A 103,055-nucleotide genomic window follows, 5' to 3' on the forward strand; every position below is an offset into this window, starting at 1 on the left:
AATGGGGTGTACAGATAGGATGTGTCCAGTTCAGGTCCCTGGTGGAGGTTTTCAAGTGGCTGGGTGCTCTGTCTGTCCTGTCAGCCCTGAGCAAACACCCCATCCTAAAAGGGAAGGAGGGAAAAAAGCTCTCAGATAGCATCACACACGGCTGGCCAGGGCCTCACTAGTAGTCCACTTGTCTGCTCTCCCCTCCGCCGAGCCTTCGCAAGAGATGGGAGGAATACTAAGAGAGCAGGCATAGATTTTCTGCTGGAGTGGGGGCGGGGGGGTGGAGTTGTGGAGAATGAGAGGAAGGCTGCTGGTGGGTGGTGGGCTTGACTGCCCACATCAAACTCCCCTCCTTTTCTCTCACCCCTCTCCCTTTCTCCTCCTCTCCTTCTCATCTGCCTGACTCTGGAGGGACCCTGTGTTTGTCAGCCAGGCAGTGGAGCGTCTCCCTCTAACCCCACCTCCTCCTGGTTCTCTGTCTTTTCCCTTTTCTTTCGCAGTTTCGCTCTCACTCTATAAACCTCCACCTCTCGCTTACCCCGTTTCCCTTGTCTTTTCACCATCCCTGTTTTCTGTTTTCCTCACGTCTGGTAAACAGCCTCTCTACTCCTCCATTAAAAGAAGGCCTGCGATGAAGTCTATAAAGACCAGAAAGGGAATGAGATATGACAGAGGCTGTTAAATAGGGTGGGCTAACTCAGTTTCACCTAAGGGAGTTAAAGAAAAACACTGAAAACAATCACTTTATGCTTAATATTAAGGAATCCCATTAAGGAAATTTTGGATGTAGAGCCCTTTACTGCCCTGACTGCAAATTAAGTCGCACTCAATCAATTCTGCACATGAGAATCTATTTTTCAGGTTTCATCTGTAAGTGTACTAGTGCACATGTGAAAAGAAATGGTAGAAATCCTTTAGTGCTTGCTTGATAAACAGAAGTTTTTTAAGCATATTAAGTTCATTTTACTATTTCATTAAAAATTTTAGCTCATTTTGAATTTGACGGCAGTAACGTATCTCAAAAAGGTTGGGACAGGGTCGTGTTTGCCACTGTGTAGCATCCTATTTTCTTTTAATAACAGCCCATAAACATCTGGGAGCTGATGAGAGCAGCTGCTGGATTTTGACAGGGTACCTTTGCCCCATTCCTGCCTGATTAGGATTCTAGCTGCTCGACAGTGCGGGTCTTCTTTGTCATATCATTCATAAAATGGTATGTTTTCTCAGTTTAAACATTTGATATGTTTTCTATGGGTTTGTGAGATTTGTGAATCCTTGCATTCTGTTTTTATTTATATTGTTCAGAAATCTCCACATTTTCAGATCAGCGTTTGTAACTTAACTGCAGACATTTCAGGTTGACTCCAGGCGTCTGTTTGGCTTTTAAAAGCTAGATCGAGCTCCAAACCTACATCACGCTGATCAAACATTGGATTTGTACATTATGAAGAAACACATTACATTATGTCGGGATGAAATATTATTTTATATTCATAATCTATGTTACTATGCATAATCCTTATTATTACTGTTTCACCATCTATGATTTATCATTGTTATCATTTCATTGACACATTTATTGAAACTGGTGAGGTTATATTAAAGTCTGTATTTCAGGTGTTAGCATAAGCACATAATCTTTCATTGCAGGTGCAACTGTAACATGTTATACACATATTGCATAAGTAAAGGGTTGAAGCTTGGTCAAGTTAATTAATGGTTTGAAGCTACGGGCAGCGCGATGTCTGGCCGATCAATGGAGCAAAGTTCAAGCTGGAAGGATTGCTTATATATATATATATACAATTTAACAAATGTTTTCTATGATTGTTTAAGAAAGGAAATAAAGGCCGTGTGCCCTGTGCTGTGGATGTTTGCCTGGTAACAGGTGATGTAGAGGAAGGTCATGCACTTAGATTAACGACACAGACACATAGCCTGTCTGGGTGAAAGGATTGCAAGTGTTGTTTAAGTCTAGACAAGTAGAACAACAGGATGCATCTGGAGGAACTGAAAGAGGAACTGTTCTGTTTTAGTGACGCGAGGTACTGGTCATCATAAGTATAAATATTACAACCACCTATTGTTAGGGGGGAGATGGAGTCTGATGTTTTACAGAGTCTATCTTCACCACATATATGTGTTTTAATAAAATAATATGTGTTGACCCACTATGGACTTTCAGTCGTATGTCTCTTCCTCAAAATTCGAACCGCGACAATTACTTTCCTATTTTTGAAATATTTAATTGATTTCTGTCATTTCCTGCACTGACCCTACACCATCCTACATTTCCAACAGTCAAGATGACTGAATTTTATTTTTGTATGTAGTAAGGCACTGAAAAGTAAAGCTAAAACACAGTTTATGTAAATCTATCTTTAGATCATAGCTGCAGAACTCACTGCCAAAGGCTTCACAATATCATGAAATGTTTCTTCTTCAACAGTGAGTTTTGTGGGTCACATGAGAAGCATTTCTGTAATTGTTAATGTCATAATAAACCTAATATGCTTCCACTGTACTGGTGTGAAAGGAGAAATCTAAAACCAAATCAGTCTATACTAATAAAATTTGAGGCAAATTAAAGAAAACTATGTGCTCAACAATGTGCAGACACTTAACATATATAGCTTTAAATGTAACTTACTTAGCGCATGTCTCATTTTCCTTACTGTCACCTTCCTCCATCTTATCTTATTCCTTTACTCCTCTCTCTCTGCTCCTGCCGCCGTCTCTGGACGAGTCATCCAGAGCTCGCTCCATGTGTGTTGAGATTAGTGGTAGAGTGTGGGGCTCTATTGATTTCTGAAGCTGTGAGATGACAAGTTTGATTCTATATCACAGGGTTTACGTCTGATTTGTTCCGGGCAGAAAGCACCAAACAAGTTACTCAACCTGTGAAGACATTTTTACTTTATATCGTTTATGTCTCGAGAATAGTTTTGTTTGTGTATGTGAAAGTGTCAGTGGCAGTCCGTCGTGGCGCACCACTGAGCTGCCAGGTCAGATTGCAACAAATGCCGAAACAAAGGAAGATGACTCACGGTGACATTTGGCGAAGGAGGCCCCCTGTGGATGAAATCTATCATGCCTCCAGATGTGGCCTGCAGCTGGGGTAGGTAGATCACAGACTGACACAAGGAGATGGAGTAAGGGTGTGGCAATGTCTGTATCACCTCATTAGGGAAAACTTATCACACAGAAACCTCTGTCCCTACCGTTTGGAAGGAATGGAGTCTCCTTCCAAAGGAGCTGACAAAGTTTTCTGATCATGGAATCGCTTTGTCGGGGAAAAAAGGTTCTTGGTGACTTTTGGCTGTTTACCTTCCTCCTTCTGTTTTGAGCTTACTCTGAAAGAAGATCCACATCGATATCTATAGCTGTGCTTTTTGCTGACTGACGTGTGTGTTGTGTTTTGCTCGCTGACTTGATCGGCCAGGTGCCTAACATTTTTTATCTGTAAGGATTCTATGCATCGCTGGCTCTATAAATCAGTCTGGGGGGCCTTGTCACTTAAAGTAGACGTTAATAGCTGACAGTTTATTGACCGGCCTGCCTGTATTTGTTAAACCAGCAGGCTGTTTTTCCAAGACTACAACCTAAATTGCATCCTTATATACCAACAACAAACTTCCTTCCTCCCCCGCAGCTATTTATCTACCTTTCAATCCATGTCACCTTTCATTTCTTGCTATTGTTTTCAGCTGTCTGCTTGCCTGACCCCTGGTCTCCCTTGAAAGATGCGTGTGGATTTCTGGCAGCTTGCTGTTTTATTTATCTTTTTTGACCAATTCTGCAATTGGCCTATGAAGCTTTCTTTGAAGTTTCCCTGCATCTCTGCAACATCTTTTGCAACATCAAAGACAACACATTACACGGGGGCAGAGTTCAACCGAGAGCCACTGCAATTCAAGCATCATCGGCATGTTTCTCTTTTCTCCTTCTGCAGGGGTGCAGCACTGCTGAAGGAGAGGAATAGCGAGTGGTGGGCGGGTGAGTGTGGGGACAGCTTCCCTTCCTCCGTTTGTGTCCATCATGTGTCATGGCCGCTCTTGGCTTTCATGTTCTGTCTGGCTGAGTTTCCTGCTCCAGCAGTCTCTGTTTCCTTGCTGAAAATCGGTGTCCCTCAGAGGCAGGAGACACTCCCTCCTCTGCATCCATTTCAGCTCAGCTCAGCGTAGCCGGGGCTCGGCTCTCACCTTGCTGACACCAGCTCCTCAGCAGACACCTTTCCCCCTGCATGGGCTCAGCTGGCTGACAGGCAGCTGTCCGTACAGATAAAGCAGAGCAGGGCACACACTGTACTCTGAGTCACCATCACTGCTTACTGCTGTAACACCTTTGCTATTGACACCTCTTTTGGTTACAACATTTCTCTAGCAAGCATCTCACGCTACCTCCAAAAAAGCAACATCACTGAAACTGATAACAGGCGATTTTTATCTTCTATCTCTGACTGAAGATCACACAGAGCTTTTTTTATTTAAAAAAAAACATCCTGTAATTTAATAATTCTTTGATATTTTTTTTTCCTGTAACTTCAACAGGATCAAACTAAACACAAAAAATGACAAGTATATTTCACATGTGGTCAATATTTAGACCTAATGCAGGGGACTTTGAGTGAAACACCTAAGAAGTAGTCTTTGTTTGATTACCATGGGAAAGAAAAATTCAATTCCAGGGGCCCAAAACAAGCCAGTGGCTGATGAAGACAAATGTGCAAACACATGTTGGCAGAATTGCTTTTTGGTTGACTGTGATCGGCTACGCTCAGGAGGGCGGAACCAGGAGTTGTGATTTATAGTTTTGCGCTGTCCCTGGATCACCACTGTCTGCTACCTCCCACTACTGTAATTACCACGTGTGTCCATTAGAATAGTCCTACTGCCCACAATGCATCACCTCAGCGGAGAGGAGAGATATCGCTTCAGAGATAGTCTTGTTATTCAAACAGTGTTCTCTCCAAAAGCATGATACAGAGGAGGGCAAAAAGACACTGCAGATGATGTGATAAAGGTCAAAAAGAAACATACTGAAAGGTTGAGGGGTGTATTGAAAATGCTAGATTAAGGACAAAAACCTGTAGATCCTATAGGTGAGTCATATAAGGTAGGTATTTATCTACAGTGCTGCTGCAGCTGTTTAGCTAATAATTAATTGGTTTTATGTAGCTCTATCTTTGAATTTCACAATATATTTTCTCTTGTTTTATTTTATATGCCCTATATCGTATCCACATTGCTCCAGATCCAAGTCTGCTTTGACTAACGTCTGCTGGTCGAGTTTGCTTTGCCTTGGGCCTTATAGCATCTCCTAGTGGGCAAAGTGCCTGATGCTTTCAGGTCCCTGGAAAATGAACGCTTTGAATAATGTGATTCAGTCAATACTTTCAGGTACCTTGACAAGTAAGAGAACTTGACACCCTCTGATGTTGTTTATGAGTTGAATTTCTCTGCAGTGTTTCCATTATGGATCATTTCCCTTTGCTGTTTTATAGTCAGGCTGCGTTCGCAGTTCACCGGCTAAAGACTTTGTCAAAATATTTGTATCTGCCCGCATCAATTACAGTGCTTTTTTTTTTAGTTGAGTGGTAATAAACCACTTTACATAAACAACTACATTCATTTTTCTTTCCTAAATGAATATTTTTTTTACCAAGTCTACCCAAAGAAGAACTGAATCTTTTCCTTTCTTTTTCTTAAAAAGTCTGAACTGATAATGAGACCTGGCACTAGGCTCTGGTCAGTGTCATTTATGCTGTAATTGGCCTGGGGATTAAAGGGCAGCCATGCATCAGAGAAGATGAGAACTAAGTGGCTTACAATGACAGAAGTGAGAGAATGAAATATATTATAGACAGCTCGCACAAATCACCATCTAAAGCGTTTATTAGTCCAATTATGACGGAGATCATTACACGAATGAAGAAGTACATGCATGAGTTCATGAAGTAATCAATTGAGGAATCAATTAAAAACCAAAACACACTTAAAGCATTCAGAACTAACTTGCCAAGTGTATCAACAGCAAAAGGTCATTGACAGCATAAAAGACATCACCAGCCTAATATTGTCTGGGTGAAAGGTTTTCTCCACATAATCCGACCAGTTCTTGTCTTTTCATAAAACTAAACCTGCTCACTGTAAATAAAAATAAAACAGCAAAATTTAAATTTCTGACAAACATAAATGCCCGTGAAATATCACCTGTTAACTCCCACCCAAGAAAACAGCATCGTGGTTGGCATCTTTCAGTAAAAGAGTGGAAATCTTTTTTAATGTGTTGTTTTTTAAAGGAAGAATTTGAAAATAAGTAATTTGTACAGCATGAAAAAATGAGTACAAATATGGATTTCAGGGATTTCTTCTGTTGTCTGTGTATTTGTTTCACATGATTAAGTCTCCCATCACTCATTTTAGGCGTACAAATAGCTCAACAACAACCTTGTAGGCAGACATAAACTGACTGAGTTCACGTCCTTTGTGAGACTGAAATCCCAGCACTCCAAATCTCCAAACTATATATAGAATAAACAAGTTCTTGGCAGCATTGCAGCTGATTTAAGTGGTTGAATCACAGGTCACACGAACGACAGTGTTTACACACAGACGGCGCTCTGTTGTTCACGCTGATATCGTAGCTTATTAGAGAAACAACCACGGTCTCGATTGATCTATATGACCGAAAGCTCAAGAGGTTCAGGCTGAATTTGTGAGTCATTGATTTCTGTGGCTTATTAAAGGTATGAGTAGCTTACTATACAGAGAGATGTGAAAGCAGGATTACCAGGAAATAGGGGTATTGATTGGGTCAAGAAGCTAAGACTCATATTTCAAATTCCAAAATGGAAACTGGATTTGACTCAAGAGCAGTGTTGAGTGAAACAATATAAAGCATCCTTGATTATTCTGGTCATTAAAAAAAAGATTAATAAAGGCTGCTTCATGTATATTATACATATGATTGCTATTTGGAATTATGCATCATTGATATATCTAATTTTTAGACACATTAATATTTAAACATTATTTTAATGTTGTAAGTGGTCAAAATGTAAACATTTCATAGCTGAATTGCTTATTCTATCATATGCAGTTCTGGAAATACCTACAGGCAGGTTAGAATTACCAGAGAACCTAACTCCATGCATGTCTTTGGACTGTGGGTGGAAGCTTAAGTACCCGGACAGATCCCCTCGCAAAGGCCACTCAAAAAGGCTCCAGACTGGATTCAAACCCAGGACCTTCTCGCTGTGTGGGGGCCGAACTAACCAAACTAAAACAAAACAAACAAACAAAAAACCACAGAAAACCCTCTGTTTCTCCAAAATATGCTGCATCTTCTTTTTCTTTCTGGTAGCTTCCATCATATTCAATAAAATGTGCAAAGCTTGTGACTTTTTGGTAACTTTCTTTGATGGGTATGACATCAGACAGGCTGACCTTTTTCCTTTTTCTGTCTATAATTAAAAAAAAAGTCTTCCCTTCATATGCAACTAGTAAAAGCCAGACTTTAGAAAAGCGCATGTCCTGCAGAACCAGTCAAAATGTGAGACACTGTCTAAAGATATGTGTGCGTTTGTATGTGGGGGTAAAATGCTGTGCAGTCCCACATAAAGAGGGACAGTAAGTGATTATAATGTAACCTGCTTGATAAATATGCATTTATTTTATTGTACTTCTTATCTTGTCCAGAAGGTGGCGCCGTCTCTGCGTCTTTGCTGTCGGATTGTTTTCTTCATGTGTGACGAGTCCGGAATAAGGAAGGACAAAATTCATTTGGCGATCTTTGCTCTAAACAAAGTGAGAGCACACTTTCAACCTGAATGCAACGCAGAAACAGACGTTTTCCTCACTCTCACAGCGGAAGTTACCGCGTTGCGAGCTTTGTTTCTTCAGTTTTTACGACATTTCGTGTCGTGGATTTCCTGCCTTGCAGTGCTAGCTAGCTGCTATATTTTGACAGAGCCTTGCTGCTGATCCTTCAGTCGTCGTGCCAGTTGTTTTGCCTTTGGGGAAATGTCGTGTGGTTGGGGAAGATCCTGGATGTTTGCTGCAGCCGCAGTGGTGACCGTGTTTCTGCTGGATGTTGTCGTTTTTGCTCGAGCTAAGGTAAAAGACCTGCTGGTACACAGAGGATCTGTGTTTGTGGATTAAATGTCATCAAGTATCGCTTTGTTTATGGGAAGATGTTCAGTAAACTGTGCTCAGTTTTATTCAGTGAAATATAAAGATTGTATAGTTAAATAACGAAATGTAAAATAATAGTTCAAGGGCGATATTGTCAGCACAATTATGCAATTACATCTACTTAAACAATACCTGTTTATGTTAGTCTTACATTATTTTATCTAAATAATGATTATCTTGATTAAAGTTTTTGTCAGAATTTTCCCAAGTGCTTTTTTAACTAAACAACATAAGAATTTTCTTTAGAGACTATAAATCAGTTTTATTTGCGCACAGAAAAACATTATTAGGGTAAATATTATTATAATATAATATTATCTCTCTGAAAGATTTCAAAGACTCTGGAAAGAAAACTCGTGAGAGATGTGTCTAAATACCCCTGAACCACTGCCAGGACACTCGTGAATTTCTTAGCCAAGTTGGGAATTGTAGTCTTAAAGAAGACAATCAACTAGAAGTAGGAATACACTGCGAGGTTGCAGACTAACACAAACTCCAGTTCTGCAGAAGAGACGCCTTCAAAGCAGACTGAAGTCTGCCAAGGTCAACCTGGAGAATGAGTGTGCATAGAAAGTGAGTCCTTTGGTCAGATGAGACAAAAGGGAAAAGGTGTACAACTCACTGGGAATCTCATTAAGGTAGAAGGTATCATAAAAGATGGATACGTGAAGTGTTTGAAAGAAAACATCAAGCAGTCAGCAGCAAAACTGGGTCTGGGTTATGCTTTATTTTTCAACACGATAATCACCCAAAACATGCGTCACTCCTGTGAAGAGCTGCCTCCAAAACACCACCGAATTTGGAGGCGTTTGAGAAATTGTCCTGGGATCACTCAGGAGGTGTGTGTGAGACTCGTTGGAAACTGCAAAAGTATAGTATCGTAGGCTAATAATTTTGGCTCTGGTATTTTTTGGCTAATGTGAAATAATTTTGTTTCTGTGCCCAAATTAAAATTATGTAAAAGAAAAGAAAAGCTGTGTTTTTAAACTTCTTGCACTGTCAAACAGCACTTAAATGCTCCAAAAGATAAAGTTTTCATAGAGGATCTCAAAATTTTGTCCTTATCTGTGTGTTTGTGCCATTTGACTTAGAATAACTTGAGTATATGTCAGAGTGTTTGTTTGTATAACTGCTTGTGTTAATAACAGAGAGACGTCTGAAGTGGTGCTGTGGGGGAAAGATGGGCTGAATCTGGGCCACTTTTACAAAAGTTCCTTAATTCTTGCAGAGCTTTGAGGATGTCCGCTGCAAATGCATCTGTCCGCCCTACAGAAACATTACCGGTCACATCTATAACAGAAATTTCTCCCAGAAAGATTGGTAAGAAGAATATTTTTATTTAGACTTTCATGGATTTTTAAAGAAAAGGCGTTACTCTTTCACTGCGCTAGTGTTTTTAGGGGTTTTCTTTCTCTTAGCTCAGTAGAAATGACAAACGTTTTCATGTTTTTCACAGCAACTGCCTGCATGTAGTGGAGCCCATGCCTGTTCCTGGCCATGATGTGGAAGCCTACTGTCTGCTTTGTGAGTGCAAGTATGAAGAACGAAGCAGCAACACAATTAAGGTACAACTGACTTTCTCTTGGATATGACGACATATCTTCCTCAGCTTTGATTCCCAAGCAAAGCGGGTTCATTGTGATTGTTTGTCATACAAGATGAGTCGTTGAAAATCTTGCAAAGCCTTTCTAGTTTATTGTTTGTTTGGTTTTTTTTTAAAGAAAAGATTTGTAAGAATAGTTTGCAAAGCTTATATGTTGGATTCAATGAGTTACTCTTGCTAAATATCGCAGGTGACCATCATCATTTACCTGTCAGTCGTGGGCGCCTTGCTGCTCTACATGCTCTTCCTGCTACTGGTTGATCCTCTTATCCGCAAGCATGACCCGTACACCCAGCCGCTGCACAATGAGGAAGACTCTGAGGTAACCATTCAAGAAGACAGCATCCAAGCACACTCCAGTGTATTTATTTGGGTTCTGTGGAGTTTAAAGTTCTTGATTTCAAACCGTCTCTGGTTTGTGTTCAGGAGATGCGTCCGCAGGCAGAGAGCAGCAGCCAGGCCAGAGGAAACACGGTGCTGGAGCGGGTTGAGGGAGCACAGCAGCGCTGGAAAAAGCAGGTCCAGGAGCAGCGCAAAACGGTCTTTGACCGCCACAAGTTGTTAAGTTAAACCTTAAGGCTGACCTTAACGCCAAGTTTAGAGTGCGTAACCTTCCTGGGCCGTCTGCTATTACACCAGTGGCACTGTCACAAAACCTCTTGTCATTGCTGTGCACCGCATCTGCCGAATTAATATTTAAACATTACACATCTACTACGACAATGTTTAAACTTGGTTTATTTACTAGATGTAAAAACTTGAGATGGGCAAAGCTGCAGTTTAAAGAAAACTGATGCTTGAAGCACTGCTGAAGACCTAAAGTCATCTCAGCAAATCCTTTCAGCAAATTGCACATCAGTGCAGCTTTGAATGTCTTAATAAAATAATAACTTTTCCCATTTTGCACTGGCTGTCAAAAGCATTTCAGCTTATTGTGTGTTAATATTTATAATTGTTTTTCCTTCAAGCATAATTTATGATGTGATCTCAGAATAAGCTAACTTAATTAGGACTGCTCTGTCTATACAGTTGCAATGCTGTTGCTATTGTTTTGGCACTAATTATTTATTGGTATTTAAATCTGGATGAATTTAATGTATGATTGTTGATTTTGGACTTTGTATACTCACATCTGAGCAGCGCCCCACTCTGTGCCTTTTCTCTCTTTGTGTGGGAGATCGTGTTTCTCCCAACTTTACAGCTTTCTAAAAATAACAGACGGAAAGGTCAACTAAGAAATTTCACCCATTGTTAACTAGTGCTTGCATTTGTATTAATTTTATTCTTACATTTTCTGACTGAACCCAGCACCATAGCCATGTGTGGGGTTTTTTTGTTTGTTTTTTTTGTTGTTGTTTTTTCTGCAGCACAATTTGACGTAACACTCTTTTCATGCAAAGAGAGAAAAAGAAAAGGAGGCATTTATCAGAGTTTTAAAGGGACTCTCAGAAAAATCACAGGAGAATGCATTAAACCACTAAAGCTGATGATAATGTGGCAGAATCCAGATGCTTCGTGGCTTCAGGGCCTTGTGTGCATCATTATCTGTCAGTGAATTCCTGCTCGCATCCTATTACTGAAGCTCCCAGTTGGGAAATTATTAGTACAGCAAAAACAGGCACACTGGTTTGCATTACTGTACCTCATACACAGTATGATCTACTGAAGTTTATTGGTTTCTAATTTATCTTTTTAATTGATTTTTGATTAGTTGATTTGTAATTACTGTTTAATATCCCTTCTGTCAATGTATTATATGCATCTCTGGCCTAAGTGTGCTATAGAACCATATGTTTAGCTTGATGTGAAATAATAAAGGAAAATTCCTCAAAAAAAAGGTTTTGGAATTTCTTTCTCCTGCAGTTACTTTTCTCCTTTCATATCTGCTGTTCCTGTTAATGGCGCTAGAGGGCGACAAAGTACACAGTAAGTGCGCGTTCTTGCACTGGTCTGTGGTGCTTGAAGATTGCTCACATGTTGAGTGGTTTTCAGCTGCTGGGAAAACAGTCACCTGTGGCATGTTTAAGACATTTTGCCAGTTTGAAAAGGTGTTTTGAAATGTGTAACTACAAACGTCCTGGTTTGGGAATTACATGTTTTGAAACAGCACTGCTTCTACCGACTGTTTTAAGGGTTGGTGATTGGTGGGCTGGTTGACTTTCATTTAAATTGTTTGGTTATGAACATTAACACTAAATAATTTGGTCACAGTGAATGTTACCGAGTATTGTGAGGCGCTTACAGCGGTTAGGGTGGGCTTACGGATACCTATTGTTCATTATTCCTTTAAATACCAGCCTTCAGTTATTATTTAGAAATGCCAAAAAGCTGCATTATAGTGGGTTTTTTTTTTTAATAACTACAAGTCTGTGTACTACTTATGAATCCTAAATACGAGGTTGACATTAAAGTAAAACACACACACACACACACATATATACACATACACAAACAAAATCACACAAAGACACACAGTCGTCCCCCCCCCCCCCCCCCCCCCCTCACTCTACCCTTATAATCATCCCCAAGCATGGCCTGCTGGTGGTTCATAATCTAAATTTAAACTATACCAAGGCCAACTGCTCCTCCAGTCACTCTGGGCTCCTGCTGTTTTTCCTGGACGCGGTGGGCTTATTTTGTCAGAGGCCCTCAGCCAGGCAGAGAGGCCTGTGGCTCTGCCCGGGTGAGATCGACAAAGGAGCGAGGAGGAGGAGAAGAAAGAGGGTGCCAGGGGGAGCCTGAGGAGGATCTGCTTTCACAAAGGGGAGACATACTGGACCTGAGTTTGGGATTTTACAATAAACGTTAACTTTCACAGGAATTTGGAGCCTGTCTAAGGTGAAGGCATCAAGATGGCGTCCAACACAGAAGCGGCCAAGCCGGTCATCATGAATGAAGAGGAGCTGAAGAGGAAGCAGAGGGAGAAGCTTAAGAAACTACAGGCCACTGGAGGAAACCCTCGACCCGCGAGATCTCTCTTCCTGCTCAATCTCAAAAATCCCTTCCGCAAGGCCTGCATCAACATAGTGGAGTGGAAGTATCCTTTAGATCTTTCAGTCATTACACACACGCCTCAGACAACTGTGTGTATTTTAGCAGAGATTTCAGTTTAAATATTTCTTTGAAATTCAAGGATATCAAGGCATTAATACAGTCAGCGCAGCATGGAGCGCCGTTTTAAAAATACTGACAGCAGGGCAGGGAATTAATAGCCTTGTTCACCTGTGGTCAGCATGCTCAAGCCAGGTCTCTTTCAAATGTGTGATGAGATGATCCCTGAAGTGTTAAGACTTTTGTAATGTTTCTGATCTGTATCAAAGTCAAGTTTGCAGCCTGTGGAGTTTCACCTGCTGTTAATCTGTGATCAGCTGACAAAAGCAAGGTAGTCTCATTCAACTCGCTCCTTTTTTTTTTAAATGTCCAAGTAGTCATTTCAGCGTCCAAGTAGGAGAAGATGAAAGAGCACAAAGCAGGCTTTTGATAGAATGTGGCCCCTCTAGGGAATTTTCTGCTTTTAGCCTCATGTCCATTCCTGGATCCAGACTGGAATGAGTTGATCATACCAATCCAGTGATAGGAACCTCTTGTTCACAGCGTTTAAACGCAGATACACAGACTTTGAGTTTAACAGTGACCTCATTTTAAAACGTGATGATGTGTAAAGATCTGTTCTATTTGACATTTCATTCTGGTATGTTGGACCACGTCATGAGTCATTCCTCCGGCACAGTTTAATCACATTGGTATGTGGTTTGGTAACACAGGGCTTAGGTGCTGTATACAGAGCCAAATTATGGAAAATTACTAAAAGTCTGAAGGCCAAAAACAAAACTGTCCTCATACATGGATCACAAAATTTAAAGAGCCGCTTATTTCTTTATTTCTTTCCTGGTTAACAGTCTGTGTTCAAATGGTTTGGTCATATTCTTGGGCTCTGCAGCTGTCCTGTGGCATCACACTGAGACATGGTGCTGACCTGGCAGGGGAATTCTCACACAGAGCCCCCTAAGGGTGAGAATGAAGCAGCACAGCAGGCAAGATTGCATTAAAGTGGAACACTTTTCTGGCTACCCGGGGGGGCTGTTTCAGGGATGATGTTTCAGGCAGCATTTAAAGGCACTAGTCAGTGCCTGCAGAGCTGATGCAGAGCTGGATCCCTTACACTGAATCACAAACGTAAAATAACTTAGTCAGATAAATAAACTGACCTTTTTATTCTTGTGAAAGTTTAAGTCACCCTCCCACTCTCACCCACTAACATCGTAAGATACTAAACATAAGACAATAGACCTTTGTGGATATTTGGGGGGGCAAAATGGGATTTTTGTTGCTGTTTGTTGTTGTCATGATCCTGAACATCCCCTTCCAGAACCTTTGAGATCATCATCTTATTGACAATTTTTGCAAACTGCATCGCGTTGGCTGTGTTCCTACCCATGCCTGAAGAAGACACCAACAACACCAACTTAAATTTGGTAAATAAACATTGAGCCTTTTTTTGTTGCATGTCACATGACTGTATGAGAAGTCACTGCGGTGAATGATGACTATATCGGTATTTCATTTTCAGAATATTCATAATACATAAAAGAATTGAAACACTAAATTAATCTCATGTTTTTGGGTTCATGAAGGCTCAGTTTTACCATCACTAGTAGATGACTGTGCAGCTCTGATCAGCAAGTGAGTGTAGTAATATTAATTTACTACAGCTTTGAATCAGTGACAAGCTGTGGGATGCCAGACGCCATTTGAATGTGTCCAGAAACAACTCGGTTCTTTATTTGGAGCGCCATCTGTGTCTGCATCTGAGTCATCGAGTGTCTCGTTCTGAAGTGTAAAAAAGCTGGTGGCACGATGCTGATGTGTGTACAGAAAAATATTATTTTTCAGCTTCATAGGTGTGTGTTTTAAAGCTGTGAAACTGTTGGTAGTGTATTACAGGTCACAGACTTTACAACCCAAAGACAAACAAGGTGCGCATGTGAGCAAAAGATATATCTGATCTTGCACCGTGCATACATGTGGCCAGTGCTTATTGGATGTGTCCTATTGACACCAATGTTATGATAAATAGATCACTTTTTCTTAGAGGTTTGGCATTTAGCACAAATGTCAGCCATCACCAGCCATCGGTTACTTTCCTACATTAAGTCAATAATACTCCACACATATCTCTGGGTTAAAGTTCATGTCAGTCTTTGTGATTTATAGCCATTTTACTTTTATTAGGAACCCAAATCTCACCTGATCTCTTCATTGGCCCTCTTCCTAAATCCTCCTTAGTTCTTACGGTGCCATTCCTCAGAGGTGAAAATGTAAGAAGAGATGGACCAACCCCCTCTTTTACTGTTAGAAGTAGGTCAGCCTACATGCCGCCACTCCACTGATGCAGGTGATACAGGAGAATCCGCCAATGTTGCCTCGTGTAACCACAGCCACGTATTCCAATAATATGATAGCTTGTAATGTTGATGCGCAGTAGCCTAGCAGGGCAGCTTTCCTTGGTGAATTCGTTTTACTTGGGGTAACACTGAGTAAAAGTCTATAAATGTGTGTACACTTGTTAATGGATGCAGGGTCGGTGATTAGGTATGTGGGGACCAGTGTTTGCTGGTTCAGCTAGAGATTATTGAGCTGATTTAGGGAAATAAACCTCAAATGAATTCTCTATTTCTGATTGTTAGCACTGGAAGTAGGACTGGGTTCCTACTGGATTCTTGAAACTTTATCATACTGCTGTCATATTAAGAGCCTTTTGTTCTACAACATTTATATTCAGATCCATATATAACCACGTCTAGTCTGAGGAAAAATCCCTGTTCTGTGTTCCTGCCCTGTGTCAACACTGATAATAAAAGCACAGAGATGGGGACAATTTGCAGATGATGCTTTCATTCAGCCACTCACATTTTATCTGTCTCCTGCAAACAGTCTGCTTCATCTTCGTCTCACTTGCTACATGGTGTCAAAATGTTTCATCATTCACTCTGCGGGCACTGAGCCGTCCCTCTGTTCAACCTTCTGGAGGTTATGTTTAATCTGCATCAGAATGAACAAACTGGAAACAAAAGATAATGAGCTGCGACAATGCCAGCAACAGTTTTGCTGATCTTTTTTATGCTGTTCTTCCTAGCATATGTTTCACAAGTCTGCCCAAGAAGAGAAAGAATTAAGCCTTTGCTGACCTCCAGTGGCTTTACTCATCTTTCTGTACTTGTGTGCTGCTCAGACAGCATCAAAACCAAGCTCTTCCTTCACATGTCATGTTGCTCTTTAAAATATTTAATCAATCATTTAATGCTTTATTAGAGAATATTATGTGAGAGTGAAAGTTTTTTTTGTTCTCATTTTGTTCCCGTTGCTGCAGGAAAGTCTGGAGTATATCTTCCTGGTCATCTTCACGTTGGAGTGCTTCTTGAAGATAGTAGCGTATGGGTTTGTGTTCCATGAAGGGGCCTATTTACGAAACTGCTGGAACATATTGGACTTTGTCATCGTCTTCATGGGGTAAGAGGATGTCTTAGCTGCAGGTAGACAGCTTATTTGTTAAGAATGTAATATATATTAAAATGTGATATACATAAACAATGTACCGGCTATGGCACTTACGGCTGTCTCATCTTTTCCTGCAGTCTCTTTACCTTATTTATGGATACCGTAAACATGGTGTCAGGTGTGCCAAAGGAGAAGGGTGGGGGCTTTGATATGAAAGCACTGAGAGCTTTCAGAGTACTGCGGCCTCTACGCCTCGTTTCTGGAGTCCCCAGTAAGAACCAATCCACACCTGCTACAGAGAGATGCTGATTCTAGATTATACACATTAAATTCATCTGATACACTGAACATTAGAGTGTATGGGCATGTATTATGAGTCTGTAACAGTACCAAGTTCTTATGGTTCTGTAACAAACTGGGTTTATTTGTTCACTTGCAGGCCTACAGGTGGTGATGAACTCCATCCTTAAAGCGATGCTGCCTCTTCTACACATTGCTCTGCTCGTCTTCTTACTGGTCACTATCTATGCCATCATGGGGCTGGAGCTCTTTAAGTGCAAAATGCATAAGACCTGCTATTACAAAGGCACAAGTATGTTTAAAAGAACACTGAGTGAGACTTACTTGCACCTGGGTCTTTACATTAAGCTGTTAAAACTTGCCCCACAGATATCTACGCCACAGCAGAGGGTGAACTGCCTGCCCCCTGTGCTCAGGCTGGTAATGGACGCCGCTGCATCATCAATGGCACGGAATGTCGGCCCGACTGGGAAGGTCCCAACAACGGGATCACCCACTTTGATAACATTGGCTTTGCCATGCTGACAGTATACCAGTGTATCACCATGGAAAGCTGGACCAAAGTGCTCTACTGGGTCAGTGGCTGAATATTGTCTCAAATTCAGCGTGCAGTTTGCAGCCAAATAAAATTCACTGATTTTGACTGACACCCTGGGTTTTAGGTGAATGATGCCATAGGGAATGAATGGCCCTGGCTCTATTTTGTTCCTCTAATTCTGCTGGGCTCATTTTTCGTGCTCAATCTGGTTCTGGGTGTGCTCAGTGGGTAAGATTACCCTCCTTCCATAAATCTAACATTTTCACGTAAACAGAGAAATAATAGAATAACGTGTGTTTGCTGTTCCACACAGAGAGTTTACCAAAGAGCGAGAAAAGGCCAGGTCACGTGGAGAGTTCCAGAAGTTACGAGAGCGTCAGCAACTGGATGAAGACCTCCACGGCTACATGGAGTGGATCACTCACGCTGAAGTCCTGGATGCTGATAGAGAAGGAAAAGGTGCGCTCTAGAAAAGAAAAAAAAAACCTCTGAACATTTGTCAACAAAGAAAATCTCGGATTATAGCTGCTTTTTTCTTATCAGGACTCCTGCCTTTGACCAGTGGAGATTCAGACACAGACAGTCTGTATGACCTGGAGGGCAAGAGTCGAATAATCTATTACTAGTGAGTTTCCCACTGTGAAAATTTCTGCTGGCATTCAATATGAAACAGTAAGTTAGAGTTGTTTTTGTGCTTAGCCGCCTGGCTCGGCGTTGGAACCGTTTCTTCAGGATGAAGTGCCTGGTGTACGTGAAAACCAGGGCGTTTTATTGGGTGGTGATGTTCCTGGTCTTCCTCAACACTCTGACCATAGCCACAGAGTACCACCACCAGCCTGAAAGCCTGACTTCCTTTCAAGGTTGATCATTTACATATATATTTTAATAAACAATAGTTTTGCGTATATTCCAGTTACTTATTCATTTGTCCATCTCTTCCATCATCTCAACAGATGTGGCTAGCCGGGTGCTGCTGGTGCTGTTTGTCATTGAGATGTTTGTGAAGATGTATGCTCTGGGACCCAGGGCATATTTCATGTCTCTATTTAACCGTTTTGACTTCTTTGTGGTACTATGTGGTATCCTGGAGATGATCATGCTGTCTGCAGGTGCTGTGGCTCCCCTGGGTTTCTCTGTACTCAGGTGTATCCGCCTGCTGAGGATCCTCAAAGTCACAAAGTAAGCCGAGATCGCGTAAAATATCCCCGTAGTATCAGTATAAGCTATTATAGCGTAACCCGTTGCCATTTACCACCTCTCGTTTGTGTTTCAGGTACTGGAAGTCACTCAGTAATCTTGTGGCCTCTCTCCTTAACTCCATTCGCTCCATTGCCTCGCTCCTTCTTCTTCTTTTCCTCTTCATTGTCATTTTCTCACTCCTGGGCATGCAGGTTTTTGGAGGGAAGTTTAACTTCTCTGACCACAGAGCCAGGCGCAGCAACTTTGACAACTTCCCTCAGGCCTTGATCAGTGTGTTTCAGGTGAGACCAGGCACTCGTTTCGTAGGCTCTTCTTTAAACTTTTAAATACGAGAAGCACTCAGAAAGCTCAAACCTCAGAGGCAGTACAATTTCAAGGATAATTTTAAAGATCAAAGGCATTTTATGATAGTTTGACTTTATCTGACATTGAAGAAGAGGTCAAAGATCCAAAGTAATGTGATATTTGGAATCACCACATATCATTCCCTATATGCCTCGGATGTAATGACTGATTTGAGTTGTTAAAACAGATTTTTGCATTCAGTAGTTTAAATGAAGCTCATTTCACATTTGATTTCCAGTCCTATCCATTCATGCATAACAATAAGTCATCATTTTTCTGCTTTTTAAACTCTTAACCGTTTCTCAGATCCTCACAGGAGAGGACTGGACATCCATCATGTACAATGGAATCATGGCCTATGGAGGGCCTGTCATTCCTGGCATCCTGGTCTCCATCTACTTCATTGTTCTCTTTGTCTGTGGAAACTGTATCCTTCTCATACGCTCACACTATTATTTTGTTTTTTGCTTTTTTTAAACTATGCATGGAGATAATGTTAACATTCATGGTTCATTTCTTTTCCTGAGCTCTTTGCAAACAGATATCCTCCTCAACGTCTTCCTCGCTATCGCCGTCGACAACCTCGCAGAGGCTGAGAGTTTGACTTCAGCTCAGAAAGAAAAGGCAGAGGAGAAGTTGAGGAAGAAGCTACTAAGGTGAAAGGGGAAAAAAAGCAAAACCAAAGGTTTAAGCCAGCTGAGATAATCTGCTCGATCTAATTATTTTCCTTCTTGCCGTACAGGGCGAAAATGCCTGAGAAGACTGATGAGGAGAGAGAGAAGATAACTAAGCAGAGGGCCAAGATAGAAGGCATGCCCACCACAGCCAAGGTTACTGTTGTTTCTGGCTTCATGTCACTTCGTTACTCTTGAAATGTATGTAATTTGGCAGCATGAGTATCTAGAAGAAATTAACATCCTTGTTTTTCTTTTCTTTCTTTCTTTTTTTTTTTTAGCTCAAAATTGATGAATTTGAGTCTAATGTCAATGAAGTGAAAGATCCATTTCCACCTGCTGATTTCCCAGGTAATACAAGAAAATAATTTGAACCTTTCTCAGCGGTGTAATTGTAGCAGAAGGAGGTCACTAACTGCAAGAATTTGTAATCCTTGCACCAGCTGTTTATCAAGGCTGCTGTCTTGGCTGTGTTACAGTATAAGTATAGTAACCTGTCATCACAGTTAGACTCAGCTAATTCCCCGTGTTGTGTTTATAGCACACTCCCCTGGTGACTACCATATGAAGCCTACAGCATCATTACGGGTCTTTGCTTCAGGCTTTCATTTGAATACCTCCAGTAATCTGAGCCTTTTCTATCTATTGTAGGTGATGATGAGGAGGAAGAGCCTGAAATCCCTATCAGCCCCCGGCCCCGACCAATGGCGGATCTGCAGCTGAAGGAAGAAGCAGTTCCGTTACCTGAAGCTAGCTCCTTTTTCATTTTTGGCCCTCAGAACAAGTAGGAAACAGACCATCATCCAGCTCAACACCAACCTGAAAACGATATCATATCATAATAAATGCTGCAAACATTTACCTGTGCCTGTGTGTTTTTACAATCTAGGTTCCGTAAATTATGCTACAAGATCATCAATGCTTCGTCCTTCACCAACTTAATCCTCCTCTTCATCCTGCTCTCCTCCATCTCATTAGCAGCTGAGGACCCCATTGATCCCAAGTCCCCCAGAAACCAGGTAAAAGCCAGGTGTAGGTGATCCAACTGAACAATTTCTGTTGGATGAAGGCAAAATGTGACTGTTTTTTCTGTGTGCTTCTTTCAGATCTTGGCCTATGCTGATATTGTCTTCACATCTGTGTTCACCATTGAGATTGTACTGAAGGTAGATTTAACAGTGTAACAGTAGTAAAGAGCATTACTGATGGATCCAGCTCTAATGTCATGCTATATTACATTATTGATTAACCAGCTAGTTTGTTATAATTTGTCTGAGACTGAAGTTTAGAGGAGTTTTCTTGTTGTACTGAAGGTCAACCACTTAAAAAAAGAGTCTCTATTCAACTGTTCTCTGTTTATTTCACTGACAGATGACGGTGTATGGAGCGTTCATGCACAAAGGCTCGTTCTGTCGTAACTCTTTCAATATTCTGGATCTGATTGTGGTCGGAGTGTCTCTTCTGTCTATGGGAATGGAGTGAGTTTTCATGATGCTCAAGTTAAATGAAAAGATCACCATTGTTATTTTATGCTTAAATCATACTAGTTTCTTAGATATGAATTTAAAGGCTGCTTTCTGCCATGTGTTCTTGTTGTGCGCAGATCCAGTGCCATCTCCGTCGTGAAGATTCTCAGGGTGTTGAGGGTGCTGAGGCCTCTCAGAGCTATCAACAGAGCCAAAGGATTAAAGGTAAAACACACGCACAGTTTGCTTGAGAGCTGTGAGCCTGAGTGAGAGTCCTCAGAGAGACTCTTAAGGAAAAGTCAAATAAGTGGAAAGTTGCCTGATACCCATAAAAACTGCCGTATTAAGTTTAGCAACTACAATTGTAAAAAGGTCAGGGGTTGGCAGCATTTTTTTAAGTGAGCCACATTGACTTATCCTTCTGAGACTCTCAGTACTCAAATGGGGACAATACATTTAGATTTTTCATACTTCATTAACTAATCATAAGTAGCAGGGGAAAATAAAAATGCATCCCAAACAAGAGCTAGATAAGTTAAGCAGAACACCCAAATCCACCCAAATGCTATACCTTTCCAACTAAATTCACCTCACCAATGGTTTAAATGCAACGCTGCATTGGTATCTGAAAAAACAGTGCAAAATTGAGTGCATTGAAATTGAGTTAAGACCCACTCCATTCAGTCCCCTTCATTTCATTGTATAAGGCCACCTCCCATTGGGTTTGGGGAGATAATTTTCCTTTTCTTTGTAGGTCATATTAAGACAGTTTGCTGGCTTTGGGGTCATATTTTCCCCAGGTGTGAGTTAGGTAGTTTCGTCTAGTGGTCCAACCTTCACCTGCAAAGTAACTAGTAATTTTCTCCAAAGGGAATCAATAAATGTAAGAGAATATAAGGGTAAAGTAAGAGAAAATGACCGGATATTTTCAGATAGATATGGATTTTAAGTGATCAATTAACATCATGTCTTTCACTTGTATGTCTAGAGTTCTCCTCAGTGTTTATTGGATTTTGTTTGTCTTATATGACAGCACGTGGTCCAGTGTGTATTTGTGGCCATCAAAACAATTGGTAACATCGTCCTGGTCACCCTGCTGCTGAATTTCATGTTTGCCTGCATAGGAGTCCAACTCTTTAAGGTAATTTTTAAATTCTGAACTAAAGCTGGGTGGCCTAAGATACCATAGAGGTGATAAGTCAAAACTGCTCTTTGGTAAATATAACTGCTGAATTGTGTCACTTCCTTTCAGGGTAAATTCTACAGCTGCACAGATGTGTCCAAAGTGACTGAGGAGGAATGCCAGTAAGGAAACTAACATCTTATCGCAGATTTCATTCCACCATCATCTATTTGAACTAATGTTCCTTGTGTCTGCTCTCAGAGGTTTCTACTTGAAGCATATGGAGAATTCCCTGCAAGACACAGTAGTGGCTAAGAGAGAATGGCTTAACAATGACTTTAACTTTGACAACGTGCTCAATGGAATTCTGGCTCTGTTCACTGTTTCCACATTCGAGGGCTGGCCAAAGTAAGCACACAATCTGTTCTGGTTTGATCAGCTGCATTTGTGATAAGCTTGACTGAGTGAGGAGTTAGGTGGAAAGTGACAAACGAGTATTTCCATTGACTGGAAATACTGTAAGTCATTGATTTGACCATATCTCAGTTCACTGATTTATTCATTTTTCATCTGCATTTGTTTGCAGACTCTTATACAAAGCCATAGATTCAGCTGAAGAAGACATGGGTCCAGTCTTCAACAACCGTGTCAACGTGTCCATCTTCTTCATTATCTACATCATCATCATAGCCTTCTTCATGATGAACATCTTTGTGGGCTTTGTCATAGTCACCTTCCAGCAGCAGGGTGAGCAGGAGTATAAGAACTGTGAGCTGGACAAGAACCAGGTACACTGAGATGAGGCCAAGGACAGTACTACTGGTAGTCTAATTATTCAAAATAAAAACATGTTGCAACTCTTTTTTTTTCCTTTAATGTGTCTGTTGTCTGTTCGTTGTCTCTTCAGCGCCAGTGCGTGCAGTACGCTCTGAAGGCTCGTCCTCTGAAGTGCTACATACCCAAAAACCCGTACCAGTACAGGGTCTGGTACATTGTCACCTCCTGCTACTTTGAGTACCTCATGTTCTTTCTGATTATGCTGAACACTTTGTGTCTTGGGATGCAGGTATGTACATTTTGTTGCCTAATATATATTAATGGTCCTCATAGAAAATACTAAATGTCATTACTGAGTATCTTCAGTCTGGGACCGAGATGAATCTGAGAGATCCTGATTTATATGCTTTAGCAGAACATCTCTGGCTCCTTGCAGGAGCTGATGACACTGACAGACATTTTTCTGAGCAGATGTAGGGGGGGGGCTGTTTGTGCTTCTGTCACCCTTCATTATGTCACATGTTTTATGCTCTAAATAACTATAGGCCTAACAAAGAGGCTTCTGCACCTAATGATACCCACAGACTCTGAATAAGCTAAAAGTCCCAAACATAAAATTAACATTGAGGTCATGTCATCATGCATGAATCTTTACTGATTATTCATAGATAATTGCACCAACAACATGTACACTGCAGTGCACAGCTTGTGCACAGACACCTCTGCAGGATACCCACCTCAGTTTCCTTTTAGGTTAAACATAGTTACTTTGATAGCGTGCATTAGAGAAAAAATTATTTTCCCCTGGCAAACACAGGAGCTCGTCAGTGGCTGTGTCCATTATTTATGATGGAGTCTGTTGTTAATTACGGCCCTCGGAAATTCAATATGAACTGAGAGGTTCCAGACTATTTTTAATAGTTTGTCTGGTGACCAAGTAACAGTATTTTGTGTACTCTTCCCAAACCATGAGGGTTGTTTACGTGAGCATTCCCTATAATTCTTTGACAATTCATCCCACCATGATGTGCATGTTAATATATATATATTTTTTTTAAAAAGGTTTGTAAAGCAGCAGAGAATGGGATGTGTAGCAGACCTAATTATAAAAATGTCAGTGTGGGCCTGATTTATGTGTTGTAAATGTAATCTTATTTGAGTAGTTTAAGCATCAGTCCTATTACTAAATAGTTGACTGTTTAGTAATCGGACTGATGAATGTGGATTTGTATTTGGTTAGTGCTAAAATATTTAAATATATTTGTTTTGTTCCCTCTTTAAAACAGCACTGTAATCAGTCGGACCACGTCACAAAGCTGTCAGACATTCTCAACTTAATCTTCACGGTGCTCTTCACTGTGGAGATGATTCTTAAGCTCATGGCATTCAAAGCACGGGTAAACGCTCTAACGATTATTGTCTGGATTCTTATCCACCCACTCCCACTGCCTAATGTGTCAGTATGCTTCACCTGTCTGTGCAGGGTTACTTTGGAGACCCGTGGAATGTGTTTGACTTCATTATTGTTATTGGTAGCGTTGTTGACGTCATCCTGAGTGAAGTTGATGTGAGTACATATAAGATTTACGTACATGCATATTTTATATCATTATTAAAGAACACCATTATGAAGTGAAACTGCTTTGTTTGCTATATTAAGACATTTTTAGTGCGATATGATTTAGAATGACCACATGTATTTATTTAGTAATCTTACCCAGAAGCATATAATTGTGGCCCAACAGCTGATTGGCACCAGGAGAACTAGTTCACAGGACATGGTCAGTACTGTTGTCGTCCTTTCCCACCTTATCCCATCCATCTCCCCGTCCTCGGTGCCTTGTGCAGCCTGGGATGCATTTCCATCACAAAAACCACCATGTGACATCTTGTGCGAGCACTTAAAAAGAGCACAATATCAAATAAGAATTCAGTTTTATTTTAGGTGGTAATGCTACTCGTGCTGCTTAGTGTTTCCTCTTGGTGATCACAGTTTTTATTTTTCAGTCATGGTTGCACTGCAATGCCAGACTTTTTCCATCCACGAGCACAAGCTTGCAGCAGTTTCACTTTTGTTGAATCAAAGCCCATCAATCCCTCTGCCACCCATGCACCTCACTACTCATCTGTCTATCCTCTACAGAGTGCCCTGGCCGATAGTGGAGGACTGTACTGTCTCCATGGCTGTGTAAATATCTGATCTCCACTGCTGCATGTGCTCTGCTGTGTGAGCACGCCACTAAAGTATCGCACTAATGTAACAGACCGTGTGTTGCTTAACCTTCTGGTTAAACCTTTCTGTTTACACTGTCTGCATCATCTTACATAGCGAATATAAAACAAATCTCAAGGGCGTGGCAATATTATGTTGCAGTATGGCTCGTATTGTTTTTTATAAACACGGCTATGTCTCAAGACTATGTACTATATTGGTAGGAAGTATTAATCATTGCTTGACTGCAAAAACAAAGTTAATATGTCCAAAATAAAGCGTGTGTAGCTTGTCTATTTTGCATGAGTTACAAGCGGCTTTGATCTGAAAGATTTGTAACTCATCAAAAGTGGAAAATGACTCTAATATTAACCCTATTTTGAAGTCATATTTGAATAATATTTAACATTATATTAAATGCAACACATACCACTGCAACCTCTCACTTCTTCCTCTGCTTTGTTCAGGAGACGAATCCAATGCAAGTAATTGCGGTAAGCCTGAACTCTTCAGACATTTAAAACCAGTCATGTTTTTGTTTTTTACTTGAGGTTTCATTTCATGAAATTCCTTCTTTGTGTCCAAAGGCCTCTGAAAATGCTTCTGTTTCCATCACTTTCTTCCGACTCTTCCGTGTTATGCGTCTGGTCAAACTGCTGAACCGTTCGGAGGGCATCCGTAACCTGCTGTGGACCTTCATCAAATCTTTCCAGGTCATCATTGAAATCGTTGTCGTCGTGACTTTTTTATTTCAAATTTCCATTGCGCTTCCCAGTGATGACTTTTTAATAATGTCATTGTTTTCTGCCTACAGGCTCTGCCTCATGTAGCTCTGCTCATCGTGATGCTCTTCTTTATCTACTCTGTCGTTGGGATGCAGGTACAGAATTCAAACTGCAAAAAAAATGTCACTGGTTACACTTTGCTATTTTTTGTTATTGATGATTGACGCTGAATTTTAAATGGCATTGTTTCAACCTTTAGATCTTTGGAAAGATAGCATTAGTGGATGGTACTCAAGTCAACCGCAACAACAACTTCCAGACATTCCCTCAGGCTGTTCTGATGTTATTCCGGTGAGACCAGGTTCTGGACTTCAATTGTGTTTTGAACACAAAACATCATTTCATTGTTTGGTTTATGTTTACATATCCAGATGTGCTACTGGAGAGGGTTGGCAAGAGGTCATGATGGCGTCAATGTATGGAAAAAAGTGTGACCCCAAGTCTGACTTCCTGCCAGGAGAAGAGTACACCTGTGGGTCCAATTTTGCTGTCTTTTACTTCCTCAGCTTCTACTGTCTCTGTGCCTTCTTGGTGAGAATTCAACATTTTTCTTTATCTATTATATATATTCATATTATAGGGATGATATATGAAACAAACAATATTTATTTATTGCCTATTCTAGATCCTCAACTTGTTCGTAGCTGTAATTATGGACAATTTTGACTATCTGACCCGTGATTGGTCTCTGCTTGGTCCACACCATCTGGATGAGTTTAAGAAGATCTGGGCTGAATATGATCCCGAAGCTACGTGAGTGTGAAATCTCATTTCTTAACTCATTTCTTTTCAAATAAGCCTTGGGATGCTGTTTAATTGGGTATTACTCGCGATGTTCCTCTGATCTAACAGGGGGAGAATCAAACATCTGGATGTGGTGACGCTGCTGCGAAGTATTCAGCCTCCTCTGGGCTTTGGCAAATTCTGTCCTCACCGGGCTGCATGCAAGGTACAGAAAGGCCTAAAGTAGCACTGTGTGGGGCTTGCAAGTATGCAGGAGCCCATATTAAAGTTTTCCTGCTTTTTGTAGCGCTTGGTCGGTATGAACATGCCTCTCAACAGTGATGGCACGGTCACCTTTAATGCCACGCTTTTCGCTCTGGTCAGGACTGCACTCAAAATTAAAACAGAAGGTACGGTATACATGTTTTATGCAACATACATGTTTCCTTCAGCCTCATCTGCTACTACTGTAACAACGCTCCATTATCTTGAATCGTTCCTAACAGGTAACTTTGAGCAGGCCAATGAGGAGCTGAGAGCCATTATAAAGCAGATCTGGAAGCGCACCAGCATGAAACTGTTAGACCAGGTCATTCCTCCTATTGGAGGTGAGGCAGTAGTATATGTCATGTTTCACATTTACAAAATAATCCAGCGTCTCTGAACACAGAGCGCACTGTGATTATGTTATGTCTGGTTATAGATGATGAGGTGACTGTGGGGAAATTCTACGCGACCTTCCTTTTGCAAGACCATTTGCGCAAGTTCATCAAGCGTCAAGAGGAGTATTACGGCTACCGTCCAACTAAGAAGAGTGCCTCAGGTCCAGAGATCCAGGTGAGCTGGGGTTTTCCTTTTCCGCTTACAGTGCAAGTAAATGTACTCTATACTGTAAATCAGCAGTACTCAGCTTTATCTCTCGGTGATATGTTCCTCTGTCCTTCATTTATCCACATTCTCCATGTTTTTCTAGGCGGGGTTGAGGAGTATAGAGGAAGAAGCAGCTCCAGAAATGCACAGAGCCATTTCAGGAGACCTGCAGAATGAAGAAGAGATGGAAAGAGCCATGGAGGAGGCAGGAGAAGAGGCCATTTATCAGGTGCAAAACAACGTCGGCAACGATACGGTGCATTCGTATTCCCATTCTGCAGCACCTTTGTTATGGCCTCCTTTATTTGTTTTATTAATAAAAAAATCTTTAGTGGATGGAGACTTTTTTTTGGCTTTTCATCCATTAGAAACCTTTCTGAAAAGCAGTCAGATGACATCAACATTTCGTTAAACCTGCCTTTACGTTGTTGCATACTATTTCATTATTAATATGTATCTTGCTTTGTATTTGCAGCGTTCACACCACCTGTTTGGTAACCAGGTAGAGTCGTTCTCCACTGAGCCGGCTAACACTCAGTCCCAACAGGTGACCAACATGCGGCCACTCAGTTTCTCTGAAAGCCAGCCCGAGTCCCCACCAAGCTCAGCCTCAGCCTTGGTGTCTGGTACAGAATTTTTCCCCACAGCTCCACCAAAGAGCAACACTAACAACAACGCCTTTGCAGAGTGAGTACCAAAGTGCTCTCCTGATCAGTATGATGGCGTACCAGTGCCGTTATGAGTGATCATTTTTGTTCCCTCTCAGATTTTCATTTGAAAGAGAAAGGACTCCGGATGAGTTTTACAATCCTTGTGAGGATGAGGAGGCAGGTATGGCACAAGCAAGAGATGATATGCTGCATATGTTAAATCGAAACCACAGAAGAAGTCCAATCAAAGATGAAGGTCTTTGATAAGACTTTTTAATGTGGCCATGGAAAATTCTGGACGGATAATAACTCCAAATTAATAAACTGAGACATGAGCCATAGGAATGCTTCGTAATTGCTTATTTATATATTCATTAATGTAATTATTTTACCTCTTTCAGCCAGCAGACATGCCTGGAACTTCACAGTGAGAACAGGCAGAACACAGGTAATATTTTATTGAAGGTTGACTCATCCAACAACAGATTATGCAGGCGATATATGAATACTTACCTTCTCTATGCAGTTCCCTTATGACCCTAACTATGGTGACAGTCAGAGTCAGAGTTCACACACTGCAGCCGACCACCTCGTCCAAGAGGTAGGTGTCAAAGTGGCTGATCAGGTCTTCTTTTCTACTCTAATTAAATGCCACGTCTAACATCTGCTGTCAGGTTTGTCAGAGATGGGTTACGTTAAAGCTAGTTCTGGACTGAATTAACCTGTACAATAACTGAAAGGATTTAACATAACACAATGGTTATTAATACACTAAAAATAATACTGTACGCGAGCACAAACCTGAATGTTGTTGTTTCTTTAGGCTCTAGAGAAGAGTGGACTGGTCTCCCTGGCCAGGGACCCGGGCTTCGTCTCATTAACAAAGAAAGAGATGGCTGAAGCCATGCACATCTCAGTATCTGACATGGAGGGTGTGGCTCAGGGCATCCTCAAAGAACGCTCCAGCAGCATGACCCCCGTTAAAAAGAGGCGTCCCATCCCTGTCCCTTCTCCTGCCCCAGCGGCGGCAACAGTGGTAACAGGCCGGCCAGATCCAGCTGTGAGGAGAAAGAAACGTCCGATTCCCACGGTTCCCTCCGCACAGGGACCGTCTGAAACCGACTCCGGAGTGTAGGGACTGTCACCTGGATTTTACATGGTTATCATGACAGTTTTGTATTTTTAGTGTGTGACTCCAACTCACATCACTTTACCAAGCTTGTTGCTTCTTTGAAAATCTGTAACAGTCAGGATGGCTCAATGCCTGCAGACAGTTGGAAGGTTTCATGTTTTGGTTGAAACATTAACTGAGAAGTAACAATATATCTACTAATGAAACATCTAATACTTCAGATTTGACGAATTAATAAAAACACTGTACTTGTCTCAGAGTAAATGGATTGATGCACTTCTTTCTTTGTAGTGTTTGTTGAGGTTATCCATTCCATAGCCTTTGGGACAGCCACGTCAGTGAGCCGCGTGTCTTACTAATGAGGAAAGTCGGAAAGTGACCTGTGGTGGAAATGTCACTCAGTGAATTCATACAGAAGGTAACTTTACTGCATCTTTACTGTGATGCAGTTCAAACAAGACAATGGCACAGGACTCCACTAGGGGGAACCAGTGGTTTCTTTGCATTCAGGCCCCAAAATATTGAAGCATCTTAAAGGGGCTCTGGTGCTAACAGTGCAAGATGAAGGTTGTGAAGCAGTGTCCTCTGATCTATTAGGATTTCACTGTGTTGTAATCTGTTAGTCTCGAACGAGATTTCTTTTGCTCACAAATGTTGTTATATGAACCATGAAAGGAAACTGAGGTCAATCTAATGGAATTATTAACTACTGATCAAGCTATAATAAGTATTTTATGAATTTCAAACACAAACTGAAGCAGTTGAGCGGTGCCTGCAGTTTTTACGTCACTCTAACGCTTCACACATAAATTTGTGATGAATAAGTGTTGGGAGAAATTTAGTAAAGATTTATCAGCATACCTGGGGTATGGTTGATTTAGCTTGATATGTCACTGAAACTTGTCGTTTTATTCATAACTGTGTGGATAGGATTGTTGCATTGTTTCATGTTTGTGCTTAACATCAGGTATCGACAGGACTGTTTTGTTTCATACATTATCCTCTGACCTGCTGTCATGCATACTTATTGTTTAAAATTATGGAGATACTAGTAGTTTGAGTTATCCTCCCATCATAATTCTAAAGTTCTAAATCTGTCCCACTAAGGGTTGGTTTTACTTTGGTATGTTCACCATTGGCAAAAAAAATAAATCATCCAAAAAATGTACTTTGAGGTTTTATTTAATGACTGATGTCTGACAACGAAATGATAAGTGTTCAAATAATCAAAACTAATGAGAGAAATATACTTGTGCAACGAGTTAATGCAGACACAGGCTTTATTGAGAAGCAAAGTGAACGCTTTCATTGGTGCCTCTGTAGACGTTTGTGTGAAAACAAGGACTATAAATAGCCTCGCCTACCAAAGCCCTATTCCCCCTTATGGAATATAAACTAGTGCAGCAAAATAAATGCTACATTGAGGATCGGTTCAAACATATTCATATGAAAGCTACTTTAAAAACAGCCCGATGAAATTACAAAACAGCACATGAGTTGCAAGAATGTATTATGAAGTAAACAAGATAAATGAGTTTAAATAATTCAAAATTTATTGAAGCAAAGCAATCGATAAAACAGGCCAAACAGTTTCAGCATGAACTCATGCTGAGTTTTCTGCCTACCAAAGTTGATTCAGATTATTACTCAGGGAATAAAAAACCTTCTAAGTAGCAGAGCAGTGATAGCCTCAGTTCCATGATCTCATAACAGCTCTGCCAGCTGCTGCTGCTAACTGCAGGTTTTATTTAGCTTTTGCACATGGGAATGTATCCATCATACTGTAACAACAGATTCCTCATTAAGCTTTAAAAAACAAACAAACACAGGCGCACATATGAAATTGCAGTTAAGTACAGGGAAGAGGAAACAAGCAAGAGCTTTAAAGCACACAGCTGGAAAGACGGCCATGAACAGTATAAAAGTTATGAAAACAAAAATTGGCTTTAGGGATGTTCGAGACACTTAACCACATGATACAAATTCTACAGCTTCTTAAAAAGCACCCCACACAATTATATTGGAAAACTGATAAAGGACTGGTTTTTATAAATGTACATACATCCTGGTCATTACGGTCTATAAAGAAAATAAAACAACTGAAGCTCAATAAGTCACTACTCTAATGTTTTTGTTTTTTTTTAAAGGAAATAACATGTGAGACCTAATGGATACATCATCTGTGACTACAAGGTTACAATGAGCAATCCAGAAAAAGTAACCATGGAAACATCCAACTTCACAAAATAGCAGTGCTGGGAGAGCTAGTCTTACTCATTTGGATTTGGGTTGGCATCGGGATATTGCGAGAGGTCAAAGGTTAGCACTTTGCTTATGACGCAGTCTCCTTGCTGTTGATGGAAGAAAAAAAGAAAATTAGTTCATTGTTTCCGAATCAGCATTGACTTCACAGCTCAAGATGCTCAGGTTTTATTGGCCAAATATCAAACAGGATCTTTTAATTCTTAGATACACTGCATGTGGTTTATGATGAGAATGTTATTGCATGTCTGTATATGAAGAATATAAAGTGTTATATGAATCTAATGAACTCCATTCTATTGCTGTCTCAGCTCCAGGTTCAGAAGTTTAACGTCTAAAAACAGCCTGACTACTGAAAAGGCTATATTTTAGTATTTTGCATAAAGCTTTATATGCATAATACTCAGAAATGCATCTCGCCGGTTGGGTCAACACTTTGCTGGTCACAGGTCACAATACAATATTAGGAAGTACAATGTGCAATGAATATCCTGCAGAGAAGCAGAACTTTTTCTGTTTATTTTGTTTGTTTGTTTTTTTCTGAGCAGTTTCAGAAAGAAGAGAAGACGGGCTTCACGGGGATATTTGGTGTATCGTGGTAACACAAAGCATTCGCAGTCTAAACAGACAGATTTTACCATGTGCTCTTCACATTACTGCAAATCCTCCACTATTTTAAGAAAGTTCAAATGGTTCCTGAAAGATGAGAATTATTTTATAATTTTAAAAGGCGAAATCACAAACACAGCCCGTGTGATACTCGGGTGATAACAGGTTAATGACCCTGCATGCTGGAGATACAGATGAGCCACCCAGTCAGAAACTGTGACCGTCAATACATAACTGTATCCAGAGAATCTTTGATTAGGAGTTTCTGTTGCAGACATTAGTTCATACTGATGAATCCTGGGTAAATTCCTTCTTTGCTTTGCGAATAGATTCAACAGCCATTATGCTCAGCAGGAGACATCTGTTGCAGTCAATACATGTCAGTCTCGTGACACTGGCGTATTGTGAGTGCTAGAGTAGAGTTTATATGAAAAATGATGCATGAAATGGGGACATTTTCTTAACAAACCATAAAAACTTATCTATAGCATAACCTTATATGACACATAATAATATGCATTATTTTATGGGCTAAATTTAATATCACAAAGCAATGCATATGCTTGATCTTTATCGACTTTTATTCAGTTATTATGGCTTCTTTTTTGTTGTGGTTTTGTTATGGTAGCGTTCTTGTTGTAAAACAATGCTGAAACTACACAGTTGCACTTTTTAAGTGGTGCTTCAAGTGGTACTAATTCAGATCTAAGCTGATCCGCTCTTTGGGGATTTTATCCGTCTCTAATTCAAAACAAAAAAAAAGACTCACCTCTGGATAAACACCTATGAGAGAGTCTGCCTTGGTGTAGAATTCCTCCTTCAGAGAAATGACAATGGCCTGGAAGTTCTCCATTGACTGGTCTTTGATGTAGTTGGCCACCTTGAAGGTACAAAGAGAAAGCATTAAGGCTAATGCACTAAAATCACAAGAAATATTAATTTAAAAACAAACAAACAGCTCATTATATCAACGTTTATTCTCTAAACAGACCTTGCCAATATTAGTGTTGTCCAGAGCTGCGTCAATCTCATCCAGCACAAAGAAGGGGGCGGGTTTGTAGCTACAGAGAAGCAAGAAAGATGTAAACAGTCAACTTCCGTCAAGTCATACGTGTATTAAAAATTCCTCTGCACATCTCCCTTGTTTCACCTGTGAATAGCGAAGAGCAGAGCCAGGGCAGCAACAGTTTTCTCTCCTCCTGACAAGTTGTCCATTGGTCTGAACCTCTTGCCTGGGGCCACACAGTTATAATTGATACCATCCAAATATGGCTCCTCTGGGTTTTCTGGACCTAAAAATGCCTAAAGAAGAAACATACGCTGATTGGTAAACGCAACTTGGGCACATGCACAAATGGATATATATAAAATTTACCATGTACCAAATTCCACACATAAAACTGCTTCCTGTCATGGCATTAGACATAGTTAATGATATGTAATGTGGCAAGTCTCTAAAAACATACCTGAGCACTACTGTTGCGTGACAGAGCCTTGTAGATCTCATCGATATTGGTAGACACCGACTCAAAACAGTTATTAAAGCGATCAAATCTTTCCTTCTTGATCTGCTCAAAGGCTTGCTTGGCCTTTTTGGCTCTTTTCCGAGCAGCCTCAAACTCTGAAAGAAGAAAGGAAACCAAAAAAAGCATATGATACAAGTTTAACAAGAGGTCTTCAACTTCCTGTCCCCTTCCACATTTCACCCCAGCTTCTAACATGAGACTGCCATCTCACCATCACTGGTCTCTTGGAATTTGTCCCTGACACTCTCAAGCTTCTCCATAGCCTTCATGTTGGGTGCACTGATCCTCTGCAGGATGCTCTGCTGCTCATTCAGACGCTGCTGCAGTGTGTTCGTCTCAGCCTTGATCTCTTCCTCTGACAGTGCATCCTTTAGGAAGATCGAAGAATAAATGTATTAATTTACATGCATCTACAAAATGTAAGTACAAAATCTGACTTTAGCAATAGAGATCACCTCTGCGGCAAATTGCTCATTTTCCTACTTGGTATATTTTAATGTGTAAAGAAAATTTTTATAATATTATTTGGACCCACCTTGAGGTCTTCAGACAGGTTGCTGTAGTCAATTTCTATAAGAGCCTCTTTGGCCAAAACACTGCTGGATGTCCTTTGGCTGCTGGACTCATCCGTCTGGGAACTCCCCTTGAACAGTAAAAACAAAAAGACGGCTGTCGTTTTCTGCTTCGGTCTTAATGGAATTACAGTTAGAGCAACGATGGTTTTGTTAATGTACCTCTCCCTGGCTGATATCATCCATTGTTCCAGAACGAAGAGGCAACCTGATATCCTGCATTTTGCAGGCTTGCAGCAGGTTGTGACGGTCACTGCGCTTCTGCTCCAGTTTGGTCTCGATGGCAGTGACCTCCTTCTGGAGCTGAGTCAACTCCCTGGAATAATAAAAAGTTGTTTGTAGAACAAACTCACTCAAACATAAAATCATATTAAGAAGATATTAAAAAAAAAAAAAAACTACAGTGCATATGTCTGCAGTCACTGACTTGTTTGCACCACCCAGTTTTTTGCGAATCTCCTCCATCTCGTGATTTTTATCATTGACTTCAGATTTCTTGGTGAGATGCTGGTTCTTCAGGTCCTGCAGCTGGGCCATTGTCTCATCAATGATTTTCATGTGTCTGTGCTCCTCCTACAAAGCACGCAAGAGGGATTAAAAGTGATGTCAAAATCAAGGGCAAAACATTTTCATCGTCTAACTTTGTTTTCACCTTTTTAAGTCTCTCGATTTCAGCCTCGTCCTTCTTCACAGTCTGCTCCCACATCATGACCTTCTCCTGGTCTTCCTTCAGCTGATTCTTCTCATAGTCCAACTGGATACCCAGGCGGGTCTTTTGAGTCTCAAACTCAAGACTAAGACAAAAAAAAATGAAGTTATGCTTCAACAAACAGAGACAGATTCACTATTAGCTAACTGTCCTGCATCAGAAGCGACTGGATTACTGAACTCACCGCTTCTTTGCAATCTCATTCTGCCTCTTCACTTTCTCCTCCTCAAACTCTCTGATATTCCTCACTCCAATCTCCTTACAGAATTCCACAAACACCTCATCCTCCACCTGGGAAACAGAAACAATGTTGTGCAATGTTACATGTTCATAAACGGACTTCTAACTGCAGCTCACTCTGTGCCAGTCTCACCAGGTTCATGCGGTCGCGCAAGTCAGTGATTTCCCGCTCACGGGACTGGATGATCCTCTTGATGTCATTGATGCGAGGGCCAAAGTTTGCCAATTCACTCTCTAGCTTAGACTTCTCCTGTATCACGGAGTAACGGAAAAAAATTTAATGCAAGGGTCACTGTTTCTAACGGTAAGAGGAAAGAAAGCTGTTACTGAGCCGTACCTGCATATTGAGGGAGAGGTGACGGGTTTTTGTCTGCTCCAGATCACTCTGTGAGTACTTGAGTCTCATCTGCAGACCGTGGGCCTGAGACTGCACCTGACGGAGCTCTGCCTCCTTCCTCTTGGCCTTCATTTGCTCCTGCAGAGGAAAACATTAACATTAAGTGGATATTCATGAATTGTTCATTTAATAATTAAGGTAGTACAAAATAACAACAATTATTTTAGTCAGAGGTTAGTCAGCATAAAGTGCTTCATGGTGACTCTTACTAAAAATCTGTCGTCCCAACAAACTCTCTGATGTGGGTCATATATTTAAAGTCACCTTGAGCTCTTCAGTGAGTTTCTCCTTTTTCTCTTTGAGCTTGTCCACTGCCTTCTCATCCCATCGTCTGGCCTTAGCTTTCAAGTCGCTGGCACCTCCAGAGATGACTCCAGACTTCTGGAACAGAGTACCGTCCAGGGCTACCGTCTGGACACCGATGAATAAGAAGTTAGTAGGTAGAAGTGGTTATTATGCATTCTCACATCTATGAATCATCCAATCATCCATCTTTAAATTAGGCTAAGTACCTTGTGCCTGTATGGCCCTCCAAAAGCAATTCTCCGCGCATCCTCAACATTCTCGCAGACCAGAGCATTGCCACAAGCGTACTGCAGAGCTTTTTTGATGTGGGGAGGTTCATAGCGAATCACATCAATCACCAGCTTGGCTCCTCGCAGTTCTCTGAGTTTCTCATCGGTTGGTTTCACCTTTGAAAAGACAAGTTTTAAATTTTCTAGACAATATTTACAGTGTGAACGGCACTAAGGAAAGAACATTAATGACCTGAGGTTGGGATTATTTTAGAGTTAAGTAGCATTTTATATAAAGAACCTCTGCGGGGAAAAAAATGTTCAAATTGTCAGTGAAAAAAGATTATTTATAGACGTGACAACATTTACCCCCCCCCCCCCCCCCCCCCCCAAAAAAAAAAAACAAAAAAAACAAAACATAGAGACAGAAGTATAATTTTGGCTTTAAAAATTGCAGAAAGCAATGTTGCCCATCCTGCCATGAATTTGCTCTTTCTATGACATTAAAACATGTTGCAGGAATTGTCCGCAGGGAAAATTAGGTTAGCCAAATATTTCAAGTGAGGACCAACTCTGAGAAACTTTAACAAAATATTATCTGGATACATAATCATCCAGCTGACCACCTTCAATTTCTCCCAACAGGGATATTCAGGGTTCACGCCTATTTTTCAGGGTCAAATTCAAGCACTTTTTAAGCACTTTCAAGGTCAATTTTCAAGCTTTTCCAGATTGGCAAAAAAAGAATGCATGATTCACTCATTTAACTAAGTAAGACCAAGTAAAGATTAAAACAAATCATCTTAGGTCGACTTAAATGTCCTTTGTTCCCCTTGTGTAAGAACAGAGAAAAATGCACCACACAAAAATACTGAAAAAGGAAATGCTCGCCTTATATGCAAATACGGTACAAACTCAAAAAACACATTTCTCTTAAAAACTAAGATGTGAAAATGTGAACAAATCAACTCGTTAGAGATATTCATCTCCACTTGAAAAAAACAGCAACCCCACATAACAAGAAAACTGCACCAAACACCACAATAATACACAGCAAGGCCAAATGAATAAGTCTTCTCATCAGCGATTGACGCTTCTTAGCTATGTGACACAAAAATAGGAGACACATGTTTGTTTGTTTTTAACTAGTTAAGCACCCACGCCCAGAAAAATTGGGGCAAAGGGGAGAAGATCAAGTTTAATTGTTTAAAACACAAGGTCAGAAATATAAGTGCAGACATGAGGACTGTCACAGTAATATCCATATTTTGATTTATGATTTTCTGGAGTTAAATGTGAACCGAAGCATATTTTCAAAGGTGTTACTTTTTAAAAAAAATCTAAGGGAGGGAAATAAAAAAATGCAATTTTTATATGTTTGAGTCACAGTAACTTTTAACATAGTAACATCTGCAGTAATATTTACACCTCTGATGACATCTCACCAGTGTTAGCTTTATTTTGATACCAAGACTGTTTACGCACAGTTTGTAATTGCAGAGAAATGCTCCATTTATTTTGGTCATTTCATTTTCAAGCAGCTCAGAAAACCCCTGAGGGCCTAACAGGTTAAAGTTAATTCCCAATAAAACTTACTGTGAGATGTTTGACTACACTGCTGTCTGTATTATTGTTAAAGTCACCTTTAAAGTGTTTGTTCTACTAACATCTTGTACAGTAAGACAGGCATGGAGAACAGCGCTGACTGGGAGAGGCTTTGAACAGATGACACACTCAGTTCAATTCAACATATAAGACTTTAAGACAAACATCGACCTAAAATCTATTTATTTAATCTGTCATCTGTGGTATAATTATGTAAAATTATAATGTATTGTTCATCTCCCTTAAATAAACAGGCAGCCTTAAAGCATGAAACATTCATATATTAAAACACTTAAATCTGTCTGTTGTCTCAGTGGCTGATTGGGCCCCACAGGTGTCAATGTGAGCTTGAAGCCATTTATAATTTTTAAGTTGTTTAATGTGTATGTAATGTGCAGCCCAGGCAGAGAAATTTTACTTTTACACATCGAGACTCATTTTATTTCTCTATCTGATAAGAAAAATATTCGGTCAGATAGTTATTTGTAGTGAATGAAATACAGTTTCAAGCCCGTTTAAGCACCACATCTGAAATTCAAGCACTTTTCAAACCTTGAAAAGACAATATTATTTTCAAGGATTTCAAGCACCCATAAGAACCCTGGATATTATTCTCCAGAGCAGAGCAGAGATTTAAAATCAGAACTCCAGCAACGCAGTAGCTTATCTAGTTCAGGACCCATCACAATTCACAGCTCATTGCCCACAAACCTAAAAACGTGACCCATGAGGATTCTTTGGAAAGTCTCCGTAGAACAACAGCTGATCCTGTTTTACCATTTCACTCAAATTAAATAACATTTTAATCAAATTCAAACCAATAATGTAGGTAAAGTAGTTCACCTTGTGAACTACGTCTGAGTCGATGGATGTATGGATGGACAGACAACGCTTTGTGCTTCCCCAAGTTTTACAAGACTGACAATTTAGCTCACAGGCTACACCCATCAAGGACATAATTTTATTATGAATTGTTCAAAGCTCTCAGTTGGAGTCATTACTCTTATATACTTACTTCAAGGTAATCAAGAGGAAGGAAGGTCTCCGGCTCTCCTCTCTGCTCCTTTATGTACTGAATGCAGTCTCTGCCAGTCTTCTCTGAGTCAACAATGATGGCGTCCATGTTCTTACCCAACACTTTAGTCACAGCGATTTGATATTTCTTCTGAGTGGGCTGACACAGGTCGATCAGACGACCATACTGAAAACACAATCAGTAAACGTTTGTTTGTTTAGTGCTCTTATGCTCAATGTTTAAATGCTTTCACCAAAAAGAAAAGAAAAGCAGACCCGGCATGGGTATAGTGCCAAAGGTGCCTTACCACAGAGCCAGGATAGAGTCTTTTTATACTCTCCATGATCTCGGCCTTGCGTTGCTGGCGACTGTTCTCCTGCCTGTCGATTCTGGCGTCTCCAAGCTGCTCCATCACCTAAACCACAGTCCAATAATAAGGGGGTTCATCAGAGGTGCTACGATAGGTGACGTATTCACTTCCCATAACGGATGTAAGAATTTATAGAATCCAGTATTACCCAAGCTAGGGTGCTAACATGGATTAATGACCCACAAAGCAATGATTTATTTAATCAAGTCTACTGATTGACAAAAAGAAATAATGCTTTGTCTTGTACAGTTCAGGAAAATATGAGCTATAGAAAAAGGCTGATGTCTTTAGGAGCAGAGTTACCACATGCAAAAATTAACTAACTCAATTAGAGTAGATTCAACTTGTTGTTGGTGCTGATTTCTTTCTTTCCTGTGCATTGAGTACCTGATTAAGCTCCATATTGATCTCATCGATCCTCCTTTTGGCACTCTCCACTTCCTCAGTCAGCTCTTCCTCCATACGCTTCTGCTCATCTAGTGATTGCCTGATGGGGAAAGAAGGGAAAAAAAGGATGTGAATCACACAGTAAACCAGAGAAACCTATAAAATAAGTTTGCCACAGCTCCGCTCAAAACAATCCAAAATTAAGAGCAGCATACCTGCTGGTGGCAATATAATCCTCCAGTTTTTCAATACGTTTCTGGTTTTCCTCGATTTCACGGATCTTCTGTTTAATTTTGGCCTAAAGAGAAACAACAACTTCTATCAAATCAATTTCGTTCTGGCTCATAAAACCTTTCCATCATCTTCCATTTTTCTCTCCTTTACCTCTGTCTCCACTTTCTTTCTCTCCTCTAAGTCAAGGCGGTCCTGGTCAGCCTTCTGGTCACGATTGAACTTCTCCAGCTCCTGTGCCAGCGTGGCAGCACGTTTGCTGGCCTCCTCCTTCAGACGATGATACTGCTTCACCTGGAAGAAGGGAGACAAAGAGTGTGCATTTTTCAATTTCATGAAACATTATCATTTTACTAAAATCCTGTAACTAATTTGGTATTTTTTCAAGATAAAATGTCTAAAATGTAGTTTTCACACATCAGACCTGATTTTCCTCCAAGGTGAGATCCTGGCCTTGACTCTGCGCCTCCTCCTCCATTCTTTCCTCAAACTCTTGCTTAGCCAGCTCCACTGCCCTCATCTCTTTATCCAGCTCATCCATGTCTGCCTTCCGCTTCTTGTACATCTTCTGGGCATTTTGCAGTGATTTTCTTGCTGCCTCAAGCTTCTTGATTTTGTGTGAGGTGTTCTCTTTGGCTTTGATGTACTGAGGCCTCTTTTGGTTCAACTCAGAGTCCTTCTCCCTGTAGTCAAGTCAACCGTTTAATGTAAGTCAAATGACTAATGGTGCATTAAGCTTTAAATGTCAAAACTTATTTTATTTAATGCCACTTACTTAATTTCTTTCTCAATGGTCTGTTGCTCCCTCATCAGCCTGCCTAGCTCCTTCTTCTTGTCCTTCAGCTCCTCCTCCACATGGTCCATCTTTTTACGGTCCTTATCAATCTCCTTGTTCCGCTGCCCAAGCTCTTTGTTCAGCCTCTCGATCTCAGTCTCATTGTGGTACAGTTTGAAGAGCTGCAACTGTACACTAGCTCTGGCTACTTCATCCTTAAGACGCTGGTAACGCTCAGCCTGGTAAAATGAAGGAAAAGAGAGAAGCGAGAAAATCATGATTAGAGATGTAACTGATTCCACATTTCATGACCAATGAGAATTTGAGGTTTTTCCATCAGATAACCCAAAAAACTAATCACGAAAATTCAAAAGTTTGTTTCAAGGCTATTTTTGAGTCATTTCAAATAAGAAATACACAGATTTGTTGCCGATTACAGTGTAACAATCTTTACTTCATCTTTGTGTTGTTCACCTAACACCAGACTTTCTCTCTTATATAAATATATGTGGGATAGATTTATATGCAGGATGTGCAGTTGTTACATTGCTGAAAGCTTATGTTGAGCTTAGCTAAAAGTTCCTAGTTTGTCTTTTACTGTTGAAATTTGGTGCATTCATATGAATGACAAATATTTGCATTATCTGGAATTATATATTACCTAAAATTTGTTAGAGTAGAAACAGGCTATACCACTCAATGGATCCTGTATGGAGGAATTCAGTAAATGCCAAATAACCATAGACACTGATCATGACACTTTGTGTCATATGCAGACTCAGTAAAAATGGCAAACCTCTTCTTTCTCTTGCTTAGCCTCTTTGCGCTCTGCAGCGATGTTTTTCTTGCGATGATAGTTAAACTGCGTGTCCTCCTCTGCTTTCACCATCTCCTTCTTCCTCCGGTCATACTCCTGGGCCAGCTCTCCTGAACGGGAGATCTCTTCAAACAGCGCCGTACGCTCTTTGGGGTTCTTCATGGCAATAGACTCAACGGCTCCCTTAAAGGGAAATAAAGACAAAACTGAGATTTGAAATAGCAAATAAAATGTTACCTGGTGTTAATTTAATCTCTGGTGTAACTGACCAAGTCACGTTCAAACCAATGATACACACACACTAAAAACTACTGCACTCTCCAATCAAAATAACCTAGTGGATTAGTACAGGAGTACTATGAAAGACTGCCTGTGCGTAAATTGCTCTTGAAAAGATCTTGACAACATTTACAAGAATGAAATCTTACCTGAAAGACCAAGAAGTTCCTAGCCTTTATCAGAATTCCAAGTTTTTCCAGTTCTTCACTGTATTCAGGCAGGCCCACTACTTTACTGTTGATGCGATACTCAGAGGAAGAACCTGGTGCATATTCCAAAAACAAAACAAGCATTAGCTCATCATCAACACACACAAATTATATATATATACATTTATAAATGTAACAGATTTTAAATATTTTTGACCCACCAAATTGCAAACACATGTAAAAATGTTTTCTTAGACGATGAGTCAATTTTTGAAAACTGATATCCATGCAGCTTTACTACTATCCTTTTATTCAGCTGAAAAGCATTCAAATTTTACTAGATCAGTGTCTTTTAATTCACACAGACAACTATTCAAAAAGAAAGTTAATTATATATTAAAGGACGGTTGGTAATGGAGCTTTGTACCAATAATGACTCTTGTGAAGGCACGTTCTTCTCCATTATCTTCCTGGTACACCATGCTGACAAAGGCTCTGTTGGCAGCTGGCTTCCCTACAGGCGCTCCATGGATTAGATCCTTCAGAGTCTTCACACGCAGGTTACTTGTCTTCTCTGCCAACACGAAGCTGATGGCATCCATAAGGTTGGACTTTCCTACAAACATTATGATGACATTGAAATCTTAGTAAACTTTGGGACCTTTTTATATTAAAACACACATGTTAAGACCATGTTGCTGCTTGCTTCTATACATAAACAACAACTGTATATAGGCTTTAATATCCCTTATGTAAAACATAGTTTGTTACCTAATATTCATTTTTACATCCCATCTCATATTCTTATATCTCTGTTTTATTTAATGTTATTTTTGATTTATTCTAGTTGTACACTATGGAATGGGGATAATATGCATGTCCTGTAAATATAATAGGAAAGTTCACCTTTTATTTGTACAGTCTGGTGCAAAACAGCAGTTCTGCAATAAAATGCATCTTATTGGCTATTAGTATGCAGTTTTTACACGTTGTGTTGGCCAGATAATTTTGATGATGCATTGCACTGTATTACGAGAAAAGACCGTTGAAAGACTTCGTCTTTCTCTAGTGTAAAGGTAGGTCCAACCCCAATGTTTACAAATATATTAAGTGCCTATACGACATAAGTGCTTAAGTAGTCTAAAGGAATTACTTCAATTAAAATGCAAATACGTTATTCTACAAACTGACAACGATTAATACACCGAAATAAAATTTAAATAACTACTCTAGTGGCAAATATGGATATGAAACAATACGATACATCACACTACCAACAGCTGAACCCCCATACAGTTCAGCTATGCACAGACTGAGAGTTATGATCTAAAGAGAAAGGGGCTGTGGAGCTGTGTTTACCGTTAGGCACAGCTAGCAGTTTGCATTTCGCATTAGCTTCGAGTTTATGTTAGCTGTTATTACATACCAGATCCATTGGGTCCGATGATTGCAGTAAACTTGTGAAAAGGTCCGATGATCTGCCTTCCTTTATACGACTTGAAATTTTCGATCTCTATCAGTTTTAAATAACCCATCTCGTTATATTTGTTTAGCTGGTCTGCAGTGAATATTAGCTTAGCAGTTAGCTAATGCTAACAACCAATGTTTACCCGGTAAGCTGTTGCAAAGACGCAGTGTGCACGAAATGAATGAACCGCTCTGGTCAATCTACTGCTGCTCTATGCACAAGTTACATTATGATCTGCGCAAGCGTTTTAAAAATTAAAATGAAAAATATAATCTTTATCAAATATACTCGGTACGGCGGCGACAACAATGCGCCATTTTACAATCCAACAGGAAGACCCACAAGCGCGCGAGACACGAAACCTCACAGTTTCTCGCGAGACAAAATTTAGTTGTCTGGAGTTTGTCGTGTTTTGATTGTGATCGACCTTGGATATCACTTTTTACTACTATTAATGCTACTTTATTACAGAATATACACATTATTAAAAATAAAAAGACATTTCCTTAGCTGGTCCTGTCACTCTTGTTATGTGTTTCCAGCATAGCGATATGTGGCCACTTGTTTCCATGGTTACCAAGGGTCTCCAAACACAACAGGAGCAGATTTTCATTCACTGATATTGAAAGAAACTGAACAGATTTATAACGTCAGCGGTAAGTTGATCAGAGGTTTATGTCCATTTTTAAGGAAGAGACATTTGATTTAGTCTACTTCTGCCTTGCCTTTGGTTTTTGATGTTATCAGGTGATGACAGGAGCAAATCGCTCTGAAGATGAACCCCACCAGGATTTTATATTTCAATCGGCACAATCATTTCTTTAATAATTTATTTTCAAGCAAGATTATCAGCTCCGATAACAAGTCTCGTAATGCTGTCTCTTTAGGAAGTCACTAGAAACTTTGAACATGTTCAAAGTGGATTTGCCTGTAGACGAGTCCACGGAAAAGGCTGTGGAGAGGCGTAGGGCTGCAGAAACAGCACGCAAGGCCCGCATTTTCAACACCCGGCTTCGTGTGATGGGTCTCGACCTAGATACACTAAACCAACAAGTCCAGGAGAAGAAACACCAGCAAAACATGGAGAAACAAATGGACAAAGCTTTGGGTAAACTGAAGGACATGGATGAGTTAGAATTAAAGCAGTTTAATTGCAGACATAATTCCTGCAAGACGCTATAAATGCAAGTCCCCTAGTCCCTTATTATTTCAGGCCCTCTCCATTAATTAGCTTTGGTTGGTCATAGGTGTATTTTTAATGTATTACAGATAAGTTGAGAATATACCAAGATGAAGCACTGGTGCAGCAGAACAATGCTGAAGAGGAGAAGCGAAGAGTTTTGAATTCTGAACTCACCAATTACTGGGCTACTCATCAGCGACCAGAGGACTCTCGTGATGCTGATCTTAAATTTGGCCTGAAGGGGGCATTCAAGATCGCCATTCCAGAGAATGAGCTAGGGCCTGCCAGTATGCAAATCTTTAAGGTAGGGCAGCTCTGACAAAGCAGGGGATTTGTAAGCTTTAAAGACCGGGAGGGGGGGTCCAGCTAATGGTTAAATATGTAATATTGTTACCTCTTATGGTCATCTGTCCTTGTTTCATGCACAGGGAGAGGGTGTCGGAGAGGAGCTGAGGATGAGAGAACAAATAAGAAAGACAGAACGAGATCTGCGAGCACAGATGGACGAGAATGAAAAACGGCACATGCGAGACAAGCACATAGGTGAAAAGAGACACACACAAGTACACACATTCACTAGCATTCCTAATGAGTTTACATCATTTACTCTACAACCTCTGTACATCACACACATGCTTCATGCTTTCCTGCACAAACAATCATACACTCCCATGCACAGCCCTTATTACCAGGTGACAGTGATGGATGCTTATCCCTAAGAGCTTTACTGTAAGTGTGAAGTGTGCAGTTAAAGAGCCAAATACAACAGCTAAGGCAGGTGTGGAAAAACACACATCAGATGATCCCCAAATCATGTGTGTCACAGAGATGCTTGCGAGCAAAGAGCTGGTGCAACAAGACATGAGAGGGGCTCAACAAGCTGCCCTCGAGGAGGTGTGTAAGAGAGCCAGCCGCATCGCGCTCGAGAACTACAATCAGGCTCTGGTACAGTATACAGATGGGCAAACAGATATGCACACACCACTCACTAATGTGAATGCTCAAGGCAAAATCTAAAAGGGGTGGGGGTGGGAAGGGGCAAGCTGTGACATGATGTTGTCATGTGGGAATTGCAAGCTGAAAATGTCAAATGATGCATACACACACTTGGTGCAGGATGGCGGCAATCATATTATTTGGCACCAGGCAACATGGATGGTTAAACGGCTTTGATGTATGCATGGTTACTGTCTGTTTTTAAAAGCCTCCATTTAGCTCTTCCCTCATTTGCCTGAATGCACTCGGCTGAATCCCCCATTGGGAGGAATCATTGTAAATCCTTCAGGTCACTGTACTTTTTCATAGTGTTTAGTGGTTTCACTAATAACCACTCATGATGCACAAGCAAATACAGCTGACTGAGTGGCTCTCTCAGGACGACGTTCGCCATATGGCTGACTGGTAGCTCTATGCTAGGAGTAACCACATTTTAGAAACTGGGTTTTGCAATGCTTCTGAATCATCAGTCATCAGTGGGATAATCAATTAACTGTCCCTGGATCTGTGTTAAAGCCTCACCATGTCCTGTACACACAGGCTAAAGAGCAAGCAGAGAAACTGGAGGAGCAACGCAAGAGAGAGGAACAGGAAAATCTGGCAGAGATGTGGCATACAATGACATCTGACATGATGACAGAGTGTGCAGAGGCAACAGAGAGACAGGTGGGAGGAGGGAGGCCACCACAGGTTCTACCAGACAGGTGGAAAGGAATGAGCCCCGAACAGCTGAAAAGCATTCAGCAGGAGAGAGAACAACAATGCCTTGAGAGACAGGTATTACACTCGGTACTCCACAGTAATATAGTCAAAGCTGCACACGGTATTCCATATATGTTATGTAGAATACCATGTCCACATAATCCCTTGAGTACAGAGGTGGCCAGCAGGGGAATTGGGCAGGGCAAGTACTTGTGCTTGGGTACTGCATGTGTGGATTTGAAATTAGTGTTTTCTTTTTTATTATTTTTTATTTAATTCAGCTCTGTCAGCAGCAATGCACAACAGCAGTCACATCAAAGCACTTTATATTGTAGGTTAAAGACCCTAAAATATTAGTTAAATAAACAACAGCAATCGAGCGACTTGGTGACAGTGGGACAGAAAAACTCTTGTTGAACCTTAGACAGAACCAGGCTGGGGGGGGGGCAAGCCATCTGCCGCGACCATTTTGGGATGAAGGGAAAGAGTTTTTGACATCTGTGCCAACTTTTCTACACAGGTTGTTTTCAAAAAGGATTTCAGCTTTGAGGAGATTACTCACAAAGAAAATAATCCTAGACTTGAAAAAACAAAAACATAAGACGGGAATGTGAAACCTACAAAGTCTGTATTCACAAGTAAAAACAACCAAAAAAGCAACAGTGCAATATTACTAGTAAAAATATACATGTATATGAGATCGATACCTTCAGTCCATAAAATAGAGAAATATATTAAGATAATTAAAACTATTGACAGATGAGTATAAATGATCATTTAAAACCAATAAAATAAGTAGAATTAAAGTTCATAAAACAAAAAGAAATAAATAACTTTAAAAAATACATTAAAATACTAATGTCAGTCATTATTAAAGCAGAGTTAAGGGAGTCACCTGCTGACAACAGTCATGAAGGGGATGTCGTGTGTTGTCCAGTATGTTTAGCAGTTTGTGCAACATCCTGCTCTTAATAACTCCCTCTAGGGCAGGGGTGCTCAATACGTCGATCGCGATCGACCAGTCGATCGCAAAGGTAATATTGGTAGATCGCATGGCATTAAAAAAAATAGATGCCAGCCTATCATCCATCCCGTCACTTGATTGATACAGGGAAGCCAGTCAGATGACAGCAGATTTTTTCTGACGCTTAGGTCGCTGCGCATGCGCAAACAGCGGCGCGAAGTGTAGTAAAACTGACAAGCTAGTCAGCGAGTTAACTCCAATTTTTAGCTCTCGGTTTTTTCTCTTAAACCTGGCCGTCAGCAGCTACTGTCCGGACTATGCATCCCTGGCTGATTCAATTCAGTGCAAGTCATCAGAGTAAACTCAGGTAATGACAAAAAATTTACATAGTTAATTGTGTTGTGAAATATTGGATATTGCGGTTATGCATGTATATACATTGTAGATATAAAGAATCCTCAATATATTTATAAATAAGTATATGTTTTGGATTTTTGTAGTGGGTAGATCATTTTGACTTGGTCATTTTATAAGTAGCTCACATGCGGAAAAAGTGTGAGCACCCCTGCTCTAGGGGCTTCAGGCTAGTCCCCAGCACAGACTCAGCCTTTAATCAGCTTGTTCAGCTTTCCAGCGTCACTGGCTCTGACGCTGCTACCCCAAAACAAACCTACAAAGAAGATTGCACTAGCAGTAACAGACAATAGTGTTTTACTGAATTCATTAAATGACCCAGACAGCCTCAGAGTTGCATTTCCAGTCCAGTCTGTTATTGATGTGAATACCCAGGTTTTTGTAGCTCTTCTCCCACAGTGGAAATGGTGTTCAACTTAGGTTTGTCCCTCCTTTTTGTGTTGTTTTAAACACTGCAAATGTTGGAGTACTCCTGATGTGATTCAGAAGGTTGTTTCAGCAGCGAAAAGATAAAAGCCACATCACCAGTGTTGCTTAAGACTCTGTAAATAATCCATGAGGTCTGCGGGTAGCTTACTGGCTTGTCAGATAGATATTGAGGTCGCAAACATTGCGTCACCTTAAAAAAGCACTAACCTTTAAAAATCAATTCTAAAACTAATTGGAAGCTAGTAAATGTAACAGGAGCACTACTAGTGTCCATCAAGCCAGCGGTGCTCAAACCAGCATCCAGGCACTGAAAGTTGGTTTGAACAAGTAATAAAAGGTCTTATTTTAGTGTGCTGGAGATATTAGAAAAATATACCAGTGTATATCAGTTTTCTCCTTATTCAGGATGATGGTATCTTTCTAGTCTTTCTAGTGTACTAAAATAAGGCCCCAAACTTTCCATTAGTGCCTGGACCTGGATTAACATGATCAACATTGATTTCAAGATGCAATAGTGGCAAGAATAAGCATAAACATAAAGTGCTAACACAGAAAAAAACATTTGGGTGGATCCAGTTACCAAGCCATAAGACCTCCAGCAGATTATTTGGCTCTGAAGCTTTGCATTTCTCAGTGTTATCTACAGGCATGTTAAAGTCACCCAAAATCAGCATGAAAGTTTGGGAACCTAAATCATAATGAAGCAGAATTGCCTTTAGGAGAACAAGTTTAGTGTGTTTTTAGATTTATTTCCTCTCTGCCTTCAGAAACAGCGAGATGCTGAAAAGATCCGTGAAGCAGCTTGGGACCTGAAGCTGCTGAAGCTGTCCAGAGAAGCCGAGAAGGAGGACCTGAGAGCAGCCGAGCTGAATAGAGAGCGGAGAATTCAGATGGACCGCTACAACATGCAGCTGGCCCGAGAGCAGCTGGCACAGTAAGCACTGCCCACATATTCATACACTTTCTGATTAGACACTAATCAGCAAATGTGTTTTAGGCTTAGGTGATAAAATATGGAAATAGAGATTTCAGATTTTATAAACATTTAGGGGGACAAGCTACTTACTGTGTTTAAATTTCTGTTTCTGCCCCAGGCAAGAGTACCTGAATAAGAGACTGTACACCAACAAACCCACCAAGGACTACTTTTATCAATTCAACACCAGCTCCCGCTGACTGCCAGTGACCTGACATTAGCTTGTCCTCCTGTGGCATTGGGCTAAATAAACCTGGTTAATCAATGAATCAGTGTGAACTGGATGAACATTAATCATAACATAAGTGACATAGATTTCCTCCCGATTAACACGGTTATTTCTGATTAGTGACAAAAAAATGGGAGCCTGTTTTGGTACAGATTGTTCCACGTACTTTATTTTTCAGTCATATATCCAGTTACAGCAGTAGCTTCATAATGCAGTTACAATATTGGCCCCAAAAGTGGCAGAAGACCCACAGCTCCAGTCATCCACCCATGACAAATATAGGCATCATCATATTGTGCTAATACTGCACCCCACACTCTGTGAAGAGGCATATCATCCCCAGCAGCGGCGCACACCCCCTGGCCTCCCTTGCCCCTTCTGTTTCGTCTTACTTCCACTTAAAATGTCTGTTTTTGAGTCCTAGAGAAGCTTCTCTACACAAACCAATTCATTTTCAATCGATTTTTCTTCTTTAGCTATATAAAAAAAGAAAGAACAACCACAGTGAGAAAGCAAAGGCCAGCATCCCCAGGTTTCCCCTACAAAACATGAAAAGCAAAGAGTGAGCGGCAGTCGAGTGAGTATCTGTGTGTGTACACTCATTCCTCATTCAGAGCTAACATTTGCCCCCAAACACTGACACACAGTTGTTTAGCAGCAGATAGTTGAGTTAGAATATTGGCATATCTTGCGTCATTCGTCGCTCCTGTATGAAAATAGATTTTTTTTAAAAGCTTTATTTGTCCTGAGTGTGTCTGTTTAACCAACAACAGGGAGCTTACACAAACCTCCTTCAGTGCCACTAGCCTCTTTAGACATCTCATATTCTACCTCGGAGACTACAGTTGATATTTGGCCAGTGGCGAGCTTTTGTTTGAGAAGGGAGAGTATCGCGTTTAAGTGTTCCCTGTGGCTCACTGCATTTCTGCCCCGCACAACTTCATCAGACAAAAACTCCACAGATATTCACTGCACTGCATTGCTGGATGATTAAGGGCATGAGCGCAATCCTAGCTTAAATTGTAATGTAACTACTTTCACTAAGTGACACTAAATTGACTCTTTTTTTTTCCCGTTTTCAAATTTCGATATGTTTGCAAAAACATCTACATAACAATGTGATTTTTTTTTTTCCTTTTTTTTTTTTTTTCTCCTTTATTCAACTATGGAGTATGTTTTTGCTACACCCAAATCTCACTGTGATCGTTTGTCGATAACAGAAAAGTCTGAATTCATAGCAATAGTACAGAGAAGGAAAAAAACTACAATTTGCAACATTTTAAAATTAAGTGAAGTGGCTTTAAACCTGCACATTTTTCACATTTTCATATCAAACATGGTTCTGTAAGGGTTGTATTTACATTCAGAGGGAAAACAAATGGTCCCGGCTCTTCCTGTGACTTTACTCTCCTTTTACCTTTTTAGCTCAGATTATTTTCAGAAGCAAGTAAATACAGTGTCTGCCTAACCCTGAAAGGAATACATTCTCTGTTTGATATAAACAACTATTTTTTAACCTTTGTCATATATCAAATGGCAGCCTTTACAACTGTCAATAATATCAGCTTGCATTGAGGAAGGTTTGAAAATAAAACGTGAGAGAGTGTTTGCGCACTAGACGCCACCCTCTTATCTGAAATATACATAAATACTGCACCTCAGTTTGTTTAGTATGAGATGAGCAGGTATGAAAGGTTGTTAATTAGAGACAATGTTTTAATACAGCGTAGAAAGAGACAAAGACAGCGATACAGAAACTACACATAGGTCTCGACACACAAAAAAATTACAACATCGTTTTCAAAAATGACATTACACTTCTGGTGGGAAGGCGAGAGAGTAATGACATCAATCTGGTGCTTTATGCAGACCCAGCAGGCACAGGAACTTATAAGGATCTATAATACTGTAATATGGCTAAATAGATAAGTGTAGATGCAGCTATATACACCAGATGCTACTCAGCATTTTCACAGCAAGTTCCACTTAATGCATCCAAATAGTAAGAAACTTGGCTTCACTTGATTTTGCTGAAAACATGTTAATCTATGAAATGTGCCGTAGCTTTTTATATAAATAGTATAGAAAACAATATGAAAAATGATTACGTAACAAAAAATGACACAACAGCAACAACAGCAACAAAAAAATGATGTTTGGTATTCAAACACGCTCGTAAAACGAAAAAAATGTCACTGGCAAGTACAATCGGAGACATTAAATGGCAATTAGACAAAATCATGTGGGAAGTACATCAAACATGATTCATATCTAAGATTCAAGATTTTTTTTTACAGCAGCATTAGCTGTCTTGTTCCCTACACTGGGTTCTACCATCATCCTTTACTTTTAATGCACTACTCTGCATCTTTACATGACCATACCTACACCCCCTGATATTTCTAACTGTACAACATTCTGTCTTTATGCATCTGCGCTGTTGTTTGCTGAGAGAACGAAAGAGGAGCGAGAGAAATGAATGTTAGTCATTTTCATTAGTTGTAAACTGCACAGGAAAATGAAGGGAGGTCAAAGGGCACGTTCATGTCAGTAGGGCTTATATCACTATCGCTGTCCACTACTTTGGACACTCCTTTGGTCAATATAGTCTAGTCAATCAGATGGCTGCCAGGGACATCTGAATATGATTGTTTATTAGTCGTCGGAGTACAGATCAGCAAGTCAGTAGGGAACAGGAGCATATGGGCACATACGTGTTGACATATTTTGGTCTGATGGTCCCCGGTGGATGTGTGGGGGTTAATCGAGGATGGTGACTGAGTTGGGCACGCCATTGGTGGCGGGAGAGAAGGTAGTGGGGTTCAGCGGGGCGTTCTCTGGCAGGCCGTGGAAACCTTCTGGACCGCCACTGGGACGACTGATCTGGCTGGCCAGAGACTCATCCATGTTGAGCTCTGTGGTCATGGCGCTGCTGCCATTGAAGTCGAGGTTGTCTTCGCTGTACAGCTTGCTCTTCTCACACAGGGACGGCTGGCTGGCTGTTCGCTTCTCCTCAAGATCACTGCAGCATGAAGAACAGAAGAGGTCAAAAGCAAGAAATGTTAACATGATACATACGAAAAATGCAGTGCTACATGCCAAAGGTTGAATATTATGTACTAATATTTTAAGTAATTTTTTTTAAAAATAGTCGGTTCCAGGTTATAAATCGTGACTATTTGCTTTTCAGGGTCTCACATTACAGTGAGGTGAACATTATTGGATTTTGAACTGTTGAACATAATGCAATCAGTAAACAAATATATTACATTAAAATTAGTCTGAATGTTTATGGGAAGGCAGAAGGTAAGTGAGGCATTGGCAGAGGTAAAAATTAAGTGGGTTAAGGATATTAAATCATATCGCAGCATACCTTTCTAGAGATCTGCATAACAGGGGCAGGCATTAGGGAGGAGAGTGACAATGAAAGGAACAGAGAGGGTTAGGAAAACCAAGCAGTGCTGAGGGAATCAGGGCTGTGTTAGAAATCAATGTGCAGAAACGTAACAAAGCATCCAGGAAACAGCGTTCATTCAGATGACACACCTGTACTCTCCGAAAGTTTCATCCTTCATGGGCCGAGCTTCTGAGTCCATTGGGCCCTCCTCTTTATCTTTCACTGAGAATGTGACAGATTTCATTATAGTCAGATTTTAATCTGGCTTCTATCTAAAGCCACTGTAAGTCTCAGATCTCAACAGTGAAGTTTTATTAAAGGATGCTTAGGTGGAGCAAAAAAGCTGGACTATCTGTAGATAGTATCAGTTTATCTGTATTATAGTTTTAAGTTCTCACTGATTTTCTAAAAATATAACAGCCAATTAGAATGGCGGTAGGTATCATCAGCCTTATTATTTGGTTTGTCTTCACTTCTCTCTCATGTGAAAATTGCTAAAAGTCTGTTTTTTTTTTCAGTCAGACATGGACCATTATTTTACGTTTTTTGTCTTTTTCAGAAAGAGCCAGAGATTATTCCTTACTGTCAAAGCAAGGAAGTGTAAGCTTAGAGGTCTGTCTCATGTTTGACATGACAGCTGCATGAGAAAGCAGGTTGAGTGAAATGGGACAGATATTTACAGTTCAGATCAGAAAGTTAATCAAACTGTTTGGGATTGATTTAAAAGAACACGTAATATTCTCCCCAGTCAATATAATATATTTACTGTGGTGCAGTAAGCCAGTAAGCGTTTCACTTCTTTTTCTACAGCAGCGTCGGACAGCTTTATGGCTCCAGACTGGCCAGCATTGCCTACACAAAACTTGCTGCTCATCAAGCTTCAGTTTAATAGCTCCTAATATTAAACAGTTATTAGGGTAGGTCACACTGACCTGAGTACTTTCCCCCTTTACTCCTCTTAATGAAGCAGAGGATGAGCAGGATCAGCAACAACAGCCCAATGGCGCTCACAACGCCAATGAACCAGCCCTGTGTTGCAAAGCTTGGCTGCATCTCTGTTACTCCTTAAGAGAGGAAAAAAGAAGGTGGTAGAAAGAGGAGTTAGAGCTTTTTTGGTAACAGGAAGCAGGAATGAAATACACGGCAAATGGAAAGTATGAGACAGATAGGGAGACCAAGATAAAAGAAGGAGTAGAATCTAGAGCAAAGGAGACAGATCATTATGCATTCTGACAGGCTGGCATTTCACCAGGGAACCAAAGAATACAGCAAAATACAGCAAACAAACACAAGTAATGGATCATTTCATATGGCTAACCAAGCTCTCTTTTCACAAAAGTCTTTGAAAGCACTTCACAGGCAGAGAAAGAACTGCAAGACACTCTCTGTAGGATCAGGCTTTATATTTTTAGCTGCGGGAAACCCAGAGGAGAGAGCAGTAGGGATAAAAGGAAAGAGGATGAATGAAGGCTCATAGTACCTGTTCCTTCTGTCTCGATTCCAGTCTTGAAGAAGGTTGTGTTGTTGTAGATAAATTGGAAAGAATAATAGGAGCCAGGAGTCAAGCCCTGGATCTGGTAGAAAGACTGAGAGGAGTTCACCTTCTCTGTCGTCTTCCATTTATTGCCATCTGCAGAAGCACAACAAGAAACCTGTCTTTTTCTTTTCTTGTTCAGGATTGTGTAGCTACTCCCACAAGGTAATAATCCTTTTAAAAGGTTGAATGCAAAGATGCGTAACTTATGCACAGATTAGTGTGAATATTATACCGTTCTTGTTGCGGTATTGGATCTGGAAGCCAACATTCCTGTGTCTCTTTTCTGGTACCCAGCTAAAGTTCACTGCGTTTTCCCCCACAGACAGGCTGATGTTCATAGGAACTACTGTAATGCATTCAGACAAGTGCAAATCAAATTTTTGTTTAATTTAATAGCTTTTACATATTAAAAGACTGAATCGGCTTTATACCTCCATCCAGCATAGTGGCACCCTTCATCGTTGTTGGTACTCCATCCCCAGCAGCAGTCCGCCCCCTGAGGTAGAAACGGTAGTGGCTCTTATGGTCCAGGTTCTTCAGGGTGATGTGGGTGACTGTGGGGTCATCTATTGTCTCCACCTGCATGGGGCTGTCATCACTCTCTGTAACTGACCACAGCAGTGCCAAAAAACCATTTAATCACTTTTTGGTTGTCAACACATGTATGGATACTGTATTGTTCATGGTGACAAGTAACTGACTGATAAGCTCATTAGGATGCTTTCCTTTTGACATTTTTAGCACTATTGATTTCACTGGAGATGCATTGCTCGTTTTTCCAATGTCTGATTGCAGCATAGAAGAACTTCCAACTTGAAGGATTTTACTCAATGTTCACTTCGCTGGCAAGGTTGAAATAGACACATGCTCACTCTGTTGGTACTGCAGCAGATATCCAATAAGCACTCCATTGGGCTGTCCAGGAGGTGTCCAGTGGAGGGTCATTTCTGTCTCTGATGGGCTGTCTAGGGTCAGGGTCAAGGGAGGACCAGGGACTAGCAAAAATACAAAAAATGCATGATGATAATGTACTTAGAGTGATGTGATGATAGATATTACTATCATCACCCCTTGCTACCAGTCTCATTTCTTTTTTCTTCATGCATATAGTTCTCCCTCTCCCTTTGCCATGTTTCTTGAACTCTTATTTGTATCATCTGCAATAAAACATCTTTAACCACTTTGTCATCACTTCTCCCTTTTCTAGCTTTATTTCTAGCCTCTTTAACCCATTTATTCTCACCTCCCTCTGGAGTCTCAAAGGGCAGCGCCTCAGAGAAGGGTCCTTCTCCCTTTATGTTGTATACAGTCACCTTAAGGGTGTAGTTGGAGAACGGCCTCAGATCACTGATCACTTTCTTCTTCTCGTTGGGCTCCGTTTTCACCACCACAGTGCTTTCTAACTCTTGTGCCCTGCGGCCTCGGTGGTGGCTCCTATGCACTTTCCTGGTATAGTGGATCTGGCAAAAGAGGACATCACAAATGAGGATTAATTTTTTTATTTATATTTGGAAAATTACAGTTTATCTCAGTTGCTCAGGCACATTTCTTTGAACAGTTTTGAAGTCACTGAATCTGAAGATGAATCTCCCAAAACTCAGTTTGGCAGGATAACAAATTATAAACATCCTCTGTTCTTTCTTGTTCTTTCAGGCTGCTACTGTTACAAGTCACCACAGTGGATCATCCCCCTTTATCTCATCGTATCCTCACCACCCTCTTCATGTCCTTCTTCACCTCATCCTTGATGGTCTTCCTCTCTTTTTTCCTGCCTGGCAGCTTTATTTAATAAATCCACTCCTTTCTCTGCACATGTCCTCACTATCTCAGTCTTTCCTCTCTTAACTTTGTGTCCAAACCTGAGCCGTTGCTCTGATGTTCTCATTTCTAACCGTGTACGTCCTGATCGCTCCTAACCAAATTATTTTTGTTTCCAAATTACAGTTTTGAAATCATCCATCACAGCAGGTCTCACTGCCATCTTGTAGACCTTCCCTTTCACACTTGCTGCTATCCTTGTGTCACAAATTACCCTGACACTCCACCCTGCCTGCACTCTCTTCTTCCCTCTCATGTGCTCTGTCCTTTGCTTTGGATGGTTGGCCTCAGGTATTGAAACATCTTCTCCTTGCTTCACCACCACACATCCTTATTCCTCTCTAACATTGTTGTAATCAATTCTCATACTCATGGCTTACGCCAACAGATTTGGACATTTATATGGAGTATTCTGCATGGATGATTTACATGCCAACATATTTTGGAGGCAAAAACTATCTGGATGATAGAAATGTGACCTATCTGGAACACAAGGACATATACAATAATTAAATCTCAAAACACACAAAGCTGGGATGAGACAATTGTTTAAGTGTTCTGAAACATTTGAAAGACCTAACAAAGAAAACAAAATGCTTTTCGTGATGCTCTTCATCCTTTCGACAGGTTTAGCGCTCATTCATTAACTGAGCCCAAGCAAATGAGGAAAACTGTAACATTTATTGCATTTAGTTACATTTATATTATGACTCTGTTGATGTTCTCATTTGGTTCTCTAAGACTTTAAAAGCAGGGACAGAGCATTTACTAAAACATGAATCATAAAAAACCAAAATAAAAGGAGTATTTCTAGAGTGTGAGATATATTTTGAGGGGGAGAAAGGGCTTTACAACCTTGAAACTACAAAGTACCCTGACGCCACTAAGCTACAATCTGTCTGCCTCCACTTTAAAACCACTCATGTATTATTCATGCATACGTCAGGCCAAACAACAGATGAGATACTAGGGCAGTACCTTGTATCCCAGCAGGTGTCCTCTGACCGTGTCTTTGTCTATAGGTGCCCAGGTCACTTTGATTGTAGTGCTGTTTATTATTTCAACACCCACATCCATCGGGGCCTCTAAAGGAACTGAGCGCCAATGACAGACAGGAAGGAGACGGGTTAGAATGCCAAGTAGAAGAAATCCCAGGAAAAGAAAAGTGTGCTGAAAAAGTAATAGTTTTTTTAAAAATATAGTACCATCTTCTCCTGAGTAGCCTATGACTGTGTCTGGCTCAGGTCCCCTCCCTATCTCATTGAAAGCCTGAACTTTAATCTCATACGCAGAGAAGTTCCCGACATTGTCAACACGGAATGGCGGCTCTGTTACATTTTTCTCGTGCCAGTCGGGCCCACCACCCACTGCTTGTCTCCACTGCACACAGTACTTGAAGCCAGGTCCGTGGACCTCGGTTTTGTTCATTTTCTGTAAAGATGGGAGCAGCAGCCAAATAAGACCATTTCTCAAATATTATCAGTAACCGCTTTGACCAAATGGTGCATTCAGGTAAGAGATATACCTTCCAGCTGATGACCAGAGTGTTCGGTTCAATGGACTCGCTCTTGACATCTTTAGGGTTATTATCTGGAGCTGGGATTAGCAAACAAGATGGTTTAGTGTTGTTTGGGATTTACTGTGACAGTTCATAAACATATAGCTACAGATCCATGGCTTTTACCTTCAGCAGGTGTGTTGTATATTCCAGATGGTTTGCTAGGGTCGCTCTTGCCCACGTCATTGATGGCAATGATCCGGAAACGGTAGGACATGAAGGGCCACAGGGAGAGAACGGCACGTTCTTTGTTTCCGCTAACTCTGGCCAGCATTTTCCAGACGCTCTCATTCGAACGGTGGTCCTCAAACTCTACCACATACTCTACGACAAAAGTCAAGGAATGATGGAGAAAGGACATTATCCCAAGGAAGTAATGGAAACATAACTAAACACTCAACACTCATAAAGCTGCATTTGTGTCTGCCTTTGTCCCGTCTTTCTCGACTCACCCCGAACCGACCATGGCAGATGGTTGCCCCTCCCCTGAACCTGGTTCTGCCAGAGGTTTCTTCCTGCTAAAAGGGGAGTTTTTCCTCCCCACTGTCGCCATACAGCTTGCTCATAGGGTGTCACCTGATTGTTGGGGTTTTCTCTGTTTTCTTTCTATTATTGTAGAGTCTTTACCTTACAATATAAGCACCTTGAGGCAACTGTTGTTGTGATTTGGTGCTACATAAATACAACTGAACTGGATTTATTGTATAGCTATAAGGATAGCTAGCTTTTCTAAGCGATTTGAGCACTCAAACCGTGTGCGTGTCTGTATTTTTGTTATTGTTGTAGAGACAATCTGTTTACAGGTTGTCATGTTATGTGTCCCGCCCACCCCAAAAGGATGCCACGCTTGCCTAAATCAAACATTGTGTTTCTAGCAGTAAGAACATATCTAATATGGCAGATCTCCAGCTGTGTGCTTCATGTGAGAAAGAGCAACTGTGGACAATGTCCTGACCTAATTCTTCCATTTTCCCTATTTCTATGTCTAATCCAATACTCTGAAGTAGGAGAAAGACAGCTGTGTCTGTGCATGTCTGTATGATTGTGTTGTGGGGGTTTTGCAGTCATGAGGATGTGTCCTCCTTGTGGTGACAGAGATAGGCTTAATATGTAGTTTTTAAGGTTAGGTGAAGTATAAGGTTTTGTACATGTCAGTGCTTAAAAGTGTGCAACTATATGTGTTTGTACTACACCTGTCACTGGGCCGTTGTGGTCATCTCCAGGAGTCCAGCTGAGGGTGACAGTACGATCCTTAGGATCAGAGATCTGTAGGAGGATGGGAGGGTCTGGACGATCTGATAGGGGACATCAGTATTATTACTAGCATGACTACCTATGCACTACATGCACAATAAAGGTTTTAAATGAGTTTGTTTTTGTGGGGGTGGAGTTTATAACTACAGAATGATTTTAGGCCTGTTGTTTACAGGGTTTGGACATTTGTCGGTTTGTGGTCATATGTGGTCAGTGGTCTTACCCCATAAGGTGAGGGTACCCCTGGCTTCTGCTACATCCAGTTTTGTGATGATCTCACAGGTGTACACTCCCTCATCATCTGGCTGCACATTAGTTATTTTGAGATCCGGTCCTTCCATTGTATACCTGAGGAAATACAGTCATCGTCATCATGAATTACAATTTATTATCACCATCCTTCCCCACTAACTCTTCATTCCCCACCCCAATAAACAAATGGCTCACAAGCATAATCATCCTTTCATGATTTCCAAAATGATCCTCTTTATTTTCAGATATAAAAATGTCTCACTTTTCATCACTGTTGGAATCAGCCAGCTTCTGGTTGTTCTTTCTCCACTGAATGAAAGGAGGGTCGAGTCTGGGGTCGACGAGGCCCAGGCAGGTGAAAATGGCTCTCTCTCCAGCCCGGACCTTCAGAGCCTGTGGGGGTGACAGTATCACGGTCCTATCTGCAGAAGAAAGCAAACAATACAATGCTGAGACAAGCTGCAGGAGGTACAAGTAATAAATAAAGTTGGCAAGAGTTACTATGTCTCTAAGCATGTGAGTGTCACTGACTGAATATTTCCAGCTCAACACTGATTGACAAATTGGAATTTGGCACAGTGCAGGTGTAGATCCCGTCATCGCTGTGGGTGACGTTAGCGATCTCGAGCCACCCATTGCTGAGAGGGTTAACTCTGCGATCTGCTAGAAGGAAGGAGCTGCCGTTGTTTCTTTCCCTGTGAAACACACACACACAGACACACACACTCATCAATTTAAAAACCAACACACACATCAGAAATTTGGCGGGTGATTTTTTTAAAAAAAAGGGTTTTCAGCAACTGCAGCGGCTGATAAATTTAATAACTTAAAAGCCACTTTTCCTGTTTTACTACAATGAGCAAAGCCTGATTGGATATTTGCCACACTGACAGAATTCACAGTCACAGCCCAGATGTAACAACACTTAGCTGTTAATTTATGCACATGAAGACCTACCCACGCAATAATATCACCTTTTTAGAATGTATTAATGGGAAAATCTGCCAGCAAACGATGGAATATGCAATACCGCCTCACCATATCACTTTTGGTTTAGGAGAGCCAAAGGTCTCACACTCCAGTAAAGCCTTCTGGCCCTCTGTATACGCATATGTATTCCCATCATCGGTAAGGATCTGGGGAGGCAGCTCTGAAACATCCCACAAAGACAAATGAGATACACAGAGAACAAACTCAAAATCCAGTTAAACAAACAGCACGTAACGACTAGCACTCACCAATGACATAAACATTGGTGTTTGTGAGGATGGTTCCATGTTTATTGGAGGCCCGACACTGATAGATGGCAGTATCTCCAAAGTCCACATCCTCTAGGATCAGAGATCCGCTTGCTGTCAGAGTACGCCTAGGGTCCTTATCAACTCCTGTTAAAGAGTACACGCTGTCAGTACATCTTAAGTGCCAGGAGATGGTGGTGGCGCATGTTAAGGTGTGTGCACTGACCTGAGATGGGGACCCCGTTGATGGTCCAGCTGATGATAGGAGAGGGAATGCCATCTGCCTGACAGTCTAATCTGACTGTCTCACCTGGGGCATATAGCTGACTGACTGGCTCCTTGATCCAATAAGGTGCAGCTGCAAGTGACAGAATATATCAGTTCCAAATAGTACAAGCAAAATACTATAAGACTGAGTTTCTACTACCTTGTAGGTATCAACAAAAGCACAAAAAAATGAAGCAAGTGACCACAACACTGCTCTTTGTCAAAATTGTTGATTGAAAAAAGGTCATGGAGGGAGCTTCACAACACACTTTTTATATATAAAACCCTATGACATCACAAAGAGGTCATACACTTACGCAAAATCACACACTGCATGAATATATCTTAAAATCACAAGTTTTTACAACTTAGAGAAGCCAAAGACTTCTTCAAGTCCTGCTTCAAACATATGGTTTAAAATAATTAAATACACCATTTTAGTATGTAATGGTTCAAGGTAATAGGGCAACGCTCAGGACCACATGAATTAGGAAAAAGCTTTAGTTTCCATCTCCAGACTTTTCAAGCAATATACCAGTCATGTTTTAGCTCTTTAAAACATTAATTTTTAATATGGTAAATGGCCTGTATTTGTATAGCGTTTTACTAGTCCCGAAGGACCCCAAAGCGCTCTACACCTTCCGATTACAAGGCGAACTCCCAACTCTTGAGCCACGAGCCCCTTAATATCCATTATATGACTTCACAATGACACAAAAAGATTACACTAAACTAAATTTCCATATTACCAATGCTGACATCAGCATAAAACCTGGATGTTTTAGACCTTCGGGGACAGTTGCACACTCTGAGTGCCCTTGTTTATTATTAATTCTGGTTTGGGGGATTGTTTTTTTGAGTTTTTTAGTTAATTACATTGATGCTTTCAGTTTTTGAATTTCTTGTGCAAAGTGTATGTGTTTTGTTGTGTGTTATCGTTTCCTGGTTTGTATTCTGTAACATTTTTTCTCTGCAGCTTGTGTTAGTCTCATTTTCTCCATTAATTTCAGTTGTCCTCTCAAATTCTAAAAATTCCTCCTTGGAAAGCATGAAAAGTGAATCCTCCACTCTAAACCGTAAAGAGACTAAACAGTTCAAAAGCCGTAATCTCTGGCGGCATGGGTGTACATAACTATAATTAGCACATCTGTGAAGGTACCATCAATGCCCGGCGATGTAAAAAGTTTTGTGTGACATATGCTGCCACCCAAACAACATCCTCCCCAGAGAAAGCATTTGGCGATATAAGGCCAAACCACATAACAACAGTCTCTGTGTCATGTCTGCAGTCTGGACCTGGCACGCATTGCAAACATTTGGCGCATCATTAATTAGTCAGGAGTTGGAAAACGTTTTTGTAATTTGCTCAGACTAATTGGTCTCCTCAGTGCCCAAGAGTTTACAGAGTGTTGTTAAAAGAGGAGGCGATATAGCATAGTGGTAAACTTTTTTGAAACATAAAAAAGCACATTTGTGCAAGCAGCTGTGTTACATTTTTATAGAATTTAAAAAAAAAATGAGGTTGCACTTTAAAATGAGCCCATTAGTTTCAACATGGAAGTTTACAAAGCAGAGCTATTCTTATGAAAGACACTGGGGAGCTGGGGAAATGGCAGGATCTGGTGTTTCTGCAGTTTGATTGTGTAGTGTGAACCACAAGGTGTCTCTGCTTCTGTGGCATCTCTTGTGACTGATGTTATTTTTAACAGGCTCTCACTAACAACCCAAATTTATGGCAGTTCCAAAAAAAGTTAGTGAGGGAGGTTTCTGTCTATGCAGCTACCCACAGAAACCCCGAAAACATTCTAATGGTCAGCAAACCACATCATATATATTGAGATTAAAATATCAACCTAGAAATATGTAATGGAAAATAATAGCATGCTGTGTGTTTTTTCACTATCTCTCAAGATATATATATGTGTGTATGTGTGTGTGAGGGAATGAGAGTGTAATAGAGAAACGCAAGAGATATACCTTCCACAGTCAACATGTAAATGTGTTTGGTGTTTCCTTGGGAGTTCTCAGCTATACACTGGTATTCACCCCCGTCACTTTCCGAGATATTAGTGAAGCGCAAGCGGCGGTCAAACATATCTTTGGTGGTCCGAGTTTCTGACAGCTCGCCATCCCTCCTCATCCAGGACACTTCTGGAGTTGGACTAGAAAGGATGACATGTATGGAGGGATTAAAGAGAAGAGAGAAAAACAATGAGAGGAAGTAGACATAGAGTAAAGCAAGCAGGCAGAGAGAGAAATGCCAGAAGGAATGATAAGGACCATTAAGACAAGATGGCAGCAGGAAGCAGAGTTGGCAGGAAGAAGCAAAAGACATAATGGAATAATGCGTAGGGTGGGGTGGATGGATGAGAGACAGGTAAGATTGAAGGCTTAAGTTTTCCAATTAAAGGGGTTGGAAGCGCACACACATGTGCACGCTGAGACACTCACAGGCCTTCGACGATGCACTCCAGGTCTAGTGTCTGTCCCCTCAGGGCATGGTACGTGCTGTGATGTCCAGTAGGTCTCATCATTTGGGGCCTTCTGTTCCGCAGTACCGAGTTGGCTGGACAAAGAGAGGAGGAACCACAAAGACAAAGAGAAACACTCATACATATGCATGGGTCATTTTTTTAGATTGCTCTGCTGCTGACACAGCAACCACTTTAAAGACTCTGAAGAACACAAGTAGAGATGCAGGGCATGGATTCATGTTGATAGACTTTAGCTTTCTAACAAAACATCATCATCTAGACTCTCTACACACACAGAGGTCTCATGTTAACATGTGCTCATCTTTCTGACCTCTAGTTGGGTCGCACTTGCTGGCAGCCACATCACAGTGTGAGCTGAATCTCATTATAATATGGGCTGAGCAGAGGAAGACCCCCTGCTGGTTCAGTGGGACCTACTGGATTTGGTCACTGCTTCGGTCAGCACAACATGCCACCACATGGTGATGTGTAGTTTAATTATGTGGCCTCAACTAATATACTGCATATGGCATTTAAATGTAGCATTTATGTCCTTAAGAATGAAAGAAGTTAGATTTTAAGAGGTGTATGAATGTAAACTGGTCATTTTTCAAAACAGCTCCGTAACTGAATGACTTTTACAACCATGATACGCGCTTGGAGAATAATTTAAACTCCTGTTTAAAGTTCTGAGTGTATCAATAGTTGTAGGATTCAAGGAACGCTGGTACAGATAAGCCAGATTTCCAGACATTAGGCCAGACTGACTGGGATCCTCTGATTTATTTTCTATCTAGCACCACAATGAGACTCACATTTACTGTTCTGAAAGACATGTTTCAACCACAGAGAAGCCATCGAATCGATTACCTGATGATCAATTGTTGTTTTGTTGTTTCTGATCCTGTTTTACACACAATCAGAAAATCACCAATGTAAACTAAATTGCCTTGAATTTTCTTATTCCTTAAGACCTTGACATTTTATTTTGGTTTACATTTTGAATAAAGCTGTTGTTAACTGGAACCCACCCTTAATTCAGGTTAGATCAAATTTCCCACGTGTGGGACTAATAAAGGTTATCTTATCTTATCTTATCAGCTTAATCTGAGTCAGATGAGTTTAGATAATCTTCAACAAAACTCACATTGGGTGACTGTCAGAGAGGTGGGCTCTTTTGCCAGAATCGTGCGTGTTGCCAGGTACTGGACATTGCACGTGTAGTCATCCCTGCTGTCCGAACTTTCCAGATTGGCAAAGTACAGATTGCCGTCCTTCCCCGCCATCACCCGCTTACTAAGGTCGATATGACGTAACCCTGAAAGAAGTAAAAGGAGTGAGAAAAATGTTGACAAAATGATTGAAACTGCTTAAAAGAATTGGAAAAAATTACAATAACAGAGGAGCTTATTAACAGCAGGATATAGATTGGGCAGGAGATACAGATGCAACAGGATGAGAGGAACTGAAAAATGTAGATCCTGCATGGATTGTAAAAAAGCACTAGAGGAAAAATGTTGCAGAAATGTTGATGTCTCGATGCAGAAATAAATTGCTAACTTGCTTTCTCTGAAGTGGTAAATGCACAACAAAATCTTGGAGACAGGAAGCATGTAATGGAAGCAGAGAGATGGACAGATAATGTACTCACTTAAGTCCATCCAGTGAATGATAGGCTCCATAGAACTTTGTGGGGGGTTACACTTCAGAATAAAACTTTTTCCCTCGTCAGCCGTCTCATCAACCTTTTTATCTTTCTGCTGGGAGGGGGGAACTTAAAGGGAGGCAAGACAGAAAAAAGGTCTTAGTAAACACGTAGGTGATGGACGAGCTCATATAGATGTTCAACGAGACAATCTTACACAAGTCATCGTGAACAACGAATACAGTGCGGGTCAGTCGCACTACAAAAACGGCAAAATCAGCTTTACTGTACACGTGTAAAACAATATTATATTCCAGGAAATACTGTAATTTTATATGAGCTGGTGTTGATCATAAAGAGCTGGTCCTAGTGATAAAGTTCTCACAGGTTCAGGCTTAGAAGGATCACTTGAATATATGAATTTATCTTCATGTCAACGTGTAATTTTTTACGTTGTCAACTTGCAACAACAACAAATATAAACATTACTTTACTATATTTGATTATTTATAAATGCTATGTATCCCAGGCATATGATATTGCTGCAGGTAAGAGGATGAGTTATGCTTCATTCTTGTGAGGTGAGTTTTGTGCAGCGTGTTTCAGGCTGGAGTGTCCGTGGTAGTAAATGACACGCTGTTCATCATTTGGCTTATATGCAAAACATTGATATGCATAAATTAGAAACATTTTTGTCTTGGAAGTTGTACTCAGTTATATGTCAGATGCATTCTTTTAATTATAAAAAATACTTGGTTTTTTAAAAATACATCATATTAAAAACACAAATAAACTGATATGTAGTAAACTTTCTCTTATTAGAGAGTCCTTGTTTTCAATGAAATTGTACACATTTGATGTGAAACATGACCAACTTTTCCATTATCCCAGGACAATGTGCTCCTTATCTGTGTGTGAAAATAGAGACATTTTCCAAATTGGTAAAAACAAAACAAGTTTACAGGTGGAAGTAGTTGGTGATTGTAAAAATCATTCTGTGATGGCTCTAACAGGAAAAAAAACTGATGGTTCCCTTCAAAGCTGTGTATCTTTTCTTATTAATTATGAATGCATAGCAAAATTTTACATCCTATTTCAAATCATGACACAGCTACAATTGAAACTAATGTTTAACAGACAAACTATAGCAGTGTCTGTGGATGAGCCAAACAGATTAAGAGTTCTGAAATTTAAAGGAAAGTAATTCTAAAGATTTTGTGAGAAGAATCTCTGGAAAGGAGTGTTGCAAAAGAGCTCGTGGTGTTTTGATCACTGCCTGTTGCCTATTTTCCAGCTGCTCGAATAAGCAGAAAACATCCTGCTCATTGTCAACACTGTCAGCTGAGAGCTGGCTATGAAGCAGTCCAGTAATCTGTCCGGCATGTTTATTAAGACAAATTTCACTTCTTTCCTTCCCCCACAAACATTCTTTTTTTACTGTGTGAACTTTAAGGTCACGTCTCACATCCACAGACAGGCCTAAAAAACTAAGCTGCTGGGCAGATTCTCACGCAAGACCACATATGTAGTCGACCTGATAAAACGCCCTTGGTTATTTCAGTATGTGGGTAACATAGCATGCAAATTGAGATTAAGGACTTCTTAGCACAAGAGTTGCATTAATAACAGCAAAGGGAGATTCTCTATTGTCAGAAACATTTCTAAAAACAGGCCTATTGGGTATAACACGTGGAGAGCGTATTGTGGGGCTTCAATAAGTTGTCTTGTTTATTGGGATTATGGATATCTCAACTGTTGTGCCTACATGCTTACAACCATTTTCTTCCACTTATTCACTTCTTGGTCATTGGGCGTTAGAGTCTATCCTAGCTGCCATCAAGTGAGAGGTGGGGTGCGCCTTGAACAGGTAGGCGGTCTGTTGGAGGGCTAACACAGACAGACAACCATTCACACTCACACTATGAGCAATTTAGAATTACCAGTCACCAAACCATACATGACTGTGGGAGGAGTCTGTAAGACAACAGTGCGTACCACCATGCCACTGTAGTGCTGTGTGTACATGCATTTAATTAGTCTTCACATAACTATAATTTGTCTGTGCTACTATTAGACTGCAGTCTGGTGTGTTGATTGTTGTACATGTATCTATGTAAAAGTGGTATAATATGTGTTATCGGTATATCTATTGAGATCAATAGAGTTACAATTTTTCTAGTAACATTTGCTCTTCAGCTGATGTGCATCAGCTTCTTCTGCTGTTATGCAACATTAAAAATACTGACTTCTGATGATTCTACAAAAACAGAAACAGAACCATTGTTTGTTTTATTTTTGTCTTGTAGAAGACTTAATTTGTGAGTGATACATGTTTGCTTTCCCTCCTCCCATCCGTTGATAACCTCACAGGAGCTACTGAAGAGTGCTTCTTCACATGACATCAACTCAAGAGCGTTTCTGGGGAAACCGTTGTCAGGGAAACTGTGGAGGGATGAGGTCGTCCAGGAGAGAGCCAGTCACTCAGGTAGATGGATGTGCAGAGGTACTCTTTACTTTTGCTCAGGGGTCCCCATGTATGTGTGTGGATGATTGTGTATATGATTATCACGTTATTGCGTCTAATTATGTTCCAGGTGGCAATACTCTTAGCTCTCAGTGTGAGCCCCATCTGCTAACAGATGAGCGCTGTATAAAGCAGGAAAAGCACTGTCTCCATTCACAGCTTTTTAAATCAACCATATATAAATCAACAAATACCGCAGCTTGCTTCAAAACTGAACCTTGAAGGCATTTATAGGAGAGCTAACAGGAAATGACATTTAAGAGATTTGTAATTCCTCTGGTGTGATGCAGTTTGCTCTTTAGCATAGAGATGTTTTATATCTTTGATAGTATTTCAATGATGTTGTTCTTGCCTCGAGGGCAAGGACAAACAATTACAAATTGGGGCAAATATTTCACGGCTATATCTTTCAACAAGCGGTCGGTGGTTCACGAGTCGTCGACGTGCTCTTACCATCCGTGTTCAGTATGGCCTCGTTAGACACAGCTGTCCCCAGCTCATTGGATGCGTAGCAAACGTATTTGCCTTTGTACTTGTTCAGTGTGTCCATGGTGTTGCTAAGTGTGTAGAATGCGAATGAGCCAGAGCTTTCAGAGACCTTCAGCTCCGGGTCACTGCCTGGGTCAAAGTCTTCCCCGTCCTTTGCCCATCGGAAGCTAAAACAAAAAACAGAAGAGCCTGAATTTTTCTTCTTTCAAATATTCTGTCCCTTTGATGACACAAAATGACACAAATAGGGTGTCCTTACATTTTGCTTAATTTAAGGGCACAAATGAATAGCTGCAAAATTTACACAAGATGCCCCAGTCAGACTCGTGCTATAATTGTGATATTCATCTTTTCCTTGGCAATCGGAGCACTTTTCCACTTCAGAGCAGCTAAGACACTTTGAAAATATTGCTCGAGGGCTTAATGACATTTATCCCCAAATGGAACAAGAAATCTGACTAGGAGAAGCTGTGCTCTCATGTAATGCTAATATGTAGATGTCAGCTGAACAAGGAGACGGAAGGTCACCGTTCCAGATAACCAATAGTTGGTCTCCCCTGTGAATAATATAGCATTTTCATTCGTAATCAAATCATGATCTTTATGTTTTTGTGTGTGTGTGTGTGTGTGTGTGTGTGTGTGTGTGTGTGTGTGTGTGTGTGTGTGTGTGTGTGTGTGTGTGTGTGTGCACGCGCGTGTGTTGACTAACATGGGTGAAGGGTTGCCAGAGGCTTCACAGTTCATGACGAAGTCTTCAGTGCTAAATACGGTGACAGACTCCGGCTGTGTTTTGATCACTGGAGGCCTCTTGACTGCATACATCAAAAGTCATAGTTAGTCGAGTCACAACACAGACATGTAAATGCACACACCCCAAACTGACTTGCAGGCTTTGCTTTGTTAAATTCACATGATGAGTGTCCATGATGCATGCTGCTATATCTCTAGCTTTAACACACAGATTGCATAAGACGCATCTCAGACTCATAGCAAATAGCACAGAATAACTAGAGACACCACTTATTTCCATATTTTAACAGCTGCAGAAAACTATATAGTCAATATTTCTTAAAAAGAGTCCCCTGAGATGGAGATGAAATGTAGGCCAAGGGAAAGAGTAAAGAGCAAGAGAGCAGGAGGAATAAATGGGTTGAGATGAGAGAAATTGATACAGCATAATGTAAGAGGAAGAGTTCATATAAAAGAGGTATATAGCACAGTGTCCCCTGTGAGACTGAGACAGAAAGAGGGAGGAAAAAGTGGGCTTGGAAATGAAGCAGGGATTTTTTAAAGAGCAAATGAACAGGTTTCCCTTTCTTTATCATTGCTGTGCACAGCAGCCATAAAGCACATGCGGCATTTACATATGCACAAAAAAACAACTTGCTGGGCACAACACCAACATGTCTTTAACATATGTTATAAACCACAGTACTGTGTTATATAGTTCTTGAAATCAATTCAAATTTAAATGTTTTTCTCATATCATATCTTCAGGAACTATTCACACTGTTCTTCTTTGCAGTGGAACAGAAGCCACAGCTTGATACTTGTGAGTAGAGTCTTTAATTTGACTTTAAAGGAAAGAGACAGCGCTGCAGCCAGAGATAAATTTATATTATGTAGGTAAATGGGTAAAGGAAGGCACAGGACAGAGGGGGGGCGCGGTAGATGAGAAAAAGGCGATGAAGATGGAGAGCTAAGCAGACAGCGGAGATAGATGAACGTGCAGCAAAGAGAGAGCACATGCAGTGCGGCAGAAAAACTGAGCAAAAAAACGCAGAGACAGAGAGGGAACAAAACAAACAAGGGGCAAGTTTGCAGAGATTTGGAAAGAGACGGATAGGGAGACTGCAGAAATTTAATGAAAGGATTCCCAGTGATGCAGGGAAATAAGCCCATTTCCTCAGCTGATCAAATTGAAGTTTGGGCTGCGGGCGTTGCTCCATTATTGGCAGAAGAGGAGGAGAGGAGCTGGTGCTTAGTGCTTTAACTCCTCTTTATTTCCTCGCGTCTTTGATCTGACAGCCCTGCTGCCTCCTAACCGACAGCAGCTCTTCAAACTTCCTCCTCCCTTCTCCTGCAGGAATTCCACCTACCGGGAGCCAATGAGGCTAAACACATATACACACCCAAACCTACACGCAGGTGCTTGTTGAAAATAAAACACACACGTCCTCACATGCGATCACAAACGCAGGATAAAACACAGACACTAGCAGCATAACACTGAAAGGGCACACAGATGCCAGGACTCATTTAAGTTCAGCACTGAAGTATATTTTGTTTGATGCGTGTTGGATGGAAAACAAAAACATGCTAATAAATTAAATGTACGGTTAAAGTGTTTGCAGTAAACATTGCCAGCATCCACATTAAGACATCAATAAACGTAAAAGCACTTACGATCTCTTATGCGGTCTGTTAGTCCACAGTGGTGGGCAGAGTCAAGGAAATGAAGGAAAATATTTTAATGATAGATAGATAGATAGATAGATAGATAGATAGATAGATAGATAGATAGATAGATAGATAGATAGATAGATCGCATTGAATAGTATTTATCACATATGAACAATGCAGCGGTGTAATATCTCCTTTAATAGGGCGTAGGTTTTAACCCTTGTCTCCTTGACACAGATCCTAAGGTATGCCATTTATTGATCCTAATCATTCATTCTCAGTGACTCTTATTGACATGGCACAGGCTTCCTAATTGAAGGCACCAGACACCTTGACCTTTTGCATCTCTGACCTGCTCCTCCCTCCTCCTCTTCCTCCTCACCATCATCCTCCCTTCATCCCTTCAACCCTCTCACCTCGCTGTCACCTAGCCTCCTCGGGGACCCATATGGGTAGATTTAATGCATTCATCAGCATTTGAGGGATGCGCATGTGTTTGTATACAGGCACTTTTGAAATTAGTGTAGGCGGCTGTGACTCACTGCAAGTAGTCTTAGATAAAGAGTTAACAACAAAAGCAGCAGTGGAGGAAATATCCTCTCTCTGTCTCTCTGCTGGAGCTTTGTGGGCAGGTTGACAGCAGCAGAGAAGATGAAGATCAATTTCCCTGTGGGGCCACAAACTCAGCTGTATTTCTAATGCCCACATATTACATCGAGGAGGTGAGTGAGGATAAACATCACTGGATTTTTTGTTGTATAACTCAACTGTTGATTGAATTACTCCCCAATCAGATTCTGGTTTGCACCATAGAAACCAGATCAATAGTAGGACTAATCAATACAGTAGGGGAGGATCAACTGCAAAGCAATTAGACGCCACACAGGCACAAAGGAGGCCTAACCAAAGAAACCCCAGCTCTAAATACTAGTGTCCTGTTATGTATTTACAGCATAACGGAGCTCTGTAACACTGAATACTGAGGTTACTGAAAGAGAAACGCGTGTTCATTCAGCTCATTTGCACTAATTAATCATGATAAAAGATTATTATTAGAGCCCTTTGATGAGGCAACAATGTAATTACCACAACAAATAGATCTTTGAACCACATGGAAGCATTCACAACCCACTAATAGGAATATTATGAATCAGTACTCACAATTGGGGGGAATATTTATGGCTGCTTGGCTGGGCTGGGTTGCAAGGGAGAGAAGGATGAGGACAAGGGGGAGGAGGCAGCTGGAGCACTGCCCCCTACTGCCAACCTGCTGTCGCTGCGTGTCAGGCATTGCTCACTGTCCCATCAAAGTCCCACCTGCTCACACACTTACAGTAAAATGCACACAGAGAGCAGCTTCACTCACACACAGACTCGTGCAAGTGTGAGGCTATGTTTCTTGTGCAAGAGGCTTTGGCTTTGCCTCCTATGCCTTTGATCTTCTTGTCCTCTCCCTCTGTTTTCCCCTCTCCTTCAGTGTTCTTCAAACCAGGTCCACGCCCTCCTGCTGGTCTCTGCTCTGAAAGATAGAGAGGAAAAAAGGGAAGGACATGCACAGAGAGGCCATGTGTCAGAATGAAAGAAAAAATACCCAGAGCCATGTGGTTAGATCAACAGACAGACTGAGACATAGAGTTAACAAACCAATCAGTCAACAATGCTCATCCCATCGAAAAAACAAAACAAAAAAAAAACACCAGCCAGCCTATCGCCCAACCTGTTCCTATTAAGAAAAAAAGAAAAAAACTATTTGGTTTTAATTGCATGACCAGTGGCCCGTATTGAGAGGCCAGTCAGCAGGACAGATGGGCTGAATACCACAACAAGAAGCTGAACAGAGCCTCCCAGCACCCAGATGGGCTGCAGACAGACAAATGCAGAGTGATGAAGTGATAAATCTGACGATACGCAAGACAGACAAACAAATAATTGATAATTAGGTTGACTGGTCAGGGCTGCACTGCATGAACTGAACAGTTTGTAGTGTACTGGGGTGATAGTATTGTGCTAAGTATGCGATAAAGATGCTATCAGTCCTGGTGAGTAAGGAAAACCACCCCTTCCTTTTAGTCTATCTATTCTCCATCTGTATCCTTGGAGTCGGTCCTCGCCACAACATGCAGGCTGTCCTCCCCCGCGGCACCACGTGGCGCAGCCCGCTGACTGTTTACACTACTCAGTATCACACACAAAGAGCTGTTATAGCACGCCATGATTAAGACGTGCGTGTGAGACAAAAGAAAGTGGCGATAATAGAGAGAGGGGCTGATCTGGCAGCTCTGCAGCCTGATCGAAGGAGTTTTGGCTCCGCTCACCGTTGTTTGCTGGCACTGCCACAGCAGAGTGATGAGTGACCTTGGGGAGTGGGGGGAAGGTCAGAGAGAAGAGGAGATGAAGAGCATGAAGAGCGTGGTGGGTGGGAGGACGATAGAGAGTGGTGATTATCGGTCATTTTCTTGTATCTAGTGGATAATTGCTGGTCATGTGTTTATTGTGGATTTTGTGTCACTCAGCAGAGATTGCACTGAACAATATCCTACAAAAGGACACAGGAATGTGGGATTTGTCTACATCAAAAGATCTATTCAGATTAAATTAAAGACCAAACAGAAGTCTTTAGTTAGGCTGTTTAAACTAACAGCACTGGGATTAAATGAGCCATTAAACTCACTTGCTTGCTTTGTCAGAAGAATGGAAAACATGGAGAGAGAAGGGGGAGGAGGGGTGAAGTAGGTGGAAGACTTTAGCAAGGATAAAAAGTGGAAAGTGGGATTGAGGAGGGGAGCAAGGGAGGGGTGAGACAGAGAGAGGCAGAGTAAAAGAGGGGGGAGCAAAGGTTGATGGGATGGGTGGAGAGATGTGAGGGAGGAGAGGAGGGATGACAAAGGGTGACAGCTGTGACGCTAATCCATCCACTCACACACATAGACACACATGTGCAAGATCTTCAAATCAGTGTGCATCATTCACTTTCTTGATAGTCCTCTTCTTCTTCAGTCCTTCTGTCGGCTTAAAGCCTCTTTAGTTGTTGTTGTTCTTAGGAAACAGGGAGCCAATTACAGTGATCCGGTCTTAAATCGGCCTCTCCAAAATACCATTAGAGGGGGATGAATAAAGCAGGACTAGTCAGGGTATTAATACTGGTGTTAATGTAATCTAAAGTGGGAGCTTGCCTAGCATTCAAGGAGATGGCAAGGGAGCGCTGTGTGGAGCAAAGCAAGACGCTGATTAATGATTAGGCATGCTATACCTTGTCATTCTGCCAATCACAGTTCACCAAGGGAGTTTGCTACATGCACGCACACACACGCACGCACAGGGATACACACAAAAGAAGCTTGTAATGCATGACCAGACCGACAGAAAGGAAAGAGGACAGACAGACACTTGGAGTGGTCTGACAGAGGATATCAAAAAGATAAAAGGGCATGGTCCAGTGGGCTTTAGTCAGGAGGAGGCAAAGCTTGCTGAGGAATATTCCAGTCCTGTTGAGGAGGAGCAGTAAAGGGGAACACTATAATGGGATGGGAATGGTGAAGAAATGACTGTCACATGAGACTGAGGCTGCGAGGTTGCCATGTAACGAGGCCAACCCTGCCACCCAGACATGCCGCCCAGACTGAAGCCCCACTCAGCCCCACTAACACACTCGCATACACACACACAGCTTCCACACTGTGTACACAGCATGAAGCCTCGTGGTCGCTCCATTATCACAGGAGCAAGAGACTGTCATTGAAGCAGATGTCTGATTTCACTTCTTCAGGGCGTCTGCTGTGCAGCTGTCAGTGATCCAATCCCATCCCTGTTACCTGCTTCATTTGACAGGGTCAAAGGTCATGCCTGGGATGGCTGCTCGCAGCTGGGCTGAGATGAACCTTCACGGTGTTTGAGTGCTTTTAAAAACTATTATCACCACTGGGATGTCAACGGGCACCATCAAAAGTCATTCAATCACAGAGAGACCGGAGAGTGAGCAGCATTGTGTTGAGATCCGAGGGCAAGGTCATTTCTGCTTTGCTACAACGTTGCTGAAAATTAGCCACCAACAGGTCGTGTATCAAACAAGCCGAGTCGACCGAGTCGATTTAGCAGCTCCTTTAAATATTCAAGCTTTGCTTTGAGGCATTTTGCCTAGAAAATGCAAATAACTCAAACATTTTGCATTATGCTGTTAGTACTGCCATCATTAGTAAAGTTTAACCACTGCAGCGCTGTTGTGATGTGTAACCCCCTGTTACCCATTAGAGAGAAGATCCCACCCATCCTTCCTCTGCAAAATGTTCTAATTAGCATTAAGCAGACATGTTGGGCGTTGTCGGGCACTTCCTGTGCTTAATAGGCTCGCTTGTTTTTGAAGAAGGTGGGGCAATAACACAAGATTAAACCTCAGTAGTCTAATCAGGTCTTGAGTTTCACATATATTCTCATCTCCATTATGCCAGTCAGCCACAAGTACATCATTTCACTCGTCCTAATGAACATAGCTGGTATTCCTTCCCCTTAACGGGAAGAAAACCACCATAAATATAGATATATGCGTTTATCTTAATTTTTTTTCGTTTGCAGCACATTTTGATCAGATACAACCGCTCTGTTGGATTCACGAGTGAACATGTGTGGGTGTGTTCAAGCATGTGTGCAGGTCTCGTGTCCTGTCATGCCTTGCTTTTAAATATTAACTACCTCCAGCTGTGAAGACGTGTAGGAGGAGAAGATGCAGGACGGAAGGAGGGGGGAGAAAAATAAATGAATACGTGCACCCCTTTACCCCTTCTTCTTCCCTGAGGGTTCTTCTGTCTGAAGAAGCATCCGATTTTTTTATTGTTTTGAAGAGAGAGAAGTGGATAGAGGGACAGGGGAGAGATGGCGTGATTTAGACAAAAGCAAAGGGAGCAGTACCTAAAGAAAGAGGGCGGATGGTTGGAGGCGTTACAGGAGAAGGGCAGTGAGAAATTGCAAAGGTCAGTGATGAGTACGAGTGAGGCGGGGTGTCTGTGAAACAAGGTGATGCTAGTGGGGGGTAGATGATCAGGCGTCCTACAGAGTGAATTATTCATAGATTTCTTCTTCCTGTCGGCACAATTTGCCCTAAATTCACCCAAATTCATAATTCATCTACTCCCCTTGCCATACATTTGGTTTGGTCCCAGACTGACAGCGACCGTCCATACCTGCTGCCTTTGGTGTGGCTGTCTGATTTTCTCCCTCAGACCCTCCCCTCTTCCTCTCTCTGGCAGGGTCATAGTTAATGCATGAGCCTGTTGCAGTGAGAACAGTCTTCGGCCCATTTTGTCGCTACAGCAGAAAAATACCACAAATCATGTGAAATAATACCAGCTCCCTGTTTCCGCTCTGTTCCCCAATTTTAACTCAGTCATTTGTCATTACTCACTCACCGCTGGGAAGATTGCCTTTCTCATAAGACTTTCTCGCATTTTGCAAAAGCATTTCTACTTAAGAGCCCACCTTTATAATAGGAACTGTCCAAGAACGATGAGCACCTATTTTCCTGTCACCATTTTCTTTTCATCAGTCTTCTCCTCTCTTTCAGTGTCAGCCCTCTTGGTAGCCGACACTAAAAGCTTTCTTCAATTCCCTTCTGATCGCTTTTCACAATACGTTTCAGAGTCCCTCCTCCTCTCTCCTCTTTTCTCTGCATTGAACCCCTTTTCACTCCATCACTTTAATAAACTGCTGGTGTAGCACTTTAGCCTGGACAATAGGCAGCGTGGTTGGTTAATTCAATATTTGCAACTTTAATGGAAAAGAGGCTTTATAGCACAGTGGTTTCCCACTGTGCTATAAAGCCTCTTCCCAGTGCCATCATGCCAGCACCCTTCGTTGAAAGGCCCAGTAACATATATCTCAAGACTGATGATCCACAGTCGACTCCAAATGGAAATTTAGTAGCTGGAAAAAGCTGCAGAGCTACAGCTTATCTGAAATCACGATACACAGACAGCGAATTTATCAATACCACTATTAGCATAAGCTCAGCAGTTGCATACTTTACTACTCCCACTGGTGTCAAACGTGGTGGCAGAAGGCACACCGCACAGCATCGCCATCATTTTCCAAAACGCGCACCTGTTTTCGAGGACCCCACCTCACTACAGGCCTCACCCCCCTCCCTCCGTTTTGACATGCATTAGGGTTTAATATTGGAGTGGCTCAACACAGGAGAAAATAAAGGTTGTCAGAGGAGCCGTGAGGGCAACCGCCCACTCCCTCCCTACCCTGGTTGCCATAACAACATGGTCTCCACACTGCATCCCCCCTTGTACATACAAATTCAGTTATTCACACACATGGACACTATCGGCTTTGCGGTATCACTTACATATGCACACACACGTAGGCACTGAGTGGTGCAAACTGACAGACTTTCCTCTCAGCACACACACACACAAGTGTGATTACTGGGTGTGCTCATATATTCACTGTTTGCACATATTTATAGCTTGCAAATTCAGGGATTATAAGGCTAAATAATTTACAAACTTATACAACAGAAAGTTAAATTACAAAACAGCAGTGCTGAGAGTGCTCCTCACCTCTCTATTCTCACTCTCTCTCTCTTTATTTCACAGTTATTCAGCGTATTACCAAGACTGCAGAAGAAGCTACCTCTGGCGCGGTTTATTTATTGATGTTTTTCCCCTTAAGATACAATGGCAATGGTGGCAACAACACCCCCCCCCCAAAAAAAAAAAAAAGAAAAGAAAAGAGAGAGAAAAAATAGTGGTGAATAATTCAAGGAGAAGGGAGTGGACTCATTAAGATATCCGTCAGGTCCGGAGAGAGGCAGGAGAGGTGGATGGAGGGTAGAAGGGATGCAGGCAGGAGAAAGGGAAAAGAAGGGCAGCAGCGACGGGAGACCAGATGGGTGGAGCTAACAACAAAGTTGAGAACAAAAAAGTCTGAAAAATTAAAAATTCATCGTGAATGAAGGCGAAGAGAGAAAGAAATAGGTTGCAGAGATTTCTTTTCTTAAAGAAAGGTGAATCCTAAATGACATTAAAGGAAGAGAGATCTAGTTATGGGAACCCGGACCAGTAAAAGCTCTTTAATGATCAACATAGGGGTGTTACCCCCTGTAATAGTGTATCAGATTCCCGGTGTGTGTGTTGGGGGGGGTGCATGTGTTTAGGTGCACATAAGCCCGTCTCTGTTGCTGCGTGTATCAGTGAAGATCAGTCTGTGTGTCAGCAGGTCAGCTAATCGCTCTTATCAGCTAATGGAGCCAGTCTAGCAGATGGAGACCTGCCTTTGACTCTGGCATGCTAGTTGCTGCGCACTTAAGTACAAAACTGATAAGACAATTTACTTGTCTTGCCTGTCAGTCAGCTGGTTGTGGGAAATGAAAGTGTATGTATGTTCAAAGGGGGGGTGGGTGAATTGAATGGAGATGTTTTTGTGACTGGATAGCTAAAAACATGAGGGAGTAAAACAGGTTCAACATGTGGTCAATGAAAATCACTTCCCATTTCCTTTAATTTCACCTGCAAATTAAACATAATAACATTACAAGAAAACAGAAAACCCAATCTTAAAAAACAAACAAACACACACAGATAATGCGAAGGAAGCAAATCAAATCTTTTCTGTACACTAAGGCCTGCTGTGCACTCTGTATGTGCAAGCAAACACTCACACACACGCTGTGACTTCGTACTCACACATACTCAAATATAAACCCTTACTGCTGCTGAACTTCTGCTCGTGGGCGTCATTTGCCTCATTAGCAACAGCATCAGTCAGAGTCTGTGCCTGCAGCACAAACGCCGCTAATTACAGACACACCCTCAGTGTCACGCTGAAGATATAAGATGTGTTGCATCCAGATACCCCCCACCCCTCCTACACACACACCACACTTCCTCTTAGGTAAGATAAAACACACAATGGTTCTGCAGCACACTACGAATAATTCCACACTTATGCACATCATATATCTTATAGGCACACTGTTGTGTAAACTGTATTGTAGGAGCATACTAGCTTGTGAAGCTATTTCTTGTGCCATAATGGTTTAGTGTCCATACAGCAGAGAGTTAATGGTGTTAGCCAGAGTAAATAGGGGCAATCATGGCATTATGAAATTATGTGGAAGAGCTATTACGAGTGACCTTCTCTCTTTCCCCTCTCACGTCTCCTGCTCCATCCTACACTCCTTGCATTCTTTTGTTTGTTTGTTTGTTTGTTTTTTATCTCTGACAGTCAGCCTCTTCCTCCCTCTCCTCATCCCCCAGAGTGAATAACTTGCTTCTTTTTAGTTTTATTTTGACATGCATTTTGACCTTCACTGACACTTTTTGTTCCCCTGTGAGGACATATTCTGTTTGGGAACTGAGATTCAGGGGGGATACTTGAGTAATTGTGTTTGTATGCAGCTATTCATCCCTTAGAGATAAAAATAAATAAATGAATAAAAATACCAGCTCAGATGGGGGAAAAGGAAATTTTATGTTTGTTTGTTAGTAAAGCCTTTGGGGATCAAACTGGAGATAGGCTGGGCTGTGAAAAGGAGCTAACATTAGTATATCTGTCACTGTTAGCCTCGAAGCCAAACACAGCAGCTTAGCTGCAGATCACAAACACGCTACAGCAACAAAAAAAGGGGGCCAGCAGGAAACCAGGCACTGAAGCATTGTATATGATGCTTGAAAAGCTAAACCATTTTATTTAGATGGGCACAAAACATTGACTCTGTGATAACTTTTCCATATAGGTCGTGTTGTTATTGAATCAGCCATCCATAAATGCAGTGAAAGCTGTAAAAATAAAAAGGGAAGGCTGTAGTGCTTTAGTTATCACATGAGCCTCAGGTGTGAATAGGAGCATATGTCTGCATATGTGTGGGTTGCATCAGTGCAGAGAGCAGGTGGAGGGAGGCCTGCTGTGTGCTGCAGGTAGTGATTTCTAAAGAAGTGCTGTGCATTCAGTCATTCATCTGACAGAGAAAAGGGTGTGGTCCCTCGGGTAGGTGATAAGTGGCCTATATAGCGCTGCAGGACTCAGCTGCCAGCCACTTGTGTGACACACAAGAACACGTGGCCACATCCATAGGGAAAAGCAGCATGCCATAACCTGAAGAGATGGGCGGGGTGTTTATGTCGCCTACTGCCCCCATCATAACAGGATAGATAGCAGAGAGCCCCGTACCTGAGTGAAATTCATACCAAACAAATCTGAGAGTTGTTTCTGTGTCTCCATTTTCCAGGTTTTGCAGGTATTTTTCTTTTTATTTAGCTTGAATTTCTAGTAGATAGATTTGCCCGTGGGCTTCTCTGCAGAATGCTTTATGCCAAGACTTCAGTCTTTGCCAGACGCATTTGTCAAGGTCTCCTTACGTTGGATGTAATCCGTTTTTTTCCACCACTTCAGGGAAATGAGCAACTGGCAGGGCAAGGTCACACATAGTGCTTTGCTAACACGTTTGCATGGAAGAGCCCCAGTGGCCGAACGACTGTGTGAAAGAGGATGGATTTTGTTTCTAGCGTTACACTGGGCTTGTAGAGACATGAAGGAATCGCACAGGAAATTACAGGAATCACATGAATGAAAACATACACAACCCACACACAAAATGTTCCTACTCATCACTTCATTGCTAAAACAAAGCAAACAAGAGAAACCCTGCAAAAAAAATAAAAAAATATATAACACAAACTAAACTAGCTGCAGTAATAGAAGTAGAGGAGATGCAGAGTTACCGAAACAGCTTGGAAGATCCACTGATTGACATGTTTAAAATACCAGGTTACACAAAAAGCTTCTCGACAAACCCATTAACTTTGTTAAAAGTTGCACTCATTTTAAGTGCTACTCATTTAATCAAATAGAAGGTCTTCTAGGGACAAGAGCGGAGATAACATCCCTAAACAGCTAGTAAATATCTATGGAGTGGAAACAAAGTGGGAAAATAAAAGTGGCTGTGATAAGGAGGAAGAACAGGGTTAAAGAAAGGATCATGTTTGCAGTATTTTTTAGGTTTTTGTAAAACTTCAAACAGTTTAAAAAATGATTATCGAGTCATCAGCTGCAGTGCACTTTTTTTGAGGTAGCACTGCCTCCCAGCACTCAGTGCACAACTAAAAGCATATTTCATATAAGAGCCAGCATTACCAACGAGCAGTGGTATTGATTTGTTTGTTGTTCAATATGGAAATGTTTTTTCTTCCTGCTGTGCTTGCTTTTTTTTTCCTTTTACACACCCAACCTTTTCCCCACACTACCAAGGCAAGTCACTCGTTTGGTTTAGTCAATAAGGACTGAAGATGGTTTCAGCCGAGTCTGATGAATTCCTAACAGTTAACGTGAAGCTGATTTTATTTAGGAGGAGAAAGAACTGTGACTTAATCGTAGCAAGCTGTTATGTTTACAGGGTTCCAGACTGTAAAAACGACTCTCTTAAACACCCAAAAAAATCCTCAAATTTTGACATTTCCTTCTGCTGCCTCTGTAGGTTTATCGTTTTTAATATTTATATGAAACTACAGATGGTTATTATGTAAGTATGTGCACAGGCTCAGACAAACATGCCCGACTAGAGCTGCTTGTTGCGCACACAGAAAGGCTCAGATACACACACCGACACACAGGCAGGTGCATGCAGCAGCAGACTAAAGGCAACGCTAAAGTCAGTTTCAAAGGATTTGCATGCCATTCAAATGGGATTGATTGAGGATAAAAGAAAGCAAAGCGATCTGGGAAACAGAGTTTGCATAGTAATATGACTACCAGGCTTCATACATGACCTCAGCTTAGTCGTACACACCCACTCTGTGTGCGTCCCCGTGAAAAAGTCTGTTTACCTGAGATGTGACAGGTCAGTATTCTTGTGAAAGACGAATTTTATTTGCTGTAGTTTGTGTGTATGAGCTTTTATATGTGTGTGTCTCTCAGTGTGTGTGTGTGTAGGTGTCAATACCCCTGCCTCCCTTTTCCTTTCTCACCTCACTATCACCATGACAACCTCTTGACTCCAGCTCACTGGCACAGTGCAAATATTTCTCTCCCTGCCCCCTCCCACATGTTCATCCTCCTCACCCCATCCCCCCCATCCCCTGTCTCCTTCGTCATAGATGTGCACTTTTATACTCGCTACCTTCATCTTCTGTCTCCTGCGTGTCGCCTTCACTTGCGCTTTCCCCGATCTCCCGTCTTTCTCCAGTTCTCTCGTTTTGTCTACATGCTACCAACACTTGAAAGAGTTCATCATTCCCGGCTGTCAACTTTTAAGTCTTTTAATTCCACTCCTGTCTCTCTTACCCTTCTATTGTCAGTTCCCTGCTCCCTGTTGATTGCTTCGTGCTATAAGTAGAAAACCACGCCTTTTCTCTCTCTAAACTCCCCCAGACCCCCTACCAAGCTTCTGCTGCTTTGTGGAATGCAGCTATCCTGCACTACATCTTCATTACAGCCACCCTTCTAGGATCATACACAATGCAATTACAGGTAGCGTTCTATCAACCTCCACCATCAGCTTCTATCAAGCCTGCGAGAGGCAGGGGAGTCTAAGGGGAAATCTGCAGGCTGGCACAGCATCGATACGGTCCCTCGACCCTAAGTGGCTGACTAACTCCCTTCGCATCTGTTATCATTATCATCAGAAAACCATTTCTGTTCTGTAACTAAATCCAATCATTACCAGCGGAGTCCAAGGTGGGGATGTATCTGAGGCGGAGCAGCTTGCGCTCTCCAACAGAGAAGGGCCAGGCTCCATCAAAGGCTGCAGTGTTATCTGAGGCGCACAGCCCTGTTTCCTCTGCAGACCCCTCTGTAAATCCCCCTCCCCGCGTCTCTGCACAGCTCCAGCCCCTCCACGCACCAGTGTGTAGTGGTGCAAAGAGATCAAGGACGTGACATTTTGCGGCGCGTGCATCAATTTTCAGCGAGGCGCAATATGAAAGAGGGTAAACAGACAACCTGTTCTGTCTCGGCTGTGTGCGCATCAGCCTGTTTGCGTCATCTCCCGTCAGACATTTAAAGGGAGTGACAAGCATATCTGGCTTTATATCATCTATTCCAGGAGGCAGACAGAGTGAATAAGCAAAAAATAAATAAATACAAAAAGACAGAAGTGAGGATGCTGTTTCATCTCTTTTGCAGCTCCTATCTTCCTTGCTTCATTGCTCCTGCATCACATCACTTTTCTTTTCCCTATCCACTTGGGGTATTGCCCCATAAACAAAAAGGCCCCAGCCTTGGCCTTGTCCCTAAAATAGTCTCTCATATCTCTTTCCTTCCCATTTTGCTTCAGTTATGAAAGGTGACAGAAAGAGTTTGTCTCCAATTCCAATGAGAGCAGGAGAGGAAAACAGCGAGAGAGAAAGGCCACAGGGAAGCACCGAACACTCTAGCAACCTTCGCCTGCAGCTAAACAACAAGATGCTATGTTCATTGAGGAACATGTTCTGACAATGCACGTCTATATGTGCACGCATACCAACTGTTGATCTAAGCATGCAGAGCATAACGATACATGTTTTCTCATAGAGAAAAAGACCCGGGGTAACGCTCTGGTACACTAAATCCCCTGCAACAGTGGCAGATATCTAATTCATCTTCACCCCATGATAGTACGGATTAAAACCCGCTGATTCTGCTGGTTTCTATATAGGACACCCACAACACACGTCAGCAACTCCCGCCTGCTACAACTAGCCAGACAAACACAGGTTTTGCATGACAACATGTCTCAAATAACTCTGAGACATCTTTCCTTTATTGAAACTGAAAGGACAAACCAGCTGTCCTGACACTTGTGGAGGCGGACGGGCCCCGCAGGCAGGCCGAGGGGTCGAAGCACAGGAAGCGACGCGTGTGTGATGGCTGCAAAGCTGGTAACAGCCCTGTCACGAACGTTTTCTTGTTGGCTTATTTGTCCCCCTTCTGAACCACAGACTGGTCAAAACAGCGTTCGCTGCATACATAAATAAAACATAAACTGTCTGGAGAAACAAAAAGACACGTAGGATTATGGAGGGGGACTAGCATCGAAAAACATCTAGAGAGACATATGAAGGTGGAAGATGCATACTGGGAATTAAAGTCATTCCAGCAGAGAGCGCATGCTGTCTGTTCAGTCTGCAGGTGTGCAGGCGAATTTGTGCTTGACAGGTGTGCATCTGCCTCTGCTCGCGGTGACATTTTAATCGCTGCGGGCTCTCTGTCCTTTACCCTCCCATCTCCCTCTGCTCCCTGTGTCTTTTCCTCTTTATCTTCTCTCAGCGCCTTTCCATCTCAACCTCCACATTCTCGCAGTTCCTACGCACGCCCTGAGCAGGATCAAACTTTAATTGTTCAATCAAAACGATTAAAAGGTGACTGATAACAAAGGTCTTCTCTTTCTCTGCCAGCTCTCTCACCTGCTTCCCCTTTCCCCTCCCAACCTGCGTGAGTGCCTGGAGGATGAGGTCTCTGCGTTTGCGTGTAATTACCTCGTTAAGCTCATTAACAATGTCCGGACCCTCGGTCTATTCTCTCCAGTTTCTTTATCCATCTCCATGCGGTTTGTTTATGCTCCGCATCCGTTCCCTCTTCATCTCCCTGCATGTGGCACGCGCCCCCCTGAATAAAGCTGTGTTGTTTTCTTCTTGTTGCTCCTGCGTTTTCTCTTGGGGACTGTCCCTTTCATCTTTTCCTCACATTAACAATCCTCACGGCGTCCTGCTACACAAGTAAATCCTCTCTTCAGTAAAGATTTAAACAAATGGTTTACAAAATAGCTGCACCAAGTGCGCCCTGTGAGTTTGGCCGCAAACACTGCTCAGCAGGAAGAGCACAGTGGCTGATGTAAACAGACAGTTTTAAAGCAAAATATAGAGTTGAGTTATTGCAACTTGGGCCTGTGAGAGGCTCTCTGTAGTGCTCTGCCCAATTACCCCTAATCAATTCAGAGAGCAGACTGAAACGACTGCAACACCAACCTGATTTTAAAAACAAAGAGGGGGGAATAAGAAGAACAGTTTCACATACAGGATCCTTTTCAGGTAGATAGTGTGTGGATTGTGTAGCAGGGAAGCGTGGCCTATTTTATTCTGGCTAAGAGCAGATACGGATGGATGATGAGAGGGATGTAGGTCAGAAATGGTAGCAAAAACAACAGAAGTTAGGTTACATTATATAAACCCTCTCTCGTCGCTGTGTAAAGTCTCTGTGGCATGCAAATTATTTTGCAACTTGGCCAAATAAATATAATGAGGTGGCGAAGCATCCCTGGATACACTGGGCAGAAGGCAGATAGGAGAAGTTGCCAAACAAAATATGCCTAAGCAGTTTCCTTCACTAACTCTTTAGACATCCCTGTTTAGAATTTCTAATAAATGCAATGAATAATTTCTAGCACAGTGTGATGGATTTGCAGTCTTATAGCGGGAGGGATATTTAAAGTCTTTAATTACATAAAAATGAAATCTCGCAGATAAACAGTTTTTGTAAGAAATGTCTTCTGCCTGCTCATGCAGGAAAGAAACCAGCAACCATTATAGTTGGACACCTTTCACCAAATCTCATCTACCAGATAATTCTTTTCTCTTTGATGTTTTCGGCGTTTTTTCTCCTCTGCATTTGATTTTTTCTCTCCTGCTGTTCATAATCAATTTTCCTTCTCCGTAGGTCTTTTCTTACGATCCGTCCTCGTTGTCTCACACTCTTTTGTCTGACGTTACCCTGTTTTAACCCTGTATGCCCCCCATCTGCTCCCCTCCGGCCAGCACTTGAATACATGCGGTGGGTGTAGTGTGTAATAGGATGGCACAGTAGGTAAGATTAAATTAGGCCTGTGTATGGGGATTACAACCCACTCAAAACCTGATCCTTTCCCACTCTCTGTAATCCAACCCTAATGAATATATCATGCCTGACACAGCAGATAAAACGCCTCCAAGAAAGTAGAGTCACAACATCACTGAGACATGAAGAGAAGACAGATTGTTGGGAGCAATTTTATCAAACATTTAAGCGATGACCACAGAGTCACAGAATCGCATTTTCAACAAGTTTTACTTGAAGCGAGGAGTGGGAGTCGCATCCTGAGTTACACAGTGTTTACGAGTACTTCAATGTGCAGACGTGCCAGAACTGTATGATCGTATCCTTATTACTTCTTATCTCATCTCAACCTTTCCCACCACTGCATCATGTTTTCAGTTAGTGTCACTGTTGGTTTCTTTTTCAACCACACTTTTCCTGTCTCACATGTTATTTTTGCAAGTACATCATGATTAACTGCTCTCGTGCAGACATAAGCAATGGTTTTTACCAACATTTTCCATCACAGATACAGACAGTCTGATACTTGCATCGCCGGAAGTACTTGAAGATGCCGTTTCAGTGCAAGTTTGTCCTCATGCTTGCGCTTCATGCCCCATCTATTTCAGTTATGGCTCATTCAAATGAGGTGTAGGAGTACCGCGAGAATGAGGCAAGTGAAAGCAAATCAATACACTTAAATGTCAACACTCCAAATAAATAAGCCTTCAGAGGGATTCAAAACACTCAAAGCACACTGTATTTCAAATGTGAGAAAATGGAGAGTGCGACTCCGTCACTGGACGGCATCCAGCACACTTACCTTAATGTCTGAAGAAAAGCGGATTGTCTGTGCTCCAGATTATGCATGTCGTGTGGCAAACGGGCTCCCCATCATTTCAAACATTCAGCCACGTCTATGAAATACTAACTGTGCAAAAGATACATTTGTACAAGTAAAATGTTGCCTGTCTGTCTAAACTGTTTAAAAGTGTATCCAGTTATGATGGGAAACAAATGAGCTGGCATGAAAGTTATGCCAAGGACACTGAGAAGAACGGTCCGAAGGGAAAACAAGAAGAGAGGCACGGAGTACAGATGAAGAATAAATTCTAGAAGCATTGAGAAACCCTCTCAAAATCTCAGAGGAGCTGCATGATGTAACTTAAAGCAACAGTGCAGATGTAGCCTACAGTTCTGAGATATATCACAAACCCAAATTTCATTAAAAATGCAGCCAGCTTCTTAGCAACAAATCAATAAATTAGTAAACCAACGAGGCCGTGTCTTCTTAATAAACAGCCAGTGTAATGAAAGCCACAATGGGGCGATGATATGTGAAGTCCCCAAAGTATCATAATGTGGTCGGAGATGTTGTCAGTATCGTCACACGAATGTGTTAGCTTTTATTAACACAACCGTGAGACGGATGAGAGCTCAATTTGGTAGCGTGGAGCCAGCAAAAAAGGAAAAACCAGGAAAATCAGAAAAATCAGTCAGGAAAAATCAAATTCAGTGCTTTCAAAAAAAAGACAATGCTTTCCTCCAGAGGACGTACATTTTATAAATGCATTTTTAAAGACAACTCACTCTACAAATGCATTTTTCAGAAGGTATGTTAGTCCAGAGCTACATGCTGATGCTACACGCTGAGATACCTCCCCGCCTACAAAACTTCTTTATGAAATGCAAATGAAGGGTGTTTGTGAGATGCTATAACACTCGGCCACTTCCACTACTGTGACTACAAAACCCAGAGATGGCAAAAGTACAGACATTCTGTACTTAAGCAGAAGTACAGATACTAGTGTTAAAAAATACTGCAGTAAAAGTTGAGGTGCTGATTCAACTTTACTCAAGTAAAAAGTAAAAAAGTACAGGCTCTGAAATATACTCAAAGTAAGAAATCAAAAATTAGAAGATGTTTCTACCAGCTATTCATGCGCTACCTGAGCCTTGTGCTACATTAATGTCATAATAACATAATATTAGAAGATGCCTAATTTTTAATTATAATTGTATTCAGCTTGAATCAGAAGGAAAATAAGAAAATATCTCTATTTTTTGTTTAGAAAATATCTCTATTTTCTATTTTTTCTCTATTTTAAACTATATGAAAATCACTGATGTTGTTTTATATATACACACATATATATGTATATATATGTGTGTATATATAAAACAACATCAGTGATTTTCATATAGTTTAATGTAGCGTAATTTCGCAGCTATCTAGAAGCTATAGCACATAAATTTTAATGTGAATAATGAATAATCCATCAAAAGATACTTTACATTGTCTTTAACAAATTAAAAAATAATATTCCAACACTGGTATTTGATGAATAATTAATTCCTTCATCTGGTCACTGTGAATTGTGACTGATGCACACAATTAGGCAGAGGAGCATCTTCGACATTAAACAGAAGACTTCATAGAGACAGATACATGCAGTGGGGAAATACACTGGACAGAGGGTCAATTTAGTCTAATTATAGCTACTGGGGTGGACAATAAAGCCTCTTTCATAGAGCTGACTGTGGTCCACAAGGAGTGACGCTGAGGGGAATTCTCTATGTTGCTGAGACAAAGAGATAATTTTGCAAGAGACAGAAAAAGGATGAGGAGAGCATCCGGGAGGACAGACAGAGTTTCATATCTCCCCTAATTCATATTCAGTGTGCAGCTTTATTGCTTTGCAGCTTTTCAGTATGATTCTGTGTGATTTACATCTTTTCATTTCAAGACACATCGAGTAAAAAATTTAAGTCACAGGATTAGAACGATTTGCAACGTAATGATAGAGCGATAACGATTTTTTTTATTTTTAATTATCTTATTTAAAGAGTTTCTTTCCACAATATCTTGGGCCTCCAGCTGGGTTATTGGTTTGTCAGTAATTAATTTCTCTCCTGGGTTTCAGTTTTGCAATTTTAACTGCCAATATCATATTTGTTACCCAGGGGAATACTGCCATTTCTCCTCGCCGATACCATCACTTCTAAAGCTATATTAAAGTGATAAAGTAATTCACTCTGCCAAATTAAATTTGTTTCCATACATGACGCCTCTATTTGGGCCTTGGTCTCCGTCACAGGTTCAATTGTATAATAGGGATGGATTTATGAGTCTTTGTCTGAGTCTTTTTCTGGGAAGGCTAATCGGAGCCTCAGCCATTACTTTGATTAAGATCCTGATGCGGTTTTGTCTGATCATTGTATGAATACTGATACGACATGAAAGACTGGAGGAAGGAGAAAAAACAAGACATTCAAAGGCAGCAACATGAAGTGGGGGCTTTTTTCCACAGGGGAGGAATTTATTCTGGGGTTGTTTCTTTTTTTACAATTATATATTACATATCATAATAGTTTATAATTAATATTTGTGATGCACAATTTAGACTATTTGACTTGACAGGCTAAAATGAATTAGGCTAGCTACCATCATGCTGATATATTCAGTCTTGATAGGATATAGAGTCTATCTCGTCTATTCTCCGCGTGTTATATTTTACACTAGACATGAATAACTTAATTTAAATGACTTAACTCTGTTAAGACTATTCTCTACCTGTCCCCTCTGTCCAAGCTTATCAGGTTCAACAGTGTCTGATGGGCTTATCTGCTGCTCTGATGCTACAAAAACATTAAATTAAAAGCAGTAATTCAATGTTACACAGATCATCCTGGAACCATTTATGTTCTTCTTATAACGGTAGGACATCTGTGATTCATCGTGTACCTATTGGGCTCTACGAAATAAACTAGGCTAGTCACCTCTATTATATGAATTGGTTTTATATCAATTGTGCTAGCCTTATAGTCTATGCAGGCTGTCTGCTTACAGGCTGCATCTGGGATCTATCCTGTGGTAAACAGGTTAACTCAGCACATTTGACAGCTTCCTCCAACTCCCTTCTTTTTTTGAGCCTAGCCTTTTCAGCTCCTCTCGGCCTCTTCCTGTTCTCCATAATCACCAACGGACTTGAATATTTGGGAGGGGGTAACTCCTTCAGATGGTAAATCCCATCTGATCTACTGCGATGGTAGATGGTAGAATGGGCATTGTGAAGAAAATGTAATTTTCTCTTGAAAAAGTCATTTTTCCCCACCCAGGCGGCCCAAAGGAGAGGTGAATGGGAGCCGTCCCATTGGGAATTCCCCCGACTCTACAGACGGTCACGCCGTCCGAGGGATTAGCCATGTTTAAAGGTTTGAAGAGCGGGAACTGTGATTTTAGATCACAACGCCTCTTCTCTACTTTCCAGTACAACTTTCATATTTATCCCATCTCCTCCCATCCTCCTGCCTTTTAAATCAGTCCTTCACATCTTTATGGTTTCGCCCCCCCTCTGCCTCACCTTACCTTTGCAAAATTCCCTCTCCCCTTTGCTCGCTTCATTTCCTCCTCCTCACTTTTCCATAATAATTTACCCCTGCTGGCCTGTCAATCTATCTGACCCTTGGCTCCCTAAATCACCACAATGTATTCCCCACCAAACCCTGACAGCATGTCGACACGATCCTCTACTTGACACCCAGTGGGTCGACTCCCATCTGCACAGTCTAAATCAAACAGCCTCCGAGCTGCAGCTGGTGGAAGGGGAAGGGGGGGCTCACTCTCCATCTTGACAGCATCCTGAAGGAACAGGATCCTGATGCTGAACAGTGCACGCACACACACACACAGCATCGAAAAGACACACACACACACACACTAGAAGATAACTCAAGGGAGCCTTTCACCACAAGCCTTTGAATCTGCAGTTGTGAGTTTGTAACTTTACAACCGCTATTCTCAAAAGAGGATAAAAAGAAACTCAGACTTGAAAGTGTTATTGTTGACACTTCAGTCTAGGAGCGAGCGTTTCCTCATAACCCTTATTTTACCCCGTTGCTGCTTTAATGGCTGAATCCCCAGAAAGTGATGAGTGTGGTCTTTGATCAGTCGCAGACGCTTAAGTAATCAGACTGTGTAGGCAACATTAGAGAATCTTTAATTTGGCGCACTGCAACAGGACCTCTGCAGCGTGTATTTGCAGAGTGTTTGTTTGGGTTGCTGAGGATGTGCCTTACAGATGTGTTTCTGCTTGTGTGTGTTCGTATATCTGCGTTTGGTGAGCGGGATGACTGACAAATGTGCCCCAAGGCAATAACAGGTGGCTGAGGGGCTGAAGGGCCAGAGCTGTGCTGCTCTACTCTGGAGTTGCTCCTAGCTGGCATATTGAGAGCAAATCACTCCTCTCCTCCTACACAACACAGCTCCCGACTTCCACTGCTGGACTAAAGGCATTTGGAAATGGGCCAGTCCCTGACATTAAAAACCGTATACAGCAAAAGCATGAATATGTCACAAAGCACTGCAGGGCTCTACTTATAACCTTCTTCAATAATATTTAGAGCATTTATGTTTAAATAAACAAGTCTTCCTTTTGGTGTCTTCTCTTATGGCATTGCTTTTTTTGTTCGTCCTAGCTGGTGCTCTTCTCTCCGCTCCCTGAAAGGAGTGACCATGCTTTAAATGACGCAAAGTGATTTGCCTTTCAAAAGGACGTTCCTCTTCTTCCCCTTCAGCTTTTTTTTTTTTTTTTTTAATGTTGCTTACACCATCCTACTTTGCTTATTTTTATTGCACATCCCCATTCGTCCGTCCTTCTCTCCGCACATAAATCCCTGTTTCCATCCATCTCTTTGATGAAACAGCTCAATTAACCAGCCAGCGTCAGAGGGGAGATTACATTCTGCACCATGCTGTAGCAAGGGTAATGACGGAGTCCAAGTCTGGCTACTCTGACAACAATATCACTGCTACACAAGCAGCTCCCAGCGCAGTCTAGAGATTTGCTGCCACACAAAATCCGCTGCATTTAATAGTATGATAATATGACCAGCAGTGGGTCTCTGGAGCATCGCTGCCACAGTGAGGATCCACACACACACACACACACACACACACACACACACACACACACACACACACACACACACACACACACACACACACACACACACACACACACTCTCATTCACTCCAACGTGCCCCTTCAGCAGCAGCTGTATCGTGATCTATTGTGTGGATGTGTGCAGTGCAGTGCGTTTATGGATGTTGTACAGATGGTTACAGTCATTGTGAGACAGAGCGCCTTCCTTCCCCTCCAGTCCCTCGACTGGGTTCATCTGGGACAAGCTCCAGGCTACTGAGGCATCGAGGAAGGGGGAGCGTGTCGGTTCACGGCAGTACTAGCACACAAACACTTGTGATACCCGCAGATTTTTAATCACTGCTTTATTAAAAATCCAGTCACATCTCTGTGCATGATATGCATGCGTTACTTACAAAACATGAGACAGGCAGTGAAGAACCGTCAAGTGGGGAAAATCTCACGACCATCAGCAGCTGTCTCTGGCAAATCCATTTAATACATATTGATATACTGTATATGATCTGTAGCATTAACACAACTGGTGCAACCATCTGTTTTCATTGGGCTCAGAAACTATTGGTTCACAGGTCGCAGAGGCTGACAGCAGGCATCTGTATGGCATACAGCCAGGTGAGCGCCTCCATCCGTCGGCACACCTCCACTGTCTGCTGCGTGCGCTGCCCCACCCTTATTTTCACTCTGATGTCTCCTTCAGTCTAAATATCTCTCTCTCAGTCTGTCTCCTGTTGATTTCTGAATTTCTTTGCTTTTCTTTCACCACCCCACTTCCTTTTCCTTTTCTTCTCTTATTTCAGCAGGTTTAAATTACCCAGCCTGACACCAACCTGCCACAACACACTCACTGCAGGTGTGTAGGAAATAAGACTGGTGAACTAGAAAAACTGCTGGGGTCTGCTCCGCTTTGTCGTTTTCCATACACCCGAGTGAAAATCTGATGAGGACATGGCAATCATAGACTGTACTTAACATTAAGCCACCCAGATATCAGCTGGGGGAGGGGAATGCATGAAGGAGATGAATATTCATATTAAATTAAAAAGGCAGAAAGAGAAGCAAAGCGAAGAATTTTACAAATGTGATGCAGTAGACAGTTGCAGCAGAGGGCAGCTTTATTTTGCACTTGACAGAGTATTATAAATGTAAAACATGGTTCAGTGCACTTAAAAATATCCATTAATCAATATTTCATAGTTTTTATTTAAGACAAACGCCAGCTTTAAGGAACATTAGCTAAAAAGGTAAAGGAAATGTAACGCCGACCAGTAAAGGTTCAATGGCAATCGGCACTGTTCTGTGTTCAATATAATGAGAGGAGAGCCTGTTGCATGCAGCGTTCTTGCTCTTCAGTCAGCAAGCGATAAATCCAGCCACAAAAGAGAAGAGATTTCCTCTAAAAGTATTCCACACCAACAGGTTACTCCTGGCACCTGACTTTCCTTTAACAATTAAAGGTGATTCAGTGTTACAGTATATTTCCCCCAAAACACTGCAATACACACGTCTGGTGAAATTTTTTACATTTGTCTAATTCTTTCAGTTAAATGTGTTTAAAAAATGTAATTTGATTTTTCCCCCCAAACATCAACAAGTCTGGTGGAAATACGATGTCCTCCCAATGTGAAGACATTTAAATAAGAAAGGTAAGAATAAAGTGATTTACACGAACCAGACGGTCGTCTTTTCACCGCCAGCATGAGACGAGCCAAAGGTGCGATTCTGAAACAAGCCACCTCCACCTAGCAGCCTAATTAATCCACTCACCAGCACACTCCTGCTCTCTCTCCATGTGATGACAAACTGCCCACCTCGTCACAAAAAGATGCTCTTACCTGCAGAGTGATGCTCCTTGGCTCTGTCGGCCCGTCCTTTTCGCCCTCTTTTCCTGATCTACTTGTGTCTTTTCTTTCTCTTCTCTATGAAAATGATCGTGCCCCTTTCCTCTGCTGATGCTGCAGTGATAGAAAAACACACCCTCCTTCGGCCTGTCTCTCTCTCACTCTCCCTCCCTGACTCTCATTGGCTGCCTGTTAGAGGTGACATCACCCTTCCTTTTCTGCCTGCCTCCCTCCCTCCTCCTCCTCTGTTCCCTCCCATCACTCTCCTCACCTCACTCCTTGTGGATTCAGGCCATTCCTTTATTGTACCCCTCTGTCCTCCCCTTTCTCCTTCCACACAGTCAGGATTAAAGGGTCCAGCAGCTCTTTTTACTGTTCTTGTATTCACCTGGGCAGTGCCAGGCATAATAATAATAGAGGAAATAGCCTATGGCTCTCCAGCACTTGTTCTCCCTGCACCGTTTCAGAGGCTAATAGACTACAGGGTGAAATAACGTCCATATGAGGTTTTGTGTTTGTAATCTCTACGCTCCACTGAGCTCAACTTTCATAAGCTCTTTTAATTCATTGCACTATTAAGAATTTCACTGGACTTCAGTTCATTATAGAGTAATCGCAGGCACAGCTGAGATGAATGTTACATAACGCTGGTGAATAAAAATGTGTCAGGAATATCTGCCATTTCTTATTTGAGTTTGGGGGAAGAGGTCCTGATTCGAGGCTTCATTGTTGGGTAATTCAGGGGCTGTGTGGATGTGCTTGTTGTCGGGGCCAAGATAACTTGGTGATGATAGTTGATGATCATCTGCCGCACGTGATAAAGCAGGTCTTTTATTTTACGTCCTTTTATCTGCTGCATCCTGCTAGCATGAATCTGTGTTTCAGTCTTCTCTGTTCCCCCTCCAGCTCATCCAAAAATCAAGGAATGTCGAACTGAATGTTCTTTTATTTGCTTTTAAAGCACTGAATAAAGTGGCACTATTTTAAAACCTCCTCCATCCCCATTCATTCTCTAAAACCCTTTAGGGCTGCAAGGCGTTCAAAAGGAGGATCCAAAATGCAAACACAGAGGAGTCAGGTTAAACAAACAAAAACGTGTATTAATCCTGCAAAAGAACACAGGATTATGGGACAAAGGGGTAGGCTGGGGTTGGCACTGAAAAAAGAAAGAATTATCTTTCCATGGAAAGATAATTCTTTCCCACCCAGCTCACATTTAAAAACTCACATTTATGCTATAATCCATATAAATGAAATTATTCTATAGAAGTGCCATGGTTGATCATGCAGGACTCCTGCTTGACTCCGTGTAAAGCAGACAGAACATTACAACATTTCTAACATTTCTTTATCTCGAGGACCCTCTAATACAAAGTACAACCACAAGTCAACAAGCTCGTTATAAAAAGGTGACACCTAACGTTTCAATCCTTTAAGCAGCTGTCCCTCTTAATTTCACACAGTTTCACAACCCTAGCTGAACTCAAACATGTGTTGCCTTCAGGCTGCCTAAATGTTTTCCCTCATGCTGTTTTAAGATTATCATTACTACTTCTACTACTACATACTTATTTTGTAATTCTCTTACATGTGTTTTTGAAGTAGCAGTCCCAGAGAAACTAATGCTGCAGTGCATCTCGCCCTTTGTGAATCAAAGAGAGAGACAGAGAGATGGGCAAAGTGGGATATGTGAGGTTGACGCTAGACAAAGAGAGAAGGCTGGAAAGGATGTGCAACAGGTGAGAGTGATTAAAGGCAGAGACCGAAATGTTCTAAAGAGTGAAGAGAGTGTGTATAGAAGATAGAAGGAGTACTCTGACAAGCTGATGAATAAAGAAAATGAGGATGAGAGGACGAGGAGGAGGGATGGAGGACAGTGAGTGAGTCAAGAAGCACAGAGGATTAGTAAGGAGGAAGTGAGGGCAGCTATATAGAAGATGAAGACTGGAAAATGGTCGGTCCAGATGACATACCCAGTTTTGTTTGATGTTCACATTTTCCAATCAAAATGCTAAAATTCATTGGTAATGACCTGGATGGACGGGATTAGAAATGAGACGGGACAGCTCAGGCTGAGTGTTTTTTGAGACAACGTCACAGAGGCTGAGATGGTTTGGACATGTGCAGAGGAGGGATACTGGATATACTGGACAAAGTATGGTGAATATGGAGCTGCCAGGCAGTGGGAAAAGAGGAAGACCTAAGGTACACTAATGACACAAGACCTGGACTGAAAATCAGCAGGAACACATATTATGGAGTTGTTAATCCAAAATATGAGAGTTTTGGTTCAATTTGTTATAAAAAGCTATAACAGTGAGTGTCTAATGCCAACTGTAAAACATGGTGGAAGCTCTGTCTTGGTTTGGAGCTGCATGTCTCATGTTTGTGCACCAGTGTCATCAGCAAGAGTTCTCACTGGCAACAGCTTCATTTTTCAGCTGATCCCAAACACACTGCCAGTGCAGATACATGCACAGTAAAGCACACAATGGATCACTGTCAGTCATGGATTGATCTCCCCAGGGCCCAGACCTCAACGTCATCGAAGCTGTTTGGGATCGTCCTGACAGACAACGGAACAAAGAAGAGCTTTGAATGTCCTTCAAGAAGCCCGGAGAACTGAAATCCCTTTAAATAATTATGAGAAAGTTTTGCTAACAGAATTCACGCTGTGTTGGAGGATCAAGTGGTCAACCCAAGTATTAATTTTCAAGCTCATTAGAATTGTACAAATTCTGTTTTTGCCTCATATACTGTATTTACATGTACATTTGCATGTTTCAATAAAATTGCTGCACGTATTTCCCATTTTCCTCGCAAAATTTAAAGAAATGAGGGGCAGCTCAAGACTTTTTCACAGTACTCTACATTTGGCAGAATCACTGACCCTTCCAGAAACATTGATGTAGCCAGTGTTGGTCAAGTTACTTGAAAAAAGTAATCAGTAACTAATTACTGATTACTTCCCCAAAAAAGTAATCCTGTTACTTTACTGATTACTTATTTTCAAAAGTAATTAATTACTTAGTTACTTAGTTACTTTTTAAAAACCCGATTTACAACCTGAAGAGGTGATAAAGCGATAGATCTTTCAGCCCAATTCTACTTTTTCTGCATAATCCATCATACAAAATGTAATCAAATGGAAAAGTGTCTTTTTTTAACTTGTTTTATTAGTTTTAATCTTTTAACTTTATGCATCAAGCAAAAATTTAATTATATGCAACATTCTCTGACTGGAAGAAATTAGTTTAACATTTAAACCTATTTTCTGCACATTCCAGCACATAAAATAAAATATTTTTGTGTGTTTACACTCACTCTTTCAAATAGATGCAAGTAAAACACAGCAGAAAATAAATAAAGTCAAAGACTCAGCGGTCCTGTTGCTCTATTTTCACCTGTAAAGCAGGAGTGGGGGTAGGCGGAGGTTTACCCTGGTGCAGGTGTGCCGCGGTCAGTTGAAGAATCCGCGACTTTCTCTGTGAGTTTCCCATTATGTCGTTGCGCACTCGGTGCTTGTTTAGAGGTTTTTTCGCTGTAAAAATAAGTTTTCTTCCCGCGCACAGCGGACACTAATGTTTTTGTCACTTTTTATGGAATCAAACTCAAAGTAAGGTCAGTACTTCCACGCTTTAAACGCTGCACGCTCATACTCTCTCCCGCACTTGATATATGATCCATTGTTGATCTGCACACAGCTGTTGTCACGAACCTCGCACTCGCTTACGTCACTGTCATGAGACATTCTCGCAAAAAATCACGGTTTTAGTAACGCAGTAACGCAGCGTTCCTACGGGAAAGTAACGTAATCTAATTACCGTTTTTGCAATAGTAATCCTTACTTTACTCGTTACTTGAAAAAAGTAATCAGATTACAGTAACGCGTTACTTGTAACTCGTTACTGCCCATCTCTGGATGTAGCTGAGTAGTTTCTGAGCTGCTGTAGTTTCTCTTTGTGCTCCTCATCAACATGAGGGTGCCAGCGTGCCCATCTGCCGCTGGTGTCCGAGGATCTGCCAAGCATTCAGACAAAAGCCGCTACAGCAGCAGACAGGATGGGAATAATGATTGATGATGCTAGTTAGGTGAAAACCCCAGCCATTATTCCCAGGAGAGGCTGGATGGCTGAAGAAAGGCTGCAAGGTCAAAGTGAAATCTGGGCTTGGTTGGATGCCAGGAGTGGAGACTAAAACTGGGTTACAGGCTGAACAAGAACATGGAGCAGAGATGACGGTGCTACCTTAGAAAATCTGGGTTTGGTAACATTTTTTTAAACAGATGTTGAAAAGCGGTGAATAAAACTCTTAGGCCAATAAGCCAAAATGCAACAACTTTACAAGAAGCCCAAAAGCTGGATCATAATTATTATTCTCTTTATAGTTCATTAGTGATTTTTAGTCCACAGCTAAATTCCAGTGCAGTAATATTCCAGAGGCAGTTGCAAGTGGAGGATGTTGGAAAATTTGCAGCTTGTATGAAGTTGCACTCAAGTAAATCAATAGGGATGATGTCTCTGCTCCCTCTTTCTGATCGTTTCACTTCCCTAAAAGCAGTTTCATGTTAAAGAGACTCGAGCAAACGGAAGAAATAAAATAAAAATCACCTCCACGACCTTTGCAGTATAAACATATCTGTGAGGAGACTTTTATTCTCAGCTGTCACTTCTTCATACCCGCTGGCTGGGCCTTCACTCAAACCCATTCATCTGTGAGAGACTTCCCACTTGCCCTTGCAAAAGCTCTCTGCTCATTTTCCTTCCTCCCGACTTGACTGTAAGTGAGTCAGCTAGCAGACTGGCGGGAGAGATGGAATGATATATGAGGAGGAGGATGGGAGAGAGAGGGAGAAGGAAAGGTTATGAATGAACAAGTTAAATCCTGGAGTTGCAGGAAAAACAGACGCAGTCAGCAAAAGACAGAGAAGGGCGAGGGAGCGGGGAAGGTGGGGCAATTTCATCAGCTTAAAAAGAAGCGAGCAGACAGGGGCAGTACAGCAAAGGGCTGCAATGTGGGTGTGGAGTTTCAGCAAGGGAGAGAGAGAAAAGAGGTACTGAGATGGAGGAGGGAACAAGAGATTAAGGGAGGAAAAGGAGAATAGTGTGTCACCAAGGATGGCGTGGTGGAAAAATAAATACAGATATACAGATAGTCCTCAAAAAAGCTACAAACACTGTAAAGTGTTTCCTGGTTGGCTCGAAAAGCAAAAAAAGCTTTAAAAAAAACATTTTTCTTCATGGTTAAATTAGGATAGAGTTAAAAAGAGTGAGACGCATATCAATTATACGAGAAACAGATGGTTCTATATATAATAATAACTATATAAGATAATAATTAAAGGTTTAATCCTAAATGTGCCCTGACAAAAGCATCTTTCCTTTTCCTACAGGAAAAGGAAATCTTTTAAAAAAAACTTTATTATTTGCACGTGTTTAATTGATCTTCCCACTGTGTCATGTTAAAACATCTTCTCTAAAATGAGCCCAAATGTCATGCGAAAAGCATTGAATCCCTCGTCTATCACAGCAAGCTGCCTGAAGACAGTTTGACACATCAGCAGCCAATTAGTTGCACAATGCTCCTCCGGCTGTAACTTTTTAGTGCCTCTTACTTTTCCAGCCTTTTGTTGCTCCTGTCCCAACTTTTGTGGGATGTGTCGCTGCCGTCCCATTCAGATACGAGCTGGTGTTTCTCTTAAAATCGCAGGATGTGTGTTTAACCATTTGATATGTTTTCTGTGTTCTACTGTCAATACAAAATCTGGTTTTATGAGATGTGCAAAAAAAAAAAGTCCACAGTTTTCCCGTTTTACCTCAGTTTGTGTGAAAGGATGCATTGAAGGCAGTCTTGTTGTTTCTAGATCTTGTGTCTTTCTTTGCGTTGTAGTTTTAGCTTTCATACAGTTGTGCTCAGAACTTTCCAGTCATCGTGGGTATGAACGTCATGGTAATTTTCTTTGAACCTTTTTTTTTCAGCGTGTAATGATTGTACAGCAAACATCTTTAAGGACTTTAAAACACAAGAATTGGAAATTTTTGGGGGATTTTCTGAACTACACAAAACTTTATGTATACACATCAAATCTTTTAAAAAGTGGTGCTGATGGTTCTTCAAACTCAGTGAAGATCTAAGAAGAACTTCTTTAGATTTACAAAAGTTGGGAAGGCCTGTGTGGAGTCATTTCCAAAGAAGCAGATTCCAAGATCATCGGTTCAAACAATTGTACCTACATACGAGTTATTCTGATGTGTCAGCCCTTTGCCGAGGCCTAGAAGAAAACCCAAACTGTTAGCTTGAGACTGAAGGAGATGGGTTAAGATTTTTAAGACAACCCTGCAACCAACCAAAGCTCAGGTTCACCGTGAAGTGAAAACTGGAGCACCAGTGTCACTGTCCTCAGAGAATAGAAGAAGCTCCTTCTCCACAGTCGACACCTTTAAACTCGACTGAAGTTTGTAGCTGCCCAAGTGAACAGAAGCATTTCACCTTCTTTATCAGAAGACAAAAAAAGCCAGGAAATTGAAATAAACTCTACCTAGAAGAGTGTTCAAATATCCAGTGAGAATTATGCCAGAAGCTTGTCGATGGGGATCAAAAGCATCTGATCGAGGTGCTAAAGCATGTTTAAACAAACATTACCATGACATTCACACCCATGATGAGTGGATACATACTTCTGACTACAACTGTATGTGTATGCAGCGATTAGTTATCACTGTCAGTGGGTTTTAGAGGTGTTTCTGAGCCCAGGCACTAATCTTTACACTGCAACTCTATTTTCTAGTTAAATATGGTGAGATTTGAAGGTCTAAAGATCACAGCCATTGAAAATTGGGGTTTCAGCCTTGTCCCTCGCGCACAGAGATATTTCTGTATCCTCTGAACATTTTAATTGTAATCTGTATGTAAGATGATGAAATAAGTTTATTTTATGTTGAAAAAGGTTTTTAAATTCTTGAACTATTGCCCCTAGTTCTTCACTGACTGATGAACCCTTCACTATCTTTAGCTCTGACAGACTCCTAAAAACTTATTTTGTTCGTTAACGTCTTTCCAGACCTTTATTAACCTTCCCCCAGCTTTTTCAACTAATGTTGCTACTGTTAAATCCAACATATTTAAATATATATGTAAATATATATACAGTCACATGAAAAATCTTTTGGGTATAATTAAAAATCATCTTGCTCTCACCAGGTTCTACACGAACAACACGTGACATATTGCATTTTGTTAGTACGGTAGCAGTGCAGCCCATGAGTCAATGCCTCTCGGAACAATGCAGTTTCTTTGTAAGTTTATTAGTTTCTTCAATTTTATTTATATAGCGCCAAATCACAACAAAAGTCGCCTCAAGGCGCTTCTACGGCTCTCTTAAGGATTTACAAGGTTGAGGTCTGAACTATGACTGGGCCATTGCAACACTTGTTTTCTTGCTGTTTTGCTGGGATCATTGTCCAGTGGCATGACCCAGTTAGGGCCAGGATGTAGCTGTCTGACAGATGGCCTCAAATCTGACTCTAGAGTACAGAGGAGTTCATGGTTGACAGGAAGTTAAATCAAGTAGAAAATATTGAGGAAATTCATGGAAAAGCCGCAGAGAGTGACAGAAAAATGTTTTAAACACATTGACACGCAAAGGAAAATAGCAGTGAGTCAACAGTACTGCCAGCGCTGGGAAAAAGAAAGAGACGGGGGGGGCAGGCAATGTGACAATTTTATAAAGGAGGAAAAAATGGAGAAAGGTGACAGGCAACAAAAGTTATAAAAAAAAAGACAAACCAAGAGTGAGAAGTGAGCAGTCAGAGCAGGTTTCACCAACTCTCATTCCCTGAGATTTTGACTACACAGTTCTTGGGTTGCTGGTGTGTCTGGTTTTTGGAGATCCATTGATCCATGTAAAGTCATTATGTGGCCAGAAGGTCAGCTGGTCGTCTCTGACCTGGCGTTAATCATTCAGTAATTGAGGGGAAATGACTCTGATTTAGTTTCCGCCCATGCTTGCAGTGGTATGGCTGCTAGATATGACCGGCGCTCCACTCATCAGAATCCATCTCATTATGCATGTTAACTAAATGTAAATAGCTTCAGACAAACCAGATGTGGTACACCAAAGGTTAGACCACCACTACAGATACAGATAAGACATTGGTACCAGAAATCGAGGCCAGGCAGTCAGATCAGAAATGGTCAATTGCAGCTTATGTATACTCAAATTCATGTCATTGATATTCAAATTGAGGCGTTTGCATAGAACTTGTTGCTGCGTGCTGTGTTGTTAAAGCAAAGGAATCACTGTGATGTTTGTTTACAGTCATTCACTTCAAAGGCTTCCCTCCCAAACCTCAAAAATAGAAACGACCCTTTACCATCTTGATCTTGTATTACTACTGACCATGTGGGAGTTGCATCATCTAATCATTTGCATTTTTAAGTCTAATGTAATATAGTAGAGATGGAAAAAAGTCCCACAAAGACATGGAGCTTATTCACTGATAAGGTTTCTGTGCCTTATTTGAAGATAAATACGCAGGTTTTATGTGGTGCCGTTAAATCGTCCCGCAGTCTTTGCCTTCTGCGTGGCACATGTCTCTCTGTGGCTCAGTAAAATTACTTCACTACGTGATCAGTAATGTAGCAGGGCTGAATTTCACACGGTGGCTTGGCTTCTCTAAAATGCCACAAGGTGCCTACTGCTGTGCCCCTGAGGGGAGGTGAGGGAGAAGCTTGAAGGGGAGGTGGTCGCAGATGTGCGTAGAGCGATAGCGACCACAGAGGTAATAAAGACTATGACCTTTACAGTAGACAGACTGTCACTTCTGGTTTGGGTCTGGACTGTGCAGTCACTGTGCTGTGCTCATTTCTGTGACCCAAAGCCAGCCTATGTACGCCCACCTGAGCCCAACGTTTTTGTTTTTTTAATTCCTCCTCTTCCTCGTCTCCAGTCTCCCTCTGCTTCACAAACAGAAGCACAAAGATTTGTCACTACATGGAGTTCAGCTCATCTGCCTGAAATACACACTCACTTTTTGCAGCTCTCTGCAGACGTTGTCCTCAGAGGCAGAGCAGAGATAGCAGCCTAATCAGGAGGTGATGACAATGCCGACACATTTAACAACAGCACATAACAGCCTCCCCAACCCGCTGCACTGCTGTCAAAACTGAGGACTGCTCCTGTCCTCCTTGATATGTCAAGCTTCTCCTTCATCCGCACATTTGGTACACAGTGTTCCCATCACCAGCTGGAAGAAGTTCAGAACGTAGAGATAAACATGACAAAAAAGAAAGTAATTTTTCTCAATTTAAAACTTTCTATTGGAATACTTTGCAATTGGAACACCTACCCAGTGATTAATGCACAACTTAATGGTGAGCTGTTAGCACAGTGTTCACACTGCAAACAAAGCCAGAGTTTATTGATTATGAATATTCAAGCCTCGCTTTTCCTTGTGGCACCTCAGAGTATCATCAAACCCTTGATTTGGAAATAAATGGCTGATTAATTCTGCAAAGAAAGGGTTATGCACCGTCTTGAGTTTTCTTTAGTATAAATATCTCTAGGTAATTAGAAACGTTAAACCAATTACTCTAATGAACTGATTTTGTCCCGCTGCCCGTTTGGGCTCAGTACTGAAAGAAAACCTTTTATCTGTGAGAGCAGAAATATTGTGATTTATTCCACAGCAGTAAAATGAATTAGGCTGAGAGCTTTCTGGCTCATACACAGACATCGTTAATGAACTCCATTGGCATTCATTTCCTCCTCAGCTCCACTATCACTGATGAGGAGGGAGCACTTTTTCTTTTGACGTGCTTTAACTTAAAGTTTATTTTCTTAAAACAGTCGACACATGATGTAGTTTGTTGGGGTCTTTTGCTGTCTTTTTAAACAATCACAGGGTATTTTGTTTCTCAAAGTGCAACATAGAACTGTGAAATTTGAATTTGCCATACTGCAGACTGGCAGCACCAGATGCTCCCCCCCACACACACACCACACACACACACACACACTTTAAACTCTCACAACAGTCACCCCTAAATCACTTCCAGAGCATGAAATGGAAATAAAACAAAATGCACCGACATGGAGAACAGGCAACGCCTTGTTCAGTCTTGCACAGTCTAATCATCCCCACCCAGTGGAGGTGCCGGCGCAATGCATTGCAACAGCTCATTTGGCAGCACTGCTGACATCTTCATCCCTAATATACGCTTACGGGAAACATATTGAGCCAGAGGTGCAACATCTTTTCTTCAAGAAAAATCAAATATCCCCCCGGTTAGCAGAGAAGTTAGCCCACTGAAATCTTCTGCCAGGCAAATTCCCTGAAAGCATTAATTAGTTTCCCACCATTTAATTGGAAACCAAAGCCTTAACAAAGCAACAGATGCTTACAGAATGTGAATCAAGTGTGGCAAATGGAAAATGGCATCTGTGTTTCATACATGCAGGAGATGTGGCCGGCCATTGTACTGTAAAACCAGGTCTTACTGCGGGGCTCTGAAATCCCTGCATGACAGCACTGTAATTTCATTTATCACGCCTCAGCACGCACCAAATCAGACATGGACGCTTACGATTCTACCACTCGTGTGCAGGTTTGTGGCGGGAGCTGAGGTGGGGGGAGGGTCAAAGAAACATTGGTGGGTGGGTTCAATTCGATTTCTGGTGTTGTAGGAGTCCTGAAGTGGAACAAATTTGGCGTGTGAGAGCAGTGAAAAGAAGGTGGATACACAGGGGATTACTGA

The 103,055-nt window shown here is 41.4% G+C and overlaps 5 protein-coding genes across 8 annotated transcripts; 3 read left to right on the plus strand and 2 right to left on the minus strand.

Annotated features, from left to right (window-relative positions):
• The first annotated feature begins 7,715 nt into the window (after window positions 1-7,715).
• Window positions 7,716-11,254, plus strand: tmem9 (transmembrane protein 9). The gene is made up of 5 exons (XM_085394806.1): window positions 7,716-8,108; window positions 9,415-9,506; window positions 9,643-9,751; window positions 9,980-10,111; window positions 10,216-11,254. Exons 1-5 carry the CDS (start codon window positions 8,016-8,018, stop codon window positions 10,357-10,359), a joined length of 570 nt encoding a protein of 189 aa, XP_085250932.1. The 5' UTR covers window positions 7,716-8,015; the 3' UTR covers window positions 10,360-11,254.
• Window positions 11,255-12,399: 1,145 nt separating this feature from the next.
• On the plus strand, window positions 12,400-31,047 carry LOC146644638 (dihydropyridine-sensitive L-type skeletal muscle calcium channel subunit alpha-1-like). Of its 2 annotated transcripts, XM_085392760.1 has the most exons (45): window positions 12,401-12,826; window positions 14,159-14,264; window positions 16,160-16,299; window positions 16,425-16,558; window positions 16,727-16,879; window positions 16,957-17,162; window positions 17,250-17,353; window positions 17,439-17,584; window positions 17,669-17,750; window positions 17,825-17,985; window positions 18,079-18,304; window positions 18,399-18,606; window positions 18,977-19,097; window positions 19,212-19,326; window positions 19,413-19,500; window positions 19,626-19,695; window positions 19,996-20,128; window positions 20,234-20,363; window positions 20,451-20,510; window positions 20,716-20,822; window positions 20,948-21,035; window positions 21,844-21,951; window positions 22,063-22,115; window positions 22,195-22,341; window positions 22,520-22,721; window positions 22,841-22,999; window positions 23,997-24,107; window positions 24,194-24,277; window positions 24,854-24,898; window positions 25,390-25,416; window positions 25,510-25,635; window positions 25,737-25,802; window positions 25,907-25,998; window positions 26,079-26,238; window positions 26,333-26,460; window positions 26,560-26,656; window positions 26,738-26,840; window positions 26,937-27,038; window positions 27,134-27,267; window positions 27,404-27,529; window positions 27,776-27,987; window positions 28,067-28,131; window positions 28,352-28,398; window positions 28,477-28,551; window positions 28,774-31,047. In XM_085392760.1, exons 1-45 carry the CDS (start codon window positions 12,642-12,644, stop codon window positions 29,083-29,085), a joined length of 5,544 nt encoding a protein of 1,847 aa, XP_085248886.1. In that variant the 5' UTR covers window positions 12,401-12,641; the 3' UTR covers window positions 29,086-31,047. The 2 variants fall into 2 exon arrangements, with proteins under 2 accessions (XP_085248885.1, XP_085248886.1); XM_085392759.1 differs by having other exon boundaries at window positions 12,400-12,826; window positions 26,738-27,038.
• On the minus strand, window positions 30,614-43,333 carry smc1a (structural maintenance of chromosomes 1A). The gene is made up of 26 exons (XM_085392765.1): window positions 42,967-43,333; window positions 41,968-42,156; window positions 41,541-41,653; window positions 41,092-41,295; window positions 40,296-40,534; window positions 39,945-40,203; window positions 39,674-39,814; window positions 39,505-39,587; window positions 39,290-39,389; window positions 38,840-38,947; window positions 38,533-38,718; window positions 35,910-36,089; window positions 35,662-35,808; window positions 35,338-35,475; window positions 35,134-35,250; window positions 34,945-35,051; window positions 34,704-34,845; window positions 34,479-34,624; window positions 34,214-34,367; window positions 34,015-34,122; window positions 33,691-33,847; window positions 33,420-33,574; window positions 33,104-33,255; window positions 32,945-33,014; window positions 32,723-32,833; window positions 30,614-31,433 (listed from the first exon to the last, which is right to left on the minus strand). Exons 1-26 carry the CDS (start codon window positions 43,073-43,075, stop codon window positions 31,353-31,355), a joined length of 3,696 nt encoding a protein of 1,231 aa, XP_085248891.1. The 5' UTR covers window positions 43,076-43,333; the 3' UTR covers window positions 30,614-31,352.
• A 141-nt stretch (window positions 43,334-43,474) lies between these two features.
• On the plus strand, window positions 43,475-48,941 carry ribc1 (RIB43A domain with coiled-coils 1). Its single transcript, XM_085392766.1, has 8 exons — window positions 43,475-43,664; window positions 43,896-44,116; window positions 44,278-44,495; window positions 44,620-44,734; window positions 45,018-45,136; window positions 45,728-45,964; window positions 48,464-48,630; window positions 48,791-48,941. The coding sequence occupies exons 2-8, from the start codon at window positions 43,918-43,920 to the stop codon at window positions 48,870-48,872; spliced, it is 1,137 nt and encodes a 378-aa protein (XP_085248892.1). The 5' UTR covers window positions 43,475-43,664; window positions 43,896-43,917; the 3' UTR covers window positions 48,873-48,941.
• A 114-nt stretch (window positions 48,942-49,055) lies between these two features.
• On the minus strand, window positions 49,056-92,437 carry l1cama (L1 cell adhesion molecule, paralog a). 3 transcript variants are annotated; one of them, XM_085392762.1, is made up of 29 exons: window positions 92,295-92,437; window positions 70,919-71,276; window positions 69,761-69,775; window positions 68,064-68,166; window positions 67,319-67,521; window positions 64,348-64,470; window positions 63,844-64,014; window positions 62,674-62,788; window positions 62,200-62,384; window positions 60,182-60,313; window positions 59,956-60,102; window positions 59,756-59,867; window positions 59,249-59,412; window positions 58,980-59,139; window positions 58,689-58,813; window positions 58,405-58,506; window positions 57,338-57,535; window positions 57,179-57,249; window positions 56,859-57,084; window positions 56,632-56,747; window positions 55,079-55,295; window positions 54,708-54,830; window positions 54,267-54,443; window positions 54,068-54,181; window positions 53,779-53,928; window positions 53,231-53,362; window positions 52,448-52,520; window positions 52,275-52,286; window positions 49,056-51,923 (listed from the first exon to the last, which is right to left on the minus strand). In XM_085392762.1, exons 2-29 carry the CDS (start codon window positions 71,046-71,048, stop codon window positions 51,662-51,664), a joined length of 3,858 nt encoding a protein of 1,285 aa, XP_085248888.1. In that variant the 5' UTR covers window positions 71,049-71,276; window positions 92,295-92,437; the 3' UTR covers window positions 49,056-51,661. The 3 variants fall into 3 exon arrangements, with proteins under 3 accessions (XP_085248888.1, XP_085248890.1, XP_085248889.1); XM_085392764.1 differs by lacking the exon at window positions 69,761-69,775; XM_085392763.1 differs by lacking the exon at window positions 52,275-52,286.
• Between the last annotated feature and the right edge of the window lie 10,618 nt (window positions 92,438-103,055).

Source organism: Rhamphochromis longiceps, linkage group LG20, assembly GCF_057381845.1.
Source record: "Rhamphochromis longiceps isolate RC_006_pf linkage group LG20, R_longiceps_female_GT1.1, whole genome shotgun sequence".
NCBI lineage: Eukaryota > Metazoa > Chordata > Actinopteri > Cichliformes > Cichlidae > Rhamphochromis > Rhamphochromis longiceps.

Excerpts from the sequence above, each read along its gene's own strand:
- tmem9 (XM_085394806.1), top strand. The coding sequence starts at position 8,016 with ATGTCGTGTGGTTGGGGAAGATCCTGGATGTTTGCTGCAGCCGCAGTG. Across the intron at positions 8,109-9,414 it reads TCGTTTTTGCTCGAGCTAAG|AGCTTTGAGGATGTCCGCTG; the intron begins GTAAAAGACCTG and ends TAATTCTTGCAG. Across the intron at positions 10,112-10,215 it reads ACAATGAGGAAGACTCTGAG|GAGATGCGTCCGCAGGCAGA; the intron begins GTAACCATTCAA and ends GTTTGTGTTCAG.
- LOC146644638 (XM_085392759.1), top strand. The coding sequence starts at position 12,642 with ATGGCGTCCAACACAGAAGCGGCCAAGCCGGTCATCATGAATGAAGAG. Across the intron at positions 28,132-28,351 it reads TTGTGAGGATGAGGAGGCAG|CCAGCAGACATGCCTGGAAC; the intron begins GTATGGCACAAG and ends TACCTCTTTCAG. Across the intron at positions 28,552-28,773 it reads CCGACCACCTCGTCCAAGAG|GCTCTAGAGAAGAGTGGACT; the intron begins GTAGGTGTCAAA and ends TTGTTTCTTTAG.
- smc1a (XM_085392765.1), bottom strand. The coding sequence starts at position 43,075 with ATGGGTTATTTAAAACTGATAGAGATCGAAAATTTCAAGTCGTATAAA. Across the intron at positions 41,296-41,540 it reads GGAACTTCTTGGTCTTTCAG|GGAGCCGTTGAGTCTATTGC; the intron begins GTAAGATTTCAT and ends TTTCCCTTTAAG. Across the intron at positions 40,535-41,091 it reads CTAAGCAAGAGAAAGAAGAG|GCTGAGCGTTACCAGCGTCT; the intron begins GTTTGCCATTTT and ends TCATTTTACCAG.
- ribc1 (XM_085392766.1), top strand. The coding sequence starts at position 43,918 with ATGTTCAAAGTGGATTTGCCTGTAGACGAGTCCACGGAAAAGGCTGTG. Across the intron at positions 45,137-45,727 it reads AGAACTACAATCAGGCTCTG|GCTAAAGAGCAAGCAGAGAA; the intron begins GTACAGTATACA and ends CTGTACACACAG. Across the intron at positions 45,965-48,463 it reads AACAATGCCTTGAGAGACAG|AAACAGCGAGATGCTGAAAA; the intron begins GTATTACACTCG and ends CTCTGCCTTCAG.
- l1cama (XM_085392762.1), bottom strand. The coding sequence starts at position 71,048 with ATGCCTGACACGCAGCGACAGCAGGTTGGCAGTAGGGGGCAGTGCTCC. Across the intron at positions 64,471-67,318 it reads GGCCATACTGAACACGGATG|TTCCCCCCTCCCAGCAGAAA; the intron begins GTAAGAGCACGT and ends CCTCCCTTTAAG. Across the intron at positions 54,831-55,078 it reads CTTTGAGACTCCAGAGGGAG|TCCCTGGTCCTCCCTTGACC; the intron begins GTGAGAATAAAT and ends TATTTTTGCTAG.